The sequence below is a fragment of the Athene noctua genome, chromosome 6 (assembly GCF_965140245.1).
Source record: "Athene noctua chromosome 6, bAthNoc1.hap1.1, whole genome shotgun sequence".
In the NCBI taxonomy this organism is placed as follows: Eukaryota; Metazoa; Chordata; class Aves; order Strigiformes; family Strigidae; genus Athene; species Athene noctua.
In genome coordinates this window covers 3,921,818-4,065,996 of record NC_134042.1, presented here as the reverse complement: position 1 = coordinate 4,065,996, position 144,179 = coordinate 3,921,818, and the positions used below count along the sequence as shown (strand labels likewise).

General features: G+C 38.8%; 2 protein-coding genes across 3 annotated transcripts; one reads left to right on the top strand and one right to left on the bottom strand.

The window, feature by feature from the left end:
* Positions 1–30,654: 30,654 nt before the first annotated feature.
* PDHX (pyruvate dehydrogenase complex component X) lies at positions 30,655–89,042 on the bottom strand. Its single transcript, XM_074909341.1, has 11 exons — positions 88,901–89,042; positions 79,037–79,120; positions 75,385–75,485; positions 64,734–64,939; positions 57,529–57,627; positions 52,232–52,415; positions 50,515–50,662; positions 43,269–43,327; positions 38,601–38,759; positions 34,970–35,034; positions 30,655–31,013 (listed from the first exon to the last, which is right to left on the bottom strand). Exons 1-11 carry the CDS (start codon positions 89,040–89,042, stop codon positions 30,749–30,751), a joined length of 1,512 nt encoding a protein of 503 aa, XP_074765442.1. The 3' UTR covers positions 30,655–30,748.
* Positions 89,043–89,424: 382 nt separating this feature from the next.
* On the top strand, positions 89,425–110,016 carry APIP (APAF1 interacting protein). Of its 2 annotated transcripts, none has more exons than XM_074909342.1 (8): positions 89,425–89,537; positions 95,295–95,395; positions 98,431–98,479; positions 99,760–99,877; positions 100,806–100,941; positions 103,530–103,697; positions 104,255–104,377; positions 105,571–110,016. In XM_074909342.1, the coding sequence occupies exons 1-7, from the start codon at positions 89,502–89,504 to the stop codon at positions 104,352–104,354; spliced, it is 708 nt and encodes a 235-aa protein (XP_074765443.1). In that variant the 5' UTR covers positions 89,425–89,501; the 3' UTR covers positions 104,355–104,377; positions 105,571–110,016. The 2 variants fall into 2 exon arrangements, with proteins under 2 accessions (XP_074765443.1, XP_074765445.1); XM_074909344.1 differs by lacking the exon at positions 89,425–89,537 and adding an exon at positions 95,161–95,214.
* The last annotated feature ends 34,163 nt before the right edge of the window (positions 110,017–144,179 follow it).

Below are 144,179 nucleotides of genomic sequence, written 5' to 3'. Positions count from 1 at the left end.
CTGTTAGTCATCTGCACCCCAAAACTTCACTACCCATTAGTCAACAGCTCCTTATTCATGGGTGGTGATTGCTACATTTCCATGGCATAAACCTCCTCTTCCCAGTCACACCCTGAGCTCTTTCTCTCACCTGGGAAGTAAGCCACAACAGGTTGCTTTGCTGCTTTTCTGGTTTCAACAGTACCTCGTTTTGAAATGCATTACTGTAATTACTGCATGTATCTGGATGTTCCCGTAATAATTTTCCACCTAAAAATAAAAAAATCAAATCAAGTTTATGATGCATTGAGGGGAAAAAAAGAGAAAATATGTAGGAAGATTATTTCCTCAAGTGCTAGAGATCCTTACGGGTCTTTTTCCACTGCAGAGTATTTTAAAATAAAGTTTGCTTTGAACAAATACAAAACCCGCCCCCAGATACATGGATAGCATAGACATTTTGGAACCTGCAGTCCCTATGCTATTTTTTTCCAGGCTATTTCTGTGTCTTCTTATAGGCCTGTACATAATTTTTTGGCTTGCATCAGCAGGGTTAAACCATGTGGTACCCTCCTTGGAACAAAACTCAGGGTGATGTAATTGCTTTTCTCTTTCAATCGCTCTATTTCCAAACACCAGAAAACGTAATCTATCAGTGCCTAGAAAAATAAAATCTTAGATGATGATTTGCATGCAAACTTCTCTGGAGAAAATAGGCATACCACATGTTAGAACTAAGTGAATAAATGCAGAAAACAAATTACAGATGTGTCTTTCATATACAGCTGGAGTACAGAGGGGACAAGATTTGAGAGCATTTGTGTTCGTTCATATGAATACATTCATATTTCAAAAGCTGCTCGTTGCTAAAATAGTGTGTGTTAATTAGGATCTCTGTGTTGGTATTTTTAATCTTTACACACTGGCAGTGTAATACCAGGTATAGATCATGTAACTGTGTGCTGTTGCAATTTCTGTTCTCATTTGCACAGGTGTTTGGTTCGTCTCATTTTGCCTGAAAGCAAACAGAGAATGGTGTTAGTAAAAATATGAAAGTGTCCTAGGATAGAGTAAGAGTTTTATAGATTGGAAGTCTCAATGTCAGTATCTCCTGAATAATTTCATTACAAAGTTTATGAGTACTTTATGTTTAAACCAAAGCCCAGAATGTTCCTCTTGGCTGCAGCAAGAGCCACCTTTGCAAGCCGGAAAGTAAAACTAAAGGCAACTCAGCAAGCTGAGGCTTGTTATTTCTTACGAGTTGGTTATGGTGATCCCGTAAGAGTAGAATTAATAACTGAGAAGTTATTAATTCGTCTGCCTCTGCCTGCTGTGATGCTGGGCATACCTCCTAGTTTGTAACTCCCCACTCACGTCACAGGAATGTTTACAGGACTGGCAGCACAGCAGACTACACGTAAAGACAGCCGTGGTCTGCTAGCCTTCAAGTTTGCTTAACTCCATTTTCCAGAGAAGGGAGGGAAATTTTTAAGCAATTTAAATGAAGGAATTTAGTGTTTCTAAGTTAACAAGCACCAAGCCTGGATAATCCCTGCTGTTCAGTTTCCATCCAGTAACCCTCACTAGCTTCAAGAGAGTCAAGAGCCATTTCACAAGTACTTAGGCTGAGATTTACCTGAAACTGAGACCTAGAACAAGCACTGCCTGTATTCACACCGTGACTATAATAAACAAGCAGAAATATTTTTTTTCAGAATAGTTGTCGGTGAAACAATAAAGCCACAATAGTATTTAAAAACTAATGCATATGTTCTCCTTACAGCTATTTTAAGAAAAGCTTTCATTTTTTATAAACCTAGCTCTGCCTCGCTCTAACTTTCATATTTTCAAGGGACAAGGGTGTATCATTGTCTATTTACACGCAAATCATATGAACAGTATAGAGACAGGAGTTTTTTCAGCTTACCCTGTGGGTTTTTTTTTCCTCCTGGTTTGTATCAGATGACTACTGCAGACTTAATGTTTCATAAACAAGAAAATTCTGTCTCTTCTATTAAATAACATACACATCAATATGCTCTCTGAAACAGATACACATTTCTGTTATAAAATTTCCAATAAAATTATACGTAAGTAGAAGAAGATATAATCTTGACTTCTTCTGATCACTTTAGGTGAAAATCTCTAGTTAAGAAGTTTCCAGAAATTCAGTAAAAATACCTTTTTCTAAGATATTTTCTAAGGTATAATAATCTAAACAAAAATTCTGAAATAGACAACCTCATATTTTTATTATATCAACATTTGAAGTCCACTAAAATCTTACTACACATAATTTATTAACTGTGATAGAAATTTGTCTTTTCATAAAGTATATTTTGTATAACACAAAGAAGTATTTGGGATTTGTTTATGGAATTATTCTGTACCAATTTAAGAATTATTTTTGCAAGCCTAAACAACCAGCAAAGTCCTGTGAGAAAGAGGAGCTATCTCTTCCTTAGTGCTCATTCTTCAATTTGCTATCAGAAAAAAATATTTACTGGTTTGCCAAATTGCTCTCTTTCTTAGATAGTATATGTATGAATAATACTGACATGGCCAACCAGCCGTATGTTCATTCAGGGTATTTTCTGCCTGTGGACAGACAGACTCCACCAATAGTCATTCAGCCTCACATTCTCCAAGCTTACTCAGAAGATAACCAGGCACATTTGGAAAAGACAAGACAGTTAACTGACTCAGTGAAAATGATCAGATTTCCAAAAACGATCCCCTTGATGTAATAGAAATGTCTTTAAAAGAACAAATGAGTCATGTTGCTATAGCAGGACAACGTTTACATGCATTGTAGCTATGTAGTATAGCTATGGAAAACCTTGTGACATGGGGATAATCATGCTTGTGTAACTCACGGGCACAGGCTTTGCAATAATCTCAGTCTAGCACCACAGAATTCTGCACTTCCCTTGGTTTCACTTGCTGTAAACTATCACACACAGTACAGGACAAATTCCTTCACTGGCACATATCGCATCTCTGTCCATGATTATTCCACTCAGAAGGACAGATAGTGAAGCCTCAATGTTCTGCAATTCCCTTGGCACTTTCAGATGTTAACTTCTCTAATGCTACACTTACAAAGGGTACACCTGCAGAAAGTGGCATCAGTCATTTAGAAGACAGCACTTTCACCTTCTCCCAACAAGTTTTATGCCTGAAAGGAAGAAAATAAGATATTTACAACTTCCATTTGCAGGAGATGTCACTTCCCTCTGGATAACCTGCTGCAGGCAGGAGGGCTATGTCTACTTTCACTGATAAATTTTTGGCCCTTCCTTTCTCTGAGACTTGAAAAGGCAGAGAGCACGGATTCATTGTGAGACAGCAAAACCAGAAATGGATGCCCACATAGGACAGGACAAAAACATAGACTCATACATAATTCAGGGACAAACCTGGAAGGATTCAGGGGGTCTCAGCTCAAGGCTGTGATCATCAACAATCTTATCTCAGCATTTTGATTCCATGTAGACCTATGGTTTGTGTTGGTAAAATGGTTTTGATTTCTGCTATTGTATATGCACAGAAAGCCCAAATGCAAAACTCACCGTGATCACAAGAGCTAAAAAGCGTGGTAAAATTTCCTATTGTTGATGGGAAACATGGATTACTGCTCACCTAACACTGAACAGTAAGGTAATGCTTATTTATGGGAAGTAATTATTAATAAGGCATAGACTTACTCCTGAGAACCATGACTCCAGGACACCCTTCCACATTAGCCTCTTTGCCTGAGTGTCTTTGCTTTTGAATTCTTGGCTACATAGTGGCTCACTCTCATGATATAGGTAAAGATAACTGGGTGCCAGTTTAGCCTCTGGTCTATCTATGTTTTATTTTTTCCTGGAAGGGTGAATCCTTGTTGGAGGAAAGAACTGAACCAGGGTCTTCTACTTTCTGAGCAAGTCTAAGTTTCAGACATCCTTTCAGAGGAATGCCCGCCAAAAACCCCATCACCACTGAGCCAGCACCCTGACTGAAAGGACAGATCGACCTCTGAACCCGAGAAGGGGGTTTCTCACTAGGAATCTCAGGGTTTCATATACCTGAAGTCATGATTAAAGTAGCATGCAAAGACCGGGAAAAATGCCAGATTTAAGCATTATTGCTCTACTGGCTTCTATCAGTCTGCCTTGAACAACTAGGCTGGCTTCTAGGACAGTTCTCCATGAATTGCAGTATGATTGACATCCATAGGTTCTTTTTTTCATCTGAGACTTCTATCATTATCTTCCAAGCTTTTCGGTATTTTTGACAGACTAAAATACTCAGAAACTCCAGAGTATGAATTAGGAATATAAATGTACACAAGAGACACATGGGAAAATCTCTCATAAAAACATGCACTAAAGTCTCTCAGTCCGTCTCTTCCTTCTGAGAGTAACAGTGAACTGGACTGCCCTGTCTGGAATTACATATTCTCTCAAAATCTGTAAGGCAGAGTGTTGCAAGTCAAGAGGTGTCACATTTGCCTCTTCATAAAGTTCAGATGTTGGCTGCCAAGAAGAAATTACTCCTGAATTCATAGTTCACCAAGCAAGTCCATTACAACTATAATAGGAATCTGATGAAAACCTGTATTATTCCAACATGTGTAGCTAACATTTACTACACAAGATTTCATTGAAATGAGAAACCTCCATGCATGCACCTCTGACCGCAAAGTCTGGGAAGCCTCACATCCTATTCTCCTCATGAGGACTGTGTCCTATATGTCTTTGAGAAGGAGAAAAACCAGCGTTTCTGAGCTTTGTCAGCTCCCATGCATTACTCTGTTTCCCTCTTGGGTTCACATCCACATTTGCCAGCAGCTTCGGGTAAGCAGTCAGATAACATCACTGGAGAATGATCTCCTGATAGTGACCTGATAGATTTATTATGGCAGCAGAAAGCACAATATATATGCAGACAGACATCAGCAAACGTTGCATTGCTGTCCATGGCTAAATAGTAAGTGAACTGAGGCAGCATAGCTCATCCTGGAAATAAGATGTCTGTTTAAATAAAGCTATGACATTAAGCCAGTGGAAGTATGAACTCATCTCTATTTCTGTGCCCATGTTAATACTGAGCTGCAGTCAGCATTTCAGGTAGTTACTTTCAAAAAACTGTGACATGCATAAAGAGGAACTCGTAAGATTCTACTTTCTTTGCTTATAGTAAAATTATTGGTTTCACCCAGCTCCCTGTTCTTACCTAACTTTCATGCCATGACACAGTGAGGCCTTTGCTTAAAAAAATAGTAAAATTCTTCCATTAAGTCTTTAGAAATGTGTCTAGATTATAAAAAAACAAACCAAAACAAAACAAAAAAAACACAAAACAAACTAAAAAAACACCAAAAAAGAAGGTCCTGGAAATTACTTTACCAAAGAGGTCTCACACTAACTGACCTGTGGAGTCTGGTGTTGTCAACTGATGACCTGATCTGTGTATAGAATGACTTACAGGCGAGATCACCATGCATGAACACTACAATTTGCTGAACTGTTAGAAACCAAACCCAAATTTAGATGACAATCCAAATAACTTCTGCACAGAAAGGACACATTCGAAAGAGGTTTTACCATTTAAACCAGTGGTTGTGGTAATTCTCTCTTTTCTTATACACTGCCAGATATTTGCATAGATGAATAAGGTGTCACATCTGAACGGGTATACTCTGAAAAAGGTGTACTTTAAAGATGCCATGGCATAGACTGAAGTGTGAGCTAGCAACTCGTATTATGTACATGTTGAAAAGGAGAAGATCCTGTAGCAGATGCAGCCATCAGACTATTTGAGATTGAAAACTCAGTTGCTGAACACAGAGTTTCATTCTCAGAGCCAGCTGCATATAGGGAAATATGACGTTATTCATCTTTGGAAGAAAATTATACAAGAAACTCCCCGAAGTGGAAAGAAAGCCACACGCCTCCTCAGAACTAATCACGGGAGTTAGCTATGCAAACGAATTTCATTAGTTATCAGACTGTTTTGGATAAATAAGTCTCATGGGCCAGGGTGTAATCACTGGAAAATTCCCACCCTCTCCCCACCTCTGTATATAGCTTTGAATAGATTCCTCATGTGTCTTATTCCTGTTTTACTTTAGCTCATCTATCATACAACACTACTGAAAACAGGATGCAGAGGTGAATTGTTATCTTTCAGATTAAATCGTTAGACTGTAGAGACTGGATCTCCTGCCCCAGTCAACTTAAATTCTCTGTGCCTGGGTATTTTTGTTCCCTGAAAAGAGTCTGCAAAGATAGCCTAATTTAACTTTATGCCCAGAGGCTGGGAGCCACAGAAGAAACTAGACGGGATATTGGTTTAGCATCATGTAGGTGAAGGTCACCCACAGTTGTTGATCAGCCTGCAGACCTGCCAGCCGACCAGCGAGCAGATCATTGCATCAGGCTTTTAGCAGAGACCACGGGTGAGCTGCAACGCAGTGGAAGGCTGCTGACCATCCCCTGCAGATCAGAGTTAGAAAAACAGCGTTTTGAAATGAGCACAGCATTGCCATTCTGGAAACAGACCCAGTTGTCAGGAACCAAAGGCAGGTGTCAGAAAAGAAGGAGGTGGAGAGAGCATAAAACACCACAGACTTGCATGATCGACTAGATAGGAAAACACCTGAAGATGCTGTAGGATTCCTGTGGCTAACTTCAAGGCATCTGCATCCACAACAAGCTGAAAAACTTGTTCATCTTGCACCTGCTAATGGGCTCAAGCGAAAGCACATAGGCCCAAACTTTGGGACTTTGCCATTATCACATTTATGTTTGAAAGTGCATAATTAAAAAGAAACCTTGAAACGAAACAATTGGCTTTTAAAAATACGCCTTAACAACAGAAAATCAATAAAGGAAAAACCCTGCTCTGACTTGCAATGTTGGATAATAATGCATTTAAAAAAAAAAAAAAAAAAAAAAAAAAGAAGTCATCCTACTCAAGACTAAATCCACTCTGTCAAATAAATATGGCAAAAAAGTCAGTAAGGACTCTGAAGTAGAAGGACGACTAGAAATGTTTCTATTATTTAAATCAATGTTACACTGAATTTCTGGTAAACCATACAGCTATAATTGGTTTATATTGCAATAAGCATGTTCTTTATGCCTCTCTATACTAGCATCTATAGCATGTCCCCAGGATTAACAGACTTTGTGAGTTGTAGGAAAGTCAATTCAGACACTGATGGTTCTTCATGAAACAGCTCAGACCTTCAAGCAGTACAGAGGAGTGCGCAAAGGAAGGTCCTTCCTGGGGAAACACAGTACTTTTTCAAATGGCAGCTGCCATTGGGTCATCAAGCAAAAGTGGTTAGGGAGAATCTCTTTCCTGATGCCTTGAACTTCAGTGATTCAAAGACACGAAGTGCAAGACATGTTGATTCCTTTTAAAAATTTATCACAAAGCCCAAAGAATATTATGAAAATAAATAATGTAGCTAGAAACTGTATCTAGGGATTACAAACCAGACAGACTTGTGATGGACCAGCTGATACATAAAAAATGCAAAATAGCTAAAAAGATTTCCCTTTTTATAATATTTTTTATGCTATAATGTGCTAAAAGTCCTTTTTGACTTAGCGCATTCTAGAAAACATGGCTTGGGCAAAACCTCCATGAACCTGCTAGCTAATAAGAATGGTGCTTAAATTGATTGTTCAACAGGATCTTTTTACTACATATTTCTGAATATGTAATTAGAACAAAAATTTGGGCTGAAAGCTCCCAGATGAAGTCAATGGAGCTACACAAGCTGAGGCTGCTGGAGAACAAACCCTTTGTCACATTGTAAAAAGGGAGTTCTACACAGCAGTTCAAGGAGAGCCTCTTAGTGTAGACAAACTGCATTATTTACTTGAACAAGTCTAAAGAAAAAAAGAAAAAATAATGAGTGTAAAACCGGGATCATGGTATGCTTCCTATACAATGAGATCACAGCAGTGGCTGGATACTACTATCTGGTTGTCATAGTAATGGGTGTTTTCAAAATGCATATTTTCCATGTTGCAGTCTACATCCACTGTTTTACAAAGAAATCTTCAAAAGCATATTTTCATGCCAATAAATAGCATGGAGGCACATATCTGTTCAGGGGGGAGAGGGGAGGGCTGTCTTGGTTTGTTTTTGTAAGGGCAGCAGCTTCCAAGATGGATCTCAGCCGCTGCTCATCAGCGTGCAGTTACATGGCACAAGAAGTTTGAAACGATCTAAACCAAAGCTGTACAAGGAGCATTCTAGGGAGGCTGGAGGCAATTAGTCAACCTGGAACATTTCCCACAGTGCAGTTTGATATACAGCCCCTTCCCTGTCCTCTGCTCATTCCACTCTTCTGTTATGACTATCTGTCCTAACTTCCCAGCACAGCCTGAAAAGCCAGTCGCTGTAGTACGGGCTTGGAAACTATTCAGTGCTGACATGTGCCCTGTTCAAGGAGAGGGAACTTTGACTCTCCTTTCAGACATGACAGTGTAGCTAAAAATCTTGTTCAGATGTTCAGCTTGGAAGAGATTTATAATTAACATTCAAGTATGAAAGACCTAATAACCCATGGAAACAACTGGAGAAAAAAAACCCAACAAACCAAACATTATTAAAATGGCAGAAGAGCCAAGGATACTTATCCTTGACATGAGTGAAAGATCACTTTTTTCCATTCAAATCCTCTCATATTTCATACAAAATATAAATTTGAATAGGCAGCACTTGATGAATGGTAAAGCTGGGGCTTAAAATAAAAGTGGGAAAAGACACTTAAAAAATGAAAACAGAAAAAAAAGAGAATGGAAAATTGAGAGGCACACAAAACAGAAGGATGGGAGAACCAGTGGAAGTGAGTGTGCTGGAAGACAAAATTGGAGAACAGAGAAAGAATAAAAGATGAATGAGACACAGTAAGGGGAAGAGTAAGAGGAAGAAAAACAGAAGGAGCAAAGAGATCAAGAGATGAAAGCAAGGCCGTGGAGAGAGGAAAGCACAAGATAAGGCATCGGGGTGAGTAAGACAAAGCAAACATCAGCTGGAAGACCCTGGTCTTCCTAACGGGTCACCTGCAAGTTCTGTGAACTGTAATACCTTTACATGTTCTATAAAAATACAAAAACTTCTACTAAATCTGCTACATATTTTTTTCCCCCAGCTTACTTAGTTAGCTGGCTGACTCCCAAGTGAGTCTGCCATTGTAAAACTGCTGTCACCATAAACACATTAATCTGCAACGGTGAAGCTGTGCAGTCAGCCAACTAAATTACTGTAAATAGTCTATATATTGTATGTTGTTGACTGGAGAGTAAATACTGTGTGCAATGTATGAATATACATGGTTACACAGCGCACCCTCTCTCAAGGGTTACCCTCACTTTAGACTAGTGTCACTCTAAATCTGTACCTACTCAGTGATGGCTTTATGAGATTAGAAAAAAATAATTTCAGAGTTAAGTTTCCAGAGGCTGCCCTAATCATATCAAAACGTAAAACCACAATGAAGGTCTGTAACATTTCATTTTGCTCCAAAGGTATTTCTTTGACTGAACCAATAAAGCTTTCCAGGATATCTCATCCACCAGCCTACTGAGAGTGAGGGCTACAAATTTTTGAGAGCACCTGAGCTTTGTGAATGTAAAACCTCGCAACCCAGAAATCAACAGCATCCCGAGTTTGACATACCTCTGGATTTTAGAACAGAGGTCTAAAGCTGAGATAAAATTAAACTGGTTCTTCATACACTAAGTATACACAGGCAATTAGGGTAAAAATGAAAACTCATCTGTTAAGCGAAAAGATGGGTACGTTATAAATGTATCTGTGAGACTACACTTCCCATCTATTCAAACGGCATATAAGAAATGAATATGATAATAATTTTGAGAGAAAAAAAATGTCTGTAAAAGATGAGCTGGAAGGCTGTCATTCTGCTAGGAAAATATATTTATGAAAATACAAAGATTAATCTTCAATAAAAGTTGAGATAAACTTGAATAAACCAAGATAAAAATTGAGAATAAGAAAAGATTAGGACTAAAGGAGGCTGATCTGGAATTGAGAACACATTTCCATCTTGGTAAAGCTGCAGCAAGGCAGGTTACACATGGAAGCTGCAGTGCACTGAGGTCTTCAAAAGCTGCAGCAAAGCAGAAAAAAAATTTGTCAGAGCAGTAAGGGCCAAAGCAGTCCCACAGGAACTGAAAATGGTGGGCAGAACCAGATGTTACTAATAAGGGTTTATCAACACTCCCAGGCAAGTGATGAACCAGCTGCAGAGTCCATCCAGTGAGTCCAGTCAGGATCAGGAACTGGGGCCAGAAACAGGGTTATAATGTACATCCAAAGGTTCTGTTCCAGGAGACAAGCTGCCCACAGCCAAGGTCTGATATCTGTAATTCACTTTTTGTAACAAATAGCTTAACAAGAAGAGAAATATGTTATTTAATACGCATAATTATAGAGCTATTTATCCAGGTAAGGACTTTGATCCAAGTAACGTGCCCAATAGGATTATTTTCTGCATCTTCTCTCTATACTGACTTCTTTGTCAACCCGAGGCCATTCCAAGGAAGCATAGACCCTCAGAAATCTCATTTAGGCATTCTGAAAAGGGTGATTTTCCTTAAGAGTTCTTTTCTGGACAGATTTTGTGGATAATGTCTTCTGATAGTGTCCACTTACACCTTTAGCAATATTGCATTTATCATGGCTTTTTTGCTGGTACTGTGTCATCACATAAGGATAAGATCCAGTCAGAAAAATGTCAGAGCAGAGGAAAAGAGAAAAAAACTGCATTAAGGGAACAGGGTAAGGAAAAATTAAACGACTTTAATAGCAGGAAAAAAATTTGAGAAAAGAAGACCATGCAGTCTGGAAAATAAAAATAAAACATTGGGTACACAAGGTTTGCTGGAACTGGAAAGGCCTGCAACAGGTATGACAGGTAGATTCTGCAAAGCAGTTTGCAAACAGAGGCTTTATGGCTAGTTCCATACAAATAAAATATGAACCACCAAAGAACCATTCTCTGTTTTCAGCAGAAATGTGCCCCTTATTCTGACTTTCTACCCCTAAACTCAATGACCCCTGAGTAGAAGATTGAGTTGATAGCTCTTGCTTTTAGTTGCAGTCGTTACAACGCTGTGTTTGGTCACCATGTGGGCCACCTGGCAGGCACAGCAAAGCAAGCTTCTGTTCTTTCTGGAGATTATGAAGACTCCAGAGAAGAGCCTGGTGTTTGTAGGTCATAGTGAATTTGTGTTCTTAGAAATCAGAAATTGTCAGCATGCCGCCAAACACATCGGCATATTGTAATAAGAGCAATGACAGCACTTTCCTTTCTTTAAAACAAACTGTAATTAATGATTCAGTGAGAAGCAGTAACACTGTAGTAGACGGTAAAGATGAGGCCTATTAGTTATGAAGCACAATGGAAATTTTCTCCAGAAGAGATAGCAGTGTTTCACCTCTCTCTAACACACTGGTGTTTTCTCTTTAGCTTATTCACTGCCATAGAAATGAAATGTGCTGCTTTAAAGATGACAGTTACATTTGCGATTTGGCAGTGGATCTAAATGTCAAGGATGGAAATCCTGACTCTCTTAAAGTTTAAGGATAGTAAATGTTTTATTCTATTATGTGCAGGAGTGAAAAAGGCCTGTGGAAAATTCAGGTCAGAGTTTCTTCCAAATCTAGGGGACAGTTGTATTGCAGGCTTTCATTCCTGTTTCCTTCGTCCCATACTGGAACTGGGAAACTTGTGAGTGATGTCAACCGATGCCCATACTTTGTTGAAGATGGTTTTCATTTTCTAACCATCGCTTTCTGCATCACTCCAGCTGTTATAAGGTAACACATGAAGTTAATATGTGGATTTTTTTAAATCAGCCTTTCATATCAGCAATTCTCTTCCTCCTATGTCATTCTGCCTTCTGTCCCTAGTGCAGGCAATTTAGACTGTTCCACACCCTTTGATGCATTCTAGAAAATAGAGCTTACTTTACAATAAACTGAACTGAACTCACTTGGTGATCTAGGTGCTATAGAATATTTTAACATCAGAATGTGAGGGTAGACCTGCTTAAAATTCTGGCAGGTTCATGATAAACAATACACTGTGAAAATGAAGCCTGGAAAGTTACAACTGCTTCCAAAGCTCCAAAAAGAATGACTGATATCCCACTGGAGTTTAATCATGCTACCTTGGGGATGACGTACAATAACATGTATTTAGTTATTACAGAGAAAAATCTTTCCTTCTCAAGTACTCACCCTACTGCTAATAATCCTGAAAAGATTGTCTTCTGTGCAGATTTTTTTTTCCCTCCAGCTAAAGAGAAATGGCAGTTTTATAAAAGAATATGCCATACAGGGGAGTGATGTCTGAATAATAGATCTGACTCTCTGAAATGTCAGAATTGAATAAAATCACTAGAGAAGGTAAAGGCAGAGAATCATTGAAGTAGAGTGTTCTCATGGTGAATACACAAGTGCATGGCAAACTACATCATAGCAAACAACTTTTGGTCAAGACCTCAGCAGTATGTATCTTTCCTGTTAAAGGAATGTCAGGTTAGATGGGTTGCTAGCATTTAGCAGTGACATCAACACATGATACTGTGAGAAGAAACTCATTTAAGTTCAGTAGCTGTTAAAAATAGAAAGGGAACAATGACCATAAACCATGGTTTTGTTGTCTATAGCTTGTTAAAAAGGATTGCAAGGATTGTTTACTTGGGAAAATCTTTGCTTCTTAAACCATGCACAGCTGTGTATCAGAGAAAGCAGATGCCTTTGACCCTCCACATGTGGTGGGGTGATGTTCCATACTGCAGACATCTCAAAGTGACATGGAAGGCAAAAACTATACTCCTTTAGGCCAAGAAAAACGGAGGAAGCTTCTTGTATCCTTGCTCACCGCATCACACTTGTACAAAGGCTTAATAGACCCTTATCGCTCATATCTTGCCAAAACATTAATCCAAATGATATGCAAAGAAAAGTTCTTGTATCTCTTTAATATGACCGAGGCATAAAGATGTGGCCTGATTCTTCTGGGATTTTAATTAAAAAGCTTTGGAAATATTTTCCTGTTCATTTCCCCGCAGAAACAGGCCCATAACATCTCAAATGTATACCATATGTTCATGACAGTGTTCAGAGGACAAAGCATGTCAGGAAGTTCTCCACTGATTCCTGGAGGAAGTTACCTTTTACCCAACACAATACTTAGCCTCATGCATTACACACAAGGAACCAAAAGAGCTGAACCATATCAGCAGCCAAAAAAGAAAAACTGCACAATTACAAACGATTCAGACAAGTCTGGGTATCTGCGCTTGATAACTTGCCATTTTCCTCTGAGCCACGTCAAAGTAACATCTCATGAAGCTGTACAGTGTGACAACAGAGGGCTATAACACTCACACAGTGACACCACTTCATGAAGCAGAAAAGAGGTGCAGAATCAGAGCTATTTTCTTCAGAACTGAAGTGGTTTTATTTTTATTAAGTACTCTGTAGTCAAGGAAGTATTGTTTTCCATCAACATGAACTGAAAAAGTGCCTGGCTGGCATCCCAGGCATGAATTGTCCTTGCTGGATACTTGAAGTAGGCCAGAAAAGCCACTGCATAACTCCATCTCTATCCTGCTGATCACATATACACTTGATAAAGTCCACATAAGAAATCTCAAAGACTTGTTGCATTATATACTTAAAATGGCTGAAGGCAGCTGTACAAATGTTAACTTCTGCTGTGGTCAAAAACCCATAATGCAGAAGAGGCATAGAAGGCAAGTGCTCTGTTCTGGAGCTTGCTGAACAGTTCCTGGAATGGAGAGAAAAGGTTGGCTGAGTCACTGGACAACTCACTTTTTCCTCCATTCACCAGACTTGCTCTACTTCCTACAGTGCCAGCCAGTTGACCTGCATCTCCATTTTCAATACCCACCTCTAGTCTCTGGCATATGTTCCTCTGCTTGGAAACTCCAGAACCCTTTTCAGCATGGTTTCAGTCTGTAACCTTCTATCTCACCTGCTGCCATATAGTCTCCCTCCAGACAATTATCTTCCTTGGAACATAATAGGAATTGCAGGCCTAATTATGGGCTTAATTACATGGCTGCATGAATTACAATCATGGTAATTAATTGTTAATTCTTATTCCAAATAATCAGTTTGAACAGTACTGGAAAAAGTCCAGTGCATGGCCTTTTATAGCAATTCATTTGCCTTGGTGTCTGAGATCAAAGGCATTAGTTTGATGATGTCATTCTCTTGATTTAAGACAACAAACCTAGTGTGTTGTCATCAGCATCAGCATGTACTGGCACCTCTTGCTTTTTTCCGTACTGTTTTCTTCCTGTAGTGTCAGCCTACTATTCACTAAAGAAACGGTTTATTTCATATGTGCAAAGTATTTAGAAGATGCCTACCTAATTAGGGATTTTGGAAAGTCATGAATGTTGGAAAAAGCCCATATCTTTATAGTGGGGTTTTTCTTCTTTGTTTATGTGTAGGTTGAGGGCTTTTTCATTTCAAAAAAATCAAAGAATGCATACAGAGGAAGTAAATATATTCCATATTAATTTACTACGTAACGCTGTTATCCTGAGGAGAACTATTTAATTTTTATTTCCACTCTAACTACTCGATAAAGGAGTCCATTTGTCTTCTTGGCTGGATATGAATACAGACTTCTAATTCATTGTTTGCCCACATCTTTCTTTCCCAGTTTTAGTAGCAGTTATATATTTTTCAGTTCCTGATTTAAAAAAGTTTCTGTACTTTCTTTCATATGCCTCAGTAAGTAACTTGGTTAGCACCTGATAAGCAGGCAGTCCTTGTAAATCTTGGGTAAAACTGTGTTTGCAATTTGGACTTTCCTGGGCACCTACACTCAACAGTTATCTGAAAATATTTAGCTTTGTGCCAGAAGTTACTAGACAGAAATTTGATTCATGATTCAAATCACCAAATTATAGGTAACGGTAGTTGATGCTGAATTTTGATTTAAGCAAAAGTGAAGTGTTTCTTTCCTGCTGTTTATATTTCATTAAACTTCAGAAATCTATCAGAAAGATAATCAAATCAAGCTATTCTTCAGCAAGTCCATTGTTTCTCATTTTGAGTGTAGATTATATGCTGATTTCTTACTCATGAATGAGGCAGCTCTCTGTCAGGAATGCAGAAGCTGTGTGTATCATGTGTATCTTTACCTTCAGGACATACACAGCTACTGATATGGTTAGAAACATGTCTCCAAGTCCAAGGAAAAATTGATTCTTTTTATAGCCTACACTGCAATGAAAGTACAAAAGGTCCTGTGAAAAAAAACAAAAAAACAAAAAAAGGTCCTGTTCAATTAAAAAAAAAAAAAAAATTCAAGTTCATTCTCCAGTGAAACAAGAAACAGCAAGTCAAAACCTAACAGTGGTTTCTCTCCATGCTTACGCTGATGTAACTCAGTGATGGGAGTTCGTTGTTTACATACAAGTCTCAGTGTTATTTTAGACACCTTTGGATATCCCACCTGGTCTCTAGCTGCCAAATTCTGAAGAGCAGCTATTGTCTGCTATTGTTTTAGCTTTTTCTTTTTCTTTTTTTTTTCAAATCAAATGTAAAGAGCCACCATAGTCCTAACATGCAACTTGAGCGGTTAAAAAAATGAAACAGTAAAAGCAAATTATAAACCATGCTAGCTTCAACATTATCATATATCTCAGTATATTTTAACATATATCTCTCAGTAAACAGCTTCTGTGAAAGTGATTTGGCAACAATTACAGGTACCCTGCTCTGTATAAAGCAGTATGTGCTTACACTAATGAGTCCTGCTTTAGTGAATCTTGAAGAATAAAAATACTTTACAGATGGACAAAGGAATCCTTTTGAAGGAGTGGCAAATCCTGCTGGATTACAGTGGGAAGTGAACAGTTTACAAAAGAGGAAAATAAATATATATAAAATAATTAAATACTTCCTCTTGCTTCACAGGCTTTGAGTAGTTAGTTGAAAAGAATTCAAAGAATTTTCTGGATAGGCAAATGAAGAAAACATTCATATATATATATATATATGTATAATAGTCACAATTTATTACTTAAAGCCTCTGCTTTTCTCCTTTTGCAGCATTTGTGAAGATAAATATCAACCAGTTCCTGACGTGGGGCTGGTAAGCATAGAAGACAGCTTCAAGAAGAAGCTGCACTAGCAATAGATTCAAAGCCAGTGGGAAGATGAGCTAACAACTGAGAAAGGATGACAAACCAATCTTACAGAAGAGGAGAGAGGCAGCAGGGCTAAGGGTTTTTTTGCCTTAAGCACATGATTCACAAACTGGCTGAGATTTTGAGACTTACTTCTAAAAAACAAGAGCAAAGTGCCTCCAGAACATATTTACCACTGTCAGAACAAGCTCCACACCATGAATATCCAGTCTTCACCTTTATGGTGGTGGAGAAACACTTATCTTAAATGTACAGCAACACTGTTGAAATTATCACAAGGAAAACGTAAATCTAATTCTCTGGTAAAATTTCTCTCACCTTTAATCTATTGAATCTTTATAATGGCTCCAAATAGCTAACCTAGATCATAGAATCATAGAGCGATTTAGGCTGGAAAAGACCCGTAAGAATATCAATTCCAACCATAAACCTAGCACTGCCAACTCCACCACTAAACCATGTACTTCATCTACACGTCTTTTAAATACCTCCAGGGATGGTGACTCAACCTCTTCCCTAGGCAGCCTGTTCCAATGTTTGGCAACCTTTTCTTGAAGAAATTTTTCATAATATCCAGCCTAAACCATCCCTTGTGCAATCTCAGGTCATTTCCTCTTGTCCTGTCTCTTGTTACTTGGGAGAAGAGACCAACACCCACCTCGCTACACCCTCCTTTCAGGTAGCTGTAGAGGGCCATGAGGTCTCCCCTCAGCCTCCTCTTCTCCAGACTAAACCCCTCCAGTTCCCTCAGCTGCTCCCCAGCAGACCTGTGCTCCAGACCCTGCCCCAGCTCCGTTGCCCTGCTCTGGACACGCTCCTTCACTTCAATGTCTTTCTTGTAGTGAGGGGCCCAAAACTGATCACAGTACTCAAGGTGCAGCCCCACCAGTGCCAAGTATAGGGGGACAATCTCTTCCATAGTCCTGCTGGACACACCATTTCTGACCAAGCCAGGATGCCACTGGCCTTCTTGGCCACCTGGGCACACTGCTGGCTCCTGTTCAGCCAGCTGTCAATCACCCCCCCAGGTCCTTTTCTGCCAGGCATCTTTCAAGCTGCTCTGCCACAAGCCTGTAGCGTTGTGTGGGGTTGTTGTGACCCAAGTGCAGCACCCAGCACTGAGCCTTGTTGGACCTCACACAATTGGCCTCAGCCCATGGCTCCAGCCTGTCCAGGTCTCTCTGCAGAGCCTCCCTACCCTCGAGCAGATCAACACTCCCACCCAACTGGGTGTCATCTGCAAACTGACTGAGGGTGCACTCAATCCCCTTGTCTAGATCAATAAACTTGTTAAACAGGAGTGGCCCCAACACCCAGCCCTGGGGGACACCACTCGTGACCGGCCGCCAACTGGATTTAACTCCGTTCACCACAACTCTTTGGGCTCGGCCATCCAGACAGTTTTCACCCAGCAAAGAGTACACCTGTCCAAGCCATGAGCAGCCAGTTTCTCCAGGAGAATGCTGTGGGAAATGGTGTCAAAGGGTTTACAAAAGCCCATTAACATCCACAGCCTTTCTCTCATCCGGTAAGCGGGTCACCTTGTCATAGTAGGAGATCAGGTTTGTCAGGCAGGACCTGCCTTGCATAAACCCATGTTGACTAGGCCTGATCACCTGGTTGTCCTGTACATGCCACGTGAGTCCACTCAAGATTATCTGCTCCACAACCTTCCCTGGCACTGAGGCCAGACTGATAGGCCTGTGGTTCCCTGGATCCTCCTTCCGGCCCTTCTTGTAGATGGGCATCACGTTAGCTAACATCCAGTCAACTGGGACCTTACTGGTTAGTCAAGACCAATGATAAATGATTGAAAGATGATTCCGCTTTCTGCTCTGCGGTCAATTGTTTTCTCACAATTGGATTGCTTCAAAGAGATGAGACTGAGTGCCAGGAGACCTGAGACACATGAACACAAAGGACACATGCTTCCTCGCTGATATCTGATTCACAGTATCACTGGAAGCTGAAGGCAGCTTTTTAAGATGTAGTTTGAGCTGCCACCCTAATCATTTCAGTCTCTCAGCACCTCTGTGGACAGTCCCGGCAGTATTTTCCTGTCAGAACTCTGGATTGTATTTACATATAAACAAGAAAACAGTTGCTAAGGAAGAGAGAGTCAGAAACTCTTAAAAATTTTAACTCTTTCTGATTAAGTTTAGTCCTCACAGACTTTGAATAAGTTGAATTGTCCTTTCAAGTCCAAATATGCTTTCATTGTAATTAAAAACACTTAAAAAGCTATTATATTCAGATTTACAGGATCCTTAAAAAGGTCTTTTTGTATAAGGATTTCAGAGATAAGTCCTTAGCAATTCACAGTGAGGTGAGCTAAGGCTTTTTGTGACTGCTGAAAAAACTGTTTCTGATTAAACATTGCCAGATAAGGAATTCTTCAAATGATTTAAACAACTGACACATAAACAACCTCTTGTTTTGAAAAGTGGTGGTCAGTACTAAAATAATCTTTATGCATACATTTTAGTATTTATATAAATCTACATCTAAATCAAAACTCTGCAAATGAACATATTTGAAATGTTCATAGCAGTTCTAATGAAAACATTTTTAACTGTAGATATGCATCCACAGCTTTGTGAAAACATCAGCATATTTATAAATGTTTTTGGTAAACTATACCACTGGGGTTTTCAGTACATTGAAACTAACTTTCAATGAAAAAAAAAAAAAAATGAGTAAAAGAAAATTTGATATTGTTCTCACCTGGTTGAAAGCCTAGAAAAAGGCCATTGTTACATTTTCTACCATTGGTGACATGGGTACCTACTCCAGAAAACTTACCAAAGCAGTTGCATACCTTAAGAAAAAAAAAAGCGATCTATAATTGTTTAGTCTGCTGTTGACATATGAAACTCCAGTCAAGCATTCTAAACACCCACAAGAATAATAACAAGCCACATGAAAACATTTATTTTTAATGCCATGAAATGGCATTTCAGAAGAAACCCCTAAAACGTCCAGAGTCAAAAGAACATATTCTAGAGTTTGTAATTAGAACTTGGGGTTGGTACAGCAAAAAATTAACTAAAAAGTTAACACGGCAAAGATAAAATTTTCTGTGTTTAATTAATCTGAAAACTGGAAGAAAGCCTAAACAACACCCATCCCCAGTCTTTACGTGTTTAGGAATCCAGAGTTCTTTTGCCACTGGGTTCTTTACAGAGTTACTGTTTTCCTGTCCTAATCTGTCTTGCTTTCTGTCGCTAGTTAGGCAAACTGTTCTCTTAGTGGAGCAAGCACCACACACTAACGTGGCTATTCAGTTGTTGTTTTGGGGGCGGGTGTGTTTGGGTTTTTTTGATACTATTTTTTTTTTTTTTTTAAGACAGCATTTCCTGTGGCATTGATGCCTGTCTAGTCAATTCTGAAATTAAAAGAAAATTGGTAATTACCATCCATGACTAGTTACTTTGATAGAAATGGTATACACACACACTACTGGGTTGGATATACTGCACATCCACAAGCAGAGAATCACCACATGAAGCAGCTTAAAAATTAGGACTGAGGTTTAGAAAAGTGCGAAGAAGATTATGGTGTAGCCTATGCCTAAATCAGTCCTAATACCATATGATTTCTAGAATATCCCTTTCTGGACTCATAGATTCATCAACAAACTTAGTAAGCGCAACAGTTGCAGGTTTTGCTTGGTTAGTTGATTGTAATTTTATTTTTCAACAAAAATAAATGTTTAAAACCTCTCCAAGAGCACTAGACACATTATTTTCACATAGGACAACTCTTTCCATCACCACATCCCCCCCGAATACTGTGATGAGGTATGTATAAGGGAAAGCTGCCTTCTCACACAAAGATTGCTTCAGAGATTCTGCAGGGTTTCTCCCTTAGCCAAGAGCGTTTGCTCCTAGCTATCATTTCAACTGCTTCATCACTTGTGTTTGAGCAACAGATGCAGTGTTGCAATTACTTTCTGCAAATGTAATGAGGGCAGGTTTCTCTTGGGCCTCCCCCAGTGTTGTACCTATTATACACAGATACACTGACACACATTCATTAGAGCCGGAATGTTGAAGTCTCAGCAGGCGAACTCAGAGCCTGCCTCTCTGCTCATCCTGTAGCCTGAATCTGAAAGGCTTTAACAAATGTGGTTGAAATAGCAGCTGACTCTCCTTACCGGTCCATCTCAGCACGTACAGAGATGTACATGTGCATTGGCACACATGTAAAGTATGCCCACGTGCTTTAAAAGGAGGTCCAAGAAGTAAAATTCCCTTTCTTAAATGTGTACGGAATATTAGTTTTGAAGTATTATTTCCTTCAGAGCTTGCTTAAGTCAATTACATGGACAGAGATAATTTTATATATATGTATACATATATACTTTATGGCTTGTGCCATATATATATATATATATATATATATATATATACTTCATGGCTTAAAAAAAATCCAGGCATTGCTTGATAATCAGTAAAATAGATATGATGCTATATAAAGAAAGATGTTCAAGTACAGATGAAAAATACTACTATCTTTTGTCTTTCTTTCATCTTTTCTACCCTGCACAATAGGGACTGTCTTCCAAAATAAAGATGTCTTCCCGCAATTGCTGAAGAGTAGTCTTTGGCCCAAATACCTCTGTCTCTTGGCTAGGTATCACATAATATTTAAGCCAATGTGAATAATAATTAAGACACTACTGATAGGTCAATTTAGTTTCATAAGTGTGTAGTGGCATCAGTGATACCAGTAAAAGTGCAATTGCTAATCTCAAAGTAAACAGTGAGTATTGACCTTAATAAGCAATGTTCTTCCCTCCTAATACAGCTAAGGGTGTCACAGACTAATGATTAACACAGTCATTATGTCAACACTCAGTCGGGAAAAGCTGTCTTGTTTGAAAACAAAAGTATTAACACAGTGGTAGTTCTGTTGTGGTAAAACTGCAACCCTTTCCTTTGATTGACAGTCAATGAAACTAGCTGCATTGTGGCTAAATGCATTGGAATAGACTTATTAACAATAAAGTTGTGAAAATGAGCCAATAATCAGATTTTTTCTCCTTTGTTAGCGTTAACCATTTCAATAAGAGGGCCTAGACCCTCTGTTTGTGGCCTTCCTTGGCAGCTGTCAGAGTGGTTGAAGCCAGGTAACCTACAAATATATAAGAAAAGCAGCCCTGAAGGTGCCTTGGAGCATTGCTTAGGATAATTTAGCACATTCCAAAATGTCTCTTCTGCTCCAGGCTGGGAGTCACTCTGAATCATTAGCCTGTGTTAGGAGCTTGGGTAAGACATCACCTGCTCTGAAGATTCTGATAGCTAGATTAGGTTCTAAACAGGAATGGACAGTGGAAGGACTCCTATCTGCCTGAAAAAGCTCTTCTCTGCTTGTCAATGGGGAAATACAAGGTATTATAACATCTGATAAACTTCTGTAGGCACAACCAATTCATTTGTGAATTGACCCCAAAATAATTCTGTACATAACTTGTCTCTAAATAGTCGGGGGGGGGGGGGGGGGGGAAGTGTGAATATTATTTTCTTTTGAATCTGTGTATTGCTTGTACTGTAAAATGAATAGTAAAGGTGCTCTAGAATCCTTGCTAAAATGAACGAGTGAGTAAGCAATGTATTACACTCTGAATATTTGGTTGAAATTTACACTGTAAGCCAGAAGTCTCACACTTAAGAAGAGTGTAAGAAGAGTTTATTTCTTGATCAACCAAGAGATCCATTAGTGTTCCTCTTTTCCATGCGAAGAAGAGGAAACAGTGCGATGCTGTCTGCTGAAACCTAGTGAAACTCCGTGCGTGCTGTTAATGGAGACTGGACATGACACAGCAAGTATCAACATCTGCACAAGCAAACAACCTCTGTGGATATTTAAGCTTATAATCTATTTGGCAGGGAAGCAATTAAAGTCACCAAAGTTGCAAAATGAAATATAATTACACATTTTTTTCTTCAGATGGGCAGCTGAAATAGGAATTGGTTGAAAACTAGGTCAATAGAGAGTATCCTACAAGGTTCAATTGCTTGGATCCCTGCAAAGTGAAGCAAACAGCATGCTGCAGTAAGTGTTACATGGACAATGCAAAAATCATGGAACTGTAGGAGAGAAAATCTGCACTAACAATTCAGTATATACTTCATACAACAATATGAAGAAATAAAACAGGACTTCTCCCTATCTAGGTCTAGGCCACATAAGAGGAACTTCTAAGGTATAAAATAGAATCTTCTCTTGAACTCTAATCTTTAAGGAGATAAACAGTGGTATTCATTAACACAGCATGAGTCATTTTCCTTAGAAGAGGTAATGAACAAACAGAAAAGTCTGTCATTTTCCAGCTAGTTATTTCTCATAATGACACAAATGTTTAACTTGCCAGGTAGGACAATTATTGTGGAGAGAGGGAAGAACAATATGGTTATTGTATCTGAATAATTATCTACTGTGATACCTACAAGTCAAAGCAAAACCGACGTCAAAGGGAAGGAGTGTAAACTGAATTTCAGCAAACAGTGACAGCTTTTCAGGGGGACAGGTTAGGCAGATTTTGTAAAGTAACCACGCAAAGTAGCCAGTCAAGCTTCTAGTAAATGTTTTGTACCCCAGTTTAGTCAACACATGGGTCCTCACCCTAATCCTAAATTTCTGTGTTTCTTGGAACATTTACTGGTTAGCATGTTTCTGCAAATCTCCAGCAGGCTACCATGAACATCCTCCTGCTTTACTCAAGCATGATTACAAAGAAAGAAATTACATGCAGCTCTGTTTAAAACTTATGCTTAACTAAGAACATATTGAAAGGTAATTCCAACTGATCAGTTTTTTCTCTGTTTACTCTATTACAGATGTAATTGCCATTCTGACTTAGCTGCTCTCTATGTCCTCAACATTTTAGGGACAAATGGAATAAAACATTATTGAATATGAGTCAGTAGCGTGCCCTGGCAGCCAAAAGGGCCAACCACGTCCTGGGATGCATCAAGCACAGCACAGTTAGCCAGTCAAGGGAGCTGGTTGTCCCAGTCTACACTGCACTGGTGCAGCCCCACCTGCGTGCCGTTTTTGGGTGGCCCCTGGTATAAGGACATCGAACTGTTAGAGTGTGTCCAAAGGAGAGTGATCAAGATGGTGAAAGGTCTTGAGGGTAAGACTTACGAGGAGAGGCTGAGGTGGCTTGGTTTGTTCAACTTGGAGAAAAAAAGGCTGAGGGGTGACCCCATCGCAGTCTACAACTTCCTGGAGGTGGGCAGTGTAGGGGGAGATGCTTATCTCCTCTCTCATGACCAGCGATTGGACGTGAGGCAACTGAATGAAGCTGCATCAGGGGAAGTTCAGGTTGGACATTAAGAAAAGGTTCTTCACTGAGAGGGTGGTCAGACACTGGAACAGGCTCCCCAGGAAGCACCAAGCCTGTCGAGGAGCATCTGAACAAAGCTCTTAGTCACATAGTTTAGTTTTAGGTAGTTCAGAGAGGAGAGGGAGTTGGACTCGATGATTCTTATAGGTCCGTCCAACTTTAGATTTTCTATGATTATACAGTCCAGTTCTGCAGGAAGTGCCATACAATGACCAAGGTTTCCATCTGATCCTAATTTCAACAGATGAAGGCAAGTTAGTGTTTACTATTCCTTCTTTATTCATGTCAGGTGTTTTCTGAAATACTTCAAAACCGAATACCAAACTATCAAGCTATAGTTTAAATTCAAGAATATCTACATACTAAAATAGTTCGGTGACTATATTTACACTTCAAGAGATCCAGAAAGTCAGAAAACCCTGCTGCTCAGTCTGCCATCTGCTGGCCTTTCTGCATTTCCATTTCCCCTTTAAAACAAGTCTTTCATTGACTGAAATGATCGAAAAATAGTGGCACCAACAGGGCTTATACCAGACAAATCCAGCGATGAGGAGTACACCAGTACCTTGATTCTCGTTTCTGAAGAATGATTCAGTTAAAGTTCTATGTGTAGAGACTAATAAGCTGATCAATTCCTTGGAAACAATTTTTGGATAGATATGCATATTTTCTGGTAATTTACAAAATACAACAAGAAAATAGCACACTTCATGCACTTTCCTGTAGAACTACGTTTTATTTTTCATGCTACATTATGATAGAAAAGAAACTGGTAGGAGACATACTGGAGATACTTCTTTATTGTGCTAACATCCTTTAAAGCTACAGCAGCAATGCTCATCTTCCTTGCATGATGAGATCAATGCCATGCTTATCTCAGATCCATTACTTCTTCTGCAAGATCAGCATCTACCAGGAATATTTTTTAAATGATTGCTAGGACTTTAATTTAAATTACGCATTCTCAAATAATTTGATCTTGTCTCTCAAAAGCAACAATCTCTACTCAAGTCTCTCATTTGGCTGAACTAAACCAGGAAACATTCATAAATTAGAAGTCTCTAACACTAAACCTAGTATACAAACTCTAAAAGGGAAGAGTCAGAACATTTAAACTACTTAGGAAGGGTTATCAAAACATTAATCTCATTTTATTGGACTATCATTTAGCTAATACTTAGAAATTTTAAGGAAAACAAAAAATCATTGTCATCATAAGCGTACAAACAAGAACATATGCTGAACAACCATTTTTTTCCACCTTTCTTACTTACAAAGAACTGTGTGACTACTCACATGTAAGTCAGTACCTCTTTAAACAAAAAAGAGGGAAATGCAAACAGCGGTCTACAAACAGGTATTGGGGAACAGGAAATTGTAGGTGCCAGGACACTTCTTAAATGAAAATTATGATTGCTTATTAGCAACATTTAGGGTAAAGGAAATAATAGCTATTTATATAATTTCTGATCGACGATGCACTGTAGTATTAGATGAGAACATCTCCTGATCTGGAAAACTCAGAAAAATAATGAGAATGGTTGGATGGCTAGTTAAATTTTATTACTTGTGCTGTAGTACTTTACAAGAAGTGGAGGGACATTTTATATCAAAGTCTTCAGGAAGGAAAAAAATTGCTAATTTCAAGAAAAATAAGGCATGAATTAGAGTAGTTAACGTAAATCAGCCACAAACTGAGGGCTGAAAAAGAGCTTTTCCACAACATGAAAGTGGTACAGATGTAAGTTGAAATATTACCTACACAAAAGGCAGCAGAATTTATTCTCATCATTAGAATAATCACAGAATCATAGAACCATAGAATGGTTTGGGTTGCAAGGGACCTTAAAGATCATCCAGTTCCAACCCCCTTCCACTAGCCCAGGCTGCCCAAAGCCCCGTCCAACCTGGCCTTGAACCCTGCCAGGGAGGGGGCAGCCACAGCTGCTCTGGGAAACCTCTGCCAGTGTCTCACCAACCTCACAGGGAAGGATTCCTTCCTTACATCTAATTTAAATCTGCCCTCTGTCAGTTAAAAACCATTACCCCTTGTCCTATCCCCACACTCCCTGGTAAAGAGTCCCTCCCCCCTTTCCTGCAGCCCCTTTCAGCCCTGGGGGGCCGCTCTAAGGTCTCCCCGGAGCCTTCTCTTCTCCAGCTGAACCCCCCAACTCTCTCAGCCTGTCCTCACAGGGGGGTGCTCCAGCCCCCCCAGCATCTTCGTGGCCTCCTCTGGCCCCGCTCGAGCAGGTCCGTGTCCTTCTGCTGTTGGTGCCCCCAGAGCTGGACCCAGCCCTGCAGGGGGGTCTCACCAGAGCAGAGCAGAAGGGCAGAACCCCCCCTCGCCCTGCTGCTCACACTGCTCTGGGTGCAGCCCAGCACACGGGTGGCTTTCTGGGCTGTGAGCGCACATTGCTGGCTCACGGTCAGTTTTCCATCCACTGATACCCCCAAGTCCTTCTCCTTGGGGCTGCTCTCAATCCACTCATGGCCCAGCCCATGTCGATACCAGGGGTTACCCTGACCGTGGTGTCACATAACCTGCTTGCTTATGGACAACTGCCAGCTTGGCAAGAGGACTCCTTGTAACATGGCTTCCTCCTGCCAAAAGACATTGGGATACTTTTCAGCTCTTCAGTCACCAAAGCTTTTAACTCTGTACGCTGTCAGGTTTGCCAGAGCTGAGCTGTGCCTTTTCCTATGCAAAGCTTTTAATTCTATACTACAGCTTTTCATATCCTTGAAGCAGAGTGGTTGTGAAGGATACTGGACTGTCCACCTGTGAGATAAAAATTCTTCTCTATAGGAGTCTATAGCACAAAATACAGAAATTGGGCCTCCTGGTGGCTGCTCCTGGTCCTGCCTGGTTTTGGTTACCATACAAATAGATTAACTTTACTCTGAGTAACCCGTATCTGAAACTGCCACGATTAACGGAGTGGCACCAAAAGGGGCTTGCAAGGGGTACTGGTCACTGTGCAACCATTATTTACTATCTGCTTTATTTACACTGCTTTCAAATAAAATACAGTCATGCACAATATTTTCAGTGGGGTTTAGGGAGAAAAAAGTATTTGTTATGATCTGATGTAATCCAGGAAAAAAATTCAGTGGCAAAATGAGAAGTCATAAAAGAAAGCTAAGAAAGTAAAAAATATAAAAAAATAAACCACTTTCAAATCTACAGGTCACTACCTTAAGACTATTACACAACTAATCCTAATGGCACCTTTTTCTTTATTTTCTGTCACCTTATAGCACGAATTATTGCATATGAAAGACGTTGAGCATGATCCTTAGTTCCAACACTTCTTAGTTTCCCCCTAATGTGTGCTCTGTAATTGCATATACTTGAATGTGATCAACATGCAACTTTCTGTAAAACACAGCACATAAAAGCAGGTGTTCAGACTTTGTTTCTTGGATTACTCATCCTATTTGTGGCTTTCTACTCAACTTTAAAATTCAATCGTATCTAAAGGGACTAATCATTAGTTGAAATAAAGAGTGTCTACTATACTTTGTATGGATGGAAATGAGCATGTGGACAAAAGGATTAGGTGAGAATAGCACTGAGCACTCACTTGGCAGGAGTGAGGTTCTTTCAGGGATTACATGTAGGAATATTAATTATGGAAATTTTATTTCATAAGGAATACATTGCAGGACGAAGAATCCAAAAAAAGTCAAATATTCTGACAGCACAATTAGGGATTAAATTATGACACATGATTCAATACTCATCGACAATTACAAAGTCTCAAATAGCTACCTTTTTTTTTTTTTTTGCCTAGCTATGCCTCTTGCAAAGGAAAATGATATCAAGTAGTTTTCCCCAAGCATATCCTTAAATTTTAATTTTTGTTCTTTTAATTCTGCAAGAAGGTAGATGCCTGCATGGTATTTCTTGCTTAGGTAAATAAAAAAAAATGTTGACAGAAGACATTTGAAAGATTAATACATGAAAAATTATATTTTTCATCTGTGAAATTTTTATTTCAAGGCAAATTTCCTTCAAATGTAAGCATAAGCATTTCATATGGTTCACTTTATGGGCCATTTTATCCATTTTCCCCATCCCCAAATCCCTAAAATCTTCAGGAAGATACTAAATTTTTAACCTGTATGGGTAACTGTTGTGTCACTTATACAAAGTGGTAGATATTGCCAAAAGGTACAGTTACTCTGAGTTAAGGAGATCTGACTCACATCTCTCAATTCCTGAGATTTCCTTCACAGGCTGATGGCTGACAAATCACATAAATCCATCTTTATGCCAAATGATAATGCTGGCAAGCAAGCAGGTATAAAGAAACTGGAATTAAAACTTGTATTAGCCTTACTGAGATTTGCCTAGTTCAAAAGTTGTAAAGGTTTATTTAACCTGGAGAAGGAGTCACACTGTCTTCACATGCTTGTGTTGAACAGGGGAAGTATAATGGATGTATTAGTACCCACCTGAATGAGAGATTATAAACATTCTATACTGATGGACAGCAGCACCTACCATGCCTCCAAAAGCAAAACACTGTGACTCGTACCACATGAACACACATCCGCGCAAAACTACAGCTGTACACATCTGTCAGGCAGCCCTTCCCTGTGGCCAGCTAAAGAGTAGAATATACAAATCCTGGGGAGCACAGAACACTAGACCACCAAGTGCAAGAATATTGTGTATCAGATTTTAAAATTCTCTGGGACAGAGCAGATCTCACTATGTGAACAGTAAGAACTTCTTGTACAATATCAAGGACAATGTATAAATTGGTGGGGTTTTTACCTTCAAAGTAATACAAGATTGACAAAAAACTTTGGAAGAATTCATGGTTAAACATTTAAAATTGCCAACTAATCTTCAGCACCCAATCTTGAATATGATGTATCAGTGAGACACTCCTGGATATAGAGAATGGATATGTCCATTACTGCATGGTAAAGGAGACTGGTAATCAAAATCTCTCCCTACTGTTAGATTAACACTTTATGGTAACAGAACAAGCCAAAGAAGAAAACTTACTCAGCAAAAACTCTCAACTTAGTATTAACTAAAGGTTTTGTCTTGCAATTACCTTCTTAATTACGACAACAGCTCAAACAACTCCTCCAAATATTTTTAAAAAGTACTTTCATAAACCAGAATAAGAAAATCTCTGACTTCTACTGATAATTTCTATTTTCACCAGGTCCTGTAAATGTGGTTATTTCATTACAAACACATATAATACATGGTTCCACATTTACAGAAAAAAGAATATAAGAAAAAAACAACCTACTGTTAATTTAAACTCCAGGCCAACGCACTTAAGTCAGAGTTTATAATTCAATATACCCTGACAATGAAATACTTTCTACTTACATCTTTATTCTATCCATGCAAAGAGCAGCATTAATCAGCAAATATTCAGTGTGCAAAATATGACCTTTCATACTGGAACCTCTATGAGATTAAGAGATCAGAGCTAGCTTTTAATCACAATACTGCTGGCACAATTATCTTGTGTTTTACGTTAACCACAATATATCACAGAGCACCTCAAAAAAATATTTTTTTCTATTTTGTGGTACTGAAGAATATACACAAGTGGGGGCAACTTCTAAATTAAAAAAGCGTACTTGTCCCCAAATTAAGTCAAAGAAAAAAAATTAATCTTAGGTTATACAGAATGTTTTCACTGGATGGTGGTTCCATCAAAAAACTAAAAATCAACAACACTGAGATTCCATCCTTCACGGAGAATACATGTATTCAGACAAGTTTATTCTCCTCTCTAGCCCTCTGCAAGGCATTAGATTATGCAGTCATCTTAAAATACTGGAAAAATAGATGCACCTACAGTTTAAATGTGCTTTGATGAGTTCTAATTATATGAAAAAAAGCTGTGGATTTCAACAGATTACTTAATGTTCTGAGAAATTACTTTTTTATCTATGATCTAATATAGTCTCTCAGAATTTCCTGTTCTTTCTTTTCCCTGTTCTTCTCCACAGTCATCTTTTCTCCAGTGTAGGTTATAATAAAGGGGAAGATAAAGAAGTGTTAAATCTCTGATGTAAATTAAGTTAAACCAAAACTTTTTTTTGTTTGCTCTTCTGTAGGAAGCCATTGAAGCATCTGTCAAAATCTTACAAACCTTATTTCAATCTAATTTGCATGGCACAACATGCCAGAGAAGTCTTCAGAAAACTGAAAAACTTCCTACTGCAGCGTATAATTTAGCTACTCGGTTATCTTGGTATTGACCAGGACTCATAACAGCACTTGGCTCAATTATGATTCTTGGTTTCCTCACTTTAAAAGCTAGATATTTATCCCTTAAATAAAGCATCCCATCTCAGCACAGGAAAGATCCCACCTGTAGTACTGCATCCAGCTCTGGAGTACTCAGCACAGTAAAAAGACATAGACCTGGCTGAGCAGGTCCAAAGGAGGTCACAAAAATGATCACAGGGCTGGAGTACCTCTCCTACCAGGACAGGCTGAGAGAGTCAGGGCTGTTTAGTCTGGAGAAAGGAAGGCTCTGGGGAGACCTTGTTGCAGCCTTTCAATACTTAAGGGGCTACAGGAAAGATAGGGACAGACATTTTAGCAGGACCTGTTGCAATAGGACAAGGAGTAATGGCTTTAAGCTGAAAGAGGGTAGATTCAGACTAGATATAAGGAAGAAATTTTTTTACAATGAGGGTGGTGAAACACTGTCACAGGTTGCCCAGCGAGGTGGCAGATGGCCCCTCCCTGGAAGTGTTCAATGTCAGGTTGGACAGGGCTCTGGGCAACCTGATCTATTGGAAGGTGTCCCTGCTCATTGCAGGGTCATTGGACTAGATGACCTTTAAAGGTCTGTTCCAACCCAAACTATTCTATGATTCCCTTTGAAATTTCATAAAGTTCTGTTGAATTTTCCTTTACAGAAGAGACTGACTTTTCTATGAAAATGTTACGTGCCATTAGTATTAAGTGTTTAAAGAAATGTAGTATGTTAAAGTCTTTTAGCTTTACAGTATAAAACCTGATCATTGCAAAAGACTAAAAGCATGAAAATTGAGTTTTTCATGTTAATTTAATAAATATTTTAACTGTCCGTCTCACAGTAACTTTTTATTCCTCTATACAGAAAAACAACCCCAAGTACATAACAGTTATATATGTTGTCAAACCAAGAAGCAATCTTCACCGAGTTTAACACAAGGCAAGTCGTATCGGATTCTCTAAGTTGGCTTTCAAGGTCTCCAGAAACTTTGAAGCCAGTTCATCATCTACCACCCGACCATCACTTGAAAGAGTCACTGTCATGAGTTGATGCTGCTGAAGTTTCTCATTCCCTTCTTCATCTTCCACAATCTTGAGCTCTGGTCTTGCTCGTCCAACAGCCAGGATGCAGGCTTGGGGAGGGTTTATGACTGCAGTGAAATCATTGATGCCAAACATGCCCAGATTGGAGATGCTAAATGAAAGAGAAGAGTTACCAGTGATGTCAGAAATTATGTATCACCTAGAAGAAATAATCTATATTCAGTGACCACTATGATCTAATTATCTCCCAATGCTAAACACATAAACTCCGAAATAGATCTGAACTGGATTTCAGTTAAGCACATTCAGAATCTTAAGGTTTTACAGTAATATATCCTTGCATTGCACAAACTAAAGGCAGAAAGTAGGACAGGAAATTGGTATCTTCAAATAAACTTTGCCTGCCCCTGTTCTGAGTCAAATGTCTTTTAGATTGAACTTTACAAATTTTAGGTTACAATGGCTGCTGATAAGTAAGTGATATGATTTGGGCATTTAGATATCACTCAGGCATAGGAAAGCCTCATCATGCCTTTCTCCCTTCCACATAGAATCACAGAACGGTTTGGGATGGAAGGGACCTTAAAGATCATCTAGTTCCAACCCCCTGTCACAGCAGGGACTTGCCCTTGGTGAAGCTGTGCTGGCTGTCTCGAATCGCCTCCCTGTGCTCCGTGTGCCTCAGCACAGCTTCTAGGAGGATCTGATCCATGGTCTTGTCAGGCACAGGGGTGAGGCTGACAGGTCGCTAGTTCCCAGGGTCCTCCTTTCTACCCTTTTTAAAATGGGTGCAGCGTTTCCATTTTTCCAGTCACCAGGGACCTCACCTGGCTGCCACGAGTCTTCAAATATCATGGAGAGTGGTTTGACAACTACATCAGCCCATTTCCCCACAGACTTATGTATGTTCAGGTTCCTCAGGAGATCACGCACCTGATCTTCTCTTGCAGTGGGAGGGATTTTTCTCCCCCCCCCGCATCTTGCGGTCCATCCACTCGAGAGGTGTGGGAAGAGAGGCTGCCTGTGAAGACTGAGGCAGAAGCGTTGCTGACTGCCTCAGCCTTCTCATCATCCATTGTTACCAGATTGCCAGTCTTGCTCATCAGGGTGGGGTTACGCTTTCTCTGACTTTCCTTTTCTGGCTGACATACCTGTAGAAGCCCTTCTTCTTATTCTCCACGTCCCTTGCCAAGTTCAACTCCAGCCACGCCTTGTCCTTCCTGGCCCCATCCCTGCACAACCGGGCAGCGTCCCTGTGCTCTTCCCAGGATGTCTGTCCCTGCTGCCACTGCCTGGGCATTTCCTTCTTTCCCTTTTGTTCCACTGGCAGGTCTCAACTCCGCCATGCAGTCTCTTGCCTTCCTTCCCTGCTTTCTTACACTGGGGATCAAGAGCTCTTGCACTCTGTGGAATCACCCTTAAAGATCTGCCAGCTCTGTTCTGTCCCCTTGTCCCCGAGGGCAGTTTCCCAGGGGGTCCTCCTGACTAACTCGTTGAACAGCTGGCAGTTTGATTCCTAAAATCCAGCGTCCTGGCTTTACTCTTCGCCTGACCCATAGCCCTCAGGACTGTGAACTCCACCAGGGCACGATCACTGCAGCCCAGGCTGCCTCCGCTCTTGATGTCACTGATCAGCTCACTTGCGATGGTGACCCGCAGGTCCAGTATCGCATCCCCTCTGGGAGGGCTGTCTGTTACTTGGCCTCAGATTCATCCTCGATGCACTCCAGGAGTCTCCTGGACTGCCTACAGCTCGCCCTGCTACTTTTCCAGCAGATGCTGGGGTGGCTGAAGTGCCCCGGCAGGACGAAAGCCTGCGAGCACAGCGCCTCCTGCAGCTGGAGCACGAAGGCTTCGTCAGCTGGCTCCCCTTGATCGGGCAGCCTGTGGTAGGCACCAACCACAAGGTTCCCTTTGTTGCCTCGGTCTCCGATTCTTACCCATAAGCTTTCAGTCTGCCCACCCGTGGACACACTTCAGAGAGAGCTCTTCACACCCCATCCATTTCTTGGTGTAGATCACCTGTCCCTTCTGCACAGCCTGTAGCCATCGACAGCTGCACTCCCCACATGGCATTCATTCCACCAACTTTCAGTAACGGCCACTAGGTCACAAGTTCCGAGCAGCACAGTGGCTTCCAACTGCCCCTGCTTGTGCCCACGCTGCGTGCATTGGTGTAGAGACACTTCAGCTGGGCTGTCGGCCGTGTCACCTCCTCAGAGGAACATCCCTTAATTCCTTTGAGGCATTTCACTGCTGTTTTCCTGTTGGCTCCTAAGCTCTTACTCAACTCCGTAAGACTTCAGGAGTGCTCCTGTAGCCAGCAGGTCTTGGAGCAACAGGCCGAGGGCCTTGCCAGCACCCCATCCCTCTGACCTTGGCATGTCGTCCCACAGCTTGTCACGGGTGAGCCTGGTATTATCCCCCTCCCCCTTCAAGGCTAGTCTAAAGCTCTGCCAGCGAGCCCCAATGCTCGTGAGCAAATGCCACCTTCTCCCTTTGAGAAAGGGGAATCCCATCTGATGCCAGCAAACCCGGTGCCGTGTAGGCACAAAAGCCAAAACTGTGGCAGTGACACCAGACATGGAGCCATGTATTAATAGACTCAGTGCATCCATTTCCTCCACTGTCACTGCCCACAACTGGAAGGAGAAGGGAAAAAATAACCTTTGCTCCAGATTCCCTTACCAACCACCCCAAGGCCCTGAAGTCTCTTTTGATTGCCCTTAAACTACGTGTTGTGGCTTCATCACCATCCACATGGAAGAGCAACAATTAGTCCAAGGGCCGTTCCAGTTTCCTGGTGATGTGTTTAACCCTGGCCCCAGAGAGGCAGCAGACTTCCCTGAGAGGAAGGTCTGTCTGGCATATTAGACCCTCTGCTATCCTCAGAAGTGGGTCACCTACAACTTTAACCCATCTTCTCTTCCTCGTGGAGGTCATCGTGATACAGGGAGGGTATGCCTTTCTGATCTTTGCAACACCTATGTTGTAGAGGGACTGTCACCAAATCTTGTATTGACTGGCCTTCCACATCCAGAGCCTCATACCTGTTGTATAGAAGCACCTGGAAATGTGAGGTGGGCAAGGAGGGGGTTCATCTGATGCCTTGAGTGCAGACTTGCCTCCATTCACTCCTTTCCTTTAAGCTACTGCCTTCAGCCTGATGGGGAGAGGATAGAAGATCCCCTTGATCTTGATTTTTTTCTGGTGCCTGTTTCTGTCCAAGGGAGGGCAGAGAATGGTTCCACCAGTCCATCTATTTCTCAGATTCCCTGATGCTCCTTAATTTTCTACCTCCTCTTGTAGCTCTGCCACCAGGCTGAGCAGATCACCCACCTTGTCACACCCCACCCAGCTCTTCTCGCTACTGCAACAGTTATTCACACTCAGGGGCCATTTGTGTTGCTGAAGACATCCAAGTCTGCTGCCTTTCCATGTGTTTTTTTCTCCTGAAAGTCTAGAGGTTTTTTTGACCACTCCTCTAGCATGAAAGCCACATACTCCAGACAGCTGCAACCCAGGCACATTAATATACCTTACAGTGTAAGCCAAATCATCTTGCTAACATTTTTTTTTTCCTCTCTGTCTTGTTTTTCATCTTGCCAAATACTTTTTCCTGAGAATAAAGTAGGTCAGTGTCAATGTAGCTTCTGGAATGTGCAGACACAGCTGACAGTGCTTTTGTGAAGAAAGGGGTTTGAAGACAGTAATAAATAAGACAGTTGAGGCCTATTCTTGAAAATAACAGGAACAAATTAAACAGGACAAATTAAAACAAACCAGCTCAAGATACAATACAGCTGCACAACACCTCCTGAACAGACCTTTGTGAGCATGTGTGAGCAATGAGGTCAGCCAGCAGACACAGTGAGGAAGACTACCAAAGACCATCAGAGACCACCACCCAGCAAGAAAACGCATGTGTAATTAGGATGCAGATATTTTAATTGGTTCTGGGAACTCAAATGTGAACCATCATGTGGAGTTTCATCCTAAATGGAGCAAGATTTTAAAAGGCAATGCATTAACACACAGCAGAATAGCTGAAGATAAAACCGTTCTGAACCCACACTACATGTATTAAATGCTGTTAGAGAGTTTTACCTAAAAGATCCTCCCTGGTACTCTTCTGGTAACAGTTTTCCATCTCTTGCTTTCTTTGCTAGAGCCTAAGGAAAGTAAAAGAAGAAAAAGAAGAGGAGAGATGAAAGAAATTAAAGTGTTGTAATAGACAAGTTCTTTTTACTTCAATAGGACATGGTAAGTACCATACAGTCATTAAAAAGTAACCTGCTTTTTGATTTAGGGAAGCACCTCACCAGCACTGTTGTTGTAGTTGCAATGATTGAGCAAAGACACTAGGACACAAAACTTCATTTTCCCAATGGTACTGGCTGTTCAATAAGAGCTGTTCTCCCACCTTACAAACCTTGCTCTAGTTTTCACAATGGAACCACCACTCTCCCTGGTGTTTTTACATGATAAAAATATCTAGCAAAATACTGATGAGAAACTCACAGTATCATTCTTAACGTATTTGTTTAAAGAAACTGCCATGTACCACTTCAGAACCTTCCAGCAGATTGAATGTATTCCTTCCAGCTGAGCATTCAACTACCTTGAAGACCACCCTTCCTGTGACCTCCATTTCATTCATGAGACTTTCCTACTTCTAAATGGAACAGAAGTAACTGTCCACAAATATTTCATTCAAAATACAGTTAAAGAAGTTCAAGCTATGTTCTAAGATAAAATCACAGAGAAAAAGAACCTTATCCCCACCTCAGATGTTTCTAACTCAGAGATCTCCTTAGAAGGAAGCAGTGAGAATCAGGATGGATAATTCTTACAGTAATTGTCACATAATGAAGAAAGGATTGTGTGGACCTCAAAAGAAACAGTGCTCATTGGTGGGTCAAGAGCCAGTTAATTCAGCCACCAACCCGTTCCTCACAACCTGTGAGTACCCAGTGGAAAAGGTGGTGACCAGAAATGTGTCAGATGACTTCTCCATTAGTAGCAACCTTTTCAAAATCAGGAGCTCTTCAACTTCAGCAGAGACTGAAGTGGGAATATACGCAGGAGAGATGATCTATCCTATTCATACAGAATACATTTAGTGTTTCTGGCTTGTATCATATTTATTCCACAGGTGGAAAAGCACATGGAAAGTGTCACATTGTGACAACTGCAGCATTATGACAATTTAAGACAAAAATAGCCGTTTCCAAAAGCACAGTCAGGGAAATAGCGTCTGGGAAGACTGATAAAAGCAATACAGTCTGTTTATATTTTCCTTCTTCTGGTAAAAAGAGTAAAATTTATGACAGTTTCCAACAATTTATTATGATAGGGAAATTTTGGTGGCAGATACTAAAAAACAAAAAAAAAAAACCCTACTTTATTACAATATGAAAAAAGTAATACCTCACATTTGTGAAAATTTCTTGGAGAAGATTTTTCCATGAAAACCCTCTGTTTTCTAGGAATTTTTCACTCCCTTTTTAGGAATTCTACCACTGTTTTCTAGGTTTTTCCCAATGTTCTTTCTAGGAATTGTCTTGTTTATTTGTTTTTGTTATTTCTAGATTGCTTTCCAGGAATTGCCTGCTCTGCTTTCCAAGGATTTTCTACATGCTTTCTATGAATGTCCTGTCAAGCACTCAATCTACCGTGATGTAATTTCTATGAAAACTCAGCCCTGCCTTTAAGGACCAGAGTCAGTAAGTGGAAACTATGACTGAATTGACTTTTTTTTGTTTTCTTGTGGGTGGAGGTAGAGTCATTACAAGATAAACTTCCACACAGATAAGGAGTTGGTTAGTAGTTATGGTTGTGACAGTTGGATTAATATCCTTTCATGGTGTAACATAACTCTGTTGGTCATGATAAACAACTGTCTTCCCTGTATATAATTTTAAATATCTTCCAAACAAGGGTTCTGAAAGGCCATGTTAGTTTAATGACTGCAATGACTTCAGCTTAGGAACAAACACTAAGAAATTTAAGAGAATTTCATTCTAACGAATCACCCGCTAAATTCAGCTTACACCAAGTTTTACAAAACTTTGATACCCTTATTATGAATTTAGAAGTTAAAAGGATGTACTGAATTTTATTTTCGGTTTTTATTCATCTCTGGATAATTAGTGAACCAGAAGACAATACCCATGGAACAGCATTCACACAATTAGGTCAATATGAGCATAATGCATACGTGCAATCGCATTATTTGAATGATGAAGATATGATGCTGGGATGCACATGACCTGGAAGGAAGTTAAAATTATTATAACATATATATTATAACATATTATAGCAGAAGGGGACATATAAGCAATGTGCACAAAGAAAGTGCCTGCCAAACTACAGGGAGACTGGTAGAGAAGCAGCTGCAGTTTCAGTTTGTGCCTCCCACATGTGCATGTCAGATACCCATTTATTTCAATAATTCAGTGAAGGAGCAAAATTATGTTGGTGTGGACACCTGCAATCTATGTGACCCAATGACTTTCATATTGAGTAGTGTGTCCTACATTACATACATTCCATTAAAATGAAAAGGGAATGCTTACTTTATCATAGCCCTATTAAACATATTGCACATTCCCATGATGGGAACTGCAGGGCACTAATTTATGGTAAGAGAGGTTTGTAATACTGCATCAGTATCACAGGTATTGGGAATGAGAATGAAAGCACAACCTATACTGCGCTTCTCAGTGTTTTTCTCCTTGTCATTTTATCTCTAATCACAGAATAATGTAGCAATCTCAGCTGACCTTCCTCCTTGGCTGACTATTGTACTGGTGAAAGGATTTGCCTTCACAACATATTCAACATGAAGTAAGCAATATGGATGGGAAAAATCTTAAAACCATCCAATTATGAATGTTTTGGGGCATGGCATGCCTTTTTCTGCTACGGCTTTGTTGGTTGTTCCCCTCCACCACCACAGACTATTAAAATTTTTGTAGTTTTCCGTAAAAGACAAAAATTTATGAAGTGCAGCTCGTGTCTAGTTTTGGGACAGTTTTATGTCCTAGCAACTACTTCCACTGCATTCCTCAGATCCTGTAGGCCTTAGCGCTCATTAAGTGCCAAAAATAGATTTGTGTTGGGGCATTTCATCATTCATTGTATTTTACCTGCCACAAAATACTACTTCTGTGGCTATTAACAACTGTGACAGATCAAAGTCACTCTAACTGGCACCTAGCCTACGCAAAATACTGCTCACTAGTCTGAGGAATTTAACGTTGCCTTTTGGGTGACATTCTCAACTGAACTGCGTATTGAAAAAATGCAGACAGAAATAAGTGTCATAATATAACTGCACAGAGAGTAACACAAGCAGCTACAAGCAAATTTCTACAAAAAGGGGAAAAAACCTCCCAAACAAGATCTCAAACCCAAAGACTGAAAATACTAAACAAATTAACATTAATCCTCATGAGAAAGCTAGGTAAAAAAATATATTGAATTGCAGGTTTATGTTTCAGTCTAGCCAGCACTCAACTAAACAACATGATGGCTAAGTGATTGTTAACTAAAAATTAACAGAGTTGCAAAATTAATAGTAATTTTGAAGTCTAAGGAATGTTGAAACTACTTTAGATCCATTTTGAAACTGCCTTTATTATTACTGATGCGTATCTAGGTCATGCTACATTTTCTGCTACAAAAAACTGTACAGCTACCATATTCCTCAGCCTGCTGTACTGTACTGACCTACCTTTGCAGAGGCAGCAATTTCCCTTATTCCCTTGGCAGCAACATCTTTTATGATTGGTGTAATGAGACCTCGGTCTGTTGCCACAGCAATAGAAATGTCAATGGACTGCAGTTGCCTGCAGACTTCTCCATCCCAGGTTACGTTCACATCTGGTATTTGCTAGAAGAGAGAGAGAGAGTAAAAAAAGACAGCTGTTAGAAGAACAATGGTGCAATCAATTATCAAGAAAAAGGAAAATCCTTTAAGACACACAGCTACATACAGGCATTCACCAAATTAATTAGTGCATCATCACAGACTGCAGTCTGTAAATAAAGGCAAAAAAACTAGATCACATCTGTCATCGCGACTGCCATAAGCAAGACAAAAATAATAAAATCAAAACCCAAATCACTGTGGGGGGTGTCTAAGAATAGATGTACATGATTAGTTTGCATTTATTTTTTTTAAACTTACTCTGTCAAAAAGCATGAATGCATGCTCCAGGAACTGAAAATGGCAGGGCAGCCAGGAATTTTTTTGGTGCTGCTGGGAAAAAAATTAACAAAAGCCTACAAATTCCTTCAGGAGTCACTGATACCACCATAGGGATGCCCAGCAAGCAAAGTTACAAAGCAATGTCATTTCTCCCCCAAAATAAATCACAGGATAATGATTTAAAAAGCATGGAAAGGGACATCCTACTATACATACCCATGTACTGTTTTCCACTCGTGTCTCAAGCATGACTCTCAACAGAGGAAACTACAAATAGAATATGCTGCAGGTACACTCACTATTATTCAGATGAGGTTCTCCTAAAATGTATCACATTTCTTTGTGTGTGTGGACTGAATTAAAATTGAGATAATATTTACTGACAGTTTCAGTGATGTTTTTGAGTTTTACTATATAAAGCTTAGGGGAAAAAAATATCCCAAAATACAGGTGAAGTCTCAGGTAACTGGTCACAGATAGATACTGTGAAGGTACTATTTCCAATAAATCCAAGATTAGTATTTAGTGACTATAATGAAATTAGGAATTAGGAAGTTGACTTCAGAGTGGAGAAAGTATTCCAGAAAAAAGTACATATGTGAGGGACACATTATCACTATCTAAACTAACTCCTCCATCCATCCATCCATCCATCCATCCATCCATCCATCCATCCTCTATCTAAACTAACCCCACTCCTAGAAGAAGTAGTGTAACTATATTCACAGTTCCTATTCTTCAACACCAAAATGTATATCAAAAAGGAAAAAAGATAAGATGGCAGTACACCTCTTTGCAAGTTAAATAACCTTCAGGAAAATCCCACAGTTACGCAGTTGTAAGATGCCTCCAAGTAGGTGTTGTGCATCTATATAAGGTATCTAAAAGAGATGGTTAGGGACAAGGAGTTTCTCCTATCAAATTTCATATCATTAGAACAGTCATGATTTTGATGTAGACCACACAGTATTACTTCTCCCATCACTTCAGCAATGAAAAACTGTTTATTTCTAAAGGCCAGCTGCTATACTGGCTGTTGTTACTAAGCCCAACCACTTCTGGATATAAGCCTAAAGCTTTTATTCCTTCCTCCTACCCTACTCCTCTCTCACTGGTCCAGAAAGATAACGGGCTATCATCTGATGAGCCCACTGGCACATTCACAAAACTCTGGCTGTCAAATAGCAAGACCAAGCTGAAAAGTAGATTTGGTGATCCTAAGAACTGTGAAAGAGAAATTTAGCATGTTAAAGAACTGATACAAGCAGTGTCTTAAGGTGTTTTCCAACTAATCCAAAACCCTCAAACCAGCCACTGTCAGGTCATTCAAGCTAGAAGAGCATGTCTTGCATTGTTCATAAAGAAAATATTAACAAAATATGATTGGAACAGTGGCCAGAAAAGAGTCAATAAAGCTGTCTTGAATGTAAAGTAGGGAGGAGCAGAAGGAGGTGGAGTTTCTTTTTTAAATTAGTAGTCCACATACCTTCCTGAAACACTGACAGAAAGTGGTTAGAGACATGAGCTTGATCATGAACTTATTTCCTGGCATACCGAGTTAAATCTGGTTGATTTTTTTTTAATCTATTATTTTAATAGGCAAACAAATGCTAGCATATATTTATAACAAAGCGATAGGACAGATAGTTTAATGATTACTTCCATAAAAACACAGTATTTTAAAAAAGCCCCCAAACCAGAAAACCCACCTCAGTTTCTTCTAACCCATGCACAAGAACTCCAGCTTCTCAGAATCAGACCTGGAACACCAACTAATTTATAACCAAAGATGCACTAATTTTGCAAAACTGTATGCATTATCATTTACTAGGTTTGTCTACTGACATGCCACAGATGACTTTCTCATGTGTGTAGCATAGAACTATCTAATCCTTAGGTCCAAGATTCAAATGCTGTATTATAAGTGTCAGCTGAAAATACTAGGAAAAAGAATACAAATCTAATCACAGACTAATTTTTTTTTTTTTTAATATCAGAAAGAGAAATCATATTTATAGAATTCATTGGTTAGGTCATTTTATGATGGCAGATAAGGAAATCTTGTTCTAAATGGCAATGAACAACATGCACAATCCACATGTATGTTCCTTCAAAGTACAGTAAAGCAGCCTAACAGTTAAATGGATAGGAAGGTACTAATCTTTTAAGTTTCAGACAGTAATTTTTTAAAAAAAATCACAAATTACAACAAAAAACTCTTATTATATAAGCAGGAGTAATAAAAAAGTACACAGAATAATCATATTACAGATTCACAGTCATTCTTTCACATACAGACGAACTGTAAACCAGGATTACATCCCCTTATCTTTCTTGGCTGGTCTTTTTTTGCGTAGACAAGAAAAATACAAAACCTAATCTTTCATTCCTGTGTCTCCTGTTCCTTTCATCTACTCTCTGGTGCAGAGATTTGTCATCCCACGCTCACAGCTAGCAGTTCACGGTAAGTTTTGGATGTCACCATTTCCTTGCATAAGGTCTCATTAGACCACAAAAAGAAGCTTCTTGCTATGTTCACACCTAACAAATGCATAGCAAGCATATATATCTCTTCCATTTCTGGTATAGAATAACTTAGGAAATTTTTTCCAATCTATCCAATGCCCAGAATTTCTCTCAGGCACTTGCTTACGAAACTGCCTAGAATCCTGTCTATTTTCTGTCAAATTCTATAGCTCTTACAAATTGTACATTCATATTTAGATCATGTTTAGCTAGAAATTTCCCAAGTCCATTCCAGTGCAGTGTTCTTTCTTAATTCCATACATCCACGGGAATAGTTCCCCAATTTAAACGTAACTTCCTCCTTCAGCTTTTGAATAGTTAAAGTAATCCTCACAAATGACAAAAATGGCTCTCACTCTTTTTCTGATGTTTTTATCTTGTTGTGAGGTAATGCAACTAGGGTGGATCCTTGTTCTGCTTTATCTTGTCTGTAGCTTTTAGATCCTGCTGCTCAAACAATGCAATATCAGAATAGTTTAGCTTTTCTAGTCATTTACCATATAGCTATGTGCGATCACTGTGCAAACAAGAAGGTATAGATAACAAATCCATGGCAATACCAAACTGCTTCAAAATGTGCATTCATTCATGGTCACCCATACGTACACTGCCTTGATGACAAAGGCAAGCCCCAGAGGATAATTTCAGGATCAAGTGTGTGTCCCCCAGAGATCTTTTTCAGCTGTCAGTGATCACTATAAGACACCCTTTCCTCCTGAACCTTAAAAATACTGGCCTTCAGGCTTGTCAGAGCTCCCACCTATGATGTATTCTAAAATTAAGTACAAACTGAATTTAAATCAAAGCCACTCCACACCTAAGTGAAACCATCATAGTTCTTTGTTGTCACAAGTTTGGAAATAAGATTAATTTCACATTATGTTTTCCAAGATATTATATTTGAGACACTCTGGACTAAGAGAAGACAGTTCCAAAGCGTGGGGTTTCTCCTAAAGAAAGATCTCTGATACCTTTCAGTTTCAAAAAATTAAGTAGCACTGGGAATGTTTTCCAAGCAGAGCAATCAACACAAATTGGAAGGCAATAAATCCAGTTTCACCTAGAGAACATGCAAATAGCTTATGCAGACTGGAAAACCTCTGTAGTTTAGCATGGAATAAGTAGACCCTAATGAATTAAGATCTTAACTTCAGGATGTATTGCAATTGTTTAACTTTTACTTTTGATAAAGGGAATTATGGCAATTCTTAGCAATGAGCAAAGATGGGCTGTCTGAAGAATTTCTAATTCAAAGCAGAAGTCGCTGAATAGGCCATCAGAATACATCTGAGGTAATACACAAGATTGGTATAAGACTTGGATAAATATTTGTTTATAACAGTAAGAGAAAATAAGATGCAACAGCAAAGAATAGAAGACTTATCTTGCCAACTGCTTTAGTCTGCTGACAAAGCATCTACCATTATCTACAGATGATAACTATAGTAAGTAGTTCTCATTTTTACAGTCCACAGCATAGACAGTGTAAAGAGTTTTACCTGGAGAGCTTAAAAAAAAAAAAAGAAGCTCTTGACAACAAGTGATAAAGAATTACAAACTTTGCTATGATCACATTCATATCTCCATAAAGGCTCACAAAATACTTCTTGTCTCCTTGGCAGTTTATGATAAAATATATTTTTTCAAAGTCAATTATTCACTTACCTTCAGAGTAACTGCAGTTGCCTTGATAATAAAATCATTTACAGATACTTTAATGTCATCTGCAAAAAGAAAAAAAAAAAGAAAACAATCATTGCTTATAAGATTTGTTTATCAGCATTTGTACAATGACAAGATTCTAGTGATTCAGCAGGTTTGCTTCTTTGAAACATTGCCAGAAAGTAGCTCATCTTCAAACTACAATCATAAAAACAAGATAACTTCTCTCTCCTTTGGGACAAAAGGAGAGGAATCATCCAAGAAAAGTCTTGCTAGCTGTTGCTAGAAGGTCAAAAAAGCTGCAAACTTGAGTATTACTACTCATTCTTTTAAGTAGCAGCCCATACATGTTTTATGCTTTATATATTTATTGTCTATGTAGAAATCTATTGTAGAATTTAAATATACAGAGACAATACTGGAGACTACTATTCTTTATGTAACATGATGCATTAACTGGAATAACTGCAAACATCAGCTTTTTAAAATTATTTTATTCTCCAGTGACCTTCAAGGATTAGCAAGGTGAAGGCATCTGTCAATCTTTAAAATGGGCAAACAATGTATAATAAAGCAGGCTTCAAAATAATACGAGTGACAAAGCTTTTAAATTAAAAGCAACGCTGCACACAAAAAAAGGCAGCATCAACCAGAAGCAGATAAAATAACCTTGAGAGGATGGATTTTTTCAATGAGAGTCCAAGAAATACTGCATAACACTTAGTACATATGCTTCCTTTCCTTAAAAGCTTGGGAGAAAGGAGGGATGGAAACAACGGCTGTATTTGCTCTGTATTATTTTTTTCCAAGTGTTAGGAGACCAAAGCACTTACTAAAATCAGGACTGGCAGCAGAGGCAAAACTATAGATACAATGCAGAATATGCCACAGCTGCTACAAGATTATCCTGAAGATGCATGATATTTACACAATATTAAATGCATCATTCTCACAATAAAAACGCTACATTACTCTGCTAACCATCATCACTGCTGTCAACTCAACAGATCAAGAAGTAAAACTACTTCATTTTTGAGTCTGCTTTAGGGTTTGTAATACACATACCTTTATAAATGCTTATGTAAGGGGAAAATTATATTAAGTGATCATAAATTTGGAGGAATGAACCAAGTATCCACTTAGCACATAACTGACCTGCAACATTTGCCACAATTAGCAATCTATGTATGAGAAGAGAACCAGAATTCTAATGTAATACAATGGAATTTGCAAGTACTGTGTTGCATTGACAGAATTTCGTATCAGGCACACCTGTATCTTGGTTATCAAACATATTTTGGTATTTTATATTTTGATTTATATACTACATTCCTAACTCTTGGCAAAAACATCACTGTCCATTCTTAAGAGGGCAGGAATACAGTGAAAATATAGGAATACAGTTAAATGAAGTATGTCTGATAATATTTTACCCTCAATCACTGAAGTTTACAGTAGGGAAAATTGCTATATTTTACCCCCAAGACAAAGCAGCTTACAACAGGGAACGCTGCACAAAACTTCCATATTACGTCTTACCATGTATTAGAAACCACCATCATTTCCATCAGAAAAAAACTAGCAAATCTACCAGGGCCATCTCTTAAACTCAATTTTATGCAATGACGTATGGCTCTTTCCCACTGCTAGATTTTTAAAAAAATATTTGTTAAGAATCCACAACAGCAGGAGAGATGTGAGAAATTTTAAGTGAGCATTCCTAAGACAATTTTTTTACTTATTTTCTCCTACCTGCTGCGGTTTAAAAGAAAGTGTCAACATCATAAATTGTGTTTGACATTAACTTGTGAATAAGATAGCATTAAAACAAAAAAAAACCCCATGTATAAAAATTACTTGGGTACTTTTGCATTAAAAAGTAGCCATTCGAAACTTCAGTGAAAAGAGAGGCAGCTCCTGTATCATCATCTAGAAAATCTGAATATACTAGTCTAATTTAATTTAGGACCTCACAAACGGATGGTGACAAGCATGGGCTAGTCACCAGTACATAACATTAGTCCTTCTATGCCAGCATTCTACTTCCTAGGTGTACAGATCTGTGACACTAAGCTGAGAGAAAATCCACTCACAGGGTAAAGTCTCAGGAACAGCAAATGACTGTGAAGTACCCTAAGACTCCTGGAGGACTTATGTCTTGTGCTATAATGACACATCAAAAGATCTCTATATTGGGATACCCCCAGGAAAAACAAAACAGTCTAGATTGCTAGGTCTGGTTGCAAGCAGATCTTTTGTTACATCAACAGAAACATGGGCCAAGGAGAGAGAAAAGAGCATCCACTTCTTTGACAGACATATGTATCACCCCATGAACACTTCTCTGTGTCTAAAACCTAGCTGGTGCCTCTGTATATAGACCATTTCAAGGCTAACTTTGTTAGATTAATCTTGAAAACCTTTCTCTAACATACCCACGTGATAACACATTCATGTAAAGAAAGTTAACATGGACCTTGAAGATACTTTCTGATATTACACTGTGGTAACAAAGCTGGTTTTCAATGTGGCACCAGATGCAAACCTTCCAGTAAATCAGAAATCCTTCTCCAGTTGAGCACTAGTATCTAAAGGATTCAAGTGGTGGAACCCTACTAAAGATTTAAGATGGAAGAGATGCCACATATAAAAGCTATAATATCATTCTGGTGTGGAAGGGTGTGGGGCAACAACAAAAAAACCCCCACCTATCTACAGCTATACCTGGGATAGTATACAGTGAATATTGGATTACTAACGTGCCTGCTTTTCCCTGAAGACAAGATTACTCATTTGAGTAATGTCGGTCTTGTCATACGAAACATTTACAGATGAGACCAAGAAAGCTTCTGAAGACCTAGGCACTCTGTCTAGGGCAACTACCATTTTTCTGGAAAACAAACAAAAAACATCCCACAAAAACAACAGAGGCTAAAGATATCTTTCAACTTTCCCCTTCATCATTCTAAAAAAATGCCAACAAATAAACAAACAAAACTTGCAAGAAGAAATAAAGACAGGCAAATAGAACCAGGAAAGTTTTGGTCAACTCAGTGAAAGATTTTGTCATCATTTGCTTGAAGAACAACCAATTGTGGATCGACACCCAAAGCTACAGTAATAAAAATGTTACTTTAAGATTTCCAGTTCAAAATGTATCACTGTTCAGAAGTATTTATGTGACTTTCAGGTCTGTACTTTTTTGACTTAAAACTGACAGTTGTCTCCTGAGTGAAAGAAAACCGTATTTTGCTCTCTACCAAATTATTTATTAGAGCAGTCATTTAAGGCACATTGTGCAATGTGTACTTTGCACCCAAGAATAAAGGGGCACATGTGTTTATCTCCCTGGGATACCAAGAAATGACAACTTTTACCTCTCCGTGCATTTGTACAAGTGCCTTATCAATGAAAGATCCACACCCATCTATTTTCCAAGGTTCGGTACCCACTTCTCCTTTCAAGGACTGAAAAGGTATGTGACATCAGGATATGTATTCACAAAAGCACAAACTGTTTTATTACTGCTCATTACTAGCTAGAAAAAAACCCACCCCCTCCCTTTCTTCTCTTATTTGACATCAGTCCAAACTGAATTTTCTACCTCTAGGATGCTCAAATACCTTTCAAGTTGCAGATACCCCAGAAGATCACCTGAAACACTATGTGAAGTCATCATTTCTGTGAAACCAACATGTTTTCTTTCAGATTTGCTATAATCCATTTCAATTACCAGTAAAGCTTCACATAAAAACAAGGTTTATTTTTACAAATCATATTGACTAAAATACTGTGTTTCCAATTATGTATAAAAGAATAAGCTTAGTGTAAAAAAAAAACCCAAACTATGAAAGTTTAAATATACACATTTTTTCCAGGCTGTCATTTAAGGTTTCTCCAAGATGTTGCTTAGCTCCTGCAATTTGACAGAATCACACCTCATGGGGACCACCCTCTAGAACAGACCTTGAAAACTGACTGTGTGACCCATCAAATTCACTCTCCTAACTCCAGTACTACTTACATTGAGAGCCCTCTAAGCTGACATCTTTTCTTCCTTTAGTCTTATTTCCTCCTCATTCTTATTTTCAAGAAATGCAGGCTCTGGTTGTATAGCAATACATTGTAAGAACTCCTATTTCCTCCCCTGTCAAACTTTCAAGCTCTTTTCCTTGTAATCTTGGATTATTAGGTTCTTCTTTCAGAAGCTTTGCTTAAACATACTCTACTTACTTACCTAGAGGACTTTAACTTAAAAAGGTCCTCTTACTTTTTCATGACTTTTCAAAGTCATTACTGTATTTTGCTTTGAAAGCAGTAACTAACTGACTGATGATAACTAGTCTCAAAACTGGCATAAATACTGAAGGTAATTTAGATTTTTCCTTAATATTACTGTAACATGCAGCCTCTAAAAAATTGTTCAGGAAAAAGTTATGACTGAAATTGAAAGAATGTGCAATAATTAATGATTAACAGTGTTTCTACAACCTAACGATCCTTGTGATTTCGGGTCAGTTCTCTTGGCTACGGTTCAGACCCCTCTAAGTGGCTTGTATGAGTGTCAAGGTATTAGTGGCCTGATTCTGTGAGTAAAAGTATTTAGGTTTCACAGACTTCAGTTAAACATGCAGCATTTCTTGAAACTGGACCTAATTTGTGCAGGTTAAAAAAAGTCACAGCAATGTCAGCAATAGGTGACCCCAGCTTACAGGCTTCTCTCTAAATGCTACAAGAAAGGAGAAGAAAGCACTCAGTTTCTCAATCAGTACAGCAATAAAAATGTAAATTAAAACTATCCTGCTATGCTGAATAGAGTTCACATGGCTCCAGAAAATTATAATTTGAACCTGAACCTATAAGCTTTCAAACCATGATAGCCGTGATAAAACTTTAAAACAAAACTTGGTGTCACATGTCACTGCCTTAGACCTATAAATACTCACTTTTCCTTATTGTTGTAAAGTCTACAGCAGCACACACTGTTAATTCTCTTTCTACTACTTTGTGTAACACTCAGGTTAGACATCTAAAAGCTGAACTATTGAGACTAAATGATTTAAATTACAACAGAAAAAAGTACTAATTGAACAACATCAAAAAGAAACCATGTGAGATTTTTTTATGTATCTTCCTCTTATGTAGACAGCTGTATTCTCCCATGAATGTCCTTACTCTTTCTAAAGAAACTTTGGTCTTTTAAAAAAAAAAAAAGTCTTAGTAGGAAATAAAAAAACCTGTTTCTCCTCATTATAAGATAATGGGCCTTCTGAATTTTTTACCCCAGTAACAGACTTAGTATCAGGCTATGAGGTTTATGTGTGTATGTCTCCTTCAGCAAAAAAGACCTCACTACTTGGATCTGCAGCCTGAATAGCGTGGAAAATGCGATTTCATAAAATGGAATGAATGATGAAAATTAAATTTATGAAGTGGCAGAGATTAATCTGCATACCTGGAATAGTATCCAAACTTCACGGGTATTGAAAAGTCAAGTTTTGTAAACAAAAAAAATTATTCTTTTACCAGCATAATTAGCTAAACTTATCAAAAGAAAAAGTAATCAGTATTTTCCCAATTTAATTTGAAAAGGGATCTCTCCTCTTAAAGAATGAAAATTAATTATAAAAGCCTAATTAGTTTGACTGCAACTGATAAAGTGGACATCAACAGATATTAATGAATTTCCAGCAGATAAAATGCAATAGATGTCATGTCATTTTAGGCAGAGATAAGATATTGTCACAATTCAATAAAAAAAACAGTGCTAACCTCACACACTAGAAATAAATGTTATTCTTTATGAAGAATATTCCACATTTTATGGAAACTTAAGACCAGAAGAATCACTTACAGATGTTGCTGTCAATCATACTACACAATCTTGACTAATTAACCAAATTCTGCCTTAAAATCAGATAGATTTCCTGAGAAGGCTGCTCTTCCAGGACAGCTGCAGTCAAACCTCATTTCTCAGTGTATTAGAATTAGAGCTGTAATAAAAACACTTTCATTCAGGTTTTTTTACACCAACTAAGTAGATGTCCTTAAACAAAAAGACACTAAGCAAACAACACTTCTGATATTTTGCATGAAAATTAAGTACTTGCCTGAAGAATGTTCTTTTGAAAAATCATCTTGTTTTTTTAAATGCATGTCATATATACTTTGTTGAACTGAGATTTTGGAAAGAAGATTCTAGTCTGCACAGTTAATTTTGAAATGATTAAAACATCTTGTTGTATAGTATCCTTAGCTGATTTTAGCAAAAACAAACAGCTTTAGCAAAAACAAAGCAATCTTTGATTATGACCTTAAACTTGAAGAACTTTTTCTAAAGAAGTCACTTCAAGTGAATACAAGATGAGACAAAAAGGGAAAAATTTATTTCTTAATCTTATACATAAACATTTCTGTATAAATAAGACACAGTGGACAGATGAAAATTGGCATTTACACACATATATATATATAGACATGGAGATTTATAACTTTTAATCCAATACTCAATGTATATTTTAAAATTATCCAGTTTTCTGTGGGACAGATTTCTATTCCCACAGCTTAAGACAGCTTTAAGCATATATACAAATTTCAGTAAGCCTCCTTCACATTAATACCATTACTTTGCCTTTGAGAGGAATTTACCATGCATTGGCTGACATGTGCTAAACTTTCTTTCCTCACCATGGATAAAGTCATTCTCACTCAGAATTTGAGAAGTTGCATTAGCTTTCCTTTTCCAGTAAATTCAACAAAGAGGCCAGCAAAACTAAATTTTAACATTGTATCTAGAAGGACAGAATTACAGAATCAAAGAATACCAGGTTGGAAGGGACCCCAAGGATCATCTGGTCCAACCTTGCATATTTTAATTTGAAGCTTTCTGTATTATCTTTTACATGAATACTTTAAGATTTTAACCATCAAGAAGCTAAATATTGCTGCATCTGGATGGAAGGAAACAAAAACCTACTGGACAATGTGTAGTCCCTTGTTAAACTGCAGTTGTGTACAGTGTTGTGTTAGTTGGCAAAGTAACACTTCTGTCTTCTTATATCTTGGTAAATTGTCCAATTCAATAATCACAGGGAACTACAACTTGAGTCCAACATACTGAATACTGAAAAAGATTGTTTGACTGCAGTGTTCTGGCTATACAAAAATCTACAGCTTCTGGGCAAGATTATGTAAACAAGATAAACTATGTATTAGTACCACATTATAGTAAATAATTTTAATCACTAACCTTTGGCCAATTCTTTTCTTAATTTCAAAATAGCTTCAATGTCACAGTCAGCAGCAGCATATGCATGAGGTATCGTAGTTTTAGACTCTGTTAATCTCTTGGCAATAACTCTTCGGATGTTGCTAGCTGGGATTTCTGTGAATGTGCCCTGAAAGAAATCATATGCTGCATATTAATTATCAAGAGTGAAAAAATACTTCCTCTTTGTTGAAACAGGACTCTAGCATAGATGTGTTATCATCAGTGACTCCTGCTCACTTCAAATATCTCCTAGGTATCAAGAAGCGATGCATCCCAGCTATTTAAATTAATACAAAAAAGACCACTGAGCGTTCTAGTATATTCCACTTAACTTGGATCAACACAACAGGTTTTACAGAGTAAGGACAGTTTCACTTTACAGTATAGAACTAATTTTACTATTCTATCAGACTGCTTAATAAAAATATTTCAAATATTCAGGCATTAATTCTCAGAGTACATAAGCACTGTTCCATCTGCTGGAGCTGGTGTATTGCTCAGAACATGCTTTGTTCCATTCAAATTATAACAGAATATTTCCTCAGTAAGCTACTGCTTTTTCAGTTCACCAAGCTGTTCCTTAAGAGAGGCTTTACTGTGCATCTTTTGTTGTTCTCTCTCCTTCCAGACATATTCAGTAATGTTTTAATATATAAATTTTTCCAGCTTCTTCGCAGAAGCAAGTCAACTTTCAAGGAATCTCTTAAAGTACCAGTGACTACAGAAAGCAAGAAAATAAGTGATTTTGTAAAAGTTATTTTGCATACTTAATCTATAGTAGCTATACTTCATACTGAGTAGTACTCAAAACACAACAAATCGCAGTATGTGTATCATGGCACAATCATAGAAATATTTTTTTTCTGTAATGGAAAAATATCTAAGTTTGAGTTTTCTGTGCATTATTTGCTTCTTTCTACAGTGCAAAAGAAATCAGCACTTTCTGAATATTAAGAACTGTAACTACATTGTAAACCTCAGCCAGTAAAGATACTTCAAATTTAGTTCTAGAGCCTCAAAGGTTTTTCCCTCCACTTTCCATAAAAGCTTTTCAATTTCTACAATGTACATTTGAGCAGGGGCATTTACTCTTAAAAAATAATTTCTCCTATATCTAACATTTCAAATTAACATAGAAACTGTATTTAGGTGCTAGAGTTTGCTCTTCAAAGCAACCAATAAGTTCTTTCCTTACTTGCTTCTTCACAACTCATCAGCAGATATTTACATATACTTATATTGCAGGAAAACAAACAAATGTAGTACACTAAAATTAAACCAGGATTCAATTTTATCTGACTTTGGAAATACATATTGATGTATTGATCCTGCAGGAATTGAGAGAAAGGTTGTACTGTTGATTTCCAAGCTAGTGGCATCTTCTTGTTTGGGGACTGAAACAAAACTGCTGCCTCTCTGACCTTCCCCTTTCCAAGGCTTGCAATGTAAATTTTTTCATTACTTCAATTTGCAAGTTACATAAAGTAGTGTGCAGACCAGAGTTTCAAGACCTCTGCAGTTTGAATTACAATGCTTTAGATTCACTCAACATACTAAGAACTGCACATGACTGGGCTTGGCACCTGGGTGACCTTAGTTTCCTTCACCTCTCCAGTTCTGGAAATCTCATCTAGCTCCTTAAGTAGCTATGGTGATATTTAACACAGAAATGTTGAGAATTTAACAGAAGCATTACCAGTGCAGCAGGTTGTCCTGGTGTGGAAACTGGTGGAACTGCTGGCCTTGGATAAGCAGAAGTCACAGCTGTTGCTTGCAAAGCAGAAGGCACTGCAGTAGGCTGAGGAGGAGCTGGAGAAATCACAGGTTTCAGTTCACTGGGTTTGCCCTTCTGCTTCTCTTGCAGAAGTTTGAGAGCATCCCTGGTGATTAAACACAGTTAAATACAGACCACAAAGAAACAATCTCAAAATTCCCAAAGCATTACTATTCCATCACTTATTTTAATTAATTAGTCACTTCTTTGCATTTAAATTTCCGTTGTCAAACCAAACATTAAGAAGGTGATTATTATTAACTGATACTAATTTTGTGTGTCTCTTGTGATATCTTTTTATCAAGTTCTCATTAATTTCTGCGAATAAAAGGACTTGAATATGCAGTAACAGAAAACATTTGTGTTAAAGAAGCGTAACATTCATCACCACTAGTAAGTGTACGAGGTAATTTGTGAATTGCACTAACAATTCTTCTAAATAAGATTTACAGTACACTTAGGCTACAGAGTGTCAAATAAAAGCTATTTCATGTGCTATATTTGTAATAATTTGAATTTAATGTAATTAATTAGTACTCACAGAAAATTGAGTAGTATATTTATCATTAATTTCTCTGTACCTTTCTGACATAAATATGCACAAACGGGTGTAGATAGTATACAAGTTAATACTTTATAAGAAATTTGAAAGACAGAGCCACACTAAAGAACCAAAGCCAAAAATTGAGTAACATCTACCAGTCCCAGGTGTGGCTGAACCTCACCTACCCTATAAAGACGCTGGGAGAATATTTATACTGATAGAGCTACCACCACAAAACTTCCCTCTTGTGGGCACAGTACGACAGGTATCAGTAAACTACCATCTTCAAGATGTAATACTACATCTACCCTAGGTGCATTGTATTTAGAAAGCAACATGCTAAGGATTAGCACCTATGAGGCTAAACAGAAAAGATTGCATTTCCACCACCACTGCCAACTGCAAGGGATGTAAGCTATAGCAAAACTGGTTTGCAGTTGTAATTGCACCTATCCTAGCAACTTGTTAGAAGAGCTGCATCAGTCACAGATCTCCTTTCTTTATGCTCCAGATCTGATCACAAAAGTCTGTATCATACAACCTAGACAGATCTCTATCACTTCATGAAGACATCACCACAGCATGTGCATGAAGGTTTATGTACACAGTTTTATTACATAAACTGGCAGAGGAAATTAAAAACAAACGTAAAAATTAGACGACTTAGAACCATATCATGGCTTTGAAACAGAAGCCATAAATACTAAACAACAAAACTATCCAATTTCATTAGATTACTGCTTGAGTGAGTCTATTCTTCAGTGACAGTCAACAGTTTGTGTTATTTACTCTTTGTAGAAAGGACAAAATCTTAGAACATTATGCATTCTTAGTTCTTCCTACCAAAGTAGCACTCCAGAACCAAGAACTGAAAACTGAAAAGCTCTGTATGTTCTACATAATGCCTTCTACTGACTGCTGACTTGCTTCAATTTATCTTTAGCTTCGGCACCTACTTCAGCAAATGATATTAAAAATTAAGAAATTACCAAGGTCAGCATGTAAATTTGTCATTATTAAAGTTGTTGCTTCTTGTTCCAAATTACAGGTTAGCCAAAATTTATTTTAAAAATAAGTGTTCAGTATTTAATGTAACTACTACATTGGGAAAAAAAAAATAGATTTCATTGAATAAAAATCATCCCGTCATTACAATTTGAGACAAAAAAAGTAACTGCATGATATAATGTAACTTTCCTAGTTAATATACTAGAAGCTATCAAAAATTACTTAACTGTTTTAACTTGGCAGGCATAAGACACACCATCTGCTCATTATATTCCATAATACATAAAATAAAGCTTTTATAGCTTCTCATAAATTTTAGAGTTAAGGAAATGCTTTAAAATTACTTCCATACATTATGCAAATGACAAAAACCAGATGGTCCTACCTATCATAGTCACGTCAAAATGCTTTAATAATTTTGGTGGCTTTCAGTGTGTTAACTGAAAAATGCATTGCTGAAATTTAGTTTATTTTTAGCTTAGAAAATTCATTTGGGGGTTTTTGAAATTCATGTATGATATGAGATATATTTAAAAATACATATATAGAAATCATATTTCATATGTATTTATAGTTTATATATTTTTTATACATACATATAAAAATAATTTCACCACCACCAATTCCACATGGTTTAACTGAATAAGAAAAATATGTACATCAATGTTATGACTGTCATGGTTGCAAGACTGTGATCCTGCGTGCAAGTAGAGTTGGAGGAACCACCAAAGCAAATCTAATTAAACCAATTTCAGTAGAAGTCAGGCAAATATTTTATTAGAACTGGAAAAGGACACATCTAACTACTCTATAAGCCTCCATCAACACAAGATAGTAATAGAGAAAGATGGGAGAGAAAGAGAGAGAGAGAGGTAACAAACATGAAAGAGAGCTGTCTGCTAACCAGAAAAGATACCAGAGCTTGGTAAACAGAAATATGCCTTACCAAACTATTATCATTATGCAGACTCTGGCAAATCTGTCACAATTGAGATTACCACTACTACAGAAGCATGTAGTCTTTCCACTTTGTATTACCCAAAATCCAAAGAACGGTGAAAGTAAACTAAGTATTTTGTGCTCAAAATATACTTGAAACACACAAGTCAGGGACTACACACACACACCCCTAAAAGTCACCAAGGATCCAGTGGTGGAACAGGAGATGCACAGATTGACACTAGCTTCCCCTGGTGGCAGTTACTGTTACTAAATTGTCCCAATCCCCTTTCATCTGAACATCAAATTACTCAATTCATAAAAGATTTCAAACAAGAAGGAAAAAGGTGAGCAGAGAACATTACACATCAGAAACTTCTAGGTATCAGACTCACTGCACTATCAACATTATAGGAACAACTCATTGCGCCATAATGGCACCTGACAAATTGCATGCCGCACAGATCCCACTGTAAATCTGTACTAGAGACATACACATGAAATTACTCTCTGGAAAACTACATGTGTGCGCTGTGCCTTATTTGCAAGCTGAAAATGCAAATGCCTCAGCAGCTCTAAGATCCCAAATCACACTTAGTGACAGCTGGTAGGAAAGTACAGATGGGAGGAACATGGCCTCAGAACACCAGTTACTATTGGTAAGTAGCCTCCCCACGTTTTTATGGTTGCATCTATAAATCCCTAGAAAATAGGATAGGAAAGGGCAGAAGTAGTCTGAAACAATCAACAATTTTAACATTGCTCTTCCAAAGTCATCTGAGCTGATGACTAGAAACACGGTGCAATCTTTGACAGAAGTTGTGAGTTACTCTGTACTGACACATCAATTTTCTAGTATATTTCTGAAGAAAGCAGAGGATATTGCTGAAAAATTAAATAAAGTTGCCATTCCATAAAACAAAAACAAGCACGAAGATGACAAGAGTAATTAAGCCTTGCATAGATATAAGAGAAATGAAGTATTACCCTACTAAGGGAGCAGATTATTACAGGAAACCATAAAGAAAGCTCCTATTGCTGTCAAAAGTGTTACAGTGAACTGAATTTAAAGATAGAAGGTTGGGGGGAAAGAATCTTGCTTGCTTACATAACTCTCTATATTTGTGTTTTGTAATCTAGTGAGTGAGAACCCTGTTCAGTAAGGAAACTCAGAGTTTAAAAGTGAAAAGTGAACTTGTAACACTCCCTCAAAGAATCAATCACTAGTCTACTTGGAAAAGAGACCATGAGTCACCAGCTATAAAGCATGGCATGAATTTTAACAGTAATCTCAAGTTAGGAGAAGAAATATTTCCCTGAATATCTGTAGCAGTTCTCTATAAAAATCTGTGAACATTTAATTGCAAACTGAATATAATAGCAGAGCCTGTAGGCATCTGCAAGATTAACACCATTTCAGAAGAATGGTTAAAAAAAAACCCAGACAGTCTGTATCTTAAAATGATATTTAAAAGTCCAATCCTTTGTATGGAAGAGTTTTTAAAAAAGCATGTTTTGTCAGATAATTGTCATAGCTACAGAAAAATCTTTGCTACACCTCCATGACAATTAGTGAATGTTAATTAGGTAGCTAGAAGTCCTAGAGGCTCTCCACCTGCCATACCCTAGTAGCACACCATAAATTACCATTACACGTACATAATTAAGAAAAAACTATCTCTGATAATTTGCTGTTACATAGGATCTACTCAGCTCCATAATTTATCTCAACTCAGCCAAAGACCATATGAAAAAGACTTTTGAAAAAACAGCAGGCTTCCACTGTCTGCTTCTCTGGGTTCAACTCCAAAGTTATGCTGACCTGGTTGTCTTTGAATGGAACTAAAATTACAGCAGCTAACAAGGTTTGTGTAGGTGAATGATGGCATCTGTCAAAAGGAATAATTTAATTGAGAACAAATAAGTACTCCTGTCAAAATCCTCATCTCCAGTAACATACATGCTAATGTGTAGATAATGCACCATTTCAAGGCTAAGGGCTCTGGACCTACCACAACACATTGTTTACACGAGTTCCTCACTCCAAGGCTTAAGTGCCAATTATTACATCAGGATAATCAAAAAAATATATTAAACTACTAGAAGCCTGATCATAACAAACCACAGGTTTGTAAATAAATGTTCTTTAAACCAAAGACTGGGAAAAAACCAAATATGGGAGAAAAACAGAACTCTGGATTTCTTACCATTACACTATATTGCTCTCCCCAGCCTGATAAAAAAATGGAACAAATTAAATCCTAACTGACTTCATAACTAAACTTCAGTGAAAGAAGCAAAAGATCTGACCTCCGCAGAGAAGGAGTTGAAGAAAACAGGTCACTGGTATTTATTTTGGCACTGAATATATTTCTGAGTAGCAAAATTCTTGAGATCTACAATGGTAGCTAACAGTGGTGCCTAGGAGTTGACAGCCACCATTAGGCTGAGCCGCAGGAAACGTGACAGCAGTACCATGCAGCTCAGATAGGATATTTTTTTTTTTTTTTTAAATTAAAGACTTCTTACAGTATTTCCTGACCTCTTCTCCATATCTTCTCAACAGGTTTTTCAAATTTAACAAAGCCATTTCCCTCACAGAAAAAAAATAGAACAAACAGTTGGCTTTTTAAATAAACGGACTTGTCAAGTTCACAGAGATTGCTCTAGATTCAAAGGAAGAAATAAGGGAATACGAGGTTCTAGTTTTACTGAAATATCTACATACTCTTTAGTGAAGATTCCTCGAGGCCCAGAAGGTGTAATATTGCTTGGATCTAGTCCATGTGTCTCCAGAATGTTGCGAGCTGCAGGACTTAAGCGAACCCTAAAGAAATGAGAAGAAAAATAAACTATTTAAACAATAAGATTAACTTACTTCATTTAATGTCTATCAAGAGAAACTACACAATATATGCTCTATTTCAGAAGCAACAGCTAGGGCAGAAAACAGAGTTCTGTATTGTCTTAGTTTAACCCCAGTCTGCAACTAAGCATCTGCAACTGCTCGCTGACTCCTGCCTCTGGTAGGATGGGGCAGAACTGAAAAAAGTAAAACTCATGGGCTGAAATAAGAACAGTTTAAAGACTGAAATATAGTAACGGACAAGAAGCTAACAAAACCAGAAGCAAAACCCAAGAAAGACAAGTGATGCACAATGCAAAATTGTGCATCGAAAACACAGAACTGTACCACGTACTAGGAAGATACAACTCCATCCCAGCCGAAACCAGAACAATATCCACTCCTTAAATGGTACATATACCATTTATGCCATGCCCAAGTCCTACTCTTCCAATCCATTGCAATTAATCACCACCACCTTTCCTGTCTCTTGACATATACACACACAGGTACCATTCCCTTAGTTATTCTTTTTCTGGGTCACCTGACAGAGAGCTTACAATCAGACTGCAATTTGGAATGTACATTCTCCAAAAACCCACAATGCCTAAGAAAGCTTGTGTTTCCTTTTAATTAGCTGCTGGAGACATAGCTGCTGTTTTGCTGTTCACATCCACTGGGTTCTGACAAAGCCCATCTTGTCATTTTATTCCTACAAACTGGATCTCCTGTGCAGGTCCCTTGACCTTATTTTGGTTTATGGCAAAATTGGCTTCCAGAAGGATTTGGATTATTTTCTTCCCTTTCTCAAAAACTTCTTTTGCTGTGCTGCCACCCATACAATGATGTCACCAATGTACTGCAGGTGTTCTGGAGCTTTACCCTGTTCCACTGCAGTGTGGATCAGTCCATGGCAAATGGTGGGGCTGTGTTTCTGCCCCTGGGGCAGTTGATTCCAAGTGTACTGGACACCCTTCCAAGTGAAAGCAAACCATGGCCTGCACTCTGCTGCCAGAGGGATGGAGAAAAATGCACTGGCAGTATCAACTGTGGTGTACGGCATGGCTGCCTTTGGCTCCAATTCATATTGAAGCTCAAGCATGTCTGTCACAGCAGCACTGAGTGGTGGTGTGACTTTATTCAGGCCACAATAATCTACTGTTAGTCTCCACTCTCATTTTCACACTGGCTCTATGAGAATGTTAAAGGGTAAGCAAGCCCTGCTCATCACCCCTTGACTCTCCAGTCAATGAATCAGCTTATGGATGGGAATCTGGGAGTCTTGGTTGGTGTGATATTGCCACTGGTGCACTGTTGTAATAGCGATTGGCACCTGTTGTTCTTCAACCTGCAGCAATCCCACAGCAGAAGGGTCTTTTGAGAGTCCTGACACCTCTTTGATTTTCTCCATCTCCAAGGCAGCTATACCAAAAACCCACCTGTACCCTTTTTGGGTCCTTAAGATTCCCTCTCCTGAGATAGTCTATGTTGAAGATGCAAGGAGCCTGCCTCTGAGCCAGTCACAATGGGGTGTTTACACCACTCATTCCCAGTTAGGCTTATTTCAGCCTCCAATACAGTTACCTGTTGGAATCCCCCTGACACTCCAGAAATACAGGTTGGTTCTGCCCCTTTATAACTTGATACACTGTACACTTGTACACTGCATCGGTGTCCATCAGAGCCTGTGGGTCTGATGTGTGGATTCAGTGGCATGGCACAGTCCAATAAACCCAGTTGTCCCTCTCCTCCACCTTGCTGGAAGCAGGGCTCCTCTAGTCCTGGTCATAGGAATTGTTACTCACTTCTTGTAAAAATGTTTTAGAATTCCTTTCCATAGGGTCAGGAGTAAGATCAGCCCTTCCACTCTATTTGGGGAACTTCCCACTGGAGACCAGAGCAGCAATTTTCCTGGAAGAACACCCATTTGTGGTTCTTCTTCCGTGCAATTCACATACCCGTGCCTCTAAGGTTGAGGTGGATTTTCCATCCCACTTCCTCATGTCCTCTCCATGGTCCTGCAGATAAAACCAGAGGGTACCCCATGATGTTTATGTACCCTCTATATCCTGTCTCTTGAGCAGAGTAACACTTACTCTTAATAGCCAAGATACCGGTCTGTACAGGTGGGAAGTAGACCTATCCTATTTTCACTGCTGGAACTCCTGGAACGGTTTTTCACACTTTTCAGTTTTCCCGCAGACATATTTTCTTGGCATTGCCAGAGTTGGCAAACCACATCACCCACCATCAGCACCTCTTCATCTCTCCATTTCATTACTGACAATGACTTGGCGTATGACAATGGTGTGCTCTGTATAACTTTCTGCCACATGGTTCATGTGCATCGGTCTGGACCTGTGGATAACTGTGTTGTTCCAGTCATAACAAATCATCTCTAACATGGCTAATTCCCTCAGGTACTAGAGACCTCTCTCCATAGTGGTCCGCTTGCTTGGGTGATACCTTTCCTTCGCACTCGACAGGAGTCGCCTCAAGAGGCTGAGGACTTGTGTCTCTTTTCCAGTGACCCTGTCAAGGGCTCCTTCCCTAGAAAGTGAGCCCAGCTGACTGGCTTCCCTACCCTCTAATTCCAAGCTACTAGCCCCATTATCCCAGCACTGGCGCAGCCAGGTGATAATGTGCTCACTTGACCGCAGCTGAAATCTTTTCACATATCCCACAGCTCACTCAGGGATAAGGATCAGGTGATTACCTCTTGTTCTGCCTCTTTCTCTTGTTCCTGTGATGGTCCTGCTTCACCCTCCTTTACTAAACAAGCCGACTTTCATGTCCATTTCTTATTGTGCATAGGGACAACCGACACTGTCACTGGTTGGTTCTCTGGTTCAGTTGCAGTGCCTGTCGTGGGGGTTGGAGTAGTCACAGTGCCTGTTGCTTTGTCATCAGATCTAGAGAACTTCTCTTCCCCTTGAGGGTACTCAATAATTTTGAACAAGGCTTGATAGGCATGGGCTAGGCCCCAGCACATTGCAGTGATTTGTATCTCTGGAACTGCCATGGTGACAGCATACTTTTTCCAAAAATTTTACTAGTTTTTCCAGATTCTGCACTTTTCCTGGGTAAAGTTCCAAAACACCGGAGGTGCTCACTATCCTAGGTACTTCCCATGCGATCCCACACATCCTGTCACTCACAATCATCTGGCCTCAGGGCAGCTCTCTGGGTGATATTCTTGAAAAGTTGTTTAACTTTTTACTTAAACAAGACCTGGAACATATTCAAGAGACATAGCAATAGGAACATGCTAGTTTGAACATCCCAAGGATATTAAAAATCCTCAAGAGCTGTTGTGATTACCCTGGAAAAGGGGAATATGAAGAAAGGTGTCTCCTGCATCAATTGGCTTTCCAAGGAGCAAAAGTGTAATTATTAACAGTTTCCAATAGTGATTTCCAACAATTTCCCAACAGTTCCAATAACCCCTGAAGTATGGAGGTGACCACGGTGCTGAGCACAAACGCAGGTTAGTTTCATGACCAGCAATTCTATCATATCATAAGCCAGTGTTACAAAGTACAACACCACAGTAACTCTAGACCAGTTCCCCCGGGTGATAAACAGCACAACACGGAGCATATACTGTGAGTATGGTATTACATAATGCAACTGCAGGAACAAGCACACCAACTTTTAAAGCAAATAAATAAACATTGTGACCAGCGACTATTGAACCAATATAATGAATGCTTATAACAAATCTGTTCTAATGCATTCCAGTCAGATTGGTTGTTATCTGAACCTGCCATGCCCCATGCTGGGCACCAAAAAGGACTGTTGTGGTTTAATCCCAACTGGCAAATAAACATCACACACCTGCTTGCTCAATCCTCCGCGCCCCTGGTGGGATGGGGAAGAGAATTGAAAAAAGTAAATCTCATGGGTTGATATAAGAACAGTTTAATAACTGAAGTAAAATATAATAATGAAAAGGAAGATAGATAACAAAAAGAGAGAAATAAACCCCAAAACTGACAAATGATGTACAATGCGATTGCTCACCACCTGCTCACCGATGCCCAGTCAGGTCCCGAGCAGCAATTGGCCCCTCCCAGCCATCTTCCCCCGGTTTCTATACTGAGCATGATGTTCTATGGTATGAAATATCCCTTTGGCTAGTTTGAGTCAGCTCTCCTGGCTGTGCCCTCTCTAGCTTCTTGTGCACCTCTCCACTGGCAGAGCAAGGGAAACTAAAAAGTCCTTAACTTAAGATAAGCACTACTTAGCAACAACTAAAACATTTGTGAGCCCTCAACGTTATTCTCATTCTACTTCCAAAACACAGCACTGTACCAGCTACTAGGAAGAAAATTAACTCTACCTCGGCCAAAAGCAGGACATGTACAAAGGCTGGGATCCTAACACTGAAGTCAGACTGTGCCCCTTCATCAAGCTTTACTGCAAGGTTGAATTTAAAAACACAGTAATGACCTTAAAGGGATCAAAATAAAGAGAGGAAAACTCATCTCCAAACTTCCCTTTTACAGCAGCGATGCAGTATACTTGTGGACTCTTCCAGAAAAGGGTCATTACTGAAGAACCAAATAGATTTTTTAAGACCAGCTCGTTGTAGTAATATTAAAAAATGAGGTTTAGGAGCACAGACAAGAGGGTTGTTCATCTCTATTATTCATTTGGCTAGCTGTATGCATTATTTACGCAGCTTAATTCTAATTATAACATTATCTTCACCCTAGTTTCAATTTTATTTTATAGAATTGATTTAATGAAATGGCTACTTTTTCGGAATGCAAAAGCCATACAGATGTGGTTGCATAATTCAGTATCTGCTTTAGAAGACTATATACTAAGCCCCTCCCCCCCCCCAAACATTTTAATCACTATATACCTAAGCTATACTGTAATACTAGTAAACCTGTACCTGCCATCTTGGCCTAGATGGGGTATGGCCAAGAGTAACATTTCTGCTTGGAAACAGAAACAGTGATCAACTACAAAGCACAGTACAAATCTACAGAGCACCCAGTGCACCTTAGCATGATTTGCTGCTCAAAATGAGGAAAAACACAACATGTAGAAAAGAGATTTGAGAATTCTTAGATACAAAAGCAGCAACACTTTCATAAAAGAATATTTGGTTGCAAGTCTTTCCACAAAGTCTCCAGTTCACTGTTTCCTAAAGGAGACTATGTCTGCACCACACTGAGTTTTAAGAACTATCCATAAGCTCATGCTAAAAAAATGATTTGATAAATGATCACTTGATTCCAAAGAAGCTGGTACATCTCTAATTAACAGCTGCAGTGAAAGAGATGCACTTCTGATGTTCTTTGGTACCAAAGTGCAAGACTTAATCCTTTCAAGGATCCTTTACTTGGATCACCCCCCCCCCCCCAGGTAACATTTGGGCAATGACCTCGATTCGTCATCTTCCACTTGCATGAGAAGAGCCTAAATGCTGACAGCAAAAGTAAACATAGCAAACTAGACAGAAAAGGTAATCAGGCTTGCAAAAAAACCCCAACCAAACCAAAACAGAAAACCAAAAAAACCCCGCTGTGTCGGGTTTGTGTGTGACAGGGTTTTGGTAGCAAGGGAGGCAGCTACAGTGGTGACCCCTTGAAAAGCTTCTTGAAGCTCCCTGGCTCTAAGTCAGACCTGCCTCTGCTCCAAGGCTGAGGACTATGGCTGCGCCTCTGCGATAACGTATTTAAGACAAGGAACCTGGGAGACACCTCTGCGAACACCAAGGTCAGTGGAAGAAAGGAGGAGGAAGCGGGAGGTGCGCCAGGGCAGACATGGTGAGAGGGCAGGCTGTGCCCTGCACCCATGGAGGTGGCGGGGGGGAGCAGATGCCCTCCTGCAACCTGTGCAGGACGCCACGCTGGAGCAGGGGCTGTGCCCAGAGGAGGCCGGGACTCTGAGGGAAGCGCACACTGGGGCAGGCCGTTGCTGGGAGGATTGTGAACCACTGAAGGGGCCCACGCTGAAGCAGTTTGGGGAGCACTGCAGCCCATGGTAAGGACTCATGTTGGAGAAAGTTTGTGGAGGACTGTCTCCCGTGAGAGGGACCCCACACTGGAGCAGGGGAAGAGAGCAAGCAATTCTCCCCCTGAGGAGGAAGGAGCAGCAGAGACAACAGGTGAGGAACTGACTGCAACCCCCATCCCCTGCCCCCCTGTGCCACTCAGGGGGAGGAGGGAGAGAAACTGGGAGTAAAAGTGGACCTGGGAAGAAGGAATGGGTGAGGGGAAGGTGTTTTTAAGATGCGGTTGTATTTCTCACTGTCTTACTCTGATTGGTAAATTAAGTAGTGGTGGTGTTCAAACTAAAGTGATATTCTTTTTCTTCCCCTAAGGAGTCTGTCTTTTGCCCATGACCATAATTAGTGAGCTATCCCTCTCTGTCCTTGACTCAATCCCCGGGTCTTTTGTTGTATTTTCTCCTCCCCATCCCCGAGGGGAAACGGTTGCCTGGAGCTCAGTTGCCCTCTGGGCTCAAATCAGACAAACCACAAAACCACCAAAACCAGTTTGCATAGCACATGATACCAAAATTAGTTTTCTATTCTTTTCTTTAACAGGCTGTAATTTTACAGCTTTTGTGTTATCACAATGTACTCCAAATAAGGAGTAATACCTCCAAATAAGGTACTTCCTGCAACACAAACCAGTGATTTATAGATTACTACTACCTAACTTACACTTTGGGGTTAATTTACTCACCTGCTAAGATGTTTGCAATGCTTAGAGTACCAGAAAGAAACAGAAAACAAGTTACAGGTAAACTGAGTATATGATGCACAAGCATCAGTGTCCTTCATATATAAACACAACTTCTTCCTAATCTAAGCTTAGAACTCCTCGTAAAGCAATTGCATGTCAGAATAAAAGCACATCTATAGAAGGTGTTCTAATAAAACTATGTTTTTCAAATTGCTTACAAGCAAAGAAATATTCTGGGCAGGCAAACTTTATTACCTCACACATACTAAAACACTTTCTTAAACTAACAGATTAATACTAGGTAAAAATAGACAAGATTCTTCTCGGTTCAGATGTACTGAACTAACTCAGTTCTGTTTCCTAACAAACATAAAAACTTACTGCAATTTTCCAGGTTGATGTTCCAGTTTAGGAGGGGCTGAAACTGAAGGACCTGCAGGAGTTGAGGTAAGCACAGGTGCTGGTGGAGCCAAAGGGGATGGATCACTACCATCAGCTGGTATTTCAACTTGCTTCCAGTCCTGTCCTTCCTCTACTAGCAGAGCTATTAGTGAGCCCAAGCGTACATTTTTGCTTCCTTCTTCCATCTAAATTTAAGGCAATGAGAACATTAAGTTACATATTGTACTGTCTAGACTAACATGACTAAAAATGGTAGATGTGAAAATTTCAGGCATATTAATGACACTTCGTCAAGAAAATATATCCCATTTTATTCCTACCATTAAAAAGAGGACTCATGACTGAAAATAATTACAGTTGCTATTATAAGGCAAGGAATATTAACTTATGCCCCAAAATACCATACATCAAAGTTAGCATTCAGAAATCAAAGTAAGCAAGTTACAGACTACTGGGTACCTCCAAGGATAAAGTCACATTAGCTACTGAAAACAAATATGGATGCCTAATCTTTGCAAACAGAGGTTGAAAATTTTGCTGGACACGTGGAGCAGTTGTACTTTGAGGTATCTACCCTGTATCAAGCAGCGTTACTTTTAAAAACCCAACCTTGTAAATTCAGAAGCTAAGGGAACAGAAAGAGACCAAAACTCTGCAACAAAAACAGTGCCCCATTACTTCTTTTTGAAAAAGAAACACTTGCTTTCCACTAACTTCCACCTCTAAGTTTGTCTATTTTAACATAAGTCTGTCCACCAAGAAAGTGACAGCACTTACATGGTATGTAAAACACTGTTTCAAAGAACATGTGAACAGAAGTCTTACAGAAAGATTAATCTAATCTAATTTTAACCTAAGTAGTTTGGATAAAGTTGATCTATTCTAAGTGTTCCTTTTAAACCAAAAAGATATCTGTATCATAGCAAAAACATCTGTTTGATGCTTTGGCAGATAAAGGCATGGCAGTCATGTTAATGTAGTGACTAATGACAGGCTCCTCCTACAACCTCTGAAATGGTTGCAACTCTTCAGGTTCCCCACAGCAGTAACATTTTAAGGGTATCAGGTCAAACGTAAAGATAGGACCACAGTTAGTCAAATGTAACTTAGACTGCACCAGCCCAAATAGAGTTGATTTCCTAACAAAGGAAAATGGACATTATATTTGCACCATAAACCCCCACTGCACATTCGTTTGTCTCAGATGAAGCTGGTATGTATCTGGAATGCTGACATTTTACCCAAGAAAATGCAAATCACTATCATTTGAAAAGCCCAGAGACAGACACTCAAAATAAAAATATACATTGTATGAGGCATCACACTCTTTCTACCTTAACTGAGTTTTCTAAGTATTTAAACACTAATAAATACAACAGAATGCTGTAGAGGCTGTACTAGGCAGATGTAAATACTTGAATGTTACTACTCAAGATAAAATTGTTGTCGGCACACTGTTAACTCTACTGAGAGAAGTATCAGATTTCACAGGATTACCCAGCTCCCTCACTAGAGAGGCCAACAACAGACTTAAGAAGGAATGTCAAAGGCAATTTGTTCTCAGTATGTTCTGATAAAACATCCTCACGTTTACAGTTTTCTCGGTTCACTTCTTTTTCCCCATGAACACTCGGTAAATTCTAGTGTAATACTTCTTTAAAAGTATTTATTACATGAAAAAATTTAAGACTTAGTTCAATATTTCTTGTTCGGAGCTCTTGATACACTCTTTTCCATTCTGAAAAGCTTAATTTGAGAGAAGAAAATCTGGAGAGTCCATCAAGACTTGATCATATTTTGTTTTATTAAGATGACTTTAAAGTATTTGAGAATGACAGAATGCCGGAAGTCCTGAATGGATTTGTCTAAGGCTGAAAGATCCTACCACAGAAAGGCCCATTGATAAACAAAATTGTAATACTACGTATAATTGCAATGTTACTACCACTCATAATTAAACAAAACAGCATCTTGAAGCCAGTACAAACAGAATCTTCCCAATCTAGTCACTGAAACAGAAAAACTGGGAAAAGCAAAGAAAACAAAGCTATAAACATACAAAATAGTGAAGTTATTCACTAAGAATTTTACAGCATTATCATACTTAGCACTGAACAATGTATTTATAAAAACTATGTTTATCAGCATAATACTCAGATGTTTTCCCCATACCAATACAGATGGCAAAACAGGTATGTCCAAGTTCAAAATACTCCCCATTAATAAGCAGCAGTTAACTTTTTTCCCCAAAATAAGAATAAACCAAAATTGTTGGCATGTCTTCTCTTTCCTTTGCAAAAACTTGCACATACAACAGAGAACCCTTATTTAAATAAGCAGTCTACATATCATAACTGACTAGACTAAGAAGCACTATAACATGCGTGTGGTGTCCAGTCCTGACCACAATTTTGGTGTCAGAATGCTTTAATGGTGCTACGATACCACATGCAGAAATCCAACAGGGACGGTTAAGCCTTCAGAAACATAACACAACACTCATACTAGTTAGGCTTTGTTGATAACCCACCATTATACGAGCATTTCAGTACTGTCAACTCTCACCCTTCAGAGCAAACCAACTGTGTTTTTTTCTTGTTCCACTTAAAGACAGTTACACGGAAACTCCAACGTTCCTTATTTTCCAATGCAAATTTCCAGCCCAGATGATGCAGAGTTTATACTTCTAAAAAGTGTACGCATGTATTTTTTTTTAGAACATGTTTTTAAACACACAGCCTTTGCAGCTCAGAACTAGAGTAGACAGAGAAATTGTTATTATTTTGCTTAACTTTTCATCTCTTGGATTTTTGAGACACTTCTACATTTTCATAATTCACAATACCAGAAAACCTCTCTACATAAATCTCAACAAACCCCATAATCTCATAAATAGAAAGGGCTGCAATAAGTAGCTTTGCAATATTTCTATTACTGTGTGTATGCATAGCCAAGAAGAGTCAAAAAGATTCTAACTTTGCTGATAAACCAACAAAGCACAGGTGAGTCATGACAGGGAGAAAAAATTGGAGGAGATTAAATGCACAGAGGAATAAGTTCCCTCAGAGCTGTTGCCACTGTAGCAGGGCTTTGGTCACTAACACACGTATACCAAAGTAGGTTTATTTCCTACACTGTGAAGAAAGGTGAACGGAACTTAGGATGGCTCAACTCTGCCGTGGAAGTTTTATACAAAGTACTTTGAGTTCATACCAATTCTAATTTAGGTCATGAATGGAATGAGAAAATGGTAATGGATATTAAATCCAGTACTTAAACAATCATTCATTATATCTGGTTTTGGTCCAAATTGAGCTATTCAGTATTTTAGGCAAAAAAAGTGTTAAGAAGCAACTCTACTAAAGAATAATCACCATTCTGAAATTACCCTTTTAGTACTTTCAATCATTTAATCTTTTACTGCATTTTACACTGAATCAAATGTGATCATTAAAAGACAGACAGAAAAGGAATATATGGTTGAGTATGTTTTACTGTTAGCCTCTTCTTTCTTAAACCATATATTTACATTATACAGTCAAAAAAGCCAAGAAATGTTACAGAAGTTGAATTAAATTACTCTAAGAAACAAAGTGTTAGCGTGTTTTATTTGACTTCAGTTTTCCATACTGAACTCAGTTAAGATGGTGTAAGAACTGTAGTTGGCATCAAATAACATTGTTGCTTCATTTCTTTTAGGAAGTGAGTAAACTTCAGGCCAGATGCTGATAGCTCAGATGCATCAAACATTCTTAATTTCCCATCAACTACAGCACATCTGAAACTTTTGAGTGGCCTTAGGCAGGACAGTGTTTTCAATATGAAACGTCTCCCATCCACAAACCTAAGACATCTTAATGTTTTAAACCTCACACAAACATCTACTGAACACCCAGTAGAGTGCAGAAATATCCTCAGGATACTGAAGACAGATTACTAAGCATCATACTTGAGCTAGGAAAAAACAATCAGTTTCCAATCTTACTGCTCCCCTATCATTTCAGTTTCCAAAACATCAGGCTGGTTCTCTACTTTTTAGGAGACTGGAATAAAAGCCTGTTTGTGTATCTATTATGTATTCTAATATTTAAACTCACCAATTCTAGATTCTAAAAAGAGGGATTAAAAGAATCTATTGGATTTGCATAATACTCTGTTCATGTTACTCCAATAAAGCTGCCTCTCTTCCCTTAATCTGAAAGGCAACATAGTTATTTTCCACCTCCTGGCACCTCCTTCTCAGACTCAGCTCTTGGTGTGTGATTGTTATTGGATGACATTGATATCGTGGCTAAGGCTGAGTGTCACTGCTCCATGATACTGGTCTCGTGTAGCTGCTGGAGAGTCTGGTTTTGATCTATGAAAAAACGTGTCACAACAGCAATAAAACAAAGAAATTCTGGAATGCATTTAGAACACAAGGCAGGAAACGGGAAAAACACAGCTTCTGAAATACTAATGCTACTTGTGGTCATCATGAATTACTATTAAAGAAACTTGAATAATCAATATTGGAGTCTGCTATTCTCTTATTAATGTCTCTCTGGGAATCATTCTTTAATACTTTAGACAGAGACGATCCCCGTATCTCCTCTTCACATAATCTAACAAAGCAGTATCTGTAAATGCCAAATAGGTACTTCAAATTTAAAAAAAAAAAAGAAAAAAAGAAGAGGTTGCACATTTGTCAAGGCTATTAGATGCGAAATAATTTTCAGAAACATATAGAATTGGAGATAATTAAAATTTGTGAAAGCATTAAAAATACATCTGATGTCAGATTTTGTCCTGGGATATAAGAGATTCGATGAAACTTACTACATGTGTTGCTCCACAGTCGAACACAAAAACTGAATATCTGGGAAAAATTACTATTCAATGATGTAAATTAAAAGAAGGAAAATATTTACAAAACTCTTATTTGTTTATATAAACTAGTGTTTAAAAAGCAGTTATCCTGAGAAGTTAAACACCAATGACAATTTCTTGTAAGCCCTGATAGACTTCCTTTGCAGTTGAGTTCCATCCTACATCATCTCTCCTCTCCACCCAGTCCCCCAACTATCCTGATGCTTTCATTTTTGCAAAGGATGTTCCCTTTGTTTATGCAAAAAAGGAAGACACTAAACAGACCATCACTTCTTAAATGCTGCCACACAGGAAACTACTCTCCCTTTTTTTGCAAAGGATAACTGCAAATACATGCTGTTCTAAGAAAATGCAACTGTAGCAGAGATGCAACCTTATATACCAAGCCAAATAGCTTTTGCAATAGCAGCAGAAACGTGTAGGGTAGAATTTTCTCTTGCATGCTGATGGATCCAGGAACCAGTTTGTACCTATGCCCATTCTGTTGTTTCTTAAGTAGCTAGATGGCAACTAATACCAGTATGCCTGTATATAATTATGCAGTCTTCACCTGCTGTGTAGATACTCCCTAAATGGGACCTCCCTGACCCAAAAGATTGGCTTCAACAGCATTTTCTTTCAGAGTGCAATCTTAGACTCTAGGACTGTTAGTACAGTAACGCTGGTTTAGTTAAGCAGAAAAGGCTCTAAGATTACAAAGAATTACTAGCTAAACATGAGTCAATATAGACATTGCTGCAAAAAAGGAAGGGTGAGAGAAGCATAGCATATTTCATTTGGGAAAAGTTTCATTAAACACTCGAGAAGTACTTCACTCTATAAAAAGGCTTTAGATAGAATATTTAATCCAGTTTAGAACACTGCACTTCCAAGACAAGTTATTAAAGAGAGCTTGAAGCACTGTAACAGAACAACAGAGAATTTTGAAAACAATCCTTTGGAAGGTGAAGAACTCAATCTTTTTCAAATTTGCAAAAGAGAATACCTTGGAGAGAGATGTTAAGAGTCTTCCAGTACATAAAACTATTGTGATAAATGGAATAGATATCAGCTTCAATTTGTGGCCACTGCATCAAGAAAATAAGAAAACCACTTTACTTTTGTACAATGATTTACTTTTGATGACCGAGAAAATACTTTTTCCTAAATGCAAAACGAGAATGGTGTTATAGCATGTAGAGTCTCTGTCAGCAAATAGCCTAGGTATATCTGACCTGCTATCGGTACAGGAGGCCGCAGCAATTAATGGCCTGTCCTTTTCCAACCTACTTATCTATAGCTCTTTGACTGCACGTTATGCTGCCAAATGTCACCCCTTTTTATCCATTCTGACCACACTCTGATCACCTCTATTCTCTTCCAGGTTTTTGCAGTTAACTAATTAAGTCATTATCCACCCTTTTTAGAACTACAAATATAGCTAAGTGTTAAGACCAAAAAAAGCAGTACCTTCCAGGGAAATTTTACTAGCAACATTTGTGGTCACAACAAAATTTAGTAACTACCGCCTTCAGAAACAGCATAAAGCTTCTGTGGAAAGCCAGCCCCCCAGTTTTTAATTCTTCTTCCCACTTGCTACACAAACTTAATCTGATTTTGAAATGTTTGTATTAAACACAGTGAAACAATAGAACACAGCAAACATCAAGGAAACAGACATTTAAATTTCATGCCTGTTTCATTTTTCAGACAATGGTATCTCTTCATCAATCCTTTTCAATTTTGACTGAATGCCATTAAGCTTTAAATAATCTCATTTATTAACAAGCTCATCTATATAAAGCGACATTTGCAGGGCAGCATCTGATACACTTTGTTTAGTGTGGAACTACAAAAACAGTTGCATCTTTTAGATAAAGTCCAACAGCTACATGGAGTTAAAGTAAGTATTCATGCTCAGAAGCATGATTGAAATAGAGGATATCATATTTACAAAGGGATTTAGAGTACTGGACAGAGTTAGGAAAGTTTCAGACTTCTTAATATTTATTGATCAAAAAATATGATCACATGGAGCTAAAAATCGATAGAGAACAGCTTTTTTTTCCAGAAGAGGTACTGATTAGTTGAAATCTTTATTTAAGCTTCAAAAAATAATCACTTTATTCTTACACAACTTCACAAACTAAAACTAGAAATACTTTTAACTTCATTTCATCCTAAATACAGTGGAATTCTTATTATTTCTTCCTGCATGTCAGACGCACTGCAGTCTACAAACTACTTCTGATATTTGACCCCTGTATGTTAGGAAGGGGAAAGATTCTATAGCTTAAAAGGAATCTCGCATTTAATGCTGAAATAATATTTTCCAGTTATCAACAGGTTCTGAAAACACTAACAAAATTGGTATGCAGATTATGATCTAATAACCCATTAAACAGCTCATCCCAAACAAAAATAGCCATTTTAAGAGTTCATATTACCAGTTTAAAATGGCAAAAATATTTCTACCACAGAACATAAAGGATCTCAGTGAAAAATCAAGTGTCTCCACCGTTCATGTTAGTGAGCGTTCAGTTAATAAAAACTCTACTTTTGTCAATTAAAGTTTCATGTTAAAGGCTGGATCTCTCAGATGGGTCTTACTGCTGATACAAGAGGGGTTTATTTTTTTGCTGTTCTGTTTTGAGTGATGGTGGTGGTTGTAGTTTGTTTCTTTTTCTTTTTTCTCCCTTTGTTTCTATCACAAAAAGGATTTTGTTCAATACAGCTTTTCACTGGGGTGTGGATCTGTTCTAGTGGAGAATTCTGTAACTGCACTCTAAACCACCACCTCTGTTCAGCCAAGAATTTTTGCTTTCAGGTTCATTCCACTCATCTTGTTATATTTTACTTTCTCAATCTCTACATTTTTCCACTCCTTTCTCTCTTAACGTACCCATTTGAACTAAACATTTTGACAAAGGGTTTCATAATCTATCACTCATATAGCAAAACAATTTTTCATAATTTTTTATTTTATTCAAAGTTCTTCCAATTCACCCCATTGTTTAATTATTGTGGAGGGAGGGAAGAAACAGCTGCAACACTCCACCAGCACAGAAATGAGACTGTGCTGAAATTTTAAAATGAGGCATTTAGGAGAGAAAAGCATAAGTAATGAAGAAACAAAATTTTAGTCCTCTCAAGCAAACCACAAGGATGTGTTATAACTTATGTATGTTCTTTTCTTTCAAATGAGGCATAGACCAGACTATAAGCACCATGAAAATTTGGAAAATGTGGTTTGCAACAAAAAGTTATTACAGCTTTATTAATGGTTTCCACACACATGAACAGCAGAAGACTGTTATTGTATTGCTGGAAAGTCAAACATTCAATCAGTACTGTATAGTTCTGTATAGGCATCATTTAGTCTCATGCTCACTTCTATTTCGTCCATTTTTCTATGAAGCTACATCAACATTGTACAAAAGATGGGAGTTTCGTCTCTAGGACATTTCTGTTTCATCAATTTTTGCAGCCTTTCATTTATGGTTGGTGGTTTTTTTATGACAGAAAACATATATAAGGAATGGGGCAAAGAACTGAAAGGGAAATATCAAAGACAACTGAATCTTGTCCAGGAAAACTGAAATCTAGTGCTTTCCATTACTGAGTTCCCACACAACATAGGGCAAGGCATTTAAAACCAGACGTTTCATATGAACATTAACGGCACATTCTTTGTACCTTGAATGCAGGAGTTGAAATTCTTAGGTACAAGTTGCTTGCTGCTGAAGCTACAACAGAATTTAAGTAGAAAACCCAACTAAGAAAAAAAGCACTATTTGTTCACTGTAAGGTGGTAAAAGCGTGGCACCAAACAGCTGCATAGTCATGCATCCCCTCTGCACCAAATCATGCTGGACTGTACCTAAGCAAAGGCAAATATCCATGCCTAGTGCACAGTGCTCATTTCACACCAGGTTCAACAGCACTTTGTCGATGCAATGGGTTGGCCAAGCAACTGAGCTATATGCAAGGGTAAGGAGCCAGAGAAAGCCAAATATCACAATGCTGGAAACCCGAGTTATTAAGCAATGCTTCAAGACACTAAGGATCCTTTGACAGAAAGAATACAAGCTAAATAAATAGTCCTGGGACAACCAAACCTGACATACTGTGTACCAAGACAGCCAAAGTGTCTGTCAAACACTCTAGGAGTTAAGACAAAATAACAGTATTAATACTCATTTTAACATATCTGCCACCAAAAAAGCTAAGAAGCTGCACAGTGGTTCAAGTAGATTTCTTCAGTATTCTACAGTTCAAACATTACAAAATGTTTCATAACTTCTTGGAGATGCCAGCTAATAGGTAGGATGTTTAAGTGTAGTAAGACGCTCTTTACATATCAGTATATGCATTAAACATGAGAAATACTATGCTGCAGAACCTTGTTTCCCCATTTAGCTGCCTGCAACTAGATTTTCTACAATTTTAATCGAGCAAGTTTTTTCATCTTAACCAAACTGCTAATTCACTGTAAATTCTAATTTAAGATTATCCATGTTTATCCACCCAATTTTTAAAAGGGAAAAAGAAATTATATCAGTGTTCTTGTTGGAAGTGCTAGAGGCTAGCTGACAGTTTAAGCCTTCGCAGGATAAATTAGACAACTCCACAGATTTGAATACTGTTTGGGGAAAATTTTAGAAAAAGTGGTTAACACTGAAAAGGAGGGGAAAAACCTTTCCCTTTCATATACATAATTAATAACAACTCTTATTCCTCACCCTAAAGATAAGAAAGGCTAAAATACATTTCCCATTACACATATTCAATGGACAAGAAAAATCTAGTCTTCTTAATTTAAAAGCATCAAATGTGAGCTTTCAGAAAATGTCGTATTTACTTTCACACAGAAGTGGCAATAGAAAGCCTCAGAATTACAGCCCTACCCTCCTAAATTCTGGTAAGAATTAACATCAGGTCATCTTGAAATAGGAAACAATTTTCAAAAACATTAGAAAAGAGGAGAAGAAAGGAAAAGATACAGAATTTGACTTGTTTTTTTAGAATACAGTAAGTAAACAACAGCACAGGACTTGCAAGCAGACCTTAAGCGATGCAGCGTTAGAACCAAGTCCTTCATTCTTGTCTCTGTAGTCCAGCTGTTATTGCTTCCATCTCGGTACAGAACAGGATTTAAAGCCAAACATAAACAAGGAACCCAAACAAACCAAGCATTATCTCTGTTATACATGCACATACAAATAAATACTCCAAAATGATGCTCAGAGATGATGCTTCATTCCAGTTCTCATTCTTTATGCCATGTCCAATCAATTTAATTTTAAGAATACAGGAAATTAATAATTTTAAGAACTGTCCTTTGGGTCAGCCCATTTTGTATAATGTTCTATCTTCAACGGCCAGCACAAGATATTCTAGCACAGGGATTGCATTTCCTAGGTAACGTACCATCCAAAATTCCATATTCCAACTAATTGATTGTAACTTGTTTTTCTAGAACTCCGAGTAAGAAATGTCATAAACTGCAATATTTCATGGACATAATTCATTAGGTGCAAAACATACAAAACAACATAATTCTATAAGGTTAACAGAAAATCCAGTAAACATATATAGAATCATGTACCATGTACCAGTAGTCTGGTACATAGAGAAATCATTTCTCACTAGGAATGCAAATGAGTGCATTATTCTGAAACCTGAGCAGAAGGAAATTTAGCTATCTAAACTAGTTTTGAAGCAATATGCTAAACAATAGCATGAAGTGACATCATCCTACTCAGAAAGGCAGAATCCCTACCATTATTTTAGCCAATATGCCATCATCACTGGATTCCATGGTAATCACCGCTTTGTCCGTTTCAATTTCACATAATGCATCTCCAGCATTCACTGTTTCACCTGCAAAATACAACAGAACTTCAGGATACTTAGCCTAAACTTCCTTTCAGATCTATTTAACCATGCAATAACTAGAGCATGAACAGTTTATAACAGAAGTCTAAATTACAAGCTCTATACCAGTGTTTTAATTCCATTGGATTATTAATTCGAGTAGCCCATAGATCAGATCATTAGACAAGTACTTCATAGATGTTAAGAAATCAAATTGTTGGGCAAATTCTGTAACCTACAGCGACAAAATAGGCAAGCAGAAAGGAGCTTAACTCCGTATCTTAATGATACTCTTCTCCTAACCTGCAATCGGACTATAAGCATTCTGCACCATTAGAAAGAAATCCCAGTGCTAAGCAACCTACAGCAGGAACTCCAACAGTGCAAGCTTGCCAACGCAAATACCTGCACCCACGTGTGTGCCACACAACATCTCTCAACTCGTGTACGTGAGGCTCTTCACAGAAAGCTAAGGATTCCCTTGCACAGGGCAGGAGAGAGGAAAAGTCTTCAGAGAACTGGGCAAACCACTTTTCCTCTACTTTTCATTTTCCTTTCACTGCTGCAGCCAAGAACTGGTCATAAGTTTGGAAGGCAATTGATTAAATGCTATTTTATGAAGAATATTTCATAGCAGCATTCAAAAACCTCATGTGTTTCAGTATCAAAGTGTTGCAGAAAGGATCATAGTTATTTTCATTAGACTGCAAAATTTGTGATAGCTCCTAATCAACGCCCACTCTGATGTCAATGAGCTTTCCCAATAGAGAGGATTGGAACGAACACTTTTGCAGAGCATATCTCTGCTCTTAAGCTCTCTACTGAGAGAGCAATATTGCAGTATCTCTCCAAGATTATACATAATGCTCCTGAAAAATTTTGGGTAGGGTTTGTTTGGGTTTTTTTAAATGATTAAGTTCTTATAGCTAGGCTGAATGATTAGGATCTCTACTGAAGCTCAGTTTCTCTCTAGGAGATCACATCCAGTTGGCATTCAACAGCCTACAGGACTCTGTTCAATCACTGACAAGTATCCAAATCACAAGATACAAACTGCATTCCTTGATGTACTCTTTGCAAATCAAATCAAAGTTGACTGAGCACGGAGACTGAAGTCCCTGGAGGTAATGTCTCAGAAGGCAGCAGAGTTATACTGCACAAAGAAATTGCTAGCACTGTTGCCTATTCTGTTTCCTGCCCACAATAAAAAAAGGATTTTGGTCTCCTGGGCTGTCAATCTATCATCTTTCATCAACATTAAATTCATATATAATAAGCACAAGATTTTAGAAACAGAGTTTTATTTTTACAGGAACAACTTTATTAGCTGCAGGAATCAATATGACACTGAATTAACAATGAGACAGAAATAGTAAAGCTGTCAGTTAAATTCAGCATCTTTCCTTCTTGGTACTGAAGTAATTCATTCATCCTGTGAAACCATACAATGAAAACATTTGGTATTTACACAAAGAACAGAAAAATTATCAAAAGAGTATTCTACTGACCCCTGCTGGTCATACAGTAGGGAAAACATTTCATATGCAATCATCAGCTTTCTTCTGTCAATTGCCTTAAAAATATTTATTTTCTTGGATATGAGATTATCATTTATATTCAGCAATGCCACTCATTTAGATGGTCAACTCATTGGAGGATTACGTAGTTATGAGCATTCCTTGCAGACAGAAAGAGTATAATCATTAAATCACTTTTTTCTTCAAAATTTATCTTCACTTTTCTTAATGTTGTCATTATGTTTATTTTCCATACTGTCAAAGGAAAAAAAAATATACCCATAGGAACTAATTATGGTCTCAGATGTACCAAATAACACAATATACTGTATTCAGTTTTGATTGTTTCTAGACAGAAAGTAGAGCAATAAAAATCCTAAAATAGTTTTCTCTCAAAGTCCAACCATCAATTAAGATTTGATTTTAATTTAATTCGAAGAGGTGTGGAGCTTTTTTCTTCCTTCACTGTTGGGGTGGAAGTACAGTGGAAAGATTGAAAAAAAACACTGTCTATCTGTCGTGTCCTAAGACCTTTTTCTGAGGAAAACTCATTCACCTGTGTTGTGGAGCAAACTGGAATATACTTCAACTCCTAGCATGTTCTCTTCTTTGTTTCCTCTAGCAATTTTGAATGCTATATTTATTGTAAAACATACTACTGTTGATTTTTAATGTCTTACAGTTATTGACAATGAATGACTAGAAAAAGGACTTTGGATCATTCCTTTCTTGGACTTTTCTTTGGATCATTCCTTTCTTTGGATCAGTCCATAATCTTGGACTCAATATTTCATTAACTGAAGCTTCAAGCACACTGGTACGATTTACTTTTTACAGACATGGATTGTCACATTATTCCTGGTAAATTCTGAAGAAATTCTTACTAAAAATTTACAAGCAAAAGGTCACGTCCACTACTAGAACAACAAGCAGCCTTCCGGCCACCTCTCAAAATGTATTCATAATGTATAAAAGCAAAGTACTCCAGTAACAGTGATGGAGGCTGTATCAACACTTTGGTAAGCCAAAGGAAATGGCTTATCTAGGCAGAATAGTCAACACACACATTTAGCTCACCATATTGTGTCTGTCAAAAAGCATTAAGCATTTTCTTTTTTCCATACGTGTTAATCTCTTCAGGACATTTAAAAATGTCTGAGAACAAGATATACTCCTACAATCATCTAGAACTCTGCAATGCATCCTATACCAGTGGACAACCACTACAAAACTACAGTCAAAATCCAGTTTTAATATTAAATTGAAGAGGGGAAATGGTAGGAGAGTGGAGAAAGCTGTCCTGACAGAACAGGGACTGCCGATTCTTCTTCAGATCATTTTGCGTTTACATACAGCCTATGTGAAAACAAAACATACATTCAAACTATTTATCTAGTTGCTCCTACATATTTTAACAGAAGTACATTACTTTTCAGTTGTCAGAGAACCTTAGATAACCAAGGTTGTTAAGGCGTTTTTGGAGGAATAGTTCGGTTTTTTGTTTGGGTTGGGGGTTGTTTTTTTCCAAGAGATTTCCCCATTTGGAATTTGGGTTATGAAAGTAATTTAAGTTTTTCTATCAGTTTTAATTGCAGACTATAATTTAGATATTAAAAAAATCCCTGAATACCAACTATAAAAATGCAATATCTTTCATGTTATTTCATAATGCAGTGAAGTGATGAAACAGAGTCCCTCCCCAAAGTCAAAGGCTCTCAAGACTTCCAAAGTTACTGATTAGCATGACAATACTGGGAATTAAAAAACAACACACACACACACTCTCACACCCTGGAAGAGCCTTATGGAAATTTTGCAAAAATATGATCAATGCAACCTTTTGGAAGACAACTAAAGGAAAAATGTTTCCAGAACCAACAATTTCAAAGCAGGTATCATTCAAGAAGACAACATCCATATACCAAACATTTTGCTTCAAAATATTAAGGTACAACCAGAAAGAAAGATCTTATTTTTACAGGATAGATTTATATAACTAAAGAATTACAACAAATGTGGCCATAGAAAATGCTATTTTACCTTCCTTTTTTAACCATTTTACAATGTTTCCTTCTTCCATTGTAGGAGAAAGTGCAGGCATGAGAACTTTAATACCAGGCGTACCTGTAAAACAAGCACATGATTATCTAGACAAACACTTTTTCAGTATAATTATTTCCACAGTTAACTGCTTAACACAAATGAAACTAAAAGTGCAGGAATCTGAAAGACAGTTGAATAAAAGGTTCACTATGACACTTTTTTTAAGCTTACATACAAGCATGCACACCAAAGAGCACCAAGAAAAACAAGGCACTAAGTACAGAATCTATGTTTCACAGAGAACAAGGGCCAACTTGAGTATGAAGTCATAAATAATACAAAGTATTATGCAAATTAAACTCTGTCTTAAGTAAAAATATTATGCAGAAACTTTGGATATGATTAAGACAACTTTAGATACTCATGGTGCTTCAGCTTTCAGTCAATTTTTAATAGAAACTGTTTTCACAACCAAGACTTAATACATTATTAAAAATACACAAACTAGTAGTTCAAGTGCCCCTCAGCTCAGCCTGACCTACCGAACAATCCTACAGTGGATGCAAGTGAAACAGGGTTATATAACTTCTGTCCAACAGAAATGTGAACAGAAAAAAAAAAAAAAAATCTACAATTTGATTAGAGCTCCAACTACACACAAACTGTCACATGTAGAATGAAAAAGCAGCTATAAAATATGAAAATACATTAGAAAAAAAAAGCAGCAGCTAGCATGAAGCTGTGATTTATTTTTTTATTCACCCTTCACCCCCAAAATGCCATAGATTTCAAAGCTGGGCCAGCTAATACCCCCTGCCTCTTGTCTATCAGGGGAGTATGTACTAAACCAAACCACATTTCCATTTCAAGGAGCTTTCCACACATGGCCCTGCATCTGTTTAGTTCTGCCCCTGTCAAGGCCTCTTTGAGCAAGACCTTAGTTAAAATGCTGTGCCACAGTCTTCCATTTACTCCAGGACAGAAGTGAATGAGATAAATCTCGAAGACTTCTCCTCTCATTTCCTGCTTGCTTGGCAGGAAAGTAAGCCTGAACATAAGATTTGTCAGATAGAAGCAAGCCCAGAGGAGAGAACACACACACAGACACACGCATGCACACACATTTCAGTCCTCAAGAGGTCAAAACTGCTGCAATCAGAAGAAATCAGGTGAGAGGTATTGTTATGTTCCCTGCTGATGAACCACGACTTACTACAGAGGATAGTGTAACTCCACTCACAAAATCCTCTTCCTAGTTATGCAGAACAATTTCCTCACAAAATTTTTCTTCCTAGTTACGCAGTATGTCAGCAATATGAATATGAATGTATGACCACAGTACCAGCCAGGCAGGCATCTTCTCCTCTGTCCCAAACTTCTTATCCATCCTCAGGCTTCTAGTCATGGGCATGCAAGTGTGAGGACAGAGTGGGGAGTAAATGGGCAGAACAAACCTAGCCAATTGTTAGGATCCTTTCTGACTCTTAACCAAAGGCTAAATGCTTGTATCTTGAATATGACCTCTGTCTTTATGCTGAACTGCAATATTCAGAGCACACTAAGGCAAAGCATGTAATCCCACTCTCCCAAAGTTCAAACATGAAAAAAAGAAATGGGAATTCAGAGTTCTGAATTTCTAAACCAGAAGTTTCGTCGGTCTTAGCAAAATCCACCACAAACACTACATCCTTTCTCCTTCCCTCCTCCTCTTTGCCACAGGCTGTGGATTTTTTTCCAGATGACAGATTAAAGCAGATCTTTTAAATTAATAAAGCCCCCCTGATCCTAGTTCTCCAGACTCTTATGATCTACCTCTTTCACTGATAAACTTTTCCAATCCTTATTTATCCTTTCTGCTGGGAAACTATCTACTTCACAGACTGAAATTGCCTAATTTCAAGTTTCAGTAATTGAATCTTATGTCTCTGTTTTTAACATTCATTTTAACAGATCTCATTACAGAGATCCTTCTAATGGATAAGTGTCTATACACAGAGACCAGATAAATTCTTAGCCTTTTCTTTCCTTTCACAAGCCAAATAAAAAGATCTGAAAAGTCCAATGTATTTAAGCAACCCAACACCATGACCTCTCTGGGCCCTGCAACACCATGTAGTAGACACAGCTAGCTAGCAGATGGCTTCAACTCTGACTGCTTTGTAAACCCTGACACAGGGAGAAGTGTCACTGTGCAGCAACAAGCTGTGTGCCATGTAACCAGGATTCTTCTGAGGACATGATACAGCACATTCCTTGTCTTCGTAGCACACTACACCTCTTGTCATTTGATCCAGTAGTAGTATTCTGACATACAGCTGGTAATACAAGAGATACTATCTTTCTGAACTTATAAGGATAGTTATGAGGCTAAATAAATCTATTTCTAGATACTAGTTTGTAAGAGTATTCCAGCACCTGACTGATTTTTGAGGTTCTTTCTCAATCTATTATATCTGAATCTATATTCAGTTAGAGAAAGAGACACATAGAAAGTACATTGTATACAATGGCAAGAATCGATTCTGCTTCATAGCCCCTTTTCTCTAATATCCAGCATTAAAGCTTGCTACTGTTCCATAGGAAACACCACCACATTCCTTCCAGTTGCTGATTTGCTCAGAGTAAGCTTGAACAGCTTTAAAAAACATAAAAAATAATCCTTCCCCCCCCCCCCCCCCCCATTATCTGGAAGAAAAAGGACAATGAAAAAAAAAAATAGAAGAATTTTGAGCTGAAAAGCATGTGTCACCTACAGTGAGAATGCTTCTCATCCTTATTTCGAAGTCCTTAGAACTACCATGGTTACAATCTCGGAGACAATGAAGACAAAAGTGAAACTTTTGCTAACACTGTGTTAACACACAATGATTTAAGAGAATTAAAATGTCCACCCATGTTCTGTAATTCATTAATGTTAATACATCCAATAAATCCAACCTTGTCTTTCTCATTGCTACAGGATTATGACAGAATAATACACTTGTAAAAGAAGGTAGGTATTCAACCATAAATATTTCAGAGGTTAGGTAGAGTTAAAAACATTAGTTTTTCTATTGTTTCCATTATTTAATCTCTCTTCCTACACCTCTCTGGTAGATGGACCTCAAGGGAGGGACTGGGGGAGCAAAGTCCCTCCCACTACAAGAGGAGATCAGGTGCGTGATCTCCTGAGGAACCTGAACATACATAAGTCTGTGGGGAAATTGGCTGATGTAGTTGTCAAACCACTCTCCATGATATTTGAAGACTCGTGGCAGCCAGGTGAGGTCCCTGGTGACGAAAAATGGAAACGCTGCACTCATTTTAAAAAGGGTAGAAAGGAGGACCCTGGGAACTAGCGACCTGTCAGCCTCACCCCTGTGCCTGACAAGACCATGGATCAGATCCTCCTAGAAGCTGTGCTGAGGCACACGGAGCACAGGGAGGCGATTCGAGACAGCCAGCACAGCTTCACCAAGGGCAAGTCCTGCCTGACCAACCCAGTGGCCTGTGATGGAGCGACTACTTCAGTGGACAAGGGAAAAGCTACAGATGTCGTCTATCTGGACTGTTGTAAGGCCTTTGACACGGTCCCCCTCAACATCCTTCTCTCTAAAGGGGAGAGAGATGGGTCTGATGGATGGAGTATTTGGTGAATAAGGAATTGGCTGGATGGTGACATCCAGGGAGCAGTGGTCAACGGCTCGATATTCAGATGGAGGCTGGTGATGAGTGGTGTCCCTCAGGGGTCTGTACTGGGCCAAGGACTGTTTAATACCTTCAGCAGTGACACCCTGTCAGTTTGCAGATGACCCCAAGCTGAGTGGTGCAGATGACACACCTGAGGGACGGGATGTGCCCTTAAGAGGGACCTGGGCAGGTGGAGAGGTGGGACTGTGCAAACCTCATGGAGTTCAACAAGGCCAAGGGCAAGGTCCTGCACATGGGTCAGGGCAATCCTGAGCACAAACACAGGCTGGGCCATGAGTGGATTGAGAGCAGCCCTGCAAAGGACTTGGGAATAGAAGTAGATGGAAAACTGACTGTGAGCCAGCAATGTGCACTTGCAGCCCAGAAAGCCACCCGTGTGCTGGGCTGCACCCAGAGCAGCGTGGGCAGCAGGGCGAGGGGGGGTGGATTTTCCTGCTCTGCTCTTGTGAGACCCCACCTGCAGTGCTGTGCCCAGCTCCAGAGTCCTCAGCACAGGAAAGACATGGACCTGCTGTAGCAGGTCCAGAGGAGGCGACAAAAATAATCAGAGGGATGGAATATGTCCCCTATGAGGACAGGCTGAGAGAGTTGGAGTTGTTTAGTCTGGAGAAGGGAAAGCTCCAGGGAGACATTACTGAAGCCTTTCAATAATTAAAAAGGGCTTATAAAATGGGGACAGACTTTTTAATAGGGCCTGTAGCAACAGGACAAGGGGTAATGGTTTTAAAGTACAAAAGGGTAGATTCAGACTCGGTAAAGACATTTTATGATGAGGGTGGTGAGACACTGGCAGAGGTTGCCCAGAGCGGTGGTAGATGCCCCATCCCTAGAAACATTCAACAGGTTGGACAGGGCCCTAAGCATGCTGCCTGATCTAACTGAAGATGTACCTGCTCATTGCAGGGGAGGTTGGACTAGATGAGCTTTAAAGTTCCCTTCTAACCCAAACCATTCTAGGATTCTACAATTTTTTTTTTTTTTTTTTTCAAATGTGAAATGGAAACATTGTCACAAACCTTGATGGCTGCTAAGGTTATCAGATGATCCTGACATTTTAAAACTCACCAAGAAGAGAACCAAGAAGAGAAAGTGAGTTCTTTACTCCCCAAATTCCCCAGGATCAGGATCATGCTCCCCAAAACACTGAACTGTGGAAATGAGCCCAGTGTACGCATGGTTCATGTTCCCAGAAGACTGTATGAGAAATACACATACCTGTCTCAGCCTTTCCAAGGTACTTAAATGCTTGTCAGTTTAGTATTACTCGTCACTGCAAAGCTTAGAGATGTATCCAATGTTCCTCCTAACACTGGCAATTCCCATCTGAATTACCTCTAAGGATTTTCTTTAAACAGTTTTTTCTTGCAACCTCTCATCTTGGACCAATACACAGAAAACCAAACTATGTTAATGCGTATTATTCTGTGAATGCCTCTCTGTGTTCACCTACCAAATCATGTTCTGCCCATGATCATTTGTCAAATACTACAAATTAAAGCATAAGTTCACAACTTTCTTCACACTATACATGTTCACTCAGAAAAAATATTTACAGATAACAGCATGTAGAAAATATGTTACAGGATACAAGTAAGTGTTTTCTGTTTCATTTGTCTAACTTGACAAATTGGAAGTTGACAAAGTCAACTTTGACAAATCGAAACCTGATTTTGAAGTCATATCCCATAAATATCTAGCACTACCCAGAACTAGTGGAGATACTTCACTGAAAAAGTAAAGGCATTCCACATTTCTAATGAGGAAAAAATGCTTTTTAAATATGGTGGTTCACATGTTTCACTTCAGTAAACATTTCCCAGAATATGCATGTATGCCAAAGTATGGAACAAAATTGATCAATAAATTTGTGACACTAATATTTTTCTTTTCATGTTATGAGCAACTACCACGAGACACACAGTGCATTTTGGTCCTTTGATCAAGTTAGGATAGAAGATCCAGCAGCAAGTACACATGAAGTGTGTAAAAAAAATTTAAATAAACAAACAGGGTTCAAAGCAGAATGAAGAATCCAAAAATCAAGGCACATGTCAAATCTGAACATGAGAAACCGCCATTTTCTATACTATTGTGCCTCACTGCAAGAATGGTAAATGTTATTGAGGAACAGCATTCAAACTGACCTTACAAGGTGTATGACAATGACTTTAACAGCCAATACAGTAGGCTAACAGTCTTCTCAGGCTCTTAAATATTACTAATGGTCACACTAAAACACAACCACACCACACTGAATAAAGACACATCACTAGATAAAGACTTTGCCAAACTTCTATTAAGTGAGAGACCAGACAAGTACTTACAATGGTAACTAAAAAAAATTTCCTTCTTTCATCCTTCTCCAGCTTTCCACCAGGTACACAGAATATTTGACTTGCAAGGTCCCAGCAACTAGTAAAGGCTTGTTATTAGTACATAGAGAAACTATTAGTACATAGAGAAACTATTAGTACATAGAGAAACTATTAGTACATAGAGAAACTATTCTGGTCCCCAAAAAAGACCATTATATAGCTCAAACGAAAATTCTTTTTTGGAAAAAGCCTACAGTGTTCTGCTACTCCTGTTTGGGAAGACATGGGGAGATGAGGGCTACTCAGCACCTTCAGCAGACAAGAGAATATAAACCCTTTTAATGAGATAACATCCTCTCCATATTGCTGATGTAAATCTGAGTGTGAGCAAAATAGCTCGCTCTGCATCACAAAACAGAAGAACATCCCCCTTTCCATTCTAGTTTCATGTTTTATGCTGTAAACAGAGTATTATAACTCAAATAACCTTATTTCCCTTCTGGATACTTCAATGTAATTCTACTCTCATGAATTTGCAAGTATATCTAGAACCTGTAAGAAAAACAAAGTTTGAAAACTAGCCCTATGCTCCACTTTCTTTAAAGATGCTTAACACAAGACCTTGCAAATTGTGGGTTACAAAGTTTACCACTACCTGGAAGACTGCTGACATTTTACTTCAAAATATAATTACATATAAATATTATGCTGTACTATGTGGTGATTTCATTCAGAAAAAGAAATATCTGCCTGTAAAATTCTGTGAATTGTCCCTGCAGACTTAAAACATATTGCAAGATGACTCCTGATGTCACAGATGCTTTCCCTTAAACTGTTCAGTGAAAGTGCAACATACTGCTTAAATTACAAAATAATTTGCATATGAAAACACTTTGTTTCCCAAATGGATTCAAATAAAAAAGAATTTAACAGATATATCATAGACCTTAATTTAAAAATAAAATACCAGTTTATTTATAATTGCTAAGTGTTAGCATTTGAAATTCTGCTGTATTCTCCCACATGGGAGTTACATACATTTTAATCTATTTTGTTGTTTGTGGTAATTATAGTTGCTATGTAACAATCAGCATTCAGCTAAGGTATACGGCATAAAGCTAACATGAATTATTTAGAAAATCATTGCAAACTTCTAGTCAGCTGCAAGTTGTTCAGAAAAAAAACACACATAGAAACTGAATCAGCAGAGAGCTAATACGATTTATCCCTACACTGGAAAACCATGTGCAGGCATTTGGGGTTTTTTCCCCCCCCTCCCAACTTCTATACTCACCAGCAAAACTTAAAGTCTACTTCTAGACTGCTTTTGCTGGCCTATCAAAGAAAGAAAAATATTCCTGACACACTATGAGAAACTTGCAGACAGAGGACTTGAGAGAACTTATTACTTTTTTTTAGCGTTGTGTTATCTCAAGTAGTTTTTAAATTGGGCTATCTAGGGAAGAACTTTATCCTTAGAAATAATGTTGATAACATGGAGAGCCATGGCAGCAAAAAAAGTGGAGAAAGTATACCAACAAGTTGCTTTACTTCTATTACTTTACTTTGCACGGAACTTTTTTCCTCCTCACTTATATGCAGCCTGACCTGAACTATGCAGAATTATACAACAAAATTCTAATAGTTACAGCATCCATTACACTAATGTACAAGAAGATTTCAGCAGACTTGGCAATTCAGTGGCACTGATTTTTAAAACCCAGTTTCTAATTACTTTCAATTGTCTGGAGGTCAGATGCAGTCAAGTCCATTGAAAAACTTCCAAGGCAACTCATTTATTAACATTACTTGGATGCTTTAAAGTAATTTCATAGCTACAAAATCAAAGTGCTTTTTAAACAAGAAAAGCATTTCTTCTCTCTACCTTGTATCACACATCTTAATTTTACAAGGTGGGGCAACCACTGCATTTTGAATGGGGTCAATTCAGGTAAAAAAGTTTTAAGCCATGCATGACTGCCTCTTGTTCCACATTAAGTTCATGATGCAACTAAAAGGAGCTGGTCAGTCTTCTGCTCCAACTGTTCAGGTTCACACCTTTATTCATACTGTCAGGAGTTCTAAAACTCATGCAGCTGCCAAGTTACCCAGACTGGGGAATGGATTTTGCCGGAAGTTAACCTGATCACAAAACCAAAGACATTTTCAGTCAAGTTAGATTCCTGATCTGGCTCATCACAAAATAGGCAGTGGAAACCAGAATAGAATTTAAGTTAAAGCAACTGTGAAACTACAATCAAAGTACTTTTATGCAAAGAAAAGAAAAAATTTAGGTGCACTTCAGCTCCATTTTCTCCTCTCCTTTCTCATCCTACAAGCCCACCAACCTACCCATCCCCTGCACATTCATTTAATGCTCATGCATAGAGACGCTTACATTCAGAGTTCAGTAGTGTTGCAATTAAGCGCCCTGTTCATCAACAGACAAGAACACTAGCTACACCAATGGTTTCCTTTCAAAGTTATTTTAGTCGCTTTTCAGTTAGTGACCACACACATCCAAAAAACAGGCTCAAGTATGTCTGTAGAAAAAAAAAAGAAGCAGCAATCTTACAATGAACAATTCCCTTCACTAAATCCTCCTTTGTTAAATCAAAATAAAATGCTAATAAAAGGAGTCACTGCATTCATGTAGGTCAGTTTACTGTACAGGCAGTCCTTAAAGTACACAGGGAAGTAAATATTGTTACTTTTTCATTATGCATATCAATTTTCTGAATAAAAAAGAAGACTTAAAAACCTTTACATAAACAGTAGCTACTATTTTAAAGAAAATCCAAGAGAACTTGTTCTTAGTGACATATTTTAAGAATCAAGTTGAGCCTGGGCAGAGGTTTTTGCCTCCTTCCTTCTCCATGAAGAGATTCAATGCATGTTTAGGCTGTGTATCAAACAGACTGAAAAGCAGGAGTTTAAGAGAAGAGAACAAGAAGACCTCTATAATATCCTATTAACTACAATCTGAGAATCCCACTGACAGTGAATTTTGTATTTAAACTTACTCAGCATAACACAGGTTCATTGCATCTTTTTGACCTCCTTTGATATGGAAACAGCTACAGATTGTCAAACCAAAAAAAAAAAATAAATGCAATGAAGCCTTTCTCATCATAAAGATACAAAGTACTACAGTAGATTGCCTGGAAGGCCTGTAGACAAGAGGTCTTCAATAAGAGTAATGTAGAGGTAGCTAATCTTGCACTGGACAAAAAGACAAACATATTATTTTATGATGAAGCAGATTTTATCTAATAAAAATTGAAAATAAATAACACTTGTTTCAAAAACAGGGTTAGCCTTCCCCATATCATACACAGCAGGTTTTGCAAAGAAATATATTTTTATATTGCAAAGCAGCAAAGACAACCAGTGCTAGAAAGAAGGGTGTACTTAGATCTAAACCACAACGATTAACAAGTCTCTAAAATACTACTGAGTTTTATTGTAAAATGCACATGTTAGCAAGAGCTTGTTTCTTCAGTAATTCTCACATCTCTCTCCAAATTCTCTCCCCTCAGCCCGTACTCTTCCTGCTGTACTTCCACTACCTCCAGAGACCAAAGCAATCCATTTCTACAGCCTCATCCTCTCCCCAGCTGGTCGCTGCTACGAGGTTTCTCCTGCTCAGTACATCAACAACACTGCTCGGCCTTACCACCCTACACACCCACCTGGTAACACCAGGCGCTCACGCTTCCCCACCACCTTGCTCAGCCTTTAGTTCTCTCCCAGCACCCCCTACCCTCCTCCTTTCCTCGCCGCCGCAGCTCCTCCACACGTATCCGCAGCAGGCCGACCGCAAAACGAAAGGTGCGGGACCCAGACGACCACTCACCCAGCAGCTCTCGGGTCCCGTGCAGACGCCTCCAGGCTCCTCGAGCGGGGAAAGACAGGCCAGCGCCCAGGGCCGAGCCCCTGCCCAGCAGCAGCACCGCCAGCCCCTTGCCGCCACAGCCCAGCCGCCAGGACGCCGCCATCTTGCCTCTCCTCGCGTCCCCGCCCTCCCCGCGCCGGGGCTGCCCCTCTCACTGCCTGAGCAGAAGAAAGCGGCACGCCCCCTCTGCCCCTCGGCCAAGCCGCCTCAGCGCGGGGGAGCGGCTCCACCAGCGGCCCCTACCCTGCCGCGGGCTGCCCGCCTGCGCCTGGCACAGCGGCGAGCCCTCCCACAGCACCAGCCGCGGGCGCTCAGCCGCTCGCCTGCTCGGGCCTGACTGCCTCTGTCGCGCCAGGTACGAGCGAACACCTACCACAGGCGCACCCGCACCCCTCCCGGCCCTGCCTGCCCGCCCTCGGGGCGCGCCCGCGGCTGTTCCGCAGCTGCTCCCGCTACCGGCCCTTCCCTGCCCGCCCGCCCCGGGCGGGGAGCGGGGACACGGGCCGTGCCGCCCGGGGTGTCCCCGCAAGGACCCCCCCGCACTCGCCGACCGGCCGGCGCCATGGCGGCCGCCGCCAACGACCGCGACGCCGCGCAGGTAACGCGGGACCTGAGGCGGCGCGGGGAGGAGGGAGGGAGGGAGGGGGGGCGGCGGGCGGGGCCGCACGCGTGCGTCTCGTCCCGGCAGCGGCTCCTTTAAGAAACCCGGCGCTGGACACCCCCTGCTTGCAAGTGGGGCCGAGCGCCCCGGGCGCCCCTCTGGCCCTCGCTCCCGCCCTCCCTCGCTGGCGGGGCCCTTCTCCGGTGGGGAGAGGCCGTGCGCCGGGATCCCGGGGCGGGACAGTGACGGAGCCGCAGCCCCCTGTGCCGCCCCGGCTGCTGCGGGCGGCCCCGCGCTCGGCCCGCCGCCCCCTCGGCGGGCGCCGCTGGAGCCCAGCCCGCGGCTGCGCTTGTTGAGGCAGTTGTTTAACTCGAGTGATTAGCTAGGAGCCCTCGGTTTTTTCATTACAAGACGCGTCTAATATTCGGTTACATCAAAATTAACTTTAAGACTTGATTTTTTTGCCAGTTAACTACCGATCTAGTCACGGGTGGACGGGCCAACTTTACTTAACCCGGAAAGGAAACATATATCATATATATTTGTTAAATAGCAGAGAGTAGGGAGACGTTACGAAATCTACTGTGTTTCCCAAAATGTTGGTAGCTGACAGTCTGCAGGTACAGGACTTGTGGCCCGCTTATTTATTTACAGTAACTCTTGAGGGTTTTTTAGGTTTGTTTTGGGCTTTTTTTCTGTCTTTGGGTGGGTTGTTTCATAATTTGGTAACTGTTCAGTACTGTAAGTCACCACAGCCTGAACATGGGTCGGCAGTGTTGTGCTTCATCAGACGAAGCAAACACCGTGCTGGACCGTATGGGAGCATCATCACCTTGGGTGAAGCTTGAGATACCTCTCCTGTTTGTATGTGGAACTGGCCAAGAGAGCAGCCCAGTGTGCTGGGAACAGTGTGTGACTGACAGCAGGGAGATAAGAATCATCAACAGACTGGGTAATGTGGTCTGTCAGGAAAGAGGGAAAGAATCTGCTTAGTCAAAAAAAAAAAAAAAAAAGGACCTGTCTAAATATGTAAAGTGCTGTCACGGAGATGAAAGGGAAGAATGCCTTCTTTATGTTTAGTAACTGTTTGGTAAGAGATAACAGGCTTAAGTTTCAGCAAGGTTTAGGTTAGACATTAGAAAAATCGTTCTAACCTGGGACAGTTAAGTCTAGGGGAGTCACTGTCATTGGAGATTTTAAAGATGAGGTTAAAGCAGGAGCTTCCCACCGCTGTCAGACTCGCCCCAGGCTGCCATTTCCATCACTTCACCTTCCCTGTCTCCTGCCGCAGAACCACTGCCGCTGCCTTGCGCCCCTGCCTGTTCCTGCCACGCTGCTGCCGCCGCCTCCCCGTGCCTGGTTCTGCAAGTCCAACGCCAAGGGGAAGGAGGCATTGTCCTGTGGTGTGCAGCCCCTGTAGCATCTGCAACGAGGTGCAAGTTGTCTGTCTGTTCAGAGGGGCTGCGCTAAACAAAGCCTCCGCTTGCTTTGATTCCAAGGGCTAGGAGACAATCCCGAGGGGCTCACAAAATCCCAGTTCCCCTTTCCTTGACAGTCTTACTTTAGATCACCAAGGATCACTCAGTCTTCAACTTTAGAGGCACAGTGGTATTGGGGTGGGGGGAGAGAATAGAGACCACAGCACTTTTTTGATAATGTTTCGGCAAAGGTATTGTTACTAAGTAACTCGTTACGTAGGTATGCGCTACATATTTTTTGCTTTTGTTCTCTTACTCTGTGGGAGTTAGCAGAATACCCGCCTTAATGTGAGTTCCTGCTGCTGGACAAAGATTTCTCTCGGAAATGTCCTTTCATGGGGCATAAATGACTGAGCTAAGCCGCAGAGCATCTAAGCACTTACCATTTTTTAAAAAACTATTAAAGCTTCTAATTGCTGCAATAAAAACAATTAAAAACAAAAAAGGCACAAGATAAACAATCAGTTTCAGTTGGAGGTCTGTACTTGTTATAAAAATTGATAGTTTAAGGCTTTGAAGCAGAGTAGGAATCCTCACCACATTGCTTTCCTATCACTTCCTTATAATTATTTCTTTTCTCACCTAATAAAACTCCCTTTTGCATTATAAAATCCCTGTATGGTCCTGCAAGTGCAGTAGAAAATAAACTTTTTTAAAGGATCAGGACAATATTTTTGCTGTTTTGGTTTATTTGATCCATTTTGATGCTGAAGACAGATTTTAAGCAGAAATCTAACACCTTATTAAGGGTACTTATCTCACTTTATGTATACAGTGTAGCACAAATCTGTTTTACCACATCAAACATCACTGCGTGACTATGCACAGAAACCTCATCATAGTTTACTACCTGTCAGTATGAAATATCAGCGGTATGATTTAATCTATGCAGTCTGTGCTTATTTCTGTGGAAAACACATGATTTCTAAGCACTTTATGAAAGGGAGGTACATATTTCAGGCACTGCTTCTTTACTGTAATATCTTAAAACATCCACATTGTAGTTCAGTTTTACATCTTTTAAAAATTATCCCCAAAACCTTTACAGATTTGTCTGTTCCACAAGTAGTCTGAGTCCACCTTGGTTTCCATTGTCTTACATCCACATAATTTTCTGGGATTTTGGGTTGGGAGGTTGGGTTTGTTTTGGTTTGGTTTTTAAATTGTATTAGCTACAGTAATTTGAATAAAATAGGGAAAAGCAAATTTTCCTTGAGCAACCACAGTCGTGCAGAATAAAATAATAAATTTTTGAAAATGGAAATATTCTAAATTTTCAGTGAGTATTTTCAGTCACTTTCTGTTTTGAAATTTCCCAGCAAATTTGTTTTCAAAATAATAATTTAATGGATTGAAAAATCAGTTACTTCTTTTAGTTCATAGAAATTTATGGCATTTTCCGTCATACCTAACAGCATGTGGTAACTTAGGCTGAGATGGTAACAGCATAGCAGTGAAGAAGCGAAATTGTTCATGTCAGCTGTATCAGAAAACTAGTAGGCCAGATCCTGAGTTGGAGATGTGAAGGAAGAGATAACCCGTGGCATCCGTACTTCAACTTAAAAATCAAAAAACAAAAAAATTAAAAGTACTGCTAATTGAGATTTAACAAAAAGTAATCCTGATGATTTGCCTACTGCTTTCACACATGTTTATTCCCAGGTTTATTACAGCAAGTGCCCTTTTTTAGTTATGGAAAGAACTGTCATTTTTATTATCAGTAATGTTAAACACGAAATACAGTAATATTTTTCTTTAGATAGTTTATGGTTATAATCAGTATCCACTGATCCTGCAAAGATCCTGTTAAACTCTGAGGATTGATTTATAATCCTGGAACTTTTCAGAAAAATAGCCAAAATTGCTTGGTTATATTTATTTTCATATGTTCTTGATGAAAGTAGCTTCTGAATTTGAACTTTAAAAGATTGTTTTTAATGATTCAAAGTGGTGAAAAGCACTCATGTTCTCCCATGAATATGAATTTTTTGGTAAATGGCTTCATAAAAGAGGGAAGGTACAAATTAACTACAGGAGTGTGTTGAGAGACGAGAGTGTTACCTTTTTTATTGCTGTGTACATTCAATAAATAATGGCAGTGTAAACCTGTTTAATATAAGCTTATTCCATCAAAAGTAGAAGAGACATAATTTTTCTTTGGAATGAAAAATACCAGCATAGGTAATACAGCGACAGTGATGTCATTTTGAGTAAGAATCAGAACAAGATACTGTGGAACTCAGTTTTGTGACAGGCAAATAGGTAAAAATTATGTACAGCCATTAATTTTGTATAAGTAAACCAGAACAACAAAGCAGGCACCCATAATTTACACATGCTATAGGCCTGGTTTGTGTTTGTAAACGTACAACACATACATTAGTATTTTCAGATTCACAGTACATTTCTGAGTCATTAGTATTTGAGGAATGTTTAGTTAGAGTATTCTTGATGTGTATTACTGTCTTCAGTGGAAAGGAACTGGAAAAGAGTGCTTTTATTTTCAGCTGTGTGAATGGGGAAGATTTCAGATCTTTTTTCAATGTAAACGTAGGAGTTTGTATATTTGGCCTGGGGTCTTTTTCCTTCATGTACTCTTGTATATCATGTTCTGTTTTTTCAGGTAATGTGAACTCATGAAGGTTCATGGTGCTTTAAAAATCTTAACTTCTTACACAAGTTTCTAGCAGTGCTGGTTAGAGTCTTGATTCTGTCACTTGAAATGAATGAACAGATGATTTTTTAATATATTAAAAGAGGCTGTAAATAATAGAAACAAAATCAGAGCAGGCAGGAATAGCATGTGAACTGGATCCCAGTTCTTTAAAGATAATCATTTCAGAAACAACCACCACTGAAGAATATAGTGCTACAGTGTTAAGTTGAAGTTTGAAGTCCTGATCAGGATTAATGCATATGTAAAAAGAATATGTAATTGTTGGCTGCAGTACCAGGGGACTGTATTTGGTGACCTAAAACTAATAAATTTTTCTGTTGAAAACAATGCAAGGAGCACATCTATTGTGCTAAATTGCTGATTTCTGTCACACATTCATATAAGAAACAAACCCAGCTGTATTACTGTGGTAATGTAGGTGGAAATCTCACCCCATCCCAGGGAGATAAATTGATGTGAATAGAATTATTGCTCTGTTTCTCTACTGTTTAATTCCTTATTTGATGGGTTCAGTTGTATCAGGAACTTTGTGAAAGCACACACAATTTTTTATTTTTATACTGGTAAATGGGGGAAGACTTTGGCTTTTTATTCTTTCAGATAAGCTAAAAGAAATACTCAAGACAACATCCAAATGAATAAATTCAAGCACACAGCATGAATTAAAGTAGCATTTCACAGTTGTCTTGTGTATACTGGTTGTATTTCTCATGTAAATGATTCCAACGTTTAACATTTTTAATTTTCCAGTTTAGTACTTGCTTATCAAAGACTGCTTGCTACCTGTTAGGTACAGCTTTCTTAGTTTTATATGTTCAGTGCAGAGCAATGTTTAGGATTTCCAATAAATAGTTTTAGCCTGTACTATAAAGCCATTGTGGTTTAGATTAACTATGAATGAATCTCTGATACTACAGATACCTAATAGATAGATATAAATGTGTTTATTGATGTAACAAACAATGTAATATGGAAAAATTTAAGAACTTTTTTTCTTTCTGAAAAAAATATTAAAATAGGGCAATTTGCCTTCTAGCCAAACTGCTTGTGAAGTAACTTTACATTGTAAAATGTGGGAATGTGAAGTTCATCAAATAATTTGACTGTGTTTTCTGTGGTATTTTTGACTGCTATGTAAAAATATTATATAACAGAACTAATAAAGGCTGTTCGACTGAAATTTGTAAATCCAGCAAAATAAACCTACAGAAAACTGATTCAGTGGGAAAAGTTATTAGTTGAGCTTTTCAAAATGGATAATGCTAGATGCATTTATTTTTCCTTTTTTATGGCAATAATCTATGACTTAATCTTGCTAGTGTAATACCTCTGGGTCACTGCACTCAAATAAATTTGAGATGAGACCTTTACTGTAAAGGATAATCAGACATGCATTTTATTTGGGGGTTTTGTTTGTTCGTTTCGAGATGTGAATGGTGCCTGCAAAGTGTAAAGGGCATTGTGCGAACACGCAGTCATTTTGTAACTGAAGATCGTAAGCATAGACTGCAGTATGGAAGTACTACCCCTTTAAACTCAAATTCAGAATTTAAATTCTTAGGTTTGTGATGTTTCTGATGAATTTTAATCTATTTCTAGGAGAAGTTACACCCAAGAAATCTTATCCCAGAGCTTTGTAGACTGTTTTATGGTTTGGGCTGGGTAACAGGAACTGGTGGAGGAATCAGCTTGAAACATGGGTAAGTAGAGATGGAAGAGAAAGAATGTGATGGTTAGAGAGAGAGAGCGACTGTTTAGAAGTTGGTGAGGGCATTTCAGTTCCATGAAAAACATTTGAAAGTCAAGTGAACAAGAAGGTAGAGAAGGAAATGAACAGTAGGCTAAAGTTAACCATATAGAAGGGAGGTGGCTGGTCTGAATAAATCATTGCAGTCCCTTCAATGGGGAGAGCCATCTTCAGAGAGTGACTTTTTTCTATACTTTTCCTATCTTTTTTTTAAGGTAGATTAATTGTCTATAAGGAACAGTGGATTCTTCCTTTTTCATTTCACTGACTGTTGAATTTAGAGGGGGTTACACTAGGCACACAAGGCTTTCAAATGCCTGTGGTTAGATGATATGAATCCCACCCTAGACATTTTGCAGGCAAGACATTTCCTTTAAGAAGGAAATTACTGTTCTTCTGAGATAATTTCTAAGGAGATATTCTTAACGTATAATTATAGCACAACAGGTAACAGCAAAACATTTTTTGTGTATCCACTACTAAGGAGCACCACTTTGCTTTTTAATTTGCTTGTCTCTCCCTGTTGGTACTTTCCAAGCTTTTAATGGAGACAGAGCTCCTCTCAGTGGCCACTGAAAAAAGAGAAGTCCTCATTCTGCAAAACACCTTGCACAGGGCCTGATATTCTGTCCCCAGTCACAGGGTGTTTTGACTCTCTAACTTGAAAGTGTCTGACCTCTTGCTCATTTTTCTAACATCCACTTGCATGCAGACACAAACAGCCATTACTATTCAAATGTATCAGAGATATATATCTGAAGTAAAGGCTCTAAATGCTAACATTTGTGCTGTTCTAATTGCTTTATGCAGGTTATTTCACTTCCCGGCTTGATTTTGCAAGAGAAGCAACAGCAATAATAATAATGAGAGGAATAATAAGAGGATTAGTTCTTGGTTTTGAAGTTCTTCATTTGTGGAAAGATCTTTCTAGCACTAATTTTTCATCAGTAGCTAAATATGGCCTGTTTTTTTCATCATTTCAGTGCAATTCATGTTGGCTGTGGCAAGTCAAAGGGTGTCTACAGAGATTACACTAACATAGTAGTACAGTTTTCCTCAGCAGTTTTATAACTTGGTTGCTCAGACTACACCAAAATACATATTTCTGTTGGTGCCAATATTGTACACGGTCCAGGAATAGTAATCTAAGTGACTGTTCTGGTTTATACCTACAGTAACAGTAGCTGTGTTTCAAAATTAATAGTTATGAGGCAGAGATCAGACTAACTTAGAATTGTTACATAGGAAACAGTAAAAGAGTAATTGAAATTTAATTGAAGTTCTAACAACTGGTCTTACCAGCTAATCCTGATCAGCATTACTAAGTGTGCAGTTCGTGTCAGCTACTCAGAATAAAAATGCCAATTTGTACGTGGGATAGAATATTCAAAGTGGATCTAGAATTCTTTGTCAGGTGTCCTGTATTTTAAAGGCTGTATTCTATCATCAGATTTTCCCTTTGTGATTAATGCCTACAAATAAAAAAAATTTGTTTTAAGAAAAAATGCATGTCTTCCATTAGTAACTGAATTACCACTTGATTTCTCAATGTGTTGCACTCTGAATCATCTTGCTCATGCAAAGGAATTAAGAATTAATATAATTAAATTAATGCAATGTTATCAGTGTTAATTCATGAATGTTAAAAATCACAAATATGATAAAATGTTAACACTGTGAAGATTATATCATCTTAAAGAGTTGTATTTTTGGAAGAGTCACAGAATCATTTAGGTTAGAAAAGACCCTTAAGATCATCAACTCCAGCTATAAACCTAACACTGCCAACTCCACCACTAAACCATGTCCCTGTGTACCACGTCTACACATCTTTTAAATACCTCCAGGGGTGGTGACTCAACCACTTCCCTGGGCAGCCTGGTCCAACCCTTGGCAACTCTTTTGGTGAAGAAATTTTTCCTAATATCTGATCTAAGCCTCTGCTGGTGCGACTTGAGGCCATTTCCTCTTGTTCTGTCACTTGTTACTTGGGAAAACAGACCAACATCCACCTCGCTACAGCCTCCTTTCAGGTAATTTTAGAGACCAAACAGGTCTCCCCACAACCTCCTCTTCTCCAGACTAAACAGCCCCAGTTCCCTCCGTCACTCCTTACAAAACTTGTGCTCCAGATCCTTCACCATCTTCGTTGCTCTTCTAACTTCTCTTGTCCAGAAATATAAACATCTTGTGGTCCTTAGGAAATTTATCTGTAACTTGACTAATTATTCACTAGATGTCTCTGTGCTCCTGAATTTAGTATGTTACTGTTGAAACCAAACAGTGATTACAATTGAGAGGGATAACGTGGGGTTTGGTTTTGCTATCATTAAAATTATTTCAGATACCATCTTAAATTCATTTTAATTTAAATCATTTTTTCATCTTCTTTCTTCATGTAAACCTTACAAAAAGTGATGCACTTGAATTCCAGTTTTTTAATTGCACTGAATTAGTATTATCTTTTTATCAATGCAAATAAATGTATAAAGGCATAAAAAACCTGAACTACGTAGTTATAAGAAAAAACAGAAGTATTTACACTGTAGAATACTACAGATAATTAATATTGTTTATAGGTAGTCTGTGAATTTTTGAGTAATAGTTTTGTCACCTGTTTTGTCATAGACCAGTATCTGCTTGCAGTTCTCTTACTACATTTTTATTCTGAATTCTGAGAATTTGAATTTGGAATTATTGCAGGGGGAGGCTTTGTGTTTTTCCTTGCAGGAAAAAATAAAGCTGCGCTTCCTATGTGTGTTTTAGATCTCTTGTCAAGTTGAAAGTACAGTTTTGTACCCCTGTAAGTTAGAGATTTCATATGCTCTTGTATGATTCAGTTCTATTTTTAAAACATTGAGCAAGAAAGTTCTTAAATTATGAGAGGCTAGATTTGCTATTTCCTTTTCAGTGGATGCAGAGCGCTAATGCCTGTGCAGTTCAACAACTCTGTGTTTACCAGTTTTCCCTGTCTGTAACTTTTCTTAGGAATGAAATCTACATCGCTCCTTCCGGAGTCCAAAAGGAAAGAATACAGGTATGTTGAACTGTATTTTTACCTCAGAGCTCATCTCGAGATGGTTGAAAGTACCTTTGTTTAGTGTTTCATTTTTCCTCATGTAAAGTTAGGAACTTGTTATACTATTGACTGCCTTATTGAAACAACTGAGGATTTCACTCGGTACTCCACTAGCATAGCAAGGCGACATGTGTTTCAGTGATGAGTTTTGATGATCTCTGTGTTTTAAACTGTGAGAGACTCAAGTCCAGCCTTATTGTTTGTCAAGCTTGAATGACTTTATAGCTGTCTGGCTACAGTTTCAAGTTACTGTGGTACATAATTAAGCATTAACACCTCATCTCTATTTATTTTCATTTGAGTGGTTATAAATCTTTGTCTTGATATTCTCAGTAAATAGATGGGCTCTCCCAATGAAAAGGTGACCTTGTCTATCTGTCTCCTTTCCAAAAAAAACCCCAAAATATAAGCAGAGAGAAGAATGGTAAATGATAACTATTTTATGAGCAGAAACTCCCCCACCATAGAATATATGCAAAGGATTTGTTGTTTTATACGTCTGAGGGTAAATACAATGAGAAGCGAAAGGAATCCCTTCGCTGCTAGAAACTTGGGGTTTCACAGCAGTGATCACTGGGGATGTTAGCAATGAAGTCAGGCAAAGGGGTAACATGGGATGATTGTGATGGTCTGTTCTTTGCTAGCAGAAGCAGTGAACTGAGTACAGTGAGTAAGGAAATCTCTTGCAAATCTATTTCCTGCTGATTTTTAAAAATAACATTAAAGAAGAAAGTTTTATTACTGCCCTGAACAATTCTTTGTACTGTTATGAGTAGCTGATTGATGCAAAGGTAATATTCAAGTAAAGCTACGAAAAACAAGGTTTAAAAACATAATTCTACAAGTTAAATATATGTAGGTTTAATTCATGTTCTTTGTTGGTTCTTTAAGGGAGAAGGAAAAGTACATCTGTATTAGTTTTTGAATCAGTTACTACTTTTCCTTTTGATCTATTGTCTGTTAATTAGATATAGGCTGTCTCCTTTCTGAGAAAATGTTTGTTTTACAAGTATCTGCTTGGCATCAGTCTGAATAAAAAGACTACCTAATATTAATTCACATTACACAATGTCAGTAATTAGTATTAGAAGCTAGAATAAATGCGGTGTGTTACAGCACTTTTTCAAAGTTAGAATCACTTTCTGTGTTAAATATGTGGTGTATATATTTGTCTCCCTAGAAGGAAAACGAAACTATTCAGGTCATCACAGGTCAAAATAGTTTCTTCTTTCTTACAGCCAGAAGATATGTTTGTCTGTGACATGAACGAACAGGACATCAGTGGTCCTCCACCACACAAGAAACTAAAGAAAAGCCAGTGCACACCTCTTTTTATGAATGCCTACACTATGAGAGGTGTGTAGCAAATGTTTTTAGTTCAGCAATGACTGAAACACTGTATATGCACATCCACAAAGTCGATATTCAATATCATATTCTTTATACATGGAAGTTACAGTGAAGTAAATATGACACTATAGAATAAATTGATTTGCAAAGAAATATGTACAATGGAAGGTAATCTGTGGTAACATCCTGTGAGTCATTTACATTTTAATCTTCTCATGTAGTTATCTATACCTGTGATCATCTTTTCAGCACTAATTTTTAATGCAGTATATTAGTAGGTTGCGGGAGGAGCTGGAGGATTTACATCTGTAACTTTAGAAAGGATTTAGGGAGTCTTCTGATCTTCCTGCACAAGAAGCTTACACATGTACCAGAGGAACACTCATTTCATGTTTTTGGCAGCATTGCAACTTTATAAATAAATTATAATTATTGTCTACCTATCTTTCCATCATGATACAGTAAGATAACATTAAATAATTTTTTAGAGAACCAGTGCGTAATCGAAGTAGAGTACTAGCCTAAAAAGAAAGTAAAGGTCTTCAAATTTTTCTCTCTCAAATAAGTCTGGGAGTTCTTTAGAGTCTCAGAACTCTGATTAAAATTAATAGTGTTTCAGTCATTGCAGTATGTAAAGCAATGTACAAGTAGTGTTTCTTCTTGAATTTATGCCAGTAGTTTCTCTCCTGGAATTTGTCACTAACTGAAAATTAACACTACTGTCCTAAGGCAATCCATAATTATCCTTTATAGATGAATAATTGTATCATGCTTTTATTTAGGTTGCTGTATATTTTTTCCTCTAATGGAGTAAATCATAATTTGCTAAGATGCCTAGGCAAAGAAAATTAATAAGTGAATAACATTTTCTTAATAGACATATTTTAAAATTAATTCCAAAAATATATTTTTGTTGTTATTTTTCTGTTCTTAGGGGCAGGCGCAGTGATCCATACTCATTCCAAGGCTGCTGTTATGGCTACCCTTCTTTACCCAGGGAGTGAGTTCAGTATTACTCACCAGGAGATGATAAAAGGAATCCAAAAGTGTACTTCAGGAGGCTATTACCGGTACTTCTCTATATTTTAAAAAAGAGGCATGCTATTTGATCATTTGTTTTCAGCAATATAAATAAATGACAAGTCATTTGAGTTATGTGCATTAAAGTGTGTAATATGAAGTATTAGGAATAAGAAGTAAAAATACCTCTGTAATAAATCAGACACTGGCTTTCCATAAGAAGGTCTCAAGCCTATGGAAGAGTTGTGAGATAAAATCTTGTAATGTCAAGGCAACTGTGGTCTGTGGAGCTACAGAAACAAACCAAATAAAGAGCTGTGTCTTGACAAATATCTCACGAACAGAAATGTTAACGCATCTATACAGTGTTAAACTGAAACTGGAGCCAACCAAAATTAGGTTGGATTGATAATGTGCAAACTACTTTTGGGTGGGCTTCACATATCACTGCCTGTGCTAGTTTAGGGCATGTTGGGAGAGTAGAGGGTTTCAGATTTTACTTGACAGACTTTAAAAGAAAAATCAGAGTAAACAGCTCATTAAAGATAATGTTATTACTTTTCAAGGATGAGCTCTGAGGTAAGTGCTGAGTTATTCCAAAGTATGTGTGATGGCTTGTTTTGAGGACTCCACCCACAGAGTGTTGAATCGGGATCTCCAAACAATATTTATATAATATGTGACAATTAGATGACAAATTGAAATGCTAAATTCTTCCCACTTTTTGATGTTAATTTTTGTAACTAACTATTGCCCTTTGACAAGGGAGCATGCCTTATGTCTGCTGTGTGATTTTATGCCCAGGTATATTTTAATCAGTTTTGATTGACTTGCCAGGTTTACCTTCTTGTCAATTTCTATTTTTAATGTTGCAAAAGACACCCCTTATATTGAATTTTCTATCAACACTGGTTTTAAAAAAATCCACAGGACTTTTATTTCTTTATTGGATATGCATGTTGAATTTTCAAATATTCCTAGTTGTTAATCAGGAGACATTGTATTTATCATTCATTGTATATATCTCTGGTGTCTTTCTGTTAATTTACCAGAAAAACTAAAGAAATCAAAGCTCCAGACTACATGGTTCCTAGGTCTATAGTTGTCCATACGAGACAGATTCCATTGTCTTGCTTCACACAAGGCTCCCCATTGAATTCAAAAGAAATTTGATAGTGCAGAATGGGATCTTGCAAAAAAGGGATTGACAGTATATTATTTCTAATTCCACAAACCTTTTCTGGAAGCTCTTCAGGAAAATAGTACAGATAAGATGATCAGAAGTATTTGTTGGCCTAAATATGATCCCACTGGTGCCAGAACAGTTTTATCTTTGACTTCAGCAGAAGGAGAACTAGATCCGTAGTAAATAGCTTTGAAAGTCTCAGACTGTCCTGAGATATTTTATATGAAGGCTTGGCTAAATGGAGGCTGCTTATATTTCAGTGAAACTAAAGAGTTATCATGTAATTATCTCATTCAGAGTCTTTTTGGGGGTTTATAGATATTAGTTCTTAATAAAAAGCTTATGGTCATGATTAGAAATCAGTTATGGTATTTATACCTGCTTCCAAACTCGTGTCCAAGTAGAAAGCAGAAGTTAGGCAACCAATCCCTTAGCTCATTTGGCCTCACTAGTAACAAACATTCCAAATCTAATTTTAATGATCAGAATATGTAAGAGTCAAAGTAAACCTGCAAAACCACTGAATTTTCTTCATTCGTTGTTTTTATAGCCTTCTTTTGGAAAGCATCAGCACTGAAAACTGTGTAAGGGATGAGACTTTTTAATTTTCTGAATATCTGATTTGAAGTACAAACTGTATTATTTTTACCGTTGCTTTCTCTCTGTGTTTTATAAAAGTACTACGAACATCCACTCATGAAATATCTATGTGATCTCAATGATAAATCTGAACCTGAACTGGGGACTTATTAAAACTATTTAAACAAGTTTCTGCCAGTGTTAATTAAAGTTCAGACAATGCCAAATATCCCAGTCCTCCTTCAGAAGAAACTCTTAGGCAAGTTCCACTGTGTAACATGCATCATCTTGTCTTTGGAACTGGGGTTCTCAGGCTCTCTTAAGATCCCATATAGCCCACCAATGACTCCATCACAGAGAATTTATTTTTCATGTGTTGACTCTACTTTCTATTTATATGCCTTAGCAGGACAATCTTATTTCCAGGGGCTTTTTGGACTACCTAAACTGTTGTGGGTTTTTTTTCTGCTCTCCAGCAAACAGCTTCATTTCCTTCTGCATGATGTGATTCTTTTAAATAATTTAATATGAGATAAAGCTTGTACGTGATGCCAGTACAGGATGATGAGAGTCTGAAAAAGTTGTAAAGGGACCCAACTACAAAGTGATATATGAACAAACAGCTACACCTAATACATCAAAGTGTTATTTTCTTTTTGTGCCTCAAGTGTAGCTCAGGTATTGCCAACAGAGAACACATTTTGGAGTGAGAGATGTTCCTGAGAGTTCATATGTTACAGCGTGACTCACAAGGGAAGAGCATAAAATCACTAGTGTTGAGAATCTTTACATCTTTACACGGTCTCTTGCTTAGGGAAAAGCTTCATACATCCAAACACGGCGGGTTTTTAAATACATTCATTTTTCTTTTAGGTATGATGATACACTAGTGGTTCCCATTATTGAGAATACACCAGAAGAGAAGGATCTCAAGGAAAGAATGGCACGTGCACTGGAAAAATACCCAGACTCTTGTGCTGTATTGGTCAGACGTCACGGAGTTTACGTATGGGGAGAAACATGGGAAAAAGCCAAAACGATGTGAGTACAATTTAGAAATATGGTATTTTTTGCCATTATACCTCAAAACCTTAATGACCTTAATGTCATGTGTATCTCCAACCCATGGACAATGATTCAGAACATTAAATTCTGGCCTCACTGAATATATATAGGGAGCTTTTGGGAATGGGTTCATCTGTGATTCCACCGCTTGCTTTTCCTTTCATATCAGTGCTGGTTGATAGGGTTGCCAACATTTTCCCTTCATATGGACAAGTCTCTCCTCACATGAAACCTGCAGGCAATCTCTGCTTCTATATGACACCTGCCAATACTGTTTCTGTAGTCTTCTCTAGTCCCATTTATTGGAATTTACTTCTTCATTTGCTGATGGAAATGCAGCAAATCCAAATCATGCAGCAAAAATGCTGGGACTTTCCATACCACAGTAATGGGAAAAAATGATAATAGAGCTGTCCAGTCAGACCATCACATTGGTGATGTAAAGCTCAAGGAAGAAAAATATTAATTTCTATAAAACATGGTAAGACTTGAGCCCTACTTTACATTTCACTTCTTTTTCCTTTTAATTTTAGGTGTGAGTGTTACGATTACTTGTTTGATATCGCAGTGCAGATGAAGCAGCATGGGCTAGATCCTTCAAAACATCCAGCAGGAGAAAATGGGATCTTGTAAATGACAGCAACATTTATATTCAGGTATGCATTTATCCATAGAGATGATCTGTTTGGAGGGAGAGACTACAGATGACACCATTACTTCAGTCTGCTTTCTCAGAAGCTTTAGTACTGCACATCTCCCCTGCTCTGCTCCATTTCCACTGCAATTGTATCTGTGCCTGAAATAATGTTCCTTTACCACACGGTGCAACAAAAAGATACATATTAAGTATGTCCTGTCCATATTTTAGCACCTATGTACATCATGGAGTGCAGTTGCTTTTTAAGACTGAATTGTATCAAGCATTACTAGAAAAAGCTAATGGAGAAAAAAGACCTTAGTCTAGTAAGCTAATCTATACAGAGGTGCCTGAACACCTGCTTTTGTTCTTCAGCTTGCAGGATCAAGTCTGATTTCAGTCCATCTCGGTGGTATTACTTATATGGTGGGGTTTGTGGTTTTTTCCTTCAGCAGAAATGTCTGGTTGCAATTTGATTAAGTTTTATTAATTATTGTCACCTGTTTACCTCATACAGCAAATTTCCGTGACACTTTGTTTTCTGATGTAGCAATGATCAATGTTTTGAAAGTTTTCATAACAAATACTTTAAAGTAAAAGCACATAGATGATTGATCAGGCAGTGCTTTACATGAAGGGTCCCTGAAACAATTCTCAGGTAAGCAATATACAGCTCGGTATGGCAAAACACAGTGGTAGCATAACATTTCAGGGTCTGGGACACGTCTTGCTGAAAATCTAAGCAAGTTTAAAGATACCAGCTGAGATTATAAAGGAGTTGCTAAGCCAGAGTGGTGTTCTAATGAAACAGGATAGGCTAACTTGTTGCACAGAGTTGGCCCATCGCATAATCGTCTCCACCCACCACGTTTGCATCGGAAGAGATGACAAGTGGCTGCTCGGGCAGCCTGAGCCCAGAACAGACAGGTGCTTGGATCATTAGCCTAATGCCCACACTAGAGTAGGATGTAGTGGGACAGGAGGCTTGCTGTCAAGTGAGTCTCTTCATGAACAGGTATTTGGAGACACTGGCTACCACACCTGTACAGAGCTACCTCACAGCCCACGAGAACCATTCTAAAATTGCTCCTCAGCACCTACAATTGCATAGGTTGGGCTAACAGAGTGGCATTAATACTCCTCTGCCTGTGTCTTATGACTGAATACCTAGTTTTAGAATATTTTCACTTCTACCTTGTTTCTTCTGTACAGGTTTCTTACATGATGATGGAAATTCCAGATTCTACCTCACACTGTTAAAACCAGAAGGGGGTGCAGTTATACTTGGCTGACTGACAGATGTTAGCAGTCAGTTTTGACTGTTAAACACATCCAAGAAGAAAAAGAAGTTAAACAAACAAAAAAAGCTGAACAATCATTGCTATTTGTGAATCCTGTCAAATGCTACAGTAGGAGGAATGAAGATTCAGATGGAAAAAAAAAAAAAAAAGACTTTGAAAAAAGCTATGGAGAACTAATGCAACATTTTGTTTGCGTGCTTTAAAAATTCATATTTCAATAACCTGCATTTGTTGATACTGCTCTACTGCTACATCATTTAACTTGTTCTAGGTCTCCATTTCTGAAAGTTACAGTACCCTTTATTCTTGGGGAAAAAAGTGAGAACAACCCCTAATTAGAAGTTAAGTATAAAGTTTAAAGCATTGTTTAAACTGTTGATTCATTCATGCGGTGTTAATAGGGGTTTTTTTTAAATTAAGCCTGTAGCATAGGTATTTTTAAAATTCTCTTAATTGTCATTATAATGAGTAGGAAACATAATTTTATAGTGTGAATTTAGAGGTTGTTACTGAGAGACTGCTCTGGGTCTTGTCTGGTTTTTACCTCTTTAAATTCATTTCACTTTCAATAAGATTATGTTTATTACAACTTTAAAACAGCTTTTTATGACCTATAATTAGCCAGCCTAAGATAGATTTAATCATACCGCTCATTAAAATATAGTCTCACATATTTATATATCTTATTGTCTTCTTTCAAAATCTTGAATGACCCCCCCAGTGGCACTAATCTAAGCCTTGATTGACCAACTTTCTGATTGAGTATCGAGACTCTAGTCCCAACGGTGAATTGAGACAGGGTAAGCACCAATTGACCTTTTTTTCTGCTATGGGCCATGCATTCCACCACTTCCTCTTGCATCATCTCTGGCACTTTTTTGAGCTTCTGTGAGGTGAATTAGCTCTTCAACCTAAGAGAAAACTACTGCAGGAGTCAGGGGAAGAAAATTATTATATTGTTTCCTAATAAGCCACTGGTGAAATGTTGAATCAATTCGGAGGTGGGTCCAAAGAGAACCAGGGCTGGGGCAAAAGAGGAGGTAGCTGAAACCAGAAATGGCAGACAATGCTTCCCCCATTTCATGGGGATGACTGTTCAGACTTACTTGGCTACTTGTGGACAGGCATTTGCTGCAGATGTTCTGGCAAATTCAGAAAGAACTGAAATCTGTGGAAAGTATTCTGCTAAACCAAGAAGTCAGGAAGAAACATATTTTTCCCCTGTTAATGAGCACTAACTTTTTTTCAGCTATGTATGTTAGACTACTGATTATAGCACAGCATATGCCATTGGTCTCTCTCGTTACTGGTAATTGCTTTGTGCTGAACTTCTTCCAAAAAACATCCTGCTTTTGCTTGGTGGGTGTTTGTATCCCCACATTACAGTCTGTCGCTGGTCTCCAACAAAATCTGGTGTAAGCCAAGTGCCTGCTGACCTGATCCAACCTGCTGGGTACTAGCTGTTTCTAAGCAGTAAGATGTCATCGCTTGTGCCATGACAGGCCGGTGTAGCCACCAGAGTTGCTGCTATGCTGCCAGTTTGCCAGCAACCAGATCCCTGTTATCTCCACATCCTTGTAGCAGCTACAGCCTGTCTTTCTGTGCTGTACAGAGAGCATGTTCAGCACCTGCTGCTACTAGACCAACAGCAGCTGTCAAAGATGACATCAAGAACTCAACTGATGAAGTTACCACCCCACAGGAATGATTTATTATAGAATGATCTGCCATCAGAAACTTGCTGAGTACTCATCTGCCAAGATAACATATCCTCATCTCTCTGGGATGCTTCAGATTTTCTCAACAGGAAATACCTAAACTTTGCTTTCAAATTTTTCCATCCCTGTCAGTCAGAAATCAACTAAGGAGTTGTTAGAATAATTGCCATTTAGCTCAGATAGGCCTCTTTTTTTCCCCCTGATGACTGGGCTGCAAGATTCACCCGCATCGATTACAGTGAATTTAACTGAACGAAGTCTTTGCCATTCTATTCTTACATCAAAGGAATAACAATGTTTCATTCTTTTCTGGATTTCCTTACACATTTTAGGAACATGAGTAAAGCACTGACTGTTTTTTGGTTTATGCCACTGAACTTTTCTGAAGTTTATTTCTGAACTTTTTTCCCAAATGCTTGGGCTACCTGATTCTTAAAATTCATGAAGGGTAGTGGCGCTGTGCTGACAGACTGACAGGTTTCATTAAGATTGGTGTCTTGTGACCCTTAGGCACGTTTGTCCTTCCTGACTATGTAATGCTGTACCCGCGGTGTGTACCCTTTAAACCTTAGGAGGAGGGTGACCATCATTATTATTGTGGAATAGTGGTTATCACTAAGTGACTGCAGGTTGTTGGCTATATGTTTATTCATCTTTTTTTCATTATTAGACACTTGTTTGTCAGTGACAAATATTTTACAGTGACTCCACATCTTGTGAGTGTATGTGGACTGCAGTAAGAACTTTGGTGAAAAACGTTACTTTTTAGATCAGAGAGTGACTTTGGACAGGCTGCATAATCCTGTACTCCACTTAAGCACAAAACACATCTCTAAGTATTTTCAAGACTTCAGAGGTGCAACTGACACGAAGTGACAGAAGATAGCATTTCCCTTATCTTGTCTTCCCTGTGGGCATGCTAATGAAAATACTACTTAGTCTTCAAATCTAGTTGCCATCGATTGGTTGTGACCTTTAATTCTTTATTTAAACTGCTAGATTCTGCAGAAAGTAAATTGCTGTGCTATTCTGATGATGCTGTCAGAATAGGACATAATTGTATCACACTATAATACTGATTTTGTAAGGATAAAGAACATTTTACACTAGGTGTTGTTTTATTCTGCATGTATAATGACAAACTACAAAAGTACACTCACAAGGAAAGGTATTTTTTGTGAAATATATTCCTCTCAGGTCATGTTAATTACAAATGTTCACTTACTTATCCAGCTACAATTTGCCACTCTAGCCTTTCTAAAATCTGTGTGAAATATCAAATTTCTATAATAGTAGTAAAGTTCTTTCATATAGAATGCCAGGATGCTCAGAGTCCCATTCAGTGGTGTGGAAATGAGCTAAATATGCTCTTTTTACATCTGTTTGTGTGTGATCTCCCAACAAAGAAATCAGTAACTTCACAGCTTAAGTGGCTTCACAAACCTGTGAAATGATTACGGTTTCCCAAAGTGTTCAGAAAGCTCTTAAAGGTCAGCTCCAATTATGTAGAACAAAAATATGAAAAATTCCTATATGATTTAAAGCTTCTAAACGCCCATAATTTTTAAGTCTAGATCATTTTCTGACATGAATTGTAGAATAATAAGCCATCTAGATATTTTTCTGTTTACAGCAAAGACTTGATCTCCGTTGAAGCTGATTATCTAGGTTTAGTATCACCAGATAGGCTTATGTAAAAATGACATAATTCCCATTTCAAGTGGGTCATCCAAAAAACTAATTAAGTTCTAGTATTTCCCAATAAAAGTAGTTTCCTAGCAGACATCCTACTTGCTTTCCAAGAAGGAAATAAAACTGCAGAACACAGCATCTACACTGCAGAGCAACTGTCATCCTATTTCCCTTAAGTCTGAAATCATATTTTAAAAATTAACATCTGAAAAAGCCCACTGAATAGCGGAAAAGTACAAATAAACCAGTAGCCTTCCTCTAAATTATTTTTTGCCACACTTTTTTGCAAATATTTCTGTAACAATATTTTGCTGTTGTACAGAGGGTGACAAATTGGCAAAAGAAACCTGGAGCACTTTAGATGGCTTCTGTATTAAGGAACAGAAGAAAATACGTAGTTTGATATTAATGCTTCTTAATTTCAAAATTGTAAAAAAACCTCTGAGCTGATGCAAGTTAAGGTGTCCCTATTGAAGGGAGTTATCAGTCATGTACTCTACAGATTCATAAGCAATAAAGAAATTGGGAGAATGCTTCATTTTTGAAGCCACTTTGGATTTGTAGTTCCCTTTTGTTGTAAGGGGAGGTGAACCCTTCAGGTTTTGGTTTTTCTTTCTTTCCCTACATATAAAGTGAAATAAAAGTTGTGCTTTACAGACCTAGGATATGTCCAAGGGCAGCCCTCTGAGCTGAGATCGACTTCTGTAACAGAATATAACAGAATAAATCCTGTGATTGTGCTTTGCTACCAGCTAATCAGAGCTTTCGTAGAAGTCAGTGAATCTGTAAGTTCGGTTTAATTTTAAATCAACTTAATGTCAAAAGCTTAATGTTACTCCAGAAGTATGCTACCTGATATGATTTTTAAAAAAGAAAATTTCTAAGTCCCCGAGTCTGAAAAAGAGCTCTCAGGCATTTATCCTGGTATTACCCAAGGATTTACTACATAAATCAGATGGTAAATAAAATCTCACTATTTTTTGGTTGACATCATTAGCACAGAGACCTGTTTCTGCTAAGTCTGAGTGCTAGTGGTTCAGCATAGTGAGTGCACCACTGCAAAATTATTTGGAGGTGAAACCTTTAGGGGAGCCACAACAGTTGTCTGTTTCTTAGGATTTTAATCGATTGAAAACAAAATAAATTCCAAATAGTAAATTTTTAAGTTTTTCTATATGTCTTCAGACTTAATCTATCATCTGCTAGATTTTGCTACAGCAGTCAGAAAAAAATAGTGACTGGCTAGTGCTCAATGCCAAAAATGGACTGAGCATGTTTGACTAGACGGGATTTAATGGGGAATCATGAAAATTCATATTGCCTGGATAGCATTTGCAAACACCCACTCTCACTGTACTTACATGTGTGTGTTGGGTTTTTTACTCTAAGATACTGTGCTATTGTACTAGCAAGTTTCTCCCATCTATGACAGATAAAATTACAGAGTTTAATCTCCAGAAACCAGATCAACAAGAATTTATTCAAATAGTCACGTATAAATTCTTGCTCCTTAATGAGCCCTAGATTAGCTCCAAATTCTCTAATGGTAATTTCTGATAATTACAAACAGAATACACTGGATATAGAAGAAAGAATAGGTCTTACATTTAAAGCGAAGAGCTGGAAGTCTAGATTTTGTGGCTGATTCAAGTGTTACCTTAAGGTCATACCTTGAACAGTTCACTTTGATGGGAGTTTCAAAAGAGATTGAATGAATCAGATACTACCCTCAATCCCATTGGAAAGTTAGGTGCTTAATTTCATTAGGCTCCCCCGTAACTCTGAGGATTTAGCTCTCTGTGTTTCAATCAGGGGTATAAAAAAAAAAAAAGGGCTGGATGGGTGGGGGACACATGGAGTACTAGCTCCCAATTTGTCACTAGTGTAGCCCAGATTAATATCAAATGCTTAACTGGTACTTTTTTCCTAAAAAGAAACATGACCTCTTATACTAGAAACCCTTAGTTTAAGAAAAAGGTTACCCAAGACAATTTCACCTAGCGGAGATTTACACAAGGAATCGAGAACTGAGCTTTCCTGCTTACTCAGAGATGTACATTAATTCTACCACAACTAACACAGCACCGTTTTTATGACTTCAATTCCACCTCTCCCAAAGGATGCCAGCCATCTGGCTTTCCAGATGAAACCTCTGATTCCCATCATAAGTTCCTGTTCTCCAGATAAAGCAGGTTACCTTCGCAGTCCCCGTTTGCTGCAGTCCCTGCAAACGACATCACTGCAGTAAACTGTAGTATGTCTGTATGTGTGAATGATGATGGCAGACCACCTGGGCTCAGCAGGTTGCTGTGCATTTAACACTAATGTTTAATTTCTTTTGTCTTTATACTTTATCTCATTCACATGTTTTATTCAGTTTTAATCCTACTTTTCTGTAAGATTTTTCTCCCCCTGTTTTCCTTGCGATCTTTGAAACCAAATGTAAACTTAATACCATTTGCATTCTGGTTGAACTTTCAAACCCAGAAATATTTTTGCGTTAGGAAACCTATCTCTTCCCTGATTCATTTGCTACATCCCTGACATATCCGAGCATGTCCTCTTATTTGCATGTTTGCAACATTTTGGTACTTAAAGGGTTAATGTGCCTTTTGTGCCTCAGACACAGGAGGATTTTGCAAGCAAATGTTTGTTGGTTGCAAGAGCATATAAGCAAGTATGAGACTAATTTCCTGTTAAGCAGTCGCTACATTAAAAGGATATTTGCATAATCATAGACTAAGATAATGTAGGGAAAACCCCAGAGATCATTCTGATGCCAAGATTAAGCCAAGCCCAACATGTAATTTATTTGAATGCATGAAAGCTGCTTCTTATCGTTCACTTCTATCTCAAGTCCCCAAGCACTTTAGTTGACAGCAGCAGGCTCTAACTCCTCCTGGCTAATTCATTATCCTCAACAACTTTTAAAAGGGTTATTTTAAGTTTAACTTAACAGTCCCTGCAACTTAGTTCATACAATAAAAAATTACTCCTTTTATGACTTGTGTCACATATTCAGAATCAAACTACCCCGTCATCTTGGGTCATCATTTTATTTAATGCACTCATCTTCAGGTTATGATAACTTCTGAAATATCACATGCGCCACAAAAACAAGGGTTCAGGGCTACACCTATAAAAACCAGCCAAAACAAATGACATGTCATAATGCAGATAATTTTTTTCAACTTGTATATAAATAAAGGAGTGTCCACATAGAAGTTTAGCAGAAGGGCCTCAAGAGAAAGTACATTAGCAATTGAAAATCAAGGCACTTAAATGTTTCTGGACAGATTAATACTTAGAGCTGGAGGTCCCTGACTTCCATTTTAAATCTAGTTGCATGCATTACATTTTTATTAGGAGAATCCCATTGCCAAAGTAAAGAATTTCTCACACTTGTCACCTGATAATTCCTCCATGTAAACACACTTAGGGGCTTACGGCTGGGGTACTGTAGAGGTGTCTGAAAGGTTTTTGTTTTTTTTTTTACTCAATTTGGATGAACCCAAAAGCTCAGTTGCCAGAAAAAAAGAAAAGGGAAAAAAATCCCAAATGCAAAAACCAAAACCCAAGGCTACTGTCATGCTTGCTTGCCATGGTTGAAATAAATGGGGATACAGAGAGATGTGTAGGAGTAGGAAGAGGGCAGCTACTGTTTCTGAAAAGCAATAGAGGAAGCAGAACGCAGTGACATCATTCAGTGACAGCTCAGTCTACCAAGCCTCAAGCCACTGCATAAGAGGGGAGTAATGTTTCAAGTGAGGGAAGGGCAAACATTATGATAACAAATTATTTAATTGTAGTAAAGGCAAGGAGAGAGAATATAATTAAGGTCTCAGACACCTAAATAAGAAAGCATTTAGTAGCAATGGTAGCAACATTAGTAGATAAGCACAGTTAGACAAATAGGATGATGACCACTGTCTACTGCAAATGAAGCACTAATAGAACACTTTCACTCTACTAGAAAACAGTACTGTGTTTTCCTATCTTTAACTATGTTTAAAACAGCACAATCCTAGTAGCCTGAATAGTTAGTCCAGTATTATTAATGAAAAAGTCATATGCTAACCTACATTAAGATGTGTTCTTGTTTGAAATTTCTAGTCCTCAATAAGGAAGACTGCTATATTTGAAGGAGAAGGTCTAGATATTTTAAGTAATCAATGCAACACAGATTCCTCCTGCATTTTGGAAATGTTAAAAACAAAACTATCACATACTGAACATGAGGAACTAATTCCAAATAGAACAGAAAAGGAACGATGGCCGATGAAGTAGACAATACTTGATAACTTAGTGTAACCCGAAATTACCAAATAAAATGAAATGACAATACATGGCAACCTGTTCCCACAGGAAGACAAAAGATGGGAGAAGTTATCCCAGCTATATTTAAGTTTAACGTCTCTCCATAAGATATATGTTCAATTCTGACTTGATCAAAGTTCCCAGGCTGCAACACTGAGACCGAAGTTGTGGCATTATGCCATATAACAGCATTACACAAGTTATGAGCTTTCCCTAATCATGTTTCTGTGTATGTGAAAATCTATGCAGAAATCTATATGAAGAAATTTATCAGAAGGCTTACCATCTGGAAAAAAAAAAAAAAAATCCCAAACCTGCTTTGCTTACTTCCTTTATTATCAATGATAGGCCATTCATAGCTTCACCTCCAGAAATCCTCCAAAGCTCTGTAAATCTCTGCAATGTTCTTATCTGCCTTACCTATCTTTATAGGTCCTTGATTTTTTTTTTCCTCATTTCATATTAAAAATCGATCCTAACAACACATGATGTTGTTTTACAAAGATTTCCCCATGGAAGAAGTGTCCATACATGAGAAGTGTTCCGGGATGAAAGAATTACAACAGAATATTCATCTGCAGTAAAAAGTGTCCATCATGAGCACAAGGAATGAGCACAGGATTCCTGAACAAAGGAATACAGTGCAAAGGAATACAGGAAGGAGAAAGCTAAAAGCCAGAGGGAATGAGTGTTAAAATCCCATAAATTCCCATAGGGAATATAACATAAAAATAATCATAATAAAGATAAACATTAAAATGTTAGAGAAAAGCAGCCATGAAGAGCTTAAAAGTGTCATGAAGATGACAAAGTTAAATAGCTAAGGGGCCAGACTTAGACTTGTGCTACAGATGTCAGCTATGACAGATGTCAGAAATGACAGAGCTGAAATTCTGCAAATAAGAGAAGAAACTTGCTTTCAAAGAAATGAACAAAAGTCAGACAGCTGAAGTACAGCAGGGATCACTGAAATGCTGTTAGCCAGGAGAGATTAAAGTCAGGATAGTTTCATGAGTTTTATTTCCTCACCTTGTCAGCTGTGCACTGAAATTGAGCTTTTCAATATTACTAATGTCTGTAGAGGAAATTCTCATGGTCTTCTGTGCTCTTTACATTGGGTAGAAAGACTAAAATGTCAAAAAGGATGAAGAATTATGTAAGCGACTGAAGCTTTCCTTGCAGAACTCTTGCTAGCTCTCTGTTAAGGGCTGAGCATAAGACAATCATTTCAGGAGCAGAGGGTACAACGCTGCCTCGGGATTTGTAGATGTGCTTGGGAAATAGTTTCTTAAGCCCAAACAGCCCCTTGTGACTATCTAAAATATCCTATTTGGTAATTTCCACTTCAAGTGAATCCTCGCTCAAACTATGACTTCCATGCTTGAGTTCATAGAGGATAAAGCTGAATTTCCTAGTTAGGTAAATATCAATTCCTGTTCAGAGAAGTAATATCAGGACCTTGACTCATCTATGATACGCCTAAGCTCTGTAAAGGTTTTGTACTTCCTTATGCATCTTTCAAGCAGTAATAGCTTGAAAGTGTCATCTGAAAAATGGAGGTAGATTTCTGATACTTGTAATGGACTTCCTTGTACAAGCATTTCTATTCAAAGGTATAATAAGATTTACGTTTTTAAAATGCAAGCTGTATATGAGGTAAAATAAGCCACCAGTAGCAAACAAAATGAACCGTAGGTCTTTAATCTTAAGCCATATCTGGGTGTCTGAACGCAGCAGAGAGCAGCCTCCTCCTGTTTGAGAAATCTCAGCCTGAGATCCATCCCTAAAGATGGATGCCCAAGTACTGTCTTTGAGAAAAATGTAAGCAGGATTATTAATTTGTTCCTGAGGAGACGGAAATAGCAGCTCTCTCCATTTGTACTTGGGCGATTAATGGTCTCATTCAGAATGATGAAAACCTGGTACCTTTACGTCATGAGGAGCTGCAACCAAGTTTCTCCCATCTCCATGAAGAGAGCTAAAACTTCAGTTATTCTACATTTGGAGGGAGTATCCTCATTCCTTCTTGCTGAAGATGCTGCAAAACTATTCACCGGCTCAGAAAGAGATAGCAGTGGGCACCTAGGAATCCTCAAGCAATGATCATTCACATGGGGAAGGAAAGTGTTGATTTCTAATTTGTGTTTAATTCATAGATCTGTGCTTGAATCTCTGTCCCACTTTTTTAGCTTGAACTAGAGAAAGATGCGTCAGCAGAAGGAAGTTAAAATACGGTCACTCGGCAAAGCTTTTGTCATGGGAGACACAGATAAGAAGACCCTTCAGCAGAAGGAATTAAAGTGTATTGGAGATTTTTGAATGAGTGTCATTTATATAGCACGAGACATAAAAAGCCACTTTCCTATGTCACTTAGCTGTGAAAAATATTTTATTCAGAGCCTGAGCCAGATGTGCTCACACCCTCCAAAGATATATTAAGACTGGTTCCTGAAAAGGTTTAGGTTTGATGTAGTTGCTTGGTTACTTGAGGCTTTTGGTGACTGTACACAATTCTAGGCGAAATTTAGATGGCAAGGGAAAAACCTGTGGATTAGATACCTCTAGCAGAAATACTTAAGATGCTTGAGAATGGTCCTTGATGTTTGAAATGAAGGCTTGAATAGGCGCTTTGGAACAAATCTAAAGATTTGAGCAATTACAGCTTCCAGGCCTCCTTTTTAACAAAAACATCTTTTGCTTTCCATGATTCTTATAATCTTCTTTTGGTCCTGAAATGGATGATAAAGGCTTTTACCAATCATTCATCTTGGCAAATTTTTCATTTTTCAAATTAGTAACCTTTAATAAACACACCCCTGTAATTTGCATTGATAATCCTTTTCCCTAGAAGAGTGGGTGTTGCTGCAGGAACATGTCCAAAGGTTGCTCTCCAACCAGTTACTACTGAAAAAAAGCACCATGCCAGTAGCTATTATGACTCAATAATAGATTGAAATCTCTTGTTATGTGTTACTATGGGATAATAACTCCCTTAGAATTTCCATTAATAATGAAGTACCTTAACGAAATACAGACAGAACAGCTGCTGTGAACTTCTAGTAGGTACTGTTTCTGCAAGATCTTTGTATTATGTTAGCACTCAAGACACTGCATTCCAATTTTCCAGACACCCAGGAAAAAAGATATCGGGCCCGATTCAAATGCTGACATATACAAATGAGTAAATGCTATTTCAGGACAATACAATAACAGAGATACACTGTGCCTTTGTGAATGTGATAATGTCACTGTGTTAAATACTACATTGTTCTGACTAGAAAGGGGTTAAGCTCAAATGAAATAAAAGCAGAAAAAGGGCCTTTGAGTGTGTTGTATCAGAGGAAAGGGGTTTATTGTACCCATGTAACAGCATCACTGTAACTGGTGGAGCCTTCTAGTCTAAAGAAGTGGCTTGACACTGGTAAGTTTTTATCTGAGGAGTATCCACTTAAAGACTTGAATACATAACCTCTTATTCATTCCTACTTTATTTTGATGTTGATCCTTATGTAGATTGACCAGGGTTCTTTCTGTCCACATACAAGCATGGATGCTAAAATCCATTGGAAAAATCTATTGATTCAAAACTGCTTTCAAGAAAATTGACCAAAAAATGGTTCTTCCCTTAATTTTTAGAAAGTCTGAAGTTCAGTTTTCTCTTTTAACAGCCAAATATTCATTTCCATGTTAAAAACTTAGAATCTAATTATTAATATTAGATGCATTGATTATTTAATTTCCACTCCCATTAATAGAAGCTGATTCTATCTTGCTCTCAAAGAAGAAGTCTAGATTTGGAGAGTTAGAGGTAGTAGTAACTCAGGGTGACAGGACACTGGTCCTTTTCCTTTGTGAAGACCTAAGCATATGATTCACCATGTAACTCAAACAACTTTCCCTCACCCAAATCATTTATTTTAGAGGAGGACAACAAAACCGAAAAGGCTATTTGATCTTCATTTATACACACCAATCAAGTACCTCTTCCTCCTTCTCCCCCAGTTGTGCATCTTTCCCCATTGCCGTGCAGCAGAACATGGGTGAAATTCAATGAAGGCACTTACTATACTTTCCCCCATTTATTTTTGAATAAACTGTGATAACTGTAGTCAGTAATGTTTATGGAAATAGGAGGAGTAACCTTTTCTTGCTGAGTTAGCTTGGGATTTTATGTGCAAGCATTTTTCCAAAATGTCATTTTGCACACCAGTCAATTAAATGATTACTGGAAAATAGCAAGCACTGAAAGTGTTATCTAAAGTTAAACAAGCAGGTTACTGCCATTGCTGATAGAGTCACTTAATAGTTACCACCAAATAATTAATTTTTGAGTTGTTGGTGTTTTTTTTTTTTTCCCACAGTAACTATGCAATTAACTTGTGTGCCTAGTGTTATTTCAAGATGGGTGTACTGTTCAACTTACTTGAGTTATGCAATACAGGTGTTCTGTAGTTGATGAAACATCCTGTAACCTGAGATCATTGCCACTGATTTGGGTGGAAAGATATCCACTCAGCAAACTGGACAAGGGTTAGTAACCATAGAGAATAAACTGCTCTCTGGAAAAGTACAAAACAAAAGAGAAAAGAGAGCACAGAGAAGGAAATGTGTGTTAAAAAAAAAAAAAGGGGGGGGGGGGACACTACATGACTGGTAGCCTTGTATTGGTAGACTCATGAAAACTCCAGTTTTTCTAGATTTTGATAAGATTTTGATATTGTCCCTCACAGCATCCTTCTGGACAAGTCGTCTGTCTGTGAGATGAGCAGGTACACAGTGCACTGGGTGAGGAACTGGCTGAAGGGCAGGGCTGGAAGGGCTGTGGTGAATGGGCCTATAGGTGGCTGGCAACTGGTCACCAGCAGTGTTCCCCAGGGCTCAAACCTAGGGCTGGTTCTCTTCAATATATTTACCAATAATATGGATGCAGGAGTTGAATGCACCATTACAAGACCAAACTGGGAGGTGCTGTTGACTCTCTTGAGGGACAAGGGGCCTTGCAGAGGGATCTAGATAGATTGGAGAATGGGCATGAAATTTATGAAGTCCAAATGACAGATTCTTCACCTGGGATGGAGTAACCGCAGTCACAAGTATAAACTGGGAGAGGAGTGGCTTTGGGATTGTCCTAATGTACTCAGCGTTGGTGCGGCCTCCCCTGGAGTACTGTGTGCAGTTCTGGGCCCCACCATCTGAGAAGGATGTGAAGGTCCTTGAATGTGTCCAGAGGAGGGCAACCAAGCTGGCGAAAGGCCTGGAAGGAATGTCCGGTGAGGAGCAGCTGGGGACTTGGCGTTTGTCTAGCTTGGGGAGGAGGAGGCTGAGGGGGGACCTCATTGCTCTCTACAGCTTCCTGAGGAGAGCAAGGGCAGGGGGAGGTGCTGAGCTCTTCTCCCTGGTGTCCAGGGAGAGGCTGTGTGGGAACGCTTCCAAGCTGCACCAGGGGAGATAAACCCTGACCTGACCTTAGGAAGCATTTCTTTACCAAGAGGGCAGTCAAACACTGCAACAGGCTTCCCAGAGAGCTGGTCAATGCCCCAGGCCTGTCAGTGTTTAAGAGGCATTTGGACAATGCTCTGAGATAATGTGCTTTAACTTTTGGTCAGCCCTAAAATGGTCAGGCACTTGGACTAGATGATCGTTGTAGGTCTCTTCCAACTGAATGATCCGTTTTTATTCTATTCTGTTCTATTCTATTTTATATGGTCTCAAGCCTGAAAGTATCTGGCTTCCTTACCTGGGTTAGGTCAAGTGACTGACTGGCCAGAGCCATGTTTTCCTTATCTGTGAAAGGATAAAATTCCTTTCTGCTATGCTAGATTGTGATCAACATAATAGGATCTCATGCTCAATTGAGACTGTTTAAGTGCAGTTAATAAATAAATGTAACATTGGGGAAAAGGGGGAGGAATATACAGGAGATAATAAGGGAAAGAAAGGAAATTTAAAAGGAAACCTAATGAAGAAGTCAAACATGACAAAAACTTAAAGATATCAAGGGGACATCAAGACACACAAAAAAAGAAAACATTAGAAAAAAATATAGGACAAAGGACTTAGAATAAGAGTATCTAAAGGGCAGAAAAATAGCAGAGTTTAGAAAAACATTTACTTTCTAAATATGGCTGATAACATTAAAAACAGTGGCTGTCTCATGAAAGAGTGAGTACCCTGTGGCAGTCCATCCATTTTCCCCTTGCTGGAAGAACAATTTTCTTTCCTCCGTCATTGCTTGCATTTCTCTGCGGTGCAGCCAAACAGCCTGGACCCTTCTGAGATAATGAGACCTCAGTGCAGAGATCCCCAGAGAGCAGAGTAAGTGCCTGTGAACTCAAAATACTTGCACAGAAGTGTTACTAATAAAGTTGCCTTGAGGGCTAGTAAGTTTAACACTAATTAAAGTGGCTGATTAGCAGCTTTGAAAAGTGTGGTTCCAGTCTTCCACAGAATGGTCAGAGATGATTTTTACAGTTTGCTTCTGTGTATGTGGTGCAGCTAGCACATCATTCCTGATCCCCTGGAGCAAAGGTAATTACTTCCTTCTCCCTCTCTATGGAAACTTCTGAAGCTACTAGTTCAATGGAGTTTAGGTTTTTGTTGGTCTTTTTTTCTTCACCTGCACTGGCCCAGATACTAACAAACATCAGCCAGCAATGATTGAAGTGATTGGTTTCATTCTTAACCTTTGTGTTGATGTTGACTCAGCTCATTCACCCTCCCTCCTTCAGGCACTGGGAGGGTCATGTTATTCTAAAAAATCCAGAATAAGCACAGGGAGATGGTACTGGTTTACCACCAGTTCCTGATGTAGGGAACAACCAGGGGCTTCCAGATCAAAAACTCTGTGAGAGCTGTAGGAAAGAGAGGACAAACAGGAGAGCCAGCTTTGGCAGAAAGAGCAGCAACTGTGAGGAGCAATCTGCTGGAAGAAGTCTTTCATGCCTGGCTGGCAATGAGCTACAATTTTGACACTGAATTATCTCAATCTCAACAGGATCTTGTTGGTTTTGATGATAGCAACCCAAGAAACTCAGGTTCAGAATCTTTTAGAGGGTTGTTGTGGGGATTTTTGGGGGGGAGGGGGGAGAGCTTGTTTGTGGGGTTTTTTGGGTTTTTTTTTAGAGGGGGGAGTTACATAAAAAGAAGAACCTTATTTTGCAGAAGAATAAGTAATCCCTTGAGGATTAGCTAGTATTCCCCCTTTCTCAGGATACTGCATTACTTTGTAAAAATGATACTGATGTTTTCCAAAGTGACTTCTGCTTTTACCTGCCCATGTCTCAGTTCACACGTCCAGTGCCTCTGTTAATTCACACAAAGTCCTTGGTGCAACGACTATACATGTGAAGCACATACAAAAGCTGCACGTATGTTTTGGTTCAAAAAAGTGATCCAGTGAGGTATTCATTATAACAGATTTCTTGAAGGCAGAACACCAGCTTCAGCCAGCTGAGTGAAAAAAGGTTCAGTACAAATCACTTTATTTCATCCCTGACATAGATAATCAACAGCCTGGAAGCAAAGTCTGGGCACTGACTTATAAACAAGTCCTACAAGACTACAAGCTGAAGTAATCAGGCCAGCTAATTTAGAAATACTGATGTATGGAGTGGGGAAGGATGAAGACCTAGACTGGGTCTGGAAGGTTTTGTTAAGGAATTGCTGCACCATGCAAACAAAACTATATCTTGCTACCTTATATCAGGCTAGGAAGAGTAATGACCCCCAAGCATTAAGAAAGGGATTGTCCTCACAAATGTGCAAACACCTAGTAGAAACAGTCCTATAAACTGGGATATTCATGTACAGCGTCCATGGATTTTTCATACAGGGCAAGTATATGAAGAAATTATTCCTTACTTGACCTAGGGAAACACCACTCCCACTCTGCACACAATTACATCTTTTATGTTCTGCATGAAAGAATATACTGCAAATGAATCTTAGTACAAAGTTTAACTAAAGAATTACCAAGTTATAATTAACCCAGCCTGTCATTTATTATGATTAGACACTAAGGTAAGGTCAGTTTCCTTTAATGCGTCTCAGAGAGCGTACTCATTTTAGAACAGGTATGACCAGTTACACAGAGGTCTCAAAAGACGTAGTGTTCTCCTCCTGGCTTAGTGATGCATGTGTATCCTTTTTTATTGCTGGTTTTGACCCAATTATCGATACCACAGCCAAGGTGACATGCTAAAAGCCAAGTCACAGTGAGGTTATGACCCAGGACTTTCACCTGTAACCTCTCCTGTAAGGTTTAACTATGGATCTTCACTTCTGTGATTAAACACTTTTCGCTGCAGGACAAGATATGTTACTGTGGTTCAAACATGAGGACTCCTAGGTTACATTTTATTCCTAAGCTCCATTAGTGTGGGAAGCTTTTTGTGCACTGGTGGTCAGAAAGAGGTTAGTAAAACCCGATAAATCAGATCTAAGTGTAGATAAATTAATTTGCTATGTACTAAAAAACATCTTACAGTGGAAATACTTTTTGTTCTATCTTTCTCGTCTGGATGATGTTTTGAGAGCAAGCTGTGTAGATTTAAACATGCACAGTTCCCCAAATCTATTAGTGCTCCTCCACATTACTGGGCAGGATTTGTCTAGTGACAAGATTCTGTTGTGGCACCCCAGTGCCCTCTCTGCTGCTTAGTTCCTCTGCAAATCACCCGCTACTGAAGTAATTTTCAGATTTTTGGGTTAGAGATAATTCTAATCTTACAGAGTTATTATTTACTATTTGTATTATAGTTGCACTTAGAAACCCCAAATGAAAGGATTTAATTTAGTTAGGTGTCTTGCAAACAATAATAAGAAAGAGTTCCTGCATCAGAGATCTAACAGCATTTTTATCAGCCAGGATAAAAGTGACGGATGGAACAGATAAACCACAAGGTGGGAGTGGATTGGAAAGACTGAATAACTGTAAAACAAACAGACTTCACTACAGCTCGCTACTTGCCTAACTGATGGGAGTGGTTCGCAAGCATCACAGCAGAAAAAGGTTTTGAGAAGGGATTTAGAGGAGAATAAGGCATCAGCTTTATAGATTTTGGCAAGGACCGGTTTCCGCTGCTAGGTACTGCAGCAGAGAAAAGATTTAAGATGTCTGACTATCACTGAGAGAAGCACAGCTGCTTAAGAAGTTGCAACTAGGTGACCACTCCTCACTTTAATAAATTACTTGCTCTAACCTATGGTGAAAGACAATTTTGCTAATTGACTCAAACCCATTTAACATCTATAAACGGGAAAAGAGTTTTCATTTTCATCTCCTCTGAGTACATATAATTATATCCTCTCTTTGCTGTTTATCCTGAAGTTGATTGTGCTTCAGTAGGGCTGGAGTCCAGAAAGCATAACTGTATGTTGAAATGCAAATTGCACAATAATCATCATCATAGAGACTTAAAGGGAAAATTATGAGATCTGTTATAATTTCATATGGCTTTACAGACATTTTAAACCAACAAAGAAAAAAAAATTAAAAAGTTGTATTTCTTGGTTTCAATATAAAAATTTGTACTTAGTTTAAAATGATATATTGAATGGGGCATTGGGCAACCTGGGCTAGTGGAAGGTGTCCCTGCCCATGGCAGGGAGGTTGCAACTAGATGATCTTTAAGGTCCCTTCCAACCCAAACCACTCTATGATTCTATAAAAAAATATTTTGTGGAATAGAAAATATGACTGCATTTCACAAAAATATCAAGTCTTTTCCATTGTGGATTGAACAAGATCTTTCCCACTTACTTTTATGCTTTCAGTGGAGACAATTTCAGTCAGTGTTAAATGCAGTTATTTGGGAGCTGGTAATACCATGTTATCATTAGTGTTATCTGATTTATGTTGCACTAAAATAAATATCTGAATTTAAATCAAGTTAAACTCTTAAGAGTATAATAATTAATATTTTCTAAAATTGATATGTGTGCCATCGCCAGCTGCAAACCCTTTCTCCCCCTCTGTGCCCCACTCCCACTGACTCTCCCGGGCCCCTGGATGCTGTTCCAGGTTTGGCTGTGTCTCCATTAACACTGCATCCCTGTCAGGAGTCTTACTCTCCCACCAGTCAGGAACTCTCACTAACCTAGTCACCTTTAACCACGTGTTTAAATCAAGACCAGATTTGTTGCTCAGGTTCTCTTTACTGATGTGGCACAGTAAGTCATGAAGCATGATGCTGGTCAAGCTTTCAAGCAGCTAGTCAAAAAATTTGTATGTAAATCTCCCCCCCTCTTTTATTTGCATCTAATCTGTTCCCTTTTACATTTTGCCATTTCCTACTGCTTAGCTTCTGTCATCAATCTGCAACTTATTTTCAATTGATTAATGACTTATCCATACAATATGCACCCATGCTAGCTCCAATCATTGTCTGCACCGTGTGTTCATGGCATCAGTATTCAAAGGCTATATTCGGTCATTTTCTGGCTTTCGTGTCCTTATTAAAAAACAAATACAGACCCTTTGATGAACTATAAATGGCCTGCTAAACCACATCCTCCCTAGCTACCCAGTCAACCTTTCAAGCACCCCATTACTTCAGTTGCACAGTTCCAATAATTAAGTCTCCTATTTTTTCTAGGCCTCAATTACATTGTTTTCACTGACACCTATAAAGTCTTATTTCAGGAAACAGGAAAATTAACCACAATCTTTATTTATTTACATCCACATAAAATAAAACTTAGCTAGAGTTGTTAAAGCACCTGGCATAGGTTTAGAAACATAATTACAATATCATAAAATCAGTCAAAACACCAGCTGCTCTTTCTCTCCTGTATCTCTTCCATCAGCTACATATCATTCACTATTTAGTGAGATGATTCAGTAAAGATTAAAACTCATCCTAAACCATATCTATTAGGCAATCATATATTTACCTTGCTGCTACAGCTAACCATCTCTTGTACAATCTTTGGAAAGAAGCTATGGGGAATAAGTAAACAAATAACTTCTAAAAAGAAGAATTAATGTCTTCTTCTATCGTGAAGCCCAGATTACTGCACCCATGGCACAGTTCTGCCACTTCTATTGCTCAGAAACTACTTTCATGTAATTTTGATAAATGCATTCAACAAGTCTACCCTTCCCACCAAGTTGAAAAATAAAAGAATTCATCATCCAAATAAGATATAAAATCATTCTTACTATATATAATTGTCTGATAGGTAGTAAAAAATATTTTTAAAGGTCAGCAGAGATATGGAATGTTGAATTAAATACTGATTAATCAGGATAGGACTGGTAGGTGATACAAGAACAATTTAACCACCTAGTGCTGTAAATAATTACTACTCTTGTAAATTTAGCATCCACGAATACAGCAAGAGAGGTACATATTTAAAAATCTGTGCCATTTTTATATACATGGATGAAAAAGGATGCAACAGCGTTCTTCCAGGTAGTCTGTCAGGCATTGACTACTGCCCATGTAACAGCTGGGGGGGTAATTCAACAGGTAGCCTTACATCTTAATCTCAGACACTTTCAGGCTGGCCAAGATATTCCTGCTGATCCAGTCCGGATTTGGATGAGATTGCATTTTGGCTATGTTCAGAAATGCAGGAAAGCCACGACAGGATTTTAATTGTCAATTAAATACATAAGGAGTTTTCCAGGAATGTGTTTTCTTTACGTTGACTTAAGATGTTCTTCAGAGGGTGGGCAACTGGAAAAGAACTCCCAGGTTAACATTAGCACTGGCAGGACTGAAATTAGGAATGATGTATTGTGTCAAAATGTATACCTGAAAAACATGAATGCAATCCAGAAACCTTAGTAAATAGGTGCTACACTAAACTTAGATTAATATAGCAATTGTCTGCGATATTTAAAAAGCAGGTCTTTATGAAATATTGGATACATCTAAATATACATACTCTTGCTTTTATTAGTAACAATTTATTCTGCAGTGAGATTAGTTATGGTACTTACCCATAATGTACTTTCCAAACTGGCTGATCATTCTCTGTATCAGCATAAAAGGTTGATGTATTTTCTCCCCATTTGGTGGTGGAAAAATATGTACAAACATTTCTCAATAACATTAGTAAAATCATGAAGCCTTGATGTAACTAAGGGTTGGAGTGCAAGAAAGACTCTCCAGGCCTACACTTGGACTGTAAGCTCCAGGTCCTCTCAAGGGACTGAGAAATTTGATTGATTGCTTGGCTGGCTGTTTGACTTTCCCTCTAAATACAAAGTTTACCTACAAGTCTACAAAATCCAAGATTCCCCTCCCCCCCCCTTTTTTTTTTTTTTTTTTTTTTTAAGCCAGCTAAAAACTGATAAATATCTGTCAACAAGCAGTTCATCAAATAGCAATGTGAATAGCTTTGGTGTATCAAAGGGCAAGAGATCATAGAACAGGCATTTGTCTAAAATGTAGCCAGATTTTCCAAAGAGCTCAAAGATAATTTTTTCAAGTGCTAGGCATCCACCTCTATAGGCAAATTTTCAGAATCGCTCAAAGCCATATGTGCTAAAAGTCTCTAAGAATGCTGCTAGTTGTTTTGCTTCTTAAAAAGAAGCCAAGCATTTTGGAAAGCCTGTCCCCTTTGAAATATTTCTGCTAAAGGATATTACAGTATCCCTCAGTTATTATTTTAAGTTCTATATGTATCTGTAGATCTCTACAAAATAGTCTTACTGTAAACCTGATTTTTTGTTAAATGAGAAACAAATGCAGTCACTTTGGAATATAACTCATCTTGTTATTTTTGAAACAACTTCTTAAGCATCCTTTATGTGAAATATTTAATGCTTTTTTTGGGGGTAAATTTTATATCATGAGGACATGTAATTTTTCCATTGCATCTATTTATAAAGCAGGCATTCTATTTTGTTCCCTTTATGCATATATCTCTTCCTAAACTATTTTCCCCCACTACAAATACTGTGACTTTTACAAAACAGAATTACATCTGATATGTGTTAATCAAGTTGTTCTGTTGGTTTTAGGAGTACTGCAACTACATTTTAATAAACACTTACTTCTGAATAAAATATGGACAACAGCCTCAGAAAATAGTGCTGACTTGTAGATATCAATGAAAATATCAAGACAGTGGAAGAAAAATAAAAATAACAGGGTCAAGTGGAAGATGCTACACATACACAGATGTGTTCAACTGTTCAAAAACAGAATGGGGAATGACTGTCCAGAAAATAGTTTTGAGTACATGGAGGCAGGAGATCTATGTGAGCACAGGCTGCACTTGAGTAAACATTATGATGCCACAACAAAAAAATGGGAAAGACTAACATCACCCTTGGATGTGTAAAGCAGAGCACAGCCTGACAGACACATGAAATATCTGGTTTCGGTGTTGGTGTAAGACTTTAGCTGGAATACTGATCCTAGGAATGGGAACCCCACTTCAACAAATATGACATCTAGAAATGACATAGAGGAGAGCAAAACAGAGCAGGGGTCTTCAAAAGACTGCTAGAACTGGAGCTTATTAACTAAAAAAAAAAAAAAAAAAAAAGTTCATGACACTTGTTGCAAAAATGACAGGTATTATCTCTTTATCAGTGACACCTCCATCTAGGAGGAGTGCAATTCTGAGGTGATAATCAAGTTTGCCAGAACTGTGAGATATATTGATATATTTCAGGGAGAGGCATCAGTAGGTGACTGAATTACCCAGTGCCAATGGAGATGAAAAAGGAGAAGGTTTGGGCTAGCGAGGTGGAGCGGGGAAGGCTCGGTGCCCGTCCAGCAGTAGGGGTGCAGATTAAAGAGAGGAGCACTGAGCAGGAATGAAGCATGGTGGCAGAATTAGCTGTACCACCAGAGTCTGAAAGTGAAAGATCCCTTAGGAGATGTCCCTTAGGTGATCTGATGTGGGCATCACAAACCAGGAAGAAGGGTATTTCCTGCGGACGATGCCACTTTTCATACAGATAATGCAGAAGGGCTGCACAGTGTGACTACCAACAATCATGTAATGTTAGGTATTTCATCAAACAGCAGAAACTTTTCAACATTTTAGGAAATGGTTCTCACAACTAAATCTAAAGGATTTTAACACAAGTGCATTTTAAGCATACATTCTCAAGATGTTACTCCAAAGACTATTTTTTTTTTCAGGTTTATCATTTAAACAAATTAACAGTAGACAGAGGAGAAAAACCCAGAGAGGAAAGGTAACTTGACAATGTTCTTCTGACCAAAAACTGGAGAGTCTGTGCTGCCTTTCAAAGCTCATGAGACACTTTTCATACTGCCACCTTTCACAGTTGCTGTTTCTGCTGAGAAGTGTAAAATGGATCCCAGAAGACTACCAAGTACAAGATTAGTTTCAGTCTGGGTATAAAGGAAAAAATATTTCAGTGAGAAAATGGATTTTTCAAAAAGGTCACAAAGAAAGTTGGAGAACGTGTGTCCTTGAGGGCTTTTGAGACCCAACTGGGCAAAGCCCTGTACAACGTGGTCTGCATTCATAGTTCACCTTTCTCTGTGATGTGGCTCAGACCAGACATCTCTTGGGGCCCCTTCACACCATTATGACTCTGTGCTGACCCTGTGAATTCACATTTCCTCAAGGCTTCGAGCTTTAGAAGTGACTTTTCTTCTAACTGAAAAAGAAATCCATCTGCAAGACAATGCTTCATGGGGCAGTGGGTACCATGGGGGCGTTGTCTGGGGTAATCATCTGATGAGTACACGTGTCTCTGCACATGAGTGTATCCATGCACAGGCATACATGTGGACGCAGGGCAGGCATCAGAGGCTGTGTTCAAACTTGGAGGCTCTCCAAGGCCCAAACGTCCATCATTTATATAGACTTCGATGAAAGATTAAAAGAAATACTTGTGTATTGCTTGGCTCAGAAAACCCAGGAAGGAGAGGAACTATTCCGCATTGCCTGAGGGAGTTTACAACTAGGAGCAATGGGGTAAAGTCAGGTAAAGAAAAACAGTTTGAACATCAGTAAAATTTCCTAACTGTGAGTGTTATTAGACAGGAATAATCTCCCCTAAGGGAAGCAATAAAAATGACATAATTTGCATCTTTGCAAACTAGACCAGACAAAGCACTGGGAAATATATTGTAGGGAATAATCCTGTAAAATGATTGCACTAATTTTTCCCATCTATTCTTTCTTCATAGGATTGCTTCATACATGAAATGTGCCACACTCTTTTTCCTGTTACTTTATTCCCTTTCCTTTGGGCTGAGTGAAAAAACCCTGAAGGAAACGATACCATTCTAACTGAAAAGTAACACATTAAGAACATTTGCATTTTTATTTAAAAAAAAAAAAAAAAGACATCTTTTCTCTTTAAAATATAATCAGTCATAGACCCAAGACCATATTCTCTAGGATAATGACACACTTCAGTACACTAGGCAATTAGGCTTGCCTTAAATTAATTAATGTTTGGCATGCTGCTCATACAAATACTCTCTGTAACAGGAGGAAGTCAGTTTGACCTTAATTATTGCCTGTAAATAATCCCTGAGTTGTAACTAAGTAGTGCCTTTTAAAATGTAATTATTATAATACCAGAGTTACAAAGCTCATTGATTTATAATTACTTAATTGTTTATACCCATTAAACCACAGCTGTGATAGGTTCATCATGCCTACATGCATTAGCCTGGAAACTGATGAAGTATGGCCAAGAACTTGGACTAACGTTATCTCCCACAGCTAAATGGCTAAATAATCATTCCAGTCTGGTCAAGGTCAGTAGCAGTCATCAGATGGCTGATAGACTGTGGGCAAAGAGCTGGTCAGTTCAGTACACATCCTTCGGAATAAGAAGGAGAGGGAGATACAAAATACAGGCACCTCCAGGGTCCTGAGCTCTCACCAGCTAATTCAGACAAAATGCTACTTCTTTGGGAGTCTAATTTTACACTGTTAGGGTCATAATGTATAACGTGCTATTGAAAGTACTGGTAACTATGCTACAGGGAAATACCCATGTAATTACAAAATTTTCTCCTCCTAAGCACAGGGTATGTAGTTGTTTATACACTTGCATGCAAGGGAGAGACTGTCATTGTGCTTGTCCTGCCTTTCACCTTTACATGGTAAGAACATTTCATGGAGAGAGTTCAAGCCAGACTGCTGTGGTTTAACCCCAGCGGGCAACTGACCCCCACACAGCTACTTGCCCACTCCCCACCGGTGAGATGGGAGAGCAGAAGGGTAAAAGTCCTGTGGGTTGAGATAAAGAGAGTTTAATAGGTAAAGCTAAAGCCGTGCAGGCAGGCAAAGCAAACCAAGGCATTCATTCACCCCTTGGCACGGGCAGGCAGGAGCTCAGCCATCCCCAGCACAGCCGGGCTCCATCACACCTAACGGTGACTCGGGAAGACAAAATCCATCGCTCCGAACGTCCCCCCCTTCCTCCTTCCCCCCAGCTCTATCTGCTGAGCATGAGGCCGTATGGGCTGGGACCCCTGGGGTCAGTCGGGGTCAGCTGTCCCGGCTGTGTCCCCTCCCAGCTCCTGGTGGGGTGGGGTGAGGAGCAGGAAAGGCCTTGGCTCTGCGTAAGCACGGCTCAGCAGTAACGACACCAGCCCTCTGGTACCAGCACTGGTTCCAGCACAAACCCAAACACAGCCCCAGACCAGCTGCGCTGAAGAAAATTAACTCTACACCAGCCAAACACACACATGCAGTTGTCTTGTCTTTAATATGTTCAGTTCTTTCTCTGACACTGTATGCTAATCACCTTCCATACCACTCTGCTGCATTCCATGTATTTCCTTGTTCTGAATGGAAAAAAATTAAAAAATAAAGCATTTAAAAGTAGTCAGCATGACACACTTTCCCTTAAATTGTAAATCCCACCTGTCAGAGGAATACAAAAGCCAACACCTTTCTCAAATCTTAATTCTGAAAAATTGAAATGCTGCATTTAGTTGTAAAGATCCTACCGTATTTTGCTCAAATGATATTTAGAAATAATCTGTTGTGGTATAGCGTTAAAAGTTAGACTTGGTTCAAACAATCCTCAGTTAAAATCTTTTGCTTTCTCACAGTGTAGTCAAAACCATCAGTTAAGGAGCATCTGAATTCTGTGTGTTACAGACATAGACCCTAAAAGTAATGGTAGAACCATGAACTGACCACTCAGATAACCACGCTAGCTATAAGAGTATTCACAAAGCAGGTCTCAAGAATAAGAAATTATGTATGTTCTCAGTACTCATACAAATTCTTACATATGTCTTAAAAATGTGATATAATTTGAAAGCCTAAGAAAATTTGTTCTGCGTTACACCATTAAAGAAGTTTCTACTATGCATTTCTCCAGAGTATGCCCAAGACGCTGAAGGTAAGAATGAAGATCTTTGTGCAAGCTGTGCATGTTGTTTAGGGGTTGAAGCAATTAACCCCTTTAAGTATTAGATTAAATCCTTTAAGGATTTGAAGACCCTGTCCCAATCTCAGGCTTTCCTGGTCCGTACAACATGGAGGGAAAAAAATGCTAGCACTGTTTATCTCAATTTCTGCCCTCCTAAAAAGGGAATATTAGTCATGTAAATTCACCAGTCAGGTTACATCTAAATTCCCCATGGTAAATGAGACTAAAGAAATGCAAAGTATTCTAGTACTGTACAATCCAGATGGAGTGATAATGCCCTGCTTGTTATTATCAACATTCCACAGCAATTAGGGAATTGTGGCAGAATCCTAAGTCTATGGGAAGAAAATCAGATTGCCTCGAAGTGTGGTCCTGTGCCATCATGTGACTGAAAGTGTAGGATTAAAGGAATCACTATCTCAGAGTTTCTTGTGCACTTTTTAGTTTATAATTGAAAGCGTTTTTTCGGCTGTCAGTTATGCAAATACAACACAGGCCCTTGCCCTTCTGTGTACCCTCACCAGTCATCTAGGCTTTGCAGCCAAACTCTGCTCCCAGTTCTACCTGCACAGACCTATTCCTTTCAATCTTTCTGTGATATATCAACAACAGGCAAAAAACAACTTGCTTAAATGTAGGAGCCATCCATTCCTGAGTGTTGATTCCCTTGGAAATGTGATAACTTTCTCTTATCTATTCTGCTTTTTCAGATACAGCATGAAGAAAAAGCATAAATAATAAAAAGCATTAATTCACAGAAGTTTCATTTATCTTCCTTGCCTGCAAACCCTACTGAAGAACACAATCTTTAGATTGCTGGCATCTTGTGATCTTCTTCTCTGACCCACTGGCATTTCTTATCTCAGGCTTAGAATATAAACTCCCTAGTGCAAGCACCATCATATCTCCATCGTTATAACCAGAGCAAGAAAAGTAAGACAGAATGTGGAGTTTTTTGAAACAGAAGTATTCGAAAGACAGTTGGTATGTGAAGTGTATCCTGAAAAAGTAGAGCATTACATAAATAATATGGACAGCTGGACTTTTCTTAGCTTCCAAAATTCTGACACTATTTTCTATATTTTTTTACCTTGGCAGAGTGCAACACTTGGCTGAAATAATCCAAGGAACTTTAACCAATAAACATAACTGTAGATCTGAAAATATAAAATGCTAAAGATTAAAACAGATATTAAAGTTACCCTCTGTAGGAAGTAGCAAAGACCCAAAAAGCAAGCAAGTCAAAATAATCCCAATGTAGACAGCAAAGGAAAAGATGCAGTTGTGAAGTACAGGTATTAGTCACTAGAGTGCACAAAAAGAGGTACTTTCCTGCCATTTAAAGGACCAAATGAAGGAAAAAATAAAAACCAAAAGATCCTTATTAAAAGAAGCTGACCAGATACTGTACTGGTAACTCAGGGACTGAATTTCTGATAAGTCCAGTGAGAAGAACAGCAAGGATTAGAGTTTGGTTTTGCAGTATCGGTTGAGTTTACAGTATTTTTGTTGGATATTTTAGCACAGTAATTTGTAACTGAGATGGGAGTGGTTCTTAGCTTTGCATTGAGTTCTTAGTATTGCAGTGAGCATCATTTTTGGTTAAAACTTAACTGAGGCAGTGTAGGATGGCCTTTAAGAAAACCTGAGGGTTGATTTTGATCCAGCCACAACATTCAGGAACCAAAGAAAACTAAGGAAAAACAGGGAACCTGGAACCCCTGTGATTTGAATACCTGCACTGAGATACTTTAAAGACTTGATTTTCAGAGATGACGATACTAAAAAATCACAAGAAAACAAAAACCCCACCACATCAACACACAAGGACTGTGAGCACTCGGAAACAAAACTCTTCAGGTCCACAGTAAGACCTTATGCTGGGATAAATTAAACGAATAACACCTGCCCCAACAGTTCCTAATAGAAGTCAATTACTAATTCATTCAATAATGTCTTTTCCCCCACTGGACAAAAAGAATGTAGCAGTGAGGCACTGCCCAATCCTATTACCAATCCCTGCTCCAATATTTAGCCTGTATCTAGGAAAGTCTTTCTGCTTCTGCATCACCCTGTCTGAAAAGGAGAAGATCTTTCTTTTTCTTCCTTACCCCATGTGGGCATATACAGGTGTAGGGCCCTGCATCCGTACCCTTTTTAATAACTCTGTACAGTGGAAAAACGATGAATGCATTGAAACAGTCCTCTATTGATGGCAAGGCACACCCTTAAGGAGTGTTTTTCCATAGAGGAAACTGGGCAGAGCGATTGCTGAAGGAATGTCCACAAGCACAGACAGAAAGGCCAGTAAGACCATATAATACAATCTTAATCTTGTGCAGTGGCATCCTAAAAAGATGTGCTCATTCAAGCTCATTAGCAGAGGCTTGTTTTCTCCTGCTCCAGTACTGCATGAACTCACTCTATTTTTCAGAAACATTATCTATATATAAAAATAACCTGTGCACAAAAACCTACTAATAAAAACCCATTGAATTATAGTAGTATCAACAAGGTAGGGCCTTAGTTTTTTAAAGGATTTGTGTACATAATAAAGAGACAGTCCCTACACCAAAAAAAAAAAAAAAAGTATGATCAAAGCCTAAGACTAACTTTGATAATTGACAGCCTTACTTGAGGACACCAAACATCAAATAAATAGAGACACCTCCCCATGTTTCACTCCTCACTTCATCCTGCCAGAGGGGAGGTTCTGCAGGCATGATGCCCTGTTCATACAGGACCTCATAGCACATTTTTAACCCTCTTCTAATTGAGATCTGTAAGTAGTAAAATGCAGATCGGTGTTGCTCCTAATTAAGTATATCTGTTTCCACCCAAAGCACTCTTCTGTCAGCTTGAAGGAACGCCCGGGACTGGCAAAACAGATGCCTTGAATTAACACAGAAGTCATACTTGCTGACATGCAAAATATAAGCAGATTGTCCCACTTTTCCACCCACTGAATTCTTGCTGCTAATCTAATTAATACCCTCTGGTTATTTCAGATTGTCACTTGGCAAGTGACAGCAAAGATAAAATGCTTGGGTATCTTGTGACACATACCTGTTTTTTGTCTGCCCCATTTCCAACATATTTTTCTTTGTTCTGTTTCTCTGCTCCTTTATATCCCTCCTTACTGTTCACCTCTTGCAAACATGGTACCTCTTCTTCCCAGCTTTTGGGAGAAGTATTGAGACACAAAGAACCCATTGAATTGGAAGCCAAATGTATTTTCCTTACATTTTTCAATTCATTTCCTCTGTTCTCTGTGTCCCTTGCCCTTTTACATCCCTTCTCACCTCTGCCATCTCCAATACCACCTGCTCCTCACTTTGCCTGTAGGCTTTTTATGCAGCCCTCACAAACTCATCCACCACCCAGTGTTGATCTAGAGGTTAGGGCTAGAGCTGAGGGCCTCACTGGGCTGGGTATAGCCCATGGAGCAGGACAGTCCTTGCCTAGAGATCTTGCAGACTAAGTACTTGAAGACACAAGGAGTGAAGCAAACAAGGAGGATGCAGATTTGGTACAAGGTAAAATATTTATGTTCACTATATATTTGGCCACTTTCATGCATTCTGGGAACAAGTAAGAGGCACTGAAGATGTAGGGTGGTGACTCCTTTGCCAAAACACAAATGGGATATGTTTTCTCCTCTTCACTATCCTACTCCTTCACCTCAGACTGAGGCTAAAAAAACCCCATCAACAACCATGATAAAACAACCAGGGAAACTACTAGAGCTTTTGGACTTAGATGATCTAGAAACTTTTATTTAGTGTTGACATATTTCAGTAATAAGAGCACACACTGGGAAAAAAAAAATAAAAGTCCTTCTGCCATAGAGCTCTCTTCCCAAGAGAAGGGACACCAAACAGCAAGACTCACTGTAGTCCAAGAATGATAGTTAATTAGTGCATGTATGTGTGACGGATCTTATAGAAAAGGCTCTTTTGGAGGTAGTAAGTGAATGGAAGCAGTGTGTTAAAAATCACAATGCTCATTTATGGGGGAAACAAGAAAAGTGTCACAGACACAGGACTGTGGGACCAAAGATCATCTCTGCGGAATGGATGGACTGATGAAAAGCTAAGGGCGTAGCAAAGTCAGGGGGTGAGTGGATCAGAGCTCCTTTGAATGTAAACCTGGTGATTGTCAACATGTTATATCCACCATTCCTGCACTCCTCACAAGTGGCTCACCCATTTAGAAAACACTGCCTACACAACTAATGCTAGTCTTATAAAATGTCTGATTCAAATTCCACCTAACTCAGATGGAAAAAATAAAGAAATTGTGGAGGCATCCCAAAAAGTTAAGTAAGGCCCACTTAAGTGAGTGCAGGGAACAAATTCAGTTACTGTATTTTTTAACCTGAATTTCAAGTTTTCCCAGGGCAAGGAAACAGCCATAGTATGACTAAGCAGGTTTGTATGAAAACATAGTCCTTGTATTATTATAAAAAGGTATTTCCTTATTTAAAGAAGACTAGTATAGCTGTGTGTTTTCTTTTATGCAAACCCTACTCTAGTAGATCAGAATTCTTTTACAAAAAGGCTTGAGAGATAAAACTCCCACTGCACCAAGCCCAATATTTCACAAAACTCTTGTTACGTCAGAAAAATTTAACATACAGCTGGCAATAAATATAATAATTTCGTTCAGACAGAAAAATTAAACACTGAGGATCTGAATTCTTTATCATCGTAGGTCTTATACTAGACCAAAAACCTTCCCTTGTTAGTTGCACCATCCTATTTTCTCTTTGGGAAGTCACTAGAGGGCATCATCACCTACTCGGTCTTGCCTACAGACCAGGTCAGAGCGTTCATAGCCTCCCCTCCAGAAGCTCACCAGGCAACAGTATGGGTGCACCTACGCTGCTGCTTGTAAGATTGCACTCTGCAGAGCTCTGAAAACTTAGCTTTCCAGTTATTCCTGCAGCCCTAGCAGAGGTGACCTGCAGGGCACCATGGAAATGGTCTACTTCGGCACGCAGCAGAGAGAATTCAGGAGTACTTGGCTCTCGGCACCCTTTAACATTCAGCATACACACCGGTGGAGCCTGGAGCACTCACCCCCTGGTTAGAGCTATCATCTGCTTCGCAACCACCCCTGCACAGCATCTCCGTCTCAACTGACTCTTAAAAATGGCACTACTAAACAGAGATGTCCATCAACTGCCTAGTACTCTAACTTCTTTGTAGGGTAAAAGTGCTCACATAATGACTTTTCCAAATTGCCCTGGCAATTTGGAAAGACAAAGTGCTGAATAGACCATGAGAAGATGATTAGCTTTGTTACACTGAGGGCAGGAATCATCTCCCGCAGATTTGTCATAAATGTGTGTACCATGCAGCACCCATAAAACAAGCCGGGTCCCATTTTTACACTAGTGCTCTTACAGTCAGCATGCTAGTGGAAAGACCTGGGTGTTGCGTGAACTACAAACACGGGGGAGAAGGTCAGCTGCTTTACTCCTGTTCTTTATTTATCCCTTTCTCTCTTGATTCTTGTGCTTCCTAAAAAGTCCCAGGTAGGGCATCTCCATGGTTTGTTATTCACGAGCAGAACCCCCACTGTCCCAGGATTCCTTAATAACATCACTCTTGGACAGCTTTGCTGGAGATAAAGCATGCACATACAAACTGGGAGTCAGGATGCTTCCGAGCCCTCAAATCTGATTACAGACAGTGCTACACACACACACACACACACAAATTCTCACCAGGGTGAAAGCCAAGTATGTGCTGCCCCCTGCATCACCACCATGTCCCAGTCCCACAGCTGGGGAGTGGTGTGGCTGTGATGGGGCCACGGGACTCGTGTTGCCCTGTCTGTGCCCAGGCATGGCACAGGGAGCACCTGCTCCTCAGCTAAATGCAGGGCAGGAGAGTTTTCTCTCATGCCTCACTGCCTACATTTTCCAAATTAATTTCTTCTGTGGGTGGAGAGCTGTAATGTCTTGAGAAAGGTCTTCGTCCATTAGAGGACTTGGAAGGAAGCACTCCTTTTTTCAGCAAATGATGGAGTTAGACAGGCCGCGGACAAGTGACATGATGGCTCATTGCATGCAAAATACACCTATGTCTCACCAGGGTCTTCCAAGAGTAGCTTTGGACCGTCTCCAAAGCCTGGAGCAGTGCAAAAACCACCTGAAGTTCCAGTGTCAGAAACACCTGTTATACAAGGAACAGGTCTACAGGTCATTAAGAGTTTGTGGCATTTTGATTTTTATATGGGATTTTCCCTTCAAAGGGTGGGTACCTGGAGCTCTTCTATCCAGGCTGACTCCCAAGTGCATGCTTTAGTTTGGAGGGAATAAATAAACAGTAGGTGTGTAACACCTGCACTGTTAGCACTGGTGTACTCGGCATAATGTGCAAGAGAGCAGCTTTATCAACTCGTTAGCAAAATAGATCAAATGTTGGAAGCACAACAGGAGCTGGAGGAGGGGAGCTGCAGGGGACATTGATATTTATCACCAAAAAAGTGGAGGGGCAATGCTATAAAAGGTAGGTAACGTAAGTAGGGAGGTAGGGAAGAGAAAGAAGGGGAAAACATTGGAACTAGAGCACAATTAAAGGGGTAATATATTCAGATTGGGGCACAAATTATTTTGTTAGCTGCATTGTCTGAGGCCTGGAAAAGACACATTTGCACTAGAAAAATCAAAGAAGTGGACCCAAGTGGGGTCATAAATCCTAACAGTTTTGGGTATCAGAAACTTCAGACCTGGTTAAAATCCTCTGTGAAAATTTGTTGGAGTTTTCTGTGATGAAAATTACTGACGTTTTCACAGAACACCAAGAAGAATTCACTTCACAGCAAAAGCTTGCTTTTTCCTATATATACTCAGCGACGAAGGTTTCCCTGGAGTGGAAAGAGTGTCTCCTGCCTTTCTGTGTACATACAATGGGAGGATACTTGGTGATTATTATTCACTAAGGCTCCCTACTAGGCAAAGCTGCAGTCTGAGTCACTCCAACAGAAACCCACCCATTCCCAGGCCTACAGCACTTACTCACAACCCAGCATTTAGATATGCAAATAACAATACACTGTTATCAGCAGCTTGTCCAATAATATTTCCTTTGTTTCATCAAAAAGGCGTATCAGTTTTGTACAGTTGGCAGTGAACATGCAAAGAGGAATTTGAAAAAGCAAGACCAGCCAGAACAGCAGCCTCTGCCAGTCTGATTGCAGGCACCACTGATGTCAGGTGATGCATCAGAAGCTTAGGGTGCTAATGAGTTGTTGATGTGTTTGACATAATGCAGCTATCCCTTAGCAGATATTTTCACGGTAGATATTGTTTTTCTAGATGTTGCCGTATTACTCAGGAGCTGGAAGTGTCAAGGGAAAATTTTGAAAAGAGGATGACAGCTTGAGGGGACAGGGAAGAAGTGAGAGAGAAAGCTTGTCTGAATCCTTTCATGTACTTAGTCCAAAACACAGAAACATGGAATACCTTGTACTTCATCACAAGTCTGTTACAGAATCAGAAATACAGGACACCTGACTTAATCTCAGTTACAGTCATTTTTTAATATTCATATATACATAATCAGCTGTAGTCCTTGAACAGAAGTTAAAACATATGCAAAAACAGAGGAGAGAATTTGAAGTAATAGATCTAACTAAATTACCATCCTGAAATAATCTGGCTAGTTTATCTTCTTTGTATTTTTGTCTGTCTTTCCTTTGGAGATTTGCAAGACACTTTTTAGAGCCTAATTAACTTTTTGCATAAGATGCGCTCCTTTCATTTTGGAGAATTAATGACATTTAATCTGCAGACACTAGCCATTATAGCAAATCTGGCTGTCCACTGTGACAGATAGATTATGAGAAAATAAATGGAAAGTGACATTCACATTAGCCTCAGAGTATTTTTGGCAGCAATCGGTTGGCTTTTCTAGTCACTATGACTTTAACCCATCATCACTTTTTCATTACAGCTACCCAGTTGAGTAGGTTGGGTTGCCAAATGGCTTTTCCAGGCATTTATTATGACAGTAATGTTGTGTTTGAAGTTATCAAACCCCTTCTGAGTTAATTACTTTCTTAAATACAGAGTACCTTGCTGTCAGCTAGAGACTGGCTGCGTGGGGCAGTTCTGGGTCAAAGCTCTTCAGGCGTGGGGGAGTGTAGATCCAATTGCAAACAGGGGAGAAGAATTCATTAACTCATTTTGTGCTGCATAGCCAAGGAAGTTTGTTCCAGTAGTGAAAGTGCTGTAGAAGATAACATGTTCTTGCAAGGGACTTCACATAAAACAAAAATGTCTGTAACTATATGAGAAGGCAACTGAGCAAGAATACCGATGCAATGAAATATGTCTAAGAAAGGGCAGGGGGGGAAAGAACGAGTTCTTTCTAGATAAAAGGATTAAGGATGGAAAAGATTTCCGAAGAAAAAGAGATACAGTTGTTGTGCTTTGCACTTCAGCCGGAAGCACAATCAGTGCTTTGCAGAACACACGCAGAAATAAGTCTGCTTAGGAGAGCATGTGTTCTAGGGTGATTTATATCAGCTAAATAAAGGTAATTAAAGATATAAAGGACTGGAGCAGTAAAAACAGGACTGAGCTATTTAACCAAGTGTGACAGCTTTGCATGCCTGATTATTCATGAACTACTCCTAGGCAGTTAAGAAACATAAAATGTGATTCATAACATCTAGGAAGAAAACAAGTTATTTATTAAGAAATGTAACTTCATGATGCTCCTAAAACATATAAATATTCGAATTCCTTTTTAAAAACTTTCTTAAAAATATGAATAAATACACCTATTCACCTATATATATGTATATATACATACATATATTTCCTAACTGGCAGTTAGAAAGTAGGCACCGCTTTATACAATATAAATGCATATTCCAAAAGCATTACTCAATTAGTTATCATTCCTACCAAATTTGTACCATGTATTTTTATGGAGATCAACTCTATCAACAAAGGAATGCTAAACTAGCAGGCCTTTAAAAAAGAGAAATCATCCACAAAATCATCCTCTGGTAGGGCTGAAATCTCCTCTTTACGGGTACATAACTGAACACTGCACTAAATGATGACTGCAGAGTGTATTAACAACTCTCCACTAACTCCTCACATGCAGTAATTGCAACTCATTTACCCCATCAGTTAGGTGCTTACACTGCACTTCAAGAGGGTGTAAGTGGGGGGGGTTAATGTGAGAGCTACTATAACACTATGAATTAGCAGGTCAGTGCGGGGCACCTAGGAAATCCCTAATTACAGCTCACAATTCGGTAATGATCTAAACATATATAATTCTGCAAAGCAATCTGCTAATGAAAAAAATGGAAAGTAATTCTTGTTTATTCGTCTGAACATCACAGCAGGAAGAGAGATAAGTGTTCATTTCCATGTGATCTGGGGTTTTTGTTAAACCTTTTTTTTTGTTAAACCGTACTGCTGCTAAGTATGACTATTTTTCTTGCTTTGTTGGGTTGGGGTTTTTTTTGTATTCATGAGGTACAGTATGTAAACATATATAAAGTTATGCCATTATGAGCGTGCTTTATTATAAGCCTGCTTTAAAGTAAACATAAAACGAACACTAAGGAATTGTTATCAAAGGTAATTACCATAAAGCAATGTTGCTTGACTATCAAATGCTGTAATTGGATATTGCTACAGTTGCCAGTGCATTTGTAGTTGAACTGTTCAGGTATTATGTGGAAGTAATTTTCCTGGAATGTCCAGCTGAATCAAACATTACATTTCACAGACTAGTTTAAACATGAACATTCCAGCCTGTTTTTTCAGGGTAAAACCATGGCACAACTTCTAGAGGATCTGTTTTTCAATTGCCACATCATAGTCAGGTTTTCTTTTGTCCTATTTTACTGGCACTTTATTGAAGAAGAAAGAAATATTTTTAATGTATGTAAGCACAAAAACCCGCCATCTAACCCCCCTTAATATTGATTTCTACCATTATTTTCCGTCTTGTTTAGCTTCAGTATTCTTGAATAATTTATAGTAGTATTTCTGACATTCCTAGATTTGTTCTGTTTTGATCGCAACTACAAAGTTTCCTGGAACAAATCAAAGCTTATATTTAAAAATCCTTATTGTTATATGAATATAAAAGTAATTTTTAAAAATGCAGCGGCCCTTTATATGGTTGCAGCTATATCTGACTCCACGGCAGCCTTGCTTGCGTTTCTTTGCCACCAATTAACAGCTGCAGCTAAAGGAAAGGGACAGATATTGCAAGGAATCTTCGGTGAGATGTTCATCTTTCTCTCCTTTCATTGGCTAACGTTTTTCTTTCTTTTACTACAGTCTGAGGATAAATTGTCATAATAAAAGCATATAATTTAATTTTCTTCCTGGAAATTCTAGAGAATTTCATGGCTAACATTTCTGTTAAAAACTTTAAAAAATCTATGAAGCTCTGCTACAGCAATATTGTTCTTTTAAATTCAGTAGAATGGGTTATATCATCAAAAAATAAGTGTTTATGTATGACTTGAAAACATTTCCATTGGATTTTGAAGGATTTTCTCCATCTTTTCAACACAATTTATTCACAGTGTTTAAAATCAGTTTTGAAGTCCTAACAGCTGTAAAGCAGCATCAGTAAAATAATGGAAGACCTACTTCCAAAAAACTGTGCATAGTTATGCAAAATATAAATTAATTATATGCTCATAGCATTAGATATGGAAGATACTCATGGGATTGTCTAAACTGTCTCTGTTTATGAAGGCTTGGAATATCTAGAGACTAGCATAACCAACACCAGAGCCAGTAACCTCATGTGGTATCTGTTACTCAGACAACTGAACTTCCTGTATACTGAGCACCTGCTCTGAATTATCCTCCAAACCTGCTTTGTTTTAAGAGGCCTTTGTAATAGCAGAACAATTAGCCTCAGTGTTTTCATACTGCAACATTGTCAGACCAAGAGAGGAAGATACACAATGCAAATAATGACCCGAGGACTCGGGAATTTAAATGAGCAGAAACACCACATGCAAACTCCGGTGGGTAAAGATTCCTCCAGTATGTATGAGTGTTGGTTTTAGAGTGAGATGGAGTGATCTCGCTGGAATAAACTCTTGCGTAAGTGTGGAACATCCCTCTTTGACCTGCTAGATTTGGACAGCCCAGCTCTGGGCTGACATGCGACGCTCTGACCCTGAAGCTATTCTGTGGATACTCAGAAATGCTCTGGGAAAAAGCCAGTAGTCCGGTTTTTAGCCAGAGTCAAAGCATTTAGGCTTTATGACATAAGCGTTTGCATTGCATGATAAAAAGTGTTTGTGGCATCTAATAAACTCATTGTCTGGTTCATGTAGGTACTCACTGCTGTTATTACTGTTGTGGTTAACAGCAGTAGTGCTAATATCAGAGCAGCAACTACCTGTCTCAGCAGCGACTGGGCTTTGTGAAAAAAAAAAAAAATAAAATAAAATTAAAAGCCAGAATCAGTCTCAAAGAATTTACATTGGAAATACAATTTCAGATTTTATTTAGTTGCAGCTGAGGGGTCATGATTCAGCACCACACACTGCCACGTTTCAAGGCAGAGTAACACAAACCAAAATCAAAAGAGTAATTTGTGTGCATTTATCAGCCTATGACCTAGAGAGCATCAGAAGCTGATACTCTGCCTTGCCGTCACCCCCCTTGCAGGGCAATAACCTCTGGCAGACGGGTGTGGCGGCAGCCCATGGTGCTGCTAATCTCTTTGATCAGCCCAGCACCAGTGGGTAGAGCTCATGAATCAAAGTCTGAATGGTGGATGAGGGAGCATTATCTTGCTGCTACCTAGAGAAATGGAGGCAGCATTTCTTCAGTAAGCAGAATAAATTCAGCACTGCTAGGGCAGGAGGGAGCTTTGAGCTTTACAGGGGAAACAAGCCTCATGTTCTGGCCGTAAAGGGCAAAAACCCAGTGCTGCCAGCTCACCAGGGGCTCAGCTAAAAGAAGCCTTCAGCCTGGGGTGCCCAAGTGCTCGCGGGGTTTGTTACCCCTGCTTCCCCAGGACTGCAAAGCCCCCTCAGTTTGCAGATCCCACCACTACGCCCTGGCAGGCAAACTAAACCCTGCAGTCCCTGGGGCCGTCGGGCTCCCGAGCCCCGTGCAGCCTGCTGGTGGGCACAGTTAGTCCTAAAACGTGATGGGAACTGCTTGAGAAAGTGGCAAAACATGTGTTTTGATGTTGTGAGAGTGTAATAGCATAAGTGATCAAGCGAGGAGTGTTTCTTCGCTGTTTAATTTAGCAGCTTAGATATAGCCACAGAGGCCATACGCGTTTAGTTCCCATCAGAGCTCCCCAGAGTGATTGCGTTCAACTGTCAGCTCTGTGCAGAATGGACCAAATCCATCTCCACTATCACCCCATTTATTTCAGCAGAATTATAGGAATTTGGTCAGGTGAGAGAAACGCTGCACAGTTCATGCTGGCTTGAACTGCCCCAATTCTTGAAACTTTACTGAAAATACCCACTGGGAGAGAGACTGGCTACTGTAAAATTTCGTGTTACTCTCTCTAGACCTGGTTAGTTGTGCTTTCTGAAGGGCTTCCAGCCAAAAATATTTGCCTTTTTATTATCATTCTTTTGCTTCAGTTTGAAATTAAAACTGAAAATAAAAGTTAAAAACAAACAAAAAAAAGCTTTGATTCTAGAAACAGATGAATGCATAATGCTTGAGAGAGCAAAGAAAGAGGAGCTTTTTCTTTGTAATCAACTTGCCAAAATTCATTTTGCAGTGAAATTATCCTCCCTTCAATCCTACCTTCCCTTCTTTCATTAAATTCACACTGAAATAACACACTTAATCCCCAAGAAGCATCAATATTTTTTCTGCAAAGTGTTGCACAACTTGTGGTATGGACTAATGCCATGCATTAGCCATGAAGCAAGGTTTGACGTAGCTAAAGAACATCAAGTACAATACCACATTTTATCAAAACCAAACAGCAGAACAATGCACACAAGGCTCTTGCAAATATACCAGACCCATCAGATTTCAATCTGATAAAGTCAATACAGAGAAGAAATATAGGGTACAGTCTGTCTTCCTTAACACAGAAATAGGCCCAGCACTTCCACTCTCCCCCTGCACTGTACTCTTAACCCATCAGACTTGGGAATCAGCCTCGCAGGCCGAAATATTGGGAGCTTGGAGTTTAAACATCTGTGGTTTTTTTCACTAGAGCACACCACCCTCAGAAATGGGATAGAAGGAACTTGCCCAACTTCTCCCCCAGGCAGAAGGACTACGCAGTGTCTTGGTTTCTTGGGAGCAGCTCTCTGGAGACCTTCAGCAGGGGGCTGACCTGTGTCCCCAGCTCTGCCTGCAACTAAAAGGGAGGCACCCCCATGGATAATCAGTTAGCTGGCAGAGGCTTAATGTCTGCTGTATGGCTTAGCACAGTTTAATGTGCCCTTTCTAAT

What these genes read in the sequence shown, in the direction of transcription:
- PDHX (XM_074909341.1), bottom strand. Translation starts at nt 89,042, where the DNA reads ATGGCGGCGTCCTGGCGGCTGGGCTGTGGCGGCAAGGGGCTGGCGGTG. An exon ending in GCATATTGGCTAAAATAATG is followed by an intron (nt 64,940 to 75,384) that starts GTAGGGATTCTG and finishes CCTTAAATTTAG; the next exon opens with ATGGAAGAAGGAAGCAAAAA. An exon ending in CAACTGCAGTTACTCTGAAG is followed by an intron (nt 38,760 to 43,268) that starts GTAAGTGAATAA and finishes TCTCTCTTCTAG; the next exon opens with CAAATACCAGATGTGAACGT.
- APIP (XM_074909342.1), top strand. Translation starts at nt 89,502, where the DNA reads ATGGCGGCCGCCGCCAACGACCGCGACGCCGCGCAG. An exon ending in ACGACCGCGACGCCGCGCAG is followed by an intron (nt 89,538 to 95,294) that starts GTAACGCGGGAC and finishes ATCTATTTCTAG; the next exon opens with GAGAAGTTACACCCAAGAAA. An exon ending in GAATGCCTACACTATGAGAG is followed by an intron (nt 99,878 to 100,805) that starts GTGTGTAGCAAA and finishes TTCTGTTCTTAG; the next exon opens with GGGCAGGCGCAGTGATCCAT.